The sequence below is a fragment of the Brassica napus genome, chromosome C8 (genome assembly GCF_020379485.1).
Source record: "Brassica napus cultivar Da-Ae chromosome C8, Da-Ae, whole genome shotgun sequence".
In the NCBI taxonomy this organism is placed as follows: Eukaryota; Viridiplantae; Streptophyta; class Magnoliopsida; order Brassicales; family Brassicaceae; genus Brassica; species Brassica napus.
The window spans coordinates 39,534,821-39,655,345 of NC_063451.1; the positions used below are offsets into that span (position 1 = coordinate 39,534,821).

Genomic DNA, 120,525 nt, shown 5'->3' on the forward strand with positions numbered 1-120,525 from the left:
CTAAAGCTCTAATTAAACAAGCCTGGGATAGTGCCCCATACTCATCTGTCAATGACAAAATCAAAGAGGTACGAACTGCACTGATTCAATGGAGCAAACAGCAGTATAAAAATAGCAGAGAGCAGATTGAGCAGAAACGCTTTGAACTGGAGGCAGCCTTGACTGACCCGACAAACGACACTGAGCTCATCTCGAGGGTCTCCAACGAACTAAACGATGCATATATCTCAGAGGAGGAATATTGGAGACAAAGAAGTCGACTACTGTGGCTCAGTCTCGGAGACCGCAATACCGGCTTCTTCCACGCCACAGCAAAGAACCGGAAACGAGCAAATGCATTCACGGTGATTGAAGATGCAGAGGGCACCATGGTCTATCAAGAAGATCAGATAGGGAGAGTGATCGTTGAGTATTTTCAGGAGCTATTCAAGACTATTGATGGCAACAGAGAGGAAACCGTAATGCGTGCTCTATCACCAATGGTGAGCGCAGAAATGAACGAGCAGCTAATTACAGTCCCAAAAGCTGCGGAGATCAAAGAGGCCCTATTCTCTATTCATGCCGACAAAGCACCGGGACCAGACGGATTCTCAGCGAGCTTCTACCATACCAATTGGGACACCGTCGGCCCTGAGATAGTGAGAGAGATCCAGGATTTCTTCATCACGAACAGACTCCCCGAGAGGATCAATGAGACGTATATTAGGCTCATACCGAAAGTGCCTAGCCCGCAGCAAGTCACGGAGTATAGACCTATTGCACTTTGCAATGTCTACTACAAGATTATATCCAAGATCCTTACGAAGAGACTCCAGCCACTCCTCTCAAACATAGTCTCCGAGAACCAGTCTGCATTTGTACCGGGACGAATGATATCGGACAATGTCCTGATCACCCACGAGGTTTTACACTATCTCAAGAACTCTGATGCGGAGAAGAGATGTGCCATGGCGGTTAAAACCGACATGAGTAAAGCTTATGACCGCCTTGAATGGGAGTTTATAAGATTGGTTTTTCAGAGACTAGGCTTCCATCCCAAATGGATCTCATGGATCATACAATGTGTATCCACTGTTACGTACTCCTTCCTCATTAACGGTTCACCTAAAGGAAGAGTCATACCGAGCCGGGGGATCCGTCAAGGAGACCCACTCTCACCTTACATATTCATACTATGTAGTGAGGTTCTCTCGGGCTTATGTAGCAAAGCACAAGAAGAAGGATCCCTTAAAGGGTTCTCCCGACCCCAACTAATTATTCTGCTCACTTTATACACAAAATTTTAAAAGTGTGTTCCTTTTAATACACAAACTTTGTTATTTTAATTAAAAATACTAATAAATTTCAAACGAAATTTAAAAAATCTCCAGAATCTAAGAAAAAAGTTTACAAATTCTAATTTTATTTTAAGATTTAGGAAAGAAGGTAGATAAACTATGGAAAAAATTATTTTTAGAAAAAAAATAATTTGAAGAAAAAAAATATTTTTTTTTATTTCAGAAAACAAACTAAATACAATATTTAAAACTAAAAATTTTATTGCAAAATTTAATATTATACAGAATTTAGTTACTTCTATTTTTCAAACACCAAAAAGTTAGAATTTTTTTAGTTTCTTTTGGTAAAAATTTAGAGATTTAAGATAGCAAGTACAGTAATACTGTGATATAAAACAAAGGTATAATACTAATTTAGAGATTTAAGATAGCAAATTTAGAGCATATGTTATATCAAGGTTTGTTTAATGTAAATTCAACAAGCACCAGTGGTCTAGTGGTAGAATAGTACCCTGCCACGGTACAGACCCGGGTTCGATTCCCGGCTGGTGCATAAATTATCTTTTTGCCATGTGGAGTAAATTCGCACTAGTGTTCTTTTTTCATTGCCTTGTTGTTCTGATACCGATCTTATTAACACATATTGAAGGAGTCAAACAGTGTATAAAGTCCATCCATGAAACTTTTATAAGTTAATGTTAATTTTTGCCATTTATATCTTAAGCACTTGATCACGCTATAACACTAGGTGCAAATCATTCATTACACTGGCGGAGATTGTAGGAGCCAACAGAGAGCATGAAAATATGATATATGATGGATGGATTGTTCAGAGTACTCTGGTTTTGCCAATTTCAACGGGTAAGATAGTAAATGACTAGAAATACACCCACGAACGATGCCACGAGGGTCAGCATTCTTCGGCTTGATTTGGTCTCAAAAACCTGAAAGAAAAAGATTAGAGACCCTTCTAACACATAGTGAAGCTAGTGTAAACGAGACTGTACCGTTTTGAACCGGTCCATGGTTCCTGAGAGAATCCCCCTTGATGAATCCATATCATTACCCTAAAACATATTACAAAGCTTGCAACAATGGCATCTCTCAGAGACGAAAGTAGCAGAAAAGGTTGGGAATATATACCATTCGGTCAAGCATACGGTTATGAGTATCCACCTCTTCGTTAATATCGCCAGAAAGCTGTTCATGAAAATCGACTTATCAGAATTATATAGAGTCTAACCAATGTCTGAAGTCGGTTTGTATTCTACAAGTATGGGCCCTTGTCTCTCTATTACACAATAGTATGCTACTAGTACGTTTGTCTAGGAAGCTTGGTTCATCAAGGTTGATGTGAAATTAACAGAGCACACAAGTGTGAATCACAAGAAACAGGCTTACTCGTTTTAAGAGAATGACCCTGTCTTGTAAACCTTCCAAGGCACGCTCGTTCTCATGCTCATTGATTTCATGAGAGTAAGAAGAAGCAGCTCTAATTCCTCCCTCTTCAATGCCATCAAAGAGCGAACTTCTTCCACCACGAGGCTCCCTGCAAAACACACACAAACTCAGAATCATCTTCCACGAGATGAACAAATAAATAACTCAAAAGCAACAAATCTCTAAAACGAAAAGCAACAGCTTGATTCAGCCAATTCCAGATTCAAATTTTGCATATTAGAAGCGAAATTCTAAACTAGAAGACGAACTAGGACTGATCTACAGAGTATATTCACTACGTCTTCAGATCATCAAGATGAAACATAATAATACGAATTAGAGAGCTGAGTGAAAGCATACATAATCATCAGACACGATAGATCATCAAATCGAATGCATCTAAACCTTCTAGTAGGATTCCATCAATCAATCGAATTATTTCAAGGTTTCCTCCAGATATAACCTGGTTGGAGGAATCACCAGTAACAGCTTCAATCGCACTGGACGATGATTCAGATTCATTATAAGCGAATTCTAAACAAGACGAACTGGAACTGATCTATAGAGTTAAAGTTCCTACACTCGTGCTTCTTCAGATCAGCAAGATGAAGAGCCCTAATCTACAAATGAAAGCATATGTGATCAATCAGACTCGCTAGATCATCAAATCTAATGGATCTAACCTTCTAGGATTCATCGATCAATTGAATTCTCGATTTGGCTTCAAAAGTTCCTCTCCTGGATCTAGGTTTCGCGAACGCGAATTATCCCTTAAGCAAATCGACACGAGACGACGAGTGTTATCCCCACGCTAAGTAACCGATATAGCTTCGTGTATGGGGGGGGGGGGGGTGGGAGGGACTATAGAAACTATGGGGTCAATTTACAGTGATAAGATTAATACTGGAGCAGACAAGTCCAATTGATGTAGGGTCAATAGATTATGAACCCAAAGCCCATGAACGAAACAAAATGCAGTAATGCACAATTAATAGAAAACTATGTGGTCATTTTGAAATTATAAGATTAGTGTAGGGGTCAATTATCAATTTATTTATTATCAAGATAGGTCCCCGCATTTTGTACTACTTTTCACGAATCGCAGATTCTCTCCTCCTGTATTCGTCGCCGTCGAAGCTGATTTAGTGATGGAACCTAACTGCTCAGCTTCACCGACTGTAAACGGCGTCGTAAGTGACGTGGAGAAGTTTCTATGCGAGCGATTAGTGGACCAGTCGCAGCCGATCTCGGAGCGATTCAGAGCTCTCTTCTCTCTTCGCAACTTGAAAGGCCCTGGACCTCGCAGCGCTCTAATCCTCGGTTAGTTCAATCTCTCCTCCTCTCGAAACCAAAAAAAGTTTGTTACTTTGTGTAGAACGTTTGAGGATAGTCTTTGAGTAGTATGAAATCAAAGTAAAGAATTGATTTTTAAGTAAAGATTGAAGCTTTGGTTCATGAGGAAGGATTGTGTTTTGATTTTCCCTCCTCCTGCAGCGGCCAGAGACTCATCAAACTTGTTGGCGCATGAAGCTGCGTTTGCGTTGGGACAGATGCAAGATGCTGAAGCAGTTCCTGCTCTAGAGTCTGTTCTTAATGATATGTCTTTGCATCCTATAGTACGCCATGAGTTGAGTATATAGTTTGATTAAGTCAAAATCCTATTTCTTTCTGTACAAGTATACGTTTTTTTTATTGTTTGTTAATATAACAACAGGCAGCAGAAGCTCTTGGAGCCATTGGTTTAGCTGGTAATGCTGAGATATTAAAGAAAAGCTTGGTTTTCGATCCAGCTCAGGAGGTTCGGGAAACGTGTGAGTTAGCTCTCAAAAGGATTGAAGAGTTGAGTAATGTTGATACGGAGAAGGAGTTAGACACGACAGAGAGATCACCTTTCATGTCTGTTGACCCTGCGGCTCCTGCTGCTGCTTTCTCCTCTGTACACCAGCTTAGGTTCTTCTAAACTTGACCAACTCTAAATCCTCTAGATGGTTTTTCAGTTTGTGACATGTTATTTGATTAGCAGGCAGATTCTTCTGGATGAAACAAAGGGCATGTATGAGAGATATGCTGCTCTTTTCGCTCTGAGGAATCACGGTGGAGAGGAAGCTGTTTCTGCCATAGTTGATTCCTTGAGTGCTAATAGTGCCCTCTTACGCCATGAGGTTTGTCAAGTTTCCTTCGTTTGATGACTTTCAGTTTGTTCATGAACTTGCACAAGTGTGTGTGTTTGTTAAGAGATTAAATCTTCATTCTTTGCTTCATTGATCTCCAAAATGAAATTGACTTTTTTGTTGTTGATACAATTTGTCTAGGTTGCTTATGTCTTGGGGCAACTGCAAAACAAAGCTGCTTTAGCTACTCTAAGCAAAATACTGAGAGATGTGAACGAGCATCCTATGGTCAGACATGAGGCTGCTGAAGCACTTGGTTCTATTGCAGGTATTTTCCATTTTGAACTATCACAATTTGGCTGTTACTTACTCCCTTGACCTTGACTTGCTTGGCTGCTATCAGATGAACAGAGCATCGCATTGCTACAAGAATTCTCAAGGGACCCTGAGCCGATTGTTTCACAAAGCTGTGAAGTTGCATTGAGCATGCTTGAATTTGAAAACTCCGGCAAATCATTCGAGGTAATTACTTTGATCTCAGACTCTTTGCCCATATTGTTTTCCCTTGGGTGAATCTGTGATGACACATATCAAAACATGTTTTTGCAGTTCTTTTTCACTCAAGACCCACTTGTTCACTAAGAATGCTTAAGGATCATAACCATTCTTCTATCATTTACCAACGAAGGAACACAAACTATAACAACTTTTTACAGTGTGCGCGACTCTTGTCATGGGGAAAAAGTTTGCTCTCAATGTAACCTCTAAAATAATGTTGTTGGGCCTGTAGAAATCCAATTGCATTTATTTTGACAGCTTTAATGGGCTTAATGGTCATTACACTTTTCAGGGACGTAACCACAATACTTGACGTATAGACTTATTAGACTATTTGTTCTTCTTTTTAATGCCAGTTTGCTAATAGATATTTCCATATTAAGTAGCTATTAGTTTGAATATATTCGGTATTTCGTGATTACTGACTATATAATATATAGGTATGCATATATGAGATGAATTTTTTGCTTGATTTTTTTTTGTATTTTTCTATCATCGACTTCCCATCTAACTGCTAAAACATCACTGCCAAATTACATTCTGAAATATTTGACAAACAAAAATTTGAGACCAAATATAAATCGGTGTTTTACTTTAGATTCAGTTTTTGTTACCAGCATATCTATGATCATAGCATAATATATTATGATATAGCATAATATGTTATTGTGATTATGTTGATAAACCCTAAATTCACATCCAGGTATTAGCTACTACCTCATATAGCTAATTACTACTACAACTACAAAGAAACGGGTGGTTTCATATATTCAGTGGAGTTTTATCGTTTAAATAGAACTAAATATTGTTTTTGGTAAAATAAATAGAACTAAATATCGGCCCAGAAAAATAAATGCATAGCTAGTGTCCATTTTTTTATAAATTGTTATTACATCCTTATTATGATTGAGATCTATTTGTCTATATAATTATACGAATGCATTTTGAGTAAAATACACATGGGATAGACAAACCAAAATTTTGAAAAAGACTTTTCCGACAACCAAACAAACATTTAACTTTAGCAAATAATTATCGTTAGGGCCAAAAAATTTGCATAGAACCCATTCTGAAAACAAAAAAAAAAAGTATATTAGATGACAAGTGTTATATGAATTATGTTTTATTGGCAATCAAATGATCAAATGATGAAAATCGCAATAATGGTTATGAAAATAAATAAATAAACCTGTTGATGATGTGCTACGTCTCCAAACTTGATGATAATGATGAGATAATATCATTTTTAGAACATCAAGGAAAGTATGTATTGCAAAACAACAACAACAACAACAAAACATACAAACTAGTCTGATAAGAACTTTTTGTTAAATATCACAGACCAATCTTATCTTTCATGAACTTTAAGATATCAATCATATACCGAGTATAATGTATATGTATATAACAAGATTATCTGCCGACAATTTGGAGGGTATCCAACTATATAAAATGTTTAAAGATATATACTCCCCCGTTTCTAAATAGATGATGTTTTAGAAAATTTTTGATATTTCAAAATAGATGATGTTTTCATATACCAATGTATTTTTTAGTTTTATCAAAAACTTTGTATCCAATGATATTTTGTGGTATGTTTTGTGATTGGTTGAATAACTTTTATATTATATTTTAATGATATTTTTAAGATAAAAAATAAGGTTTTAATAGTTGTGCACCAGGTCTGTTCCTTCCTTAAGCAAGCTAAAGCTTGTGCTTTAGACCACATGCCACATCTTAAATTTTATATACAAGCTTTTTTCATTTATTTGAATTGATATTAATACCAAAACTGCATGATCCTCATTCCTTTTTACGAGTTTCTATTTTCTAATTTTATAGCTATCAAAATGACATTAAAAAGAAATTTAACTTATTTGACCAAAAAAAAAAAGACAAAAAATTTCTATGAAGACCACATTTTTTTTAAGCCACCTAATTTTGTTTGGGACGGCACTGTTGTGCACAATTTTAAATCCTAGTGTATTTTGAAACAGAGGGAGCATGTGATTTTATCGTTTTAAAAGAAATAAGAATTATAACACATTTCATTTGTAAGAAATCGAAAACCGGAATTGGCTGACCTAATTAAGAGCACGTGGGTGATTAGACTTTATGCCCGAGAAAATGTAAAAAATAAATTAATAATAATAATAATAATCTCAGATTATTTACCTAAAATGATCCAGAAACAGCTTTCTCCGATGAAGGCATCAAGGTCCACTGATCCAGTGTACTAGATTGTACGTACAAGCAAAATCTAAAGAATAAAGACAAACAGAGTCTATTAGATAACTAAAGATTTGTGACTTTTTAAGTTCAGATCCTGACAAGTTTGGGATAATATCGAGACAATTAGCACAATGATCGACATATATATACTCTAAAAACATCTTGAGGATAAGAATATATATATGATCTTTATATATTCCTAGGGCATCTAGTATTCTTTATTTATGATTACAAAGCCGGTTCTCGGAGCTAGGCAACATCAACAATCCACACTAAATCAAAAAGTCTTGACACATATATAACGTATGTATATAATCAACCCATGTCTTGATAGAGCTATCACGAGAACGATATGTAGCCAAAATTTGCTGACTGAAGCTCTTTGAGATGATCTTGATTGAAAGCGTTCAAGTGCTGTTCCAATTCAGGGTAGATAGAGAATTCTCCAAAGCCCGAGGAGTTTTGGCTGGGGTAACTATTCGCCGTCGCATCTCCGTGCTGACCAGTCCCTAAGCTTCCGATTTGGTTGACTAGATGGCTCTGATCATGATGATGATAAATATTTTGATGATCATGATGATAAGAAGTAGTCTTAGTAGTGTCTCCATAAAAGCTATTAGGGTTTTCTGATGATGGTGAATCAGCAAACGTCATGCTTTGTGCGACTTGTTGCTTTAGAATCTCAAGCTGTGCTTGTAGATTCACAACCTATATATACCCAACAAAAATAAACAATTACAAACAAAATTTGCTGGCTAAATAGTTTTATATTTTGGTTATATATGTTTATGTAGATAGGGAATATCAAGATTAGGGTTTCGAAAGGAAGTACCTGCTGCTGGAGAGCAAAGATATGAGAGACACAGCCATAGATGGGATCTTGAAGCCTAGCTTGAGCTTCGTAAGAGATTGTAATAGCTGCTTCGCAGCGGTCGCTAGTGGGAAGCTGAGAGAGCAATTTGGAAGCATTGCTAGCTCCAAAAACCTTGTGAATGGCCGCAAAGTGGGAAGCTCCTTGTTCATGACAAAAGTATGGAGCAAACACACATCCCTTTGCACATTTCCTCCTGAGGAACTTACAAGCTCCACAAGGAGAGCCAGAGACAGAACTAGAGCTTGAGCTACTCATGATATGATGGTGTTGTTGAGAATTATTGATAAAATGGTTGAAATTAACCTTGGGATTAATTGTGTGTTTGTTGCTATTGAATTAGGTTTTTGTTTTCACCTTGAGGCTTGAGTATATAGCTTTAAGGAGAGAAGTTTTATAAACAATGCCAAAGGTGAAGAAGAAGGTGGGTTACATATAATAATCCATTTGTTAATTACATTTTGTCTGCTTAATGGCCTACACTTTCTCATATTTATAATCATTCCTTTTGCATTAGTACAATTTTCTTTTTCTTGTTAAATAAATTGACAATCCTTTTGGATTTTTGTATGCATTAAAAATGAGAGATTCATTGTTTTAAAATTAAGAGAAAAGCAGGCTTGATTTATATATCAAAAATTATATGTACCAAAAAGATATTGCATAGTAGAATGGACGTGCACATCTCTACTAAACCAATTTGATTAAACCTAAAGCAAAAATAGAAAACAGATGAATTACACAATTAGACCTTCTAACCAACAACCCTTCCAACATATGAGAAGATATATTTACGTTGAAGCAAATATTAGTCAATCTGTTGCTGGTGAAGATCGCCTCCTCTGATTAAGTAAACCTTAGCACTGCAAAAATGGTTAGTTAGCAAGGAAAATGATCAAGGTTATTAGAAATTATGATAAGGAAAATTTATCACAGTCAGTTCTGGAAAAGGATTGTATATATATGATGGTTTTTGATAGATAGGTTTGCAAATTGCAATATTCTGTCAAGACATTATTTTTATAGTTAAACCAATAAGCTAGTATGATTATTTCCGATCCCTATATATATTAAATTATATAGGTACAAATAAATCATCATACTCACTCGCTGGTATCTTAAAAAGTTAAAATGTTTCATAAATACAGTAAAAAGAGTGGTTTCAAAATTTGCGCTTAACACAAATTAAAAATAACAAACAATATATTAAATTAATACATACTTACATTCAGTTTTGTTTATTTCACAAACTTTAAGCATGATCAAATACAAAAACGAACATTTTTATTGTTTAAGTTAACTAGTGTCTACGTTATAATTGCATTTAAATTTTTTTCCATGCTCTTGGTAGTATAGTGGTTAGAGCTCCCAATATCAGCTCATACTTCAATTATCCAAGAGGCTACTGTAATGTTGGAAAAATATTTTTTTCTAATGCCAATAGGCAATAAAGAATATCCATTAGTGAATAATATAGTATTGTATGTGTATATACAGATACGTACTCAAATTGTGGACCTGTTCGGCTGTGCCAATCCACAGTATCCACTTACAATAATATATAGGCTATTCCTCAGGTTTATCAATCTAGCTATGATCCTTTAAATTTTCTAGGGATCCATTAACTTAAAAACCTATGCTAGATCGTGTTTATCCACATGCGTTAAACACTCGTATTTATTAATAATTAATATGGTTGCATAATGTGAGCCAGGATATCTTACAAACCAGGCTCTCATAAATCTGATTGGATTAGTTTCACAAAAAAAATCTGATTGGATTTGTTGTCATCCGTTAAGAATTTTGAACTTCATATACATATACTTGTGTTACAGAAAAATATTTTTCTATATTAGCAAGGACTTAATTCTTTCTTAACATTTTTACGAAAAAAGAACTTTGTTCTGAATATTTAAAATTGGAAAGAAAATGTGCCAACCATGGAGACAATGGACGCAACATATGGGGTATATGATATTACTTGAACAAGAGGGTCACGGTTGTCGAGCAATATCGAGAATTTAAATCTAAACCTTAAAATAATAATTCAAATTATGATAAAAATAAATAATTTACGATTAAGTTATTAAAAAACACTCAAAGAGAAATCACAACTGTGTGTAAACATGATAAAATTAAACTAATTGTAGGGTAAATTTCGTTAATGACAGAATAAATATATTTAGTTTATATATGTTTGCTTGTATTATTATATATACGGGTCGTGACTAGTGAGGCCTCTCGGTGTAACGAAAGGACTTCATTTTGTTTTGTTTCGTTCTTCGATCCTTATGCACGTATAACTTTGTTTAAATTTTATATATGTACAACTAAGGAAACAATTAGACAGAACAAAAACCTGATTAAGTCATCTTCCAATTTAATTAAGACACACGGATAACTTGTCAGCACTATATGTTTAAGCAGACAACGTTTCATGTTCTCGCGCAACATCTTTCTCGCTTTTGGTCAAACAATAGGAAAAACATTTTGTTTGCTTTCTCCATTTTATAATTATATTTATGTCTAAATTTGTATTTATTTTTATGAATTCTAAAATCTGATATTACTAGTTACAATTAGGTAAACACGTCGTTTTTACTGATTTTAGTTGTGATCCCTTGAAAACTACCAATTGAACAACGAAACTTATATTGAATATATCTTACCAAGTTGAATTTGATCGAGTAGTAATCCTTGGAGATTAATCAGTGTCATAAGCGGATCCATATATTCAAGTCATCTTTTAACATTTGCACCCAAAAAAAATAAAATTATATATATTCAAGTCATATCTATACTATTAAAGCAGGATCCCATTGTCATAATTACCTTAGGGTCATGTTTCCTTCACTAACATTGTATGTTTCATTAAGGGCAATTAAGTAATATTAATAACAAATCTATATTGGGTCATTATTTTTGGATCCAGCCCAAATCAAATCTATCTTGGGCCATTTGGGCCTATTAAAAAATCAGATTCAATTCTCACCTTTTTTTTTCCTTTGGACCATTGAGTCCAAGTTCAAATAATTTTTTTTCAACTATTCTTAATTATTATTTTTTTCTTTTCTTAATATAATTTAAGCATTCATAAAAATAATTGAATTTTTTTATTGAAAAGTATAAATCTTTATTAAAAGTATATAATTTTTTAATTAAAATATTAACCCCATAATAAAATTAATTTATCAGAGTTATACCAACTTAATTCATTAAAAAAATAAAGTTTAATTTTTTTAACATAAATAGTCATTTAAAATGAAATATGATAAATAAAGATAAAATTTTTAAGTCTTTTATAAAATAAAACACAAATATATGAAAATGTGACATTTACTAAATATTTGTCAATTGAAAAAAAAACAAAAATAAACCCGCGCTTTCAAAACGCGGGTCAAAATCTAGTATATTATTAAAAGAGAAGTACCTATTTGAAAATGTTCTTACTTCATTAATTAAACTTCCTTTTTTTTGCTTGTCTTTTTCAGTTGTATTTATGAAATATCCTAAAACGAATAAAACTGCCTAATTTATCACTTGTCTTTTCAGTTATATTAATGAAATATGCTTAAATGAATTTAAACTTCCTATTTATTGTTTGTATTTTTCAGTTACCTTAATGAAATATCCTTAAATAAATTTGGACATAATGTCATTTAATCAACCAAAAAAACTCATGAGTTATCCCTACGTGCATAATTTTAATAATGAAGATTTTTAAAAACGTGCATCATTAAAATGTTACATAAAACATGCAGCACTAATATATAACATGCATCAATAAAACTAGAATTTGACTCACACAATTGTACGGATATTATTTTCAGTTGATTAAATTTAAAAATAATTATTTATTGTTAAAAAAATATTGAGATGTATTTCAAATAAAAAGGTAAAAATATTAAAAATATTCTAATTAAAATATGTAAAATTTAATATAGTTTTAAGGAAATGGTCAAAATAAAAAAATTACACATAAAATAATCATGATTTTTGTTAACTGGGCGGATCATTATTTATATGATATCGCACACGAAAGAAAAATTTATGTTTTTAAAATTATCTAATTAACTCTATACTCATTTTTTTTTAATTTTTATAAGATATCACACATTCGTAAAAAAAAATAGATAGTTTAAGATTCAAAAAAAAATATTTACTTAATGAATATAATATGAACGAATATTACAAATACATCATTTAATAAAATAAATAATTAAAAACTGAAAATTCATATCTGCGCTGGCGCGCGGATCCGGGTCTAGTTCTATAATTAATATAGAAGATTAATAAGGGAAAAATAGAATATCTGTTATGAAGCCAAAGTAATTTGGTTATACAATATTACATTTTGCGTCTGCCAATGCAATTTTAAGGTTTTAAGAATACCTTGGAGTTTGAAGAATTGCAAGACACTACTTGAACGGTCGGTGTATATCTAATTCACAAATAGCGATTAGACTCACTGAACAGTGACTTTGACTGTGAGCAGTTATTAATAACCACCGAATTTAGATGCATGCATTATGCATAGATCATACAAAGTAGTAGCAGTAATATAATGAATATCTAAACGCCGGTGAATTATACAAATATAACATATTTGTAATCTTTGGAAGAAACCAGGGGCTCCATACGTACAATAGTCATATATTATGGTTAAAGTGCCCAAATTTGAGGAAATTTAATGATTTGATTTCATAATGGTGAAATATTGAAATGTTGAAAAAGAAACAGGTAACTGAAAGTGTGAAACTGTGAATATCCTGTAAGAGAGTTAAAGAGGTCGAAAAAGAGCTTGCAGTCTCAGGTTACGTATGAATTTATCAGATATATTAGAAGACCTTTGCCAATAAGAAATATTAGAAGACCAATCATATTTATTTTTTGAAGAAATTATCTCTCCTTTCTACGAACACGACCATCATATTTAAATTGTAGCATTTTAAAAGAAATATGCATTCTATAATTTTAGCTATATAATAACTCTTCTCAAATTCTTTCGATTAGATGCGTCGGTATTGACATTGACTTTTTCTTGTTCTTTTTAATAATGGTTTTAAGTTTTTGAGTGAATTTTTTCTATGGATCTCTTCTTTCATTTACAACATCATTTTTTAATTGTATTTTTGTTATTTTTGCTTATCATGTTACTGTCGATTATATATCTTCAGTTGTAACCTTTTGAATTCATTAGACTTTTAATTTAATCTAAGTATTTGATGTTAGAAAAATTATATAATAATTTTGTAATTAAATTTTGCTTTTGTCAGTTAATTATAATAAAACCAAAAGTAACCAGTAATGTTTATAAGTTGTTGATACAGTCTTTAGAAAAAGTTTATTTAGTCTCTAGCATATAATAGTAACCACTACAAACCCTTAAGGTTTATAAAATAGTGTTGCATCAAGAAAGTGAAAAAAAAAAGAAGGTACGCGTCGACGAGAAAGACCAAACCTATCGGCGCACGGGTGTACTGTTCTTTTAAGTTGAATCGTTAATATATTTTGCGGGTCCTACTTTGACTATTTGTCCACGTCATACGCTTCTCTTTAACAACTCATCGTCCATCTAATTTTCACTTTACAATCATCATCACTACTCCAACCAACTACTTATTCGTTCGTAAAATCATTATCTGTCTTAGTTAAGCTTCAATATATAAAAAGTAAAAACAAAACAATTATTTATAGTACTATTATTCAAAGTTATTGAACGATCAAACCCACTCGAAGGTTACATTAGTGTTTAACATTAGTTACATTTTCTGAACGTGATCTTGTCTTTATGATATTCGTAAACAATACAACTGGTTATGGAATAGTCATTGTTCAAATTTACAAATAAAATGGCATATTTTGAGGTTCATATTTCACATTAAGATACAGCTAATGATACAAATAAATTCTAATTTTTATTTTTTATTTAACCTTGTTGTGTAAATCATACAAATTGAAGAGCGAATCGTTCGTTTTGAGCTTTATATGCACATGATAATAATGATATAACTGTGGGTAAGATTCATGTTAGACTACAAATGTGTATATATTTTTGTTTCGAGTATAGAAATAAATATGTTGGAAAATGATGCTGACCCATCTGAACCTGACGAGAGTCAACCCGACAACATATGACCTAACGTGGTCATATACTATTAAGACTTCAAGATTTAAATTACGACATGCCAGCGAGATACACACATAAATCCACACCTATTGCTTTGTATTAGATTTTGTTCTATATGGTTCGAATTTTATAAGATAGGTTATAGATGCTGTATATAAATATTTGGTACTTAGTATGATCTCTATATCTTTTCTGCGAGTGCGTTCATTTGATATGTACAATCATAATACGTGCAGGTACCTGCACACGCATATAAAACTAGCATTTTGTTAATTATATAAACTAAAAAACTTGGATTTGGAAAGCTCTGATCTCCCTCCGCCCTCTAGCTCGTCATTTGATTGGCTGCAACATTGGGAATGGGAGAAACGCTAGCTACTGGTTTGATGATTGGTTACCCTCTGGACCTCTTATTGATTCTGTTGGTGAGGCTGGTCCCTGTCGGCTTGGAATTCCTATCACAGCCACTGTAAGCGAAGGTGTTAGACGCGGGGTTTGGATCACTCCATCGCCCCGTTGTAGAACACCATCCCTTGCTTCCTTGAGAGCAACTTTGCTGGAGATTGATCCACCTACCAATGAAGACAGTGCAGACTCTTATTGCTGGGGACCATCTGGTCACAGAGCCCATGTCTTCTCTATCACCAAAACATGAGAATCTATCAGACTCTCAGCGCCTCAGGTTTATTGGGAGAAGGCCGTTTGGTTCAAATATGCAGTGCCCAAACACGCTTTTCACTTTTGGGTGGCAAATCTAAATCGACTTCCGGTAAGAGAACGGTTAGTAACCTGGGGTGTGTGTGATTATGCTACCTGCTGTTTGTGTGGACTTGGACAGGAAACTAGGGACCACGTCTTCATGCGCTGTAGCGTTGCTACACAGCTCTGGGACATCGTTCTGGCTCGCCTTGGACAACAGACCCTCTGTTTTGACACATGGCCTTCTCTTATCAACTGGAAGCTCACGGTTACTCCAGGCCTCTCAACAACGCTAAAGAAACTCACTGCTCAGCTGGTTGTCTTCCACCTGTGGAGAGAAAGGAACAACAGACTACACCAAGGCCCCCATGATTCGACCTCTACCCTGTTTAGTAAGGTCGACAGGGCCATCAAAGACATCCTCCTGGCTCGCTTACCCCATAAGCGTTGCCAAGGATTGTTGTCTCAATGGTTTAGGTTCAACTAGATCACCCGATTCATAAGCTTCATAGTTCCATCTTGGTTTTTTTATTTTTTTTGAGCCATATGTAACTTCTAGCTGTTAAAGCCCTTGTAAATCAACTCTTGTTCCAATTTTTGGTATAATATTCACATTTTATCAAAAAAAAAAAAAACTACCAAAAGTTAATATATTTCTTTTCCACACTCCAACAAACAAGAAACGATTAACTTAGCGATATTATACATATTAGATTATTTACGTTAGTGTCCTTTCTTCGAAAATAAAAGATATATATTTACCAATAGCAATAAGCCTAGTTTAAACTAAGACCAATGATTTGTTTGAGTGGGTACAAAAAATGTATGGGTAAACATTATAATCTTCAAAATTTCACTACTTACTAAATTTCTTGTGGTATTTCCTGGCTTTTGTAGACATCTTAGATGAGAAAATACTTTATTTTCCATTTTTCGAAAGATTACTATAGGTTTCAATACATGATTTATCACATTTGAAATGGTTGTTCTGAAAAACTAAGTTAAGAGGGGTATATATATATATACTTTGACGGAAAAGCAATAATTCAAAGTCCAAACCACAATATAAGGGAATCTTTTACTACAAAAAAATAGCCTAGTGACAAGCAAAACTAGTGATGATTGTTACCAAAAAAAAAAAAAAAAAACTAGTGATGATCATATTTGTATTTTTGTGTAAAAATAATAAGCCCGATCGAAGATCGATATATACCTTCCAAATTATATATAAGACGCATAACAAATTTCCGACCGTAACTGAACCAGACTTGAACAAATCCTAAATACTTAGAGGGCACAGTTAAACGAAAAAAGTTTGATACAAATAAAAATTTAGAACATATATGGTTCAATTTCAACACCCAACTACATAAACATACTGAATATTTGCATACTGTAATTTGTATGACATATCAATGTCCTCATTACGAGTACGTAACAGTCCATCATGATACTTGAGAGATTGCTTTCCTATGGGTCTGTTTGTCTATGTATAGTTGCAAGCCTTCAAATTTTACTCCTCCCCACCCCCCAACTCCACATGCGTTGCGAGTTATAAGCCTACTTCCATCATGCATTAGCTATCATAAGTAGATTTAAACCACTTTTTTCAAATCATTTAAACCACTTTTTTCAAATCATTGATTTTACCTTTTAATTTACTTTTTAGTATGCATAGTTGCATACAAATAGACAAAACGAAGTTTCTTTCCTTTTTTATCATTAAATTGACCTTGAGTGGAGATAAACAACAAAGCTAGGGTGATTCAGTTTTGAATCTCCAATAACAATTGGGATTGCAGATTCAGTTTTCAATCTCTAATAACAATTCAGTTTCTTTCAACCTTCCTTTTTTATGTGATTCAGTTTTCCATCTCTAATAACAATTGGAACTGCAAATCTGATTTGTTTCCTAACTACATTTGGTTTTTGGATCGGTTATAATTCACAAAGTTATAAATTATAATACGGTGGCAAAACTAAATGTTGTGAACCAATGAACTATACTTTTGGATTTGTTGAGTGGGGGAAAAAGAGATAACATAAATAAATATATGCAACTATTTATTAAGCCCGACAATTAGGAGAAATGTGGCTAAAAAGAAAATAACTTTATAATATATATGTATATATTACAAATACACACTTAATAATGTCTGGCAGAAGAAAACGACTTTATGTAATGTGATGCACACACAAGTTGGAAATTTTCTTATTAAATATAGACTGATATGGGACATAATGCATAACAGTTAGTTAACACAAATGAACATGATTCATATGTTTATATTTCTTCAAAAGAAGAACCAGTATCCAAGCCAAAGTTAGAATTTTCTCTTTTTTATATATTCAGTCTTCTCCTTTACAAATTAATTAATTATGATTGGATGTGTATGTGGTGTGAGATTAGGTTTGAAAAATCTCATGATGTTCCAATAATTCATAATCTAGAAGAGTATGTGTTGCGAGATTATTAAGTTTGAAAACCACAAGGTAATCTAATGAAGTTCTATAATAATCCACAGCCCATAAGTGTTGACTGAAAACAATTAATCTCAAAGAAGCAGCTTAATTTCCATTGACCTGACCTCAAGGGTGTTCCTAGCTAGAGGATATACGATTCTTCAATCTTAAAAAAAATGTAACATATGTAAACGTAATTGCTTAGAAATGTTTTCTTGATCAAAATTTTGATGCATCAACAAGAAAATTATGTTAGAAACTGACTTACCAATTTGATTTCATTCTTTAATCTTGCAAGAGATTTATGTACTTTAGTCTTCGTATAATCTCATCTTGTAATTTGTAAATGGTGGGCTCATTCAGAAGACCAAATCCAGTAACAATAGCTTCATTTTCCCCCAAAAACTTAAATAAAATGGACTTTTTCTCTCTCGAAGGAACTCATACCAAATTTCTGCAAGCAACCAAAAATAAAACAAGAATCAAAAGAACAATGTATTAGACACAAAATCTTCCACATCGAGTATTGGAAGAGATCATTCTTAATATATAAGATAGATGAGTCACTCTTTTTATTAACCAATTGGTTTTAGGTTGGAAGCACATCTAGCTTAACATTGTATCAGAGTCTGATCCACTAATCCAACCCGATCCACATCGATCTGGCCTAAAGTTGGCCCATCGATCCTTGTCCGGACATTCAGAGATTGACGCTCAAAGAGCCATCATCTCGAGGGGGTGTATTAGATACAAAGTGTCCCACATCGAGTATTGGAAGAAATCATTTTTAATATATAAGATAGATGAGTCACTCTTCTTATTAACCAATTGGTTTTAGGATGGTAGCCTATCTAACGCAATGCACCAAGACCAAACTCAGATGCATAAAATTTGCAAGGAGAGAGAATATATCGAGGAAACTGGGCTAGTTGTAGGCCCATAACGAAACTCCATGGTTATAGACTTATTTGGGCCCATGTTTCAGGCCATTAAAATTTGGTTAACCCTAATAAAAACCCTAACTTTTACTTATTTATATTGCTCCACATGAGGTCCTATCAGTCTCGACGACTCTGTTTCAGTCTCCATTGTGTTCTTACGTTTTATGTGTTTCTGGAAAAATAAAAGTTTCGATTTTAATGTGTTGTGTTTTTGATGGAGAATTCAAAAAGAGGAGAAAGAGAGAGATATGATGATTGAACTTTTCTGGTTCCCTATTGGTTTGATTAGCCGAGATGATGGCATCTAACGTATTAGCTCTATCTGATCTCATTCTTTTCTCTCCACTAGTCTGTTTTGAATATATTTTTTTCTGCTGAGATAATTTTCTGTTCACTTCTATCGATCTTTGAACTAAATATAAACTATTGATCAGGAAGCCTGAAGCTTTGATTATTAATCGAACTATTAGTTTTTTTTTTTTTTTTTGCTAAATATCGAACCATTAGTTTCGGATTAACGTTTCATTTTTTTTTTGTAACACTGCATATTTTTTCATTCATACTTTAATGTTTACATGGATACAAGCAACATCTAACATATGAAATTGTTCATGGCTGAAGCCATTCCGTTCGAGCTAAACTTGAAACTTAGCTTCAAAATCAATGCGTAGCCAAGTTACAGTAGTCACATCTAAATGTGCAAATGTGGTGGCAGGAGCAGGGTCAGTCAAATCGTCTGCAGGTAAATAAACTGCTTGAATAGAGGTTATGGACCCTTTTTTCGTAGAAGTACAACACTATCCTCCATTTAGAGGATGCGAGCTGTGTTTTGCTGCCCTTCTTGTCCGAGCGAATCTTAATTTGTCAATCGAAACAGAGAAAGACAGAGACAGAGAACAACATGAGATGAGTTTAATATTAAATCGTTGTAAAGTTGGGAAGTAAATCATCCTTGTAATTAGATTTGGTCACATATTTGTAAGCTTCACTGTTTGAGTTTCATTCAAACAGCATCCTCGAAACCAAGCCTATCACTGTCGGAAACTCCCTCATTCTCTTCATTCTTCGCACATACTCTTATCTGAGAACAAGTTTGATGGAAAAAAAACAATAACCATGAAGGTTTCGTTAATGGGGTACAGGACTAAACTCGGATGCATAAAGCTTGCAAAGAGAGAGGGTATATTGAAGAAATATGTTATCATAAAACTAATTTTTTTTTTAATAATTCATTTTAAATTCTAATGACAAATTAAATTTTAATTATAAATTTATTTTTTTATTTTATTATAACAAAAATTCTGATGAGGAAAATTTAGAAACTATTACCAAAAGTTCAAATATTTATTTTATATAATAATAATATAGTAACAAAAACAAATTCAAAATTCATATAATCTTCCAAACTCAAAAATAGTTGTGTAATTTTCGTTGACAAAATATATAATTTTGAAAATAATATTTTAAATTTTACAAAAAATAAAATCAAAAAAAATAAATAATATTTTTTTTTGAAATGCACCGCGAGAAAAATAAACTGATCTATGTTGTAAAAATTAAAGTAATACAATATTTTGAAATTTTAATTTTAAAAAATTATATCATAACATCCAAAAAATATCCATTATCCATAAAATTTAATAAAATAATAGGGCTATATTATTTAAACAAAATATTGTTTACTTAAAAATCCCGAAAAATACTAAAATGATATTTATTAAATGATATTTTTTTTAAACACAACATGTAATATAAATTATCTTAAACATATATAAGTTCAATAATATGAATTAGGCATGAGCATTCGGGGTCCCAATCGGGTTTCGGTTTTATCCATTCGGGTTTTGGTTTTTCGGGTTTATCAAAATCAACCTCATTCGGATTATACAAAAGTTCGGTTCGGGGCCGGTTCGGGTTCTATCGGATCCGGATCGGGGTTAGTAAATCTTCAAAGAACCGGTATAACCCATTGTACTTTCGGGTTCTGGTCCCAATCGGTTCTTCGGTTTAAAAATACCTGATTTGTATCTATTTTGTAACTAAAACATAAATGAAATCGGTTCTTCGGATTTAAAATACATGTTTTGTACATATTTTAATAGCCAAAACATAAGTAAAATCGATTTAAAATAAGAAAAAAACATCAAACGTGATCATTCAAAATCAAGCGAAAGATAAACATAGTTAGTGATAGAAAGAAAACCAGATAAATGAAATCATAAAACAAAAACTAAGTTTTCATGAGAAACATTATTCAATGAAAACAAAACTAAAATCTAAAAACTTCAGGTTCAACCGTCACATTCCACCATCTTTTTTTTTTTTTGAAAGAAAGAAAAACAAAAAGATAATTTATGCACCAGCCGGGAATCGAACCCGGGTCTGTACCGTGGCAGGGTACTATTCTACCACTAGAGCACTGGTGCTTGTTAACACATTCCACCATCAACCTTCATGTAACATATAATTATTTTAGAAGTTCAATAATATCTTAAAGTATTTTGGATACATATTAAGAATTAAGATCATATTTGGTAGAAGTTCTTTTGTGATTTTAAATGTTTCGGGTTCTATCGGATATCTATTTAGGTCCGGGTTCGGTTCAGATAATATCCATAACCCAAAATACCAAAAAACAAGATCCATTCGGTATTTATGTCGGGTTCGGATCGGTTCATATTCATTTTTATAGGATCGGGTTCGGTTTGGATTTTCGGGTTCAGTTTATTTGCCCAGCCCTAATATGAATAAATAAATTTTAAAAATATATAATATGCAAAATGTATAAATTAAAGAAAAAAAACATATTTTGAAGGAGGTTTTCTATTTGATTATTTCAGATTGTTATTTTATTCTACCTAATTCAAAAATATATTTGTAAATAATAAAAATAATAACAAAATAAAAAGTATTAAACAAATTATTATATATTAATAATGTCGAATAAGGAGTACAATAATATTATAGAGATACAAAATATATAACATTAAAATATTAATTATATATTTAAAACATTGATAATAACATCAATTATATTTATAAAATAAAAATATTCGTACAGACGTACAAAATCTACTTTTGTTTAAGTTTTGATGAAACTAAGTTCATTTTATTTAAATTTTCATTTCATTTTATTTAACTTTTTTTGGTCTACTTCATTTCATTTTATTTAAGTTCGTTAAAACATTCGTCGAGTTTTGACAGAAAATCTTAAGTTTCCGTTAAGATTTGGTCTTCTCACTTCTGTATGAGCTCACCATTTAGAAGATGAGATTATACAAAGATAAAGTACATAAATCTTTTTTTTTTTTCGAAGGAGAGAGATTAAGGGTTGCGTGTAAGATTGTCCAAATCTTTTATACAAGAAATCTCTCCTAGGCTATCGCAGGGGTGTAGGTAGGCCTGAGACGGATCGGGTATCCGGACAATTTTAAGATATCCGGATCCGGATCCTTATCCGGCGGATCCATAATTTTACTATCCTTATCCGGATCCGGGGTTCGCGGATATCCGGGTGTCGGATATCCTTCTAAAAATTATAATATCCGGCGGATATCCGGATCCGGATTTGGATCCTTAAAATACAGAAGTGAAGTGCAATTAATAGTAAAAAAAATGATAGAAACGTGACAAGACAAGAAGTACAGAAGAAAAGAGACGTTTTAGTGACAGCGTCTCTGTTTCTAGAACAAACGTTTTCATTTTCCTCTCTTTAAGGTAACTAGTTTGAGTTGTTTCCAGTGTTTGGTTCGAAATTAATAGTTCATCTTGTTTCGCTTCACTGCTGTGTTTTTATAAGTCCATAGTGCATTATAGGTTTTTGATGTGTTCTCATTGGCTTATGTTTGGTGAGTGACATTTCTTCAGAGGGGTTCAGTAGTTAGTTACCTGTCATGTTTTGGCCAGTGTGATTGAGACTCTGGACTCTGTCTGGAATGGTGAGTGAAGCTGGTAACAAGTTCATTTGGGTGATTAAAGATTTCTCCTCTCTGCAATCTTGGAGGATCTACTCTGATGAATTTTTGATTGGTGGCTTCAAATGGTACGAGAGAAAAAACTTGTTTTCTAGTGTTATTTTCTGTCCATGTAAGATTTGTTTAGGTGCTAAATCGTTTTTTTTTTTACTGTAGGTGTCTTATTGCTTATCCAAAGGGATCGAAAGTTGATTGCTTGTCTCTGTATCTTGGAGTAGCCGATCATGAATCATTGCCACTTGGATGGAGAAGGAACACAAAATTTTCACTCAAAGTAGTAAATCAGTTTTCAGACAAGTCCTCCATACTGCGAGGTACGCTTTTATTAGCTTATGGTTTGAGCAAATCGTATTCTATAAATTTCTAATGTTTTGTGAAATGCTTGTTTTGTCTTAAGATGACTTGTATGTTTCTTGATTTTACAGAAGCCACTGAGTTGTTTGATCAGAAGACTCCCTCTTTTCCAAAAGGGAGTATTGTGATTGAAAAACAAGAAGCCACTGAGTTGTTTGATCAGAAGACACTTTATGTTTAGTTTTTGAGAAGTTTCCTAAACATCAATAAAAGAAGAACTCTTTATTAAAGCTATTGTGTTCAACCCCTAGAACTAGGGTTGAACGTGTTATCGTTTTGGGTTACACCTTTGTTCTTGGTCACTTTACTTCGTACTGAGAACATAGTTGTTCTCCCAATTACATCTCTGGTTATGTCCCTTGTTGATCATCAAGACTCGAAGCAATGATGGAAACTTCATGAACGAAATGCTTTCTAATTAAGCAAAAGAATGAATCAATGGAGATTGTAGAGACTCGTGAGAGGATATAACCGACATGGACAAAAAAGCATTACCTCGAGAGACCAAAACAGATGGTGACGGGAATCTTCCAATATCAATCTATAAGCTTGAATCAAGTGGCTTCTAAAGCCTTATAGCTTTGTCTGAAAGTGAAACTTGAAGAACCCAGAAACTTACGGTAAGACTATCGTTTCTGTTCCATATCATTATCTAGCTTTGTGGTTTGAATCCTTTTTCGGGTCATTTTCGTATTCATTCCTTAGACCTAGTTCTGAAATGAGTTCTTTTGATTTTCATAGGAAGAAACATAAAGGCTGAGAGAAAAAGTAAGACTTCTTTAACTCATGAGATGGAATTTATGTTCATTAGATTGTAACTAGAAATCATTTTCAAATAATTCCAAATAATTCTGGGTATATTTTATTAGATGAAATCCTAATTTTCCAATAAGAGGGGATTTGATGGAATTTTTTTGAAATGATAAATCCAATAATCAAGGATTTGAGGTAATTTTTATAAATACTAGATCCAATAAGGTTTGATTTAAAGAAAAAACGAAATCCTAACAAATCATCATTCCAATAAGCCCCACTAAGTAAAAAACCGTTTGAAAAAAGAAGTTTCCACAATTCTTAATTAGTTTCTTACGTGTGAAGGAAGAACTTGAAACCCATTGACATCTATGCAAGTCTTCTCAAGCAAATCTTTAGATTCATCTAACGTGCCAATAACTTCAAGAGCCTCTATTTCGGCAACAATCTTTAGTTCATCGTTCACCAGGAAGCCACCATCTTTGGCATGGAGTTTGGCAAAGGGGAGCATTCCTGATAAGCCCCATCCTGGAGCTTTCTGATCAAACCAAATATTTGCTCTGTAAAATGTTTCATGCCGTTAGTTAACCAACAACAACTATAGCGCTGCATGAACTATTCAGTCCTGTGTCATACTGACACTGACAAGGCCCTTTTGACCAACATGAATGAACTAGTGAGCAGATGCTAGTAAATATTCGCCTCTATGTATGGAGGGCTCATGAGAAAGTTGATTTACTATAGTTAAGCGAAACTTAACGTATCTTGCCCATTCAGAAGGCAATGATTGACCATCAGTAACAGCGAGAGACACAACCAACGAATCACCACCTTTGTATCCCTTAGGGTATGTGAAAAGATCCCTGCCAGAAGAATACCAAAGAAAAGTCTCAAAAACATGAAGTACGAATGATTGACATCAAGTTGAGAAAATCAATGAAAACAATTGACAAAGACTTGTAGCTTTACCAATAGAAGCCACTGATCAGAACCGGTGCAGAATAAAGCTTGTCAGATGGCAAAAGGAGAAGTTCTTTATCAACCAAGCAAACTTTTTCTTGTTAGGATTTTCCATTGATGAGAATCTATCTTCTGGTACAGGAAGAAGAAGAGAATCAAGAGTATAAATACTTGGAAATAGAGAATATGCTAACCTTACAGGTTCAGCGAGGTAGTCTTGTCTTTTTCCGTAGAGTATCTTCTTGTAACAAACAGATATATACACTTCAGTTCAAAAAAAAAAAACAAATAGATATACAAAGAAAATGTAGGAATCTCATGTTACGTGAGCAGATGGGAAGAGCCTTAGCCATCATATCATGACTTGATACTCCACATAATTATGAGTTAGCAAAAGGGTTATATGAATGGTACTGAAAATAAAATGTATTTCTCTTTGATACTTGACTTGTATCCCACGCCCCACATGTTAGTCTTTATTAAGGGGAGAAGGAAAGGGAGTACTAAAACCTCTGAATTTTCTCCCTCTATGGATATTTTTTGTTGGAACATTAGAGGGTTCAACGAAAAAATAAAACGTGGCGGATTTAGGAAATGGTTTCGTTTGAATAAGCCAATCTTTGGTGGACTGTTGGAGACGCATGTCAGTAGTATCAAGGCTGTGTCAATCATCAACAGTGTCTTCCCCAGCTGGCATTACGATTGTAATTACGAATTTTCGGATTTAGGAAAAATCTGGTTGTTGTGGCACCCATCAGTCTCGGTTTCGGTGATCCAAGCAAATCTCTCCAAAGCATTACGTGCAAAGTGAGACTCCCTTTTGTCTCAGCGGAATTTGTTGTCACCCTAGTTTATGGATCTAACTGCAGAAAAGTGCGTAGAGAGTTATGGTCTAAATTATGCTACCTATCTACTTCCCCTTCCATTGCTCAAGCTCCTTGGACAGTGTTAGGCGATTTCAACCAAATCTTAGATCCTTCTGAGCACTCTTCCGCATCTGCAGCCTCTTCATCTCGTGGTATGAGAGATTTTCTAAACTGCTCAATCTCATCGGTACTGTCTGACTTGCCGTTTTGTGGGAACACTTTCACCTGGTCAAATAAACAAGGTGCCTCGGTTGTTGCCAAGAAATTAGACAGAATCCTGGTTAACGATATGTGGCTCTCCTCCTTTCCCAATTCCCTTGGTGTCTTTGGTGATCCAGGCATCTCCGACCACAGTCCTTGCTGCGTTTTCCTTGATACTTCCAGACCCAAGCTGAAACATCCTTTTAAGTTCTTCTCGATGTTTAATGCAAACCCCGAGTTTAAGGTTATTATCTCTGAGTGCTGGAAGTCTTTGCCCTTTCAAGGTACTAGTATGCTGAGGGTCTCCAAGAAACTAAAAGAACTGAAGAGTATCATCAGAACTTTCAGTAAGGATAACTATTCTGGTATAGAAAAACGTGCGACCGAGGCGTTTGAGGAGCTCTCTCACTGCCAGCATGCTCTGCTCTCAAGGCCTTCACCTCAAGCTGGTTTGAATGAAAGAAAAGCATATGAAAAATGGTCTCTTCTCGCAAAGGCAGAAGAATCTTTTTTCCAGCAGAGATCTCATGTAAATTGGCTTGGAAAAGGAGACTCTAGCACCTCATTTTATCACCGCTACGTTAAGACAAGGGCCGCTCAGAACCAAATATTGTTTCTTCAGGATGAACATGGCAATGTGATCGATACTAAGGAAGGAATAATGAACATGGTTCTGGATTATTATGAGAATTTATTGGGTGGGTCTTCCCTACTTTCTACATCCACCTTTGATGAGTTATCTCAGTTGCTGCAATTTAGATGCTCTCCTTCAGTGGTTGACTTGCTTCAGGCTCCCATCCTCAATACGGATATTCAAGCAGTCTTCTTCTCTTTGCCAAACAACAAGTCCCCGGGTCCTGACGGTTATCCAGCCGAGTTCTTCACTGCCCACTGGAAAACAGTGGGTTCAGACATGATTATGGCGGTCCAAGAATTCTTCTCGACGGGTAGACTGCTCCAGCAGTGGAACGCAACGATTCTGACGCTTATACCGAAGAAGCAAAATGTTGTTCTTGTTTCTGACTTCAGGCATATATCTTGCTGCAATACTACATACAAAGTTATCTCAAAAATTCTTGCTAATAGGCTGAAGCAAGTTTTGCCCCTGGTGATCTCAAACACTCAGTCTGCCTTTATACCGGGAAGGCTATTGGTCGAAAACGTCCTTATGGCTACGGAGCTTATCCAGGGGTACAATTGGAAGAGCATCACCAAGAGGTCAACCCTCAAAATAGACCTCAAGAAGGCCTTTGACTCTCTTAACTGGAGTTTCATCCTGCTTATTCTTCGAGCTCTGCGCTTCCCAGACTCCTATGTTCACCTGATATCTCAGTGCATCACGACTACTCGCTTCTCTGTGGCTGTGAATGGGGAGCTTGGAGGTTATTTCAGGGGTGCTCGTGGGCTTCGACAAGGAGACCCCCTGTCGCCTTATCTGTTCGTTTTGGCCAAGGAAGTGCTCGCTCAACTGCTGAACAAAGACTATCTCAATGGACAAATTGGTTATCACCCGTCAGCCTCTAACCCGCCAGTGACACACTTGGCTTTCGCAGACGACATCATGGTGTTCTTTGATGGCCAACAAATCTCTCTAGAGCGGATTGCAGCAACTCTAGATGGCTTTTCCGCGTGGTCAGGCCTGACGATGAACCGCCAGAAAACAGAGCTCTTCGTGGCGGGTATGAGTGAGTTAGAATCCTCAAACCTATCAAGTCTTGGCTTCTCTATTGGCTCGCTCCCTGTCTGTTACCTGGGCCTACCGTTAATGCACCGAAAACTTCAAATCTGTGATTACAGGCCACTGTTAGACCAACTAAAAAGACGGTTCTCTACTTGGTCATCGCGTGCCCTCTCTTATGCGGGTAGAAGGCAGCTTTTAGCTTCCGTCATATCAGGAACCCTCAATTTTTGGTTCTCCAGCTTCATCCTGCCTAAAGGCTGTATTAAATCAATTGAGTCCATGTGCTCAAGATTTTTATGGAATGGAAACATCACTAGTAAAGCTGCTGCGAAAATCTCTTGGAAATCAGTTTGTATGCCATGTTCTGAGGGTGGACTTGGCCTAAGGGATCTCTCCTCATGGAATACAACTCTGTCCCTCAAGCTTATTTGGCTCCTCCATTGTGAATCAGAGTCTTTGTGGGCTTTTTGGACCAAGCGAAATCGTCTTAAGGGAGCGAGCATTTGGAGCTTCGAAGTGGAGAAGCAAACTTCATGGATCTGGAAGTCTATTCTCCGACTTCGTCCTTTGGCAGAACGTTTCTTAAAATGTGACATTGGAGATGGGACCAAGGCCAGTTTTTGGTTTGATTATTGGCTGCCTATTGGACCACTGATCAAATTCTTTGGAGACAATGGACCTCAACACATCGGTGTTCCTCTCCATGCCACAATCAGAGACAGTTGCTCACTCGAGGGGTGGCGCCTTCGCCCTGCGAGATCCCCCAAAGCAGAGGAACTTCAAATCATGCTCTGTTCGGTACCGTTACCATCTCAATCAACTTCCGCTGACTCCTACAAATGGTGTGTTAGAGAACAAAGCTCAACCAACTTCTCCACCAGTCTTACGTGGGAAGCAGTTAGGCATTGCGGACAACAGGTTATTTGGGAAAAGATTGTTTGGTTTTCTGGTCATATCCCGAGACATGCGTTTCATATGTGGGTTGCTATGCAAGACAGGTTACCGACTCGAGCTAGGTTGGCTAATTGGGACCCTGGTATTGACAATTCTTGTCTCCTCTGTGCTAATGCATGTGAAGAGACAAGAGATCATCTTTTTCTTAGATGCAGTTTTAGTGAACAGGTGTGGCGCCTTATTACCGTTCGTCTTGGATATCGCCCTACTCTTTTCCACACTTGGACTGCGCTGTGTGAGTGGTTGCGAACTTCAGATACAACCTGCTCCAATACACTGCGTCACCTTGTTACGCAAGCGACTGTTTATCAGCTATGGGCAGAGCGTAACAGCCGCGTACACAATGGTCTGTCTTCTATCCCCCATCGGATATTCAAAGATTTGGACAGAACCATAAGGAACTCCATCCTATCAAGGAAGGAGATGAAGAAATTTAGGGGACTCATGCAAGCTTGGCTGAAGTTTTCCTAAGAATCATGTTGATGATCTCACGTTCTCAACTTTGAAGTTCTTTGATGTCTTTTTCTTTTTTTTGGCATCATTTAGCTTGAACGATTAAACTCTTTGTATCATACAAATTAGCTTCATTTTAATGATAATTCACATATTTATAAAAAAAAAAAAAAAGACAAAGATGTATTAAGAAGATGCATACGTTTCCAAAAACTTACAATAACATGAATAGTTGTGAATCATCTTTGACTTGAAGCAAGTACTTAATTTGCACCATTTTTTTCCAAATCTTATCCACTTCTAGACAAAATGCTTATCAAACAACATCATCATCGGTGCGTAATGTATTATATTGTAAACTTAGCAAAACGACACAACAACAATAATGGGCCAGAGAAACATCAAGCCCGAATGTTCAAGAAGGCCCATCTGGGTTCAACGTTCTTCTTCAAAAGACAAAAACTTCATCAATGAAAGCAGAGGAAGCTCAGGTCGTACGGAGTAAAGTCGTACTTCGAGGTACACTCTATATTACAAAATTTTCACTCAAAGTAAAGTCGTAAATCAGTTTCCGGTGAAAAATCCTTACTAAATGCTTTTTTTTTATGTTTCATGATTTTTTACAGAAGCAACCGATTGGTATAATCAGAAGACTCCCTCTTTTGGTTTTACCAAGTTTCTTCCACTTGCCAAACTTCATTCCAAGGACGGTGGGTTTCTTGTGAATGATGAGCTCAAGATTGTTGCCGAGGTACATGTTCTTCAAGGTATCGGCGAATCAGAGGGATCTCAAGAGGCAGTCCAACCTATGAAAAAAACTAAGATGAATGGTTATGGTACTCGAAATGGGAAACGAAACCTTTGACGTCAATGGGTTTCAAGTCTCTACATCACAAGTAATCTAATTAAGATTAGTTCTCAACTATTCTTTTGCAGGACAAAACCAAGATTCATGTTTTTTTTTTTTTCTATATATTTTTGATTCACTGGCAGGTAGCATATGTGAGGTGTATATTTGAGAAACACCCAGACTTTGCATCAAACGTCCTTTCAAATAATCAGCATCTGAAGTCGACATACATGAATGTTCTCCTTGAACTGATTGAAACACTCTGCCAGTTGCCTGAGAAGCTCTCTGATGATGATTTGGCTGAAGCATCGGCTGCAGTTCTATACTTATCGCAGGTTGGGCTCAAAGTGGATTGGTTGGAGGAGAAGCTCGAGGAGTTAAAGGAAAAGAAGAAGAAGATGTACACTGGCAAGGCTCAGCTGCAACGCATGGAGGAAGAGTTGCAGAATCTCACTAAGAAATGCTCAGACCTGGAAGATCTTGTGAAGAAGCAGAATGTTGCTCTCTCGTTCAGTGATGTGGTTTGATGTTTCAAGACTTGTCATAAACTAACTTGTAGTTTGCTATTTTTTACTTGGTAAGCTGGTGTTCTGGTCGTGTGTCTTGACTCTGAAATGATGGTCTTCTACTCTTTCTTTGAACGCTTTTGAGATAAAAGAATCTTATTACCGGAGTTTTTGTAATATGGGAGTACCCTTGTTTTTTTTTTCAGTGGATAAATGGGTTTAAGCTAGGTTACTTGATGATAAAGCAATTGCCCTAAATAATTAATAGTTTCTCGACACATCACGATTCACCATGGTATATATGATTAAAATCTTATGTAGGGACAACAATTTATTGTGTGTTTTCTTGTCACTCAGTTTTCATATTACAAAGACAATTTATGGAGGAGATTCTTGTACTGAAAGCCCCTTCTCCTTATGTTCTTTTAACTTGGTCCAGACTCTTCTCAAGCCAATCCACCTTAAACCCCACATCTTTCAAATATGTCAACGCAATGTCTGCTTCCATCAGATCTTCATTAGAGAACTCCTCAAGTGATTTGGGAAGCATCTCGCTAAGACTGAGCAAGAAGTTCATGCATGCTGTCCTCAGATGTTGGTTCTTTGCACGGAACTCTAGTGCAATGTCTGGATGTCTTTCAAACATCCCTCTCACAGCTTCCACCTGACAGTAAAAGAAAGAAGTCACAAAGCGTTTGACAGAGCACTCTTTGGAGATAAATAAGAAGTTTCCACCATTCTTTAGTTTCTTACTTGTGAAGGAAGAACTTGAAACCCATTGGCATCTATGCTTTCCCTTACTGATGATGAAGTCTTGTCAAGCAAATCTTTAGACTCATCTAACATACCAATAACTTCAAGAGATTCTAGTTCAGCAACAATCTTTAGTTCATCGTTCACCAGGAAGCCACCATCTTTGTCATGGAGTTTGGCAAAGGGGAGCATTCCTGATAAGCCCCATCCTGGAGCTTTCTGATCAAACCAAATACCTGTCTCTGTACAATGTTTCACTCCGTTAGTTAACCAACAACAATTATAACACTGCATGAACTATGCAGTCATGTGACATACTGACACTGACACTAACAAGGGACTCTTTTGACCAACATGAATGAACTAGTGAGCAGATGTTAGTAAAGATTCACCTCTGTGTATGGAGAGCTCATGAGAAAGTTGGTTTACTATAGTAAGGCGAAACTTAACGTATCTTGCCCATCCAGAAGGCAATGATTGACCATCAGTAACAGCGAGAGACACAACCAACGAATCACCACCTTTGTATCCCTTAGGATATGTAAAAACATCCCTGCAAGAAGCAAACGAAAGACAATAATCATACAAAAAAGGAAGTATGGATGATTGACTTCAAGTTAATCTAAATCAAACAAAGACTTGTAGTCTTTACCAATAGAATCCACTGATCAGGACTGGTGCAGAATAAAGCTTGTCAGATGGCAAAGAGGAGAAGTTCTTTATCAACCAAGCAAACTTTCTCTTGTTAAGATTCTCCATTGATGTGATGTGATAAGTTGAATTGAGAACGAAACTGCTGGTACAGGAAGAAGAAGAGAAACCAGACTAGTATAAATACTTTTTTAAAAAAGGGGAGAGAATATGCTTATCTTACAGGTTCAGCGAGAGAGTCTTGTCTTTTAATTCTTTGGGTATAGATGCAGGAATTTCAAGTTACGTGAGCATATGGGAAGAGCCTTAGGTCATCATGAATTGATACTCCACATAACTATGAGTTAACAAAAATGGTCATAGATATGAATATTAAAGAGAATACTTAATCATCAAGCTTTAGTTTCTTCTAGCCCTGATTCTTTTCTTCAAAGAAACCAACATACTCAATTCCACTTTGATATTTGACTTGTACCCCACGCTTCAGTTTAGTCTTTATTGAGAGGAGAAGGAAAAGTGTACTTGAAAGACAAATATGTATTAAAAAGGTGCATACATTACCAATAATAGTTATGAAACCTAGGAGACAACAAACAGAACACAAAATGTCTAAGAACCTGGAGACAACAAACAACATCATCGAACGACAGAGGAGTTTTGGTCTTCATCAACACATATATAGTTTATCTCAGTTTTTGGAGAAAGAAAGCAAAGACAGAGAAGATGCAAGTTAGTCCTAAAAGAAACAACATAAAGGTTTGCGAGGGGGTGAGAGCTTTTTCCTCATTTGCTTCAATCTCTCTCGTTCTGAGAATATCCAACTCAGCCAACTGCTCCAATGATGAAAATCAAAAAAAGTTCAGTAAGAGACTTTTCAAAAAATTAAGAAGAAGTGAAAAAGGAAAAACCACACACCACTCGAAGAGCAACATGACGCGTATTTGTATACTCTTTAGCAGCTTCTTGGCACCGCTCCTTCATTTGCAAATACCATGAAACATCTACATGGAAGAAGTAAGTTTATAAAGAGTTAAAATCAAACAAACAAACATGGTCATAATTGTTATAGAAAAAAAAAAAACAAGTTACTCGATATGAGTTCCCCCACACCTCTTCCAGACGACTCAAGGTTGCTTGCCTTGTTGCCGTATTCAGCAGCACTGTCCAGGAAATATTTCTCAGACTCTGCAATGTTGTGAACCGCCTGAGATGATGAAGGTAAATAAGAGTTAAAAGCTTTGAAATTGTCAAAAAGAAAAAAAAAAAACAGAGAACCGCTAATACCAGGTTTAGCTTGTCTGCTGCTCTCTGAAGAAGAAGCATGATCCTTTTGTGTTCCCGGGACATAGTAACCTGCGGATCAAGAAACCCACAGAGAGAGAGAGAGTTTCTACAACATAGATTTAGGGTTTGTCAATCAGTTTAATGATGCTAAGAAGGCAACGTAATTCGATAGTGGCGACAAACCTAACGGATGCTAATCGAAGCAGCTTTGCTTGGAAATTAGGTCCAGAGCGCTGACTGAGGAACTAAGAAGAAATGGGAGAAACTTAGTTTTGGGGTTTTATTTACTTCTCCCATAACCGGTTCGGTTGGTTTTCCAATTATATAATTTGTACAAATTTATATTCAAGTTTTGACTCCATTTTGGAAGATACATTATTTTAAATTTGAGAACTTTTACACTTTTTAATAAATAAAACTAGAGTTTTGACCCGTGCGCCCGCACTGGTATTTGTTTTTATTTTTATAATTGGATATATTTAGAAAACAAAAGTCTTGATGTTCACATGTAATTTGTCTATCGTATATTCAATTTTAGCGGATTTACTATGTAAAATGATGTATCATTGTAATAGTAGAAAAATTATATTTGTGTATAAACGAAAACATTTTGAGTTTCTTCCTCACTCTTTTAAATATTTATGACATAAATTGTTGAATTCAACCTACATATGTGAGTCAACACAATCGAACTTTTTCAAAGAAAATTTTAGATCATTATAAACTATTAAGAATATTAAAGAGACAGATTATAACACAAGTTACGAACACAACTTGACTGCAGACTTTAAGAATATACCTAAGAACTTTGCAGATTCAAGATCAGAACTTCGTAAAGGAGAAGTTAAGTTTTGTAGAAAAGAAACTTGGTCATGGGTATTACTTTGAAGAGTTTCAAGATATTTGCAGATTCATACATGGAGATATTTAAAATAGGATAGTTTCTTTTAGTTTTATTTTACACAAGTACTCTCCTCTTAGGGTTTCTTTTAGTTTTATTTTACACAAGTACTCTCCTCTTAGGTCTTTGAGCCAAAAAAGACACAACATATAAGACATAAGTGCAGAAATTGATTTTGCATAATGCAACAAAATGAGCTAAGGCTTTTACATTTAGAAGCGGCTTTCCTTTATTTGCCAGAACTGTGAGCTTTTCTAGAAAGAGTTTCCACACAGCTGAGCGAAACTGTTTTATTATTTAATACAAGTTAGATTCCATGGAGAAAATTTATAGAGAGAGATGTCACAGTTACTGGAAATTTGGAAGAGTCCCAGGTGAAGAACCAAGTAAAAAATGGGGGTTCGTTTCCTTCCGTTACAGTGTATATTGGTGCTTCAATTCCCTTGCTAGATTCTTAAGTTGAATGAATCTTAAGTACTTCTCCAATGGCTAAAATTTGTTTGAGGCAATTAGGAATGGTATATATTGTGCGAGTAGGTATATTCAAAAGGAAATCTCAACTAAATTATTCTGAATTGCGTGATTTTCAAGTTTAGTATTAAGATTATACGTATCTTAAAACATTAATACCCGATTGTATATATTTAATATTAGAGCTTATATTTGTAACACTATTTAAATTTTTCTTTCATTTGTTAGTATTAGAAAAGGAACTATTCTATTTTGAATGAAAATTGTCATAATTTTAGTTTACTGTGATAGTATCTATTAACAGGATATTCTTGTTTTTCATTTTCTATACTCGAGGTTATAATAATTAAAAGTATACAATATATTGTGAATTAGGAAAACTTACTCGAATACAAAGATTGACATCTTTAATTCTAGTTAATGTGATAGAAGTAATTTGGCTCACGTTAAGGTAATAAATTAGTTTAAATGTCATATCCCTAACTATATACAGTATGGCAAAACTATGTTTCAGTATGTAATTTATTTTGAAAATATTTTACAGGGAACATGATTCATATTCCACATATGTAATATATGCAAACCGACATGACATTTGATTGTAAGTATAAATATATGAAGTATTTACATAATCAAGAGTTTCATGTTAGTTTTCATGTCAGTGTATAATCTTAAGAATATGGCATGTCAGGTTTTTGAAAATTTGAGGATTGTTTAATCCGAGTGCAATGAGATAATTCAATTTGTGATGAATTAGAATTGTCTCACGTAATGATAATAATGACAATTGTAAATATCATATTAAAAGGAGGCAATTCAGTTGACCAAACAATAGAAATGATGTGGTTTGTTAACGTTGTTAAAGAAGGTGGTATAAGACGTAATAATTGTGTTTGGTTAACTATTTAAATTAAATTTAGGTGATTTGATTTAAATGTTAAACATGGTTTAGATCAGTGGCATAAACTTGTAATTATTAAAGAAAACTCAAGGTTATTTCAAATTTGTACTTCTGTTTTAATTGTTTAGATTATTTCATATATTTTTCGGTTCCTCCGGTTTGGTTGGTTTAGTTTTTGTATTGGCCTTGTACAGTATAATATTAAGAAAATGTTCATACATAATTTCATTATTCGATATTTACATTTTTTTAAAAACTTCAAACCTTTTGGAAATTTATCTTTTTTAGAAAAAAAATCTGTTTAAATACTAGTTTATAATTAGAAATAACTAATATAAGTACACACACTTGTTAAGAAGGAAGACATGCTCAATGACAACATGATCTCTAGCTTTGGAAACAAAGGGGGGAAACTAAGACAGCATAACGCAAAATGTTTTAAGGACATCAAGGCATCAAACAACATCATCGAATGACAGAGGAGTTTTGGTCTCCGCCAACTCTGCCTTCACCTCTGAACACTTTTGCTTCAAGTTTAGTAAATTTTCCTCTGTTTCTTGTAGGATGGCCAAACAAGTCATCTCTTTCTCCTTATTCACTTTAACTTGGTCCAGCTTCATCTCCAACCAATCCAACTTAAATCCTGAATCTTTCAGATACGTCAGTGCAACGTCTGCTTGCACAAGATCCTCACTGGAGAGCTCCTGAAGTGATTGGCACATGGTCTCAATTAAGCATAGAAGAGAGTTCATGCATGCTTTCCTCAGATGTTGGTTCTTTGAATGGAACCCTACAGCAATGTTTGGATGTCTCTCAAAGATACTCCGCACGGTTTCTACCTGCAAGTGGAGACAGCCAAACAAAAAGCATATGAGAGAGCCTCCTTTAGTTATCTGAAATAATAACACCATTATATTAGAGTAAAATAAACAAATGCTCATGTGCTTTTGTAGAATAACAAGAAGCATACACCATTAAAATATTCCTTACTTGTGAAGGAAGAACTTGGAATCCATTGACTTGGAATCCATTGACTTTATTGCTGAAGGTTCCTTCAGCAACACGCGATAAACTGCGGCATACTTTTCATCTATCTTACTCTGAGGTATGGTTGTCTTCTCGAGTTTCTTTGGTATATATAACTTGTCAATAGATTCAAGAACATCAACCTCTGCAAGAATCTTGACTTCATCATTTACTAGGGTTCCACCATCTTTGTTGCGAAGTGATGGAAAGCCAGGAAAGGATACAGAACCCCATTCCATTGTCTCCGAATCAAACCAGTGCGGTCCTTCTGTAACATTTCACCCACTGGTTATTCAATATTTAAATTTTAAGACAGATCTAAACCACTGACACAACACACAAATACCAATCAAGAAAATGAACCAATTAATGAGCGAATGTTGGTAAGAATTACCTTGAATAAGGGATAGGTTTTCCGAAAGTTGATTCACTACAGTTAGGTGATAACTAAAATGTCTTGTACGTCCAGGAAGCAATGATGGATTGTAAGCAATCAACATACGCCAACGCAAGGCTTGATGAGGTTTCTTTCCATGGGGAGTGATTGCTCAGAAGAATCTCAATGTGCATATGAATCTCAAGACAGCATCGATGTCAATGGGTTTCAGGTTCTTCCATCACAGGTTTTAAAAAACGACATAATAGTTTTTTTTTTTTTTTTTTTGGGTAACTCTGGTATCTGGGCAGCTACATTCCCAACTATCCCTCCGTAGGGAGTCTAGCGCCCCAACGGAAGGGATGTTAAATCCGCTGTGGCCAGGGCTCGAACTCGTGATGGCGGGCACCTCAGCCGAGGTTCCTATACCACCAGACCACGAGGCCCGGTTAAAGACATAATAGTTCAAACTCTTTCCCTGTCTTTTTCCAGATCTCTAAGAATACTCTCTCGTATGTTTGTAGGTCAAAATTGTGAGTTGTATTTTTGAGAGGAGAGCAGTAGGGCGCATACAATGCAGTTAAGAAAATACTGAAGTTCTTATTTTCAACTTTGAAGAGAAAACAAGAATGCAAAACGTTTTTGTTACGTTGGGACTAGTTGTTTTGCTTAGGGAACGTGAACTGACCAAGAGTAACTATTGGTGCATGCTAGTTAAATTAATAGTACCAAAGTTTCTTACCATGACACGATTAACCATGTATTACTATTAAATGATCGTATATAGAAACTGGTACTCAGTTATTCTGTGAATATGAAAAGCTTTGGCTCAGTTACTTATTATTTTGCCATCATTAGGAAATAGTGAACGTTAAGATGGACTAAGGGCCTGAATGTAACCGCAACGGTTGCGGAAGTTTGTGGATGCGGATGATTATAATTTTAAGCAGTTTTAAAATTTTTTTACGACTGGTACTGCAGTTAAAAATTGGTGCGTTTGCGGAATACTTATGACTGGTTAACCACCAAATATAACAGCAGTTAAATGATAAATTAATAATATTTATATTTTATATGATTATAAAAATATTAAACATCATAATATTATAATAAATATAAAAAGTATATTTATAAAATTATATTTTTAATTTTTTTAAAATTATAGAAAATATTTTTATTTAAAAAAATTTAGAATATAAATTAAAATATAATAGATATATTTTAGCATTTCTATTATTTCAAATTTAAATTTTTTATTTTTATTATTGTATTATATTGTTTTTTTAAAAAAGAAGAATTTTTTTTTATCTTCTCACAACCGTCCGCAACTGCAAACACTAGTTGTAACCAGCTTTTGAATTTAAGAGGTTTAGAGCGGTTGAAAACGGTTTAGAACGGTTTGAGTGATTGTTGAAAATGCCAATAACCACAACCAACTGCAAAAACTGTATTTGTGGATGATAGAGGAGAAACCATTCATGCCCTAATATTAAACATATCTAGCAAGAGCCACCTGGCTTGACCATGCTACTCAAGTGTCACTATGTTTTCATACGCAAGAGATAATTATCTAAAAATCAAGATTTATAACCATGTTACTTTTCATGCGCAAAGCTCTTTTAAATACATGACCACAATTAACAACTTTCACCATAAGTGCCCAAGACTTTCAAAGAACAGACATAGATAAAATTATCTTATTTTGAAACAAAAAGAGAAAACAAAAGAAGAGGACACAAACAAATGAGTAAGAACTCAGGAGATCAAACAACATCATAGAATGAGAGAGGGGTTCTGGTGGCCGACAACTCTGCCTCTTCCTTTTTGGCCAAAGCATCAAGTTTAGAACATTTTTGCTTCAGTTTCAGTAAACTATCATTCATTTCTCGTAGCCTTACCAAACTAGACTGTTCTTTATCCTTCTTTTCTTTTACGTCATCTAGTATCCACTCCAACCAGTCCACTTCAAAGCCAACATCTTTCAAGTATGTCAGAGCAATGTCTGCATCCTCAAGATCTTCAGTGGAGAGGTCCCGAAGAGATTGGCATAGCGTTTCGATTAAGTTGAGTAGGAAATTCATAGATGTTTTCCTGAGAAGTTGGTTCTTTGAACGGAACCCTACTGCAATGTCTGGGTGTCTCTCAAAAATACAACTCACAATTTTGACCTGCAAGCATACGAGAGAGTATTCTTAGAGATCTGGAAAAAAACAGGGAAAGAGTTTGAACTATTATGTCTTTAACCGGGCCTAGTGGTCTGGTGGTATAGGAACCTCGGCTGAGGTGCCCGCCATCACGAGTTCGAGCCCCGGCCACAGCGGATTTAACATCCCTTCCGTTGGGGCGCTGGACCCCCTACGGGGATAGTTGGGAATGTGACTGTCCAGATACGAGAGTTACCAAAAAAAAAAAAAAAAAAACTATTATGTCTTTTTTTAAAACCTGTGATGGAAGAACCTGAAACCCATTGACATCGATGCTGTCTTGAGATTCATATGCACATTGAGATTCTTCTGAGCAATCATATGTGCCAATAACTTGATGAACTTCTACCTCAGCAACAATCATGAGTTTTCCATCTACTTGAAACTCTTCCTTTTCGTCAAGGAGTTTGGTAAGAGAAACATTAGTTGAAAATCGGAAGCCCAATTTCTTCTGATCAAACCAGAGATGCAAATCTGTAGACAGATATTCATTCCCAATAGTTAAAGTATCATAGCTAAAATATCCTAGAGCAACATAGAACTCCATACAAACGTTGTACATAAAAGCTAACATGACCTCTGTACTATCTGAGGATTTAACAAGAATATGCATGAACTGATATATACATATATAGATTTGAATGAATGTTTAAATTTATTCACCAAAAAACCTTTTATACATCAAGTATATATATAATAAACTGATATATTTATCTAAAAGGTTTACTCTATTATATATAAAACTGACACAACCTGACAAGTGGCGTTCAAAGAAATGGATCAAGTAGTCAGAAGATTCAAGTAAGAATCACCATTTAGTAATGCAAGTTCTCCCGAATATTGTTTTGCTACAGATAGCCGAAGCTTTACGTATCTTCTCCATCCAGAAGGCAATGATTCAGAATTATGAATATTAAGACCCATATACAAAGAGTTAACGTAGTCTTTCGTGGGATCGATAAAAAGAAACCTGAAGAAAAGAAGAGACTAGTCACTAAAACCATGGATAAACGATGTAGATTAACAAGAACATTAGAAATCTTCTATTTTTACCATTTGCAGTCACCAATCAGGATTGGAGCAGAGTAATGGATATCAGTTTGTAAAGTGGAGAAGTCATTTATCAGCCAAGCGAACTTCTTACAAACTTGCTTGGCCATTTCTGTAATAAAAGATTTCTGAAGAAAAGAAAACCCATTTGATGGAGCAACAAAAAGAAAATGTTTTACTATGGACTATTAGAAGTCTTACAAAATTCAAACCACATTCTTAACAGTGTCTAAAAGATCAAGGAGTTTAGGAACCGTTTAATGATTATTCTTCCGAGATGAGCAGAACAAGAGAGACACTGTACTCAGAAAATACAGCACTAGTGCACTACTCTAAATAAATAGACTCAAGAAGACAAAACGTTCAGTGTTGCAGAAGATGAACGAAGACAAAAAAAACACGAAAGAAAGACATGCTTACCTTAGACCATCTCTAATGTATTCCCCTATTTTTACTTCTAAAATAGAGCATTTCTAAAATATAGATGAGTTTTTCTCCAATGTATTTCTCTATTTTTGCCTCTATAAAGAAATATTCTCAAAAGATTATATTTTAATTTTACAAAAGATACATTTTGTTTATAAAAATTAATAACTAACCCTATTTATTTTTAACTTTTAAAATATTTTCATAAACTTATGATTTTTTTTAAACTAAAGTTTTGTTAAAAGACTATTATGTACATAAAAAATGTTATTATACTCCTACAAAAGCTGTATTTCTCTATAAATATAATTATTTTGGTTACAACTATAAAAATTTGAAAGTTAAATGACTATTTTAAAAATAAAAAAATATGACTCTATAATAGAGGAATGTTATTTTTTCCTCTATAAATGGAAGAAAAAATAGCAATCTCTATTTTAGAAGTGGAAATAGAGATGGGATGGAGCACTTTTACTTCTATTATAGCATATAGAGGTGAAAATAGCTAGGGGTTGGAAATGCTCCTAGAGAGTTTCTTAGGAAAATAGACCTACAACAGATATTTATCTACGAAGAGAATGAATGAATCTCGAGTAATGGGCCGCGAATGTAAACAGTCCCAAGTCCCTCGTGACTTGATACTCTTGCCATAACTACAAACTATTCAATGGTAATGATGACTAGTACTATTAAAGAAGTCTACGCAGTCTAGCGACTTTCCGATTGCCACACCCAAAGAAGCGTGCTGTAAGAAACCATCCTCATCGCGGACTCCCAATACGAAATGACTTATTGCTTAAGGAACATAAGTTACTATTGGTAGCGCATGCCAGGTAATACATATCAGCACAACTAAACCATGTATGGATACACTGAATATTCAAAATCGAGCTCCTTCCACTGTGAATTAACAGTTGTCTACGTAAGGAACAAGACACGTCTCCATGACAAAATGGGATGTGTCCATCCATAAATCCATCATAAACATCTGTCAACACACTTCCCCTTCCACCTACGCTACACACTAGCATTACGTAACACACGGTGCGATGTCATATACATATAGTTAGTGGCTAAAGACGAATAATAATATAAAAGAAAAATTAAAAAACGACAAAACATGGAGACTTACGTTGATGCGGTTGGTGTGGACACAGCAGCCACGACAACGACGGAGATGGCGGCGAAGCATAACAAGAAGAAGTTGAAGGTTATGGTTGCGATAGATGAAAGCAAGAATAGCTTCTATGCGTTGGAATGGGCAGTGGAACATCTCAAAGATGTTATGAGCGCCGAACCGGAAACCGATCAAGAAGGCGGTTTACTTACGTTGGTCCATGTTAATCCTTCTGGTGCAACCGGTGAACAAAACAAAACAACGCTTTCTCATTTTTATTTCTTTTATTCACTTTTAGTATTTTAAATTATTGAGGGGTGTTTTGAAAACTCTTAGCTTCGGCGACAGATTCAGTTCCTGAATTAATGAAGAAAGCAGGAGTACAGAGCACCAATTTGTTCACACCGGCGTTGGAGTTGTGTCGTGCCAAAATGGTCGGTGATCTCAGAACATGTGTAGGTCTACATACCCTCACAAAACAATAATATAACATCGTATGGGTTTACATTGGATGAATTGAGAAGACCATCTCGAGTTTTTGGGTTATTGTAGGTGAAGACTGAAACGATGATATTGGAAGGAGATCCAAAGGAGATGATCTGCCAAGCGGTCGAGCAAAATCACGTGGATCTTCTTGTTGTTGGTAGCCGAGGACTTGGCATGATCAAAAGGTTACAACCTTGTATTTTATTTAAATGGGAGACCTTTTTGGTCAACGGTGTTGAACATTTGTTTGATTTGGGGGATATACATGCAGGGCCTTTATAGGGAGTGTGAGTGATTACTGTGTTCAACATGCGCAATGCCCTGTTCTCATTGTGCGACCACCTAAAGAAACCTCGACTAGTAAGTAGTAGTACAATACCAATGAACGTACGGGCAAGTGAGGAAACCACCATATTTGCGACTAGTTACTTTTTTTTTATTTTGTGGGGATGTGACGAATATTTTCTATTTTATCCAGTTTGTATGAACAAAAATAAAAATGCGTCAGGTACACTTTCCTTTTCACTGTAATTGCAATCACAACGACTCGAAACAAATAGTTAACCAAACCAAAGCCGAACTGATTCATGTTTCTTGCATATAGATTCCAAACCGGAAAACCGGTTTGATCGTCTGGTTAAAGAACTTTCTTAGAGAAAAGGGACGTGCTATACAGTTTCTAAATGCAAGTAAAACATGGAACGAGACAGACGAACGTTTCGATAGACGCCAATGTAATACTTTGCTGTTTGGTATGGTGTTAGCCCTGCATGCCACCAAGTTAAATGACTTCTTCGTTAGCATTGACCAAAACTCAAAATATAGAACTCTGGTTCGGACAAGTTTCTACCTGTTGGCTCATTAAGATCTCCACAGCTACGTTTAGATCATCATCCGCGGCAGCAAGTGCAACCTCCACTTGTGTCTGAACCAAACCCAGAGATTTTGAAACATGCATTTTTAGCTATTTGTTATTTTATTGGTATAAAATCAAAGAAACGTACCCTTTCAAAGCCCATGGCAACGAGTTTCTGGATTTGTTCTTCAGAAGCAGCAACACGACCCTTCGTTTAACAGTTCAATGAGAAAAAAAAACTTCTAGATTCCTTGAAAGGGTTCAGCTCTAAGGCGAATATCTAAGCCCTAAAACTAACCTGGGATGGAGGCAGGACTGCTGCATTTGCTATTGGCACCTGTCTGAAAAAGGTTCACAAAAGCAGCTTAGGTTGAAGGAATGATGCATAGTAATCTGATAAGTTTATACATGGTAGAAACTAAATACCTTGCGGCGGGGATTGGCTCTGCTATGCCAATCGCGGTTGCATCAGAAAGGCGGTCAGGAGTGCTATCTTCCAAGAGTCTAGCATGGAGGTTTGGGTCTGTTTCTCCAGCTGGAGGGGTGGGATCACGGGCAGTACCGCTAAGAGTTCTACCTCTTCCCGGAAATCTACTGTCCTCAGACGACTAAATGTGAAGTAGTATGGTTAGATCATACATCCACCAAGTCAAAAGGAATTAGCAGACAAGGTTAGCATGATTGTACCTGATTAGATGCTTCCCTCTGTGGCAGCCATGAAGACAAGGATCTCCAAGCGTTTCCCGTAGAGAAACCACTGTCCAAAGAACACTGTCATTACAATGTTTCCTAGGCAAGTAGTTCAGTTTTTTCGTATGTAGTTAGAGGTTCGCACCTGGATGTTGTGTTTTGTACAGAATAAGTGGGCATGTAGCTGGAAGGATTTCCACCAGTGCACATAATGAATTTGGGTCGCCTTACACAGCTAGCCTGGAAAGGGACATAGAATCCGAATGAGCAACGATTAATTCAAAGAGAGACATGTTTTGCTGCAGGTTCACGAAGCCTGATGTTCGAAAATACTTACCATCCAGGAGGCTGACTCAATGGTGGAGAAGAATGAAGACCCGGGCATCAAGAAATTGAAAAGGCCATAAGAATCTGACACCCAAAGTGGCTAACAAATTAGCTACCATGAAACTTCAGGTTTAGAAAGTCGAAAGGTAAAGAAAAAGGTAAAATATCATACATGCAAATCCAGACAGGATGCCACATAGGTGACCAAGCAATGAAACATTTGTCATGAGAAGCTGGAATGCAATCAACAAGAGCCATGGATATCTGCAAATGGATACAAATTTTACACCATATGTGCAACAAAGAAAGCAAGTGAACATTAACAACCCGACAAGAAAGACAATAAGCTTACAGTTTCGCGGGCACGTTGAAGAGACCAAACACACTGCACAGAAAAAAGAAAAAAAAATATATATATATATATGAGAAGCGTCATGAATACAAAGGATGTGCCAAAAAATTATTAAAATAGCTATAAAAAAGTCTTTACCTCCTAGAGGTGACTCCACTGAGACTCGTCTCTATGACAATCATGGAAAACAAGATCCCAGAGAATCCAATCGCGCACTCATTCATGAGATGGTCATACTGATAGAAAGGATTATATCCCACCAGTGACGCTATAAGAAGATGCAATACGGCATTGGTCGTCGCCAGCAATATTGTGAGGTAAAACAAGCGGACGGATCCCATGATTCTCTCCAGCTCGGATCCCATAGGAACCAAGGCCATCATGTTGAACATAACATGAAGCATCGATCCATGGAATAGAATGGCCGTGTAAAACCTATAAACTGCACAACAGGTAACAAGAAAAACAAGCAGGAGTTTACAAGACAAATACATCAACAGCAAGATGTAAAATCTTTAGTGACAAAAAGAAAATCAACAAACTTGATAATGTGTTTCAAGAAGATAAGACTTAACAGTATGAGAATATACCTTGGAAACGCGATAGAATTGCAGAGGGCAAGAAGCAGACTTCGTAGAAAGTATCGTATCCAGTTAAGAGGCTTATGAGGTAAATGATTCCACAAACTACAACCACTGAAGAGGTGAGGAAAGGTATTGCATTCCACCATTGTGAAACTCTGGTTTGAACCCCAGCCTAGAAGAAAATAAGAATCCACAACAAATCACAAACGAGTACTATATAAGACCCATACTAGGTGATAGCTTATAACTAAACCTTTGTCCGAATCTCTACCTGGCTAGAGATAGAAACCTATCTATTAGACCCCTTTAATCAATTTCAGATATCTTTCAATATTCTGATTGGTCCCGTTAATAGTATAATACCCAGAACACAAAGAACTACTGAAACGGAGGTTGCTCTACTTATAAACCCCTACTACATCAAAAGATTCGCCACAAAGCTATGATGATTCGAACCATAAACTAGTTAATTCTCCTGAAAGAACAACCAATTGTGTGGATTTCAGCTATCAGCCGTAGCTTCTCGGCGATTTGTGATGAAGATCAAAGAAAATAGTTGAGTAGAAGAGGGAATTAAGCAGATCTAACCTCGGTAACAATGTTCGGCCTCATCTTCAAAGTCGCAACGAATCAATCCTCTTCTCTGCTGATTATGTGGATTTGAATTTCGACGACGACCATGTAGTAAGCTTCACTTCTCCCCCCTTTCTCTCCCACCGTAAAGACTCTTACTCGAGATCTTAACTTCTTCGCCCGGTTTATTATTTCCGTCTTGATTAAAGTTTCGCGAACCGGGTCTAACCGGACCGAACCAGATTTTTTCTTTTCTTTTTTTGTCCATTTTCATTATTCGAAATGATAAAAAGGTTGGGAACATCATGGAGATGAGAGGTAAGATTAAAACTCTTGCCATTTACGCAAAGATTCTAAAATCCAAATACAATCGACCTCTTCTGTTTTGTATACTAATGATTGGATCATCGATCTCTTTGTGAATCAACTTCAACTTACAAGCATCCTAACTTTTTTTTATAATGTAATAAAATATCAATAACCAAAAAACACTTTCATATCTCAACAACTGAGCTTTAACCAAAACAGCAAAACTGTTGGATAAGACCAATCAGACATGAAAACCAGCATTTGCAACAACAAGACACATAATAGAGAACGATTAAACAGTGATAACTCCAAGAACAGTTGAGAAATGAGATGGCCATTGGTGGAAGACATGATGAGCGTTCTCCGCCACCGAACCTTACTACTCCCTATGGGGTTGATACACCTGAGAACCAACTCACAGCTAGCTGTCTTCTTCTTCTTCCAAGCCCCCTAGTCTGGTACCTGGATCATAACTTACAAACAGCCTAAACTCGTTTCCAAGTTTGCTAGAGTGATGAGGCTTAAACACGCAAGGCCGAACACCCAATAGCTCAGCCGCCCTATCTCTCTGCACATCTCCTGCCAAAGAGGTAATACCAATATGTCTCAGCTAAATGTTAACAAAACATAAAAAGCCTCCAAAACCGACTAGAGAAAAACACAAGTCATTGTACCTGTGAGAAGAAGTAACAAAGAATCCACTGGACTCGCCAGAAACGAAACCGTTTGAGCAACTCTTTCCAGACATTCCTTACTCTGCCAACCATAACCAAATCAAGATCACTAAATCTGCTTATTAGAAAAGTTAACAACTTGAAGAAACTTTTACCAAGTAAGGAGGATCAGCAACGATTATATGAAAGCAATGTTTAAGCCCCAACGGCAACTCTTCAGGCTCGTTGTAATCATAAAAGGTGAATTCACTTCCATATCTCTCAAACCTCATATCATACTCCAACAACTGCACCTGGAGACTCGGATCCTTCTTCTGACTCACCACAAACAAAAATAATCGGTTTCAATACAAATTCAAGGTCTTTCTTAATCAAGAACTGATGTATTGTATTACCTTGAGATACACGTAAAGAGTAGGGCAAGCGATGCAAGCGACTCTGCAGGTTGAGAATCTTCTGGAGAGAGTGACCACTTCTTCAGCTACAGTCTCTGCGGTTTCAGGTTCGTACCAGAACTGGCTGAGTCTCCAGTCTTCTGTGACTAGCTCCACTTTGTTGGAATCATCTCCTCCGTCGAGGGAAGAAGGTGGCGGCGTGCTCGCGGCGGTTTTGTTCTGGTCGGCTAGAAACTCCTGGAGCGCCGCCAGTGCTTGAGAGCTCAACACTAATGGATCGTCGTCTTCTACATCTCTGTCTAGTTGAGCGGAAACGCAGCCGTTTGGTTTCCTGAGCTCATCTTCTCCGTCCATTTTTGGGTTTCAGGGTCGGAGTAAGTCGACTACAAGGAGATGACTTAAACGGACACGGCTAGGGTTCTTGTTCTGTTCTGCTTGCGTTTATACAGATATTTCATAAATAGCCCCCAATCGTTTAAACATTTCTTAAGAAGTCCATGAACTTTGGTTTCGTTTAAATGCACAAATTTTTTTAAAAAAAAGTCAATTGTCAACCACGCTTATAGCAGATTAAAAACACATGAATTATATACTTTGATCGTACAAAAAAATAGAGTTTATGTCATGTTTTCGTATAAAAACAAATTTACATAAATTCTAAAATTTATTAAAATCGACTTTTATGAAAAATTCATTCAAATTTGTAAGTATATCTCTTTAATATGAAAATATGGTGATTCTTTATAATTTATCTGAGAAATTTAATTAATTTCTGTATTTTGTTTTCCTAAACAATCATTGTATCTTTACAAAATTAGTAAAAGTTGGTTGAATTGGATTATAATAAGTCTGGGGTCAAACTGAAAAGCTAAATAGTTTTATAATTCCAAAATATTACCAATTAACGCCGTCAATGTAACTGGACGGGTTACAAAAACTGTGTCGTTTAGAAAAAAAACAGAGGACCCAACCAAAAAAATAGAAGCTGGAAGGAAAAAACAGAGGAACTTATTTTATCCCTTCCAATGGAACACATTCGTATCGATAGATTGACGACGTTTCATGAGAATCTCATAATCAAAAATGGCCGCCATTGTCGTTCTCCCTTACGTTCCCATCAAATCCTAAAAAACAACCTCCCTTTCAAGAGTTTTTGTAGTCTTTTAGTGTAGTTCGGTTAAGAGCTCTGAAATATCCGGTTTATTATCTTATTTATGATGTAAACTAGTTGGTTATTCTTGGTTTAGTTTTGTTGCAAATTGTATAAAGTCCGGTTGTAACAAACTTTATCATTAATATAATTTCAGATTTCTCATTAATGATAAAGTTTGTTACAACCGGACTTTATACAATATGCAACAAAACTAAACCAAGAATAACCAACTGGTTTACATCATAAATAAGATAATAAACCGGACATTCCAGAGCCCTTAACCGAACTACACTAAAAGCCCCCCCCCCCCCTCAAGATGGAAGTATGAAGATGTTATTAATTCCCATCTTGTGAATGAGATCTCGGAAAGGTGCTGGATGTAAGGCTTTCGTCAATGTATCAGCCAGTTGATTGCCAGTCTTCACATACATGGTCTTAGGAAACCCACTCTCAATCGCTTCACGCGTCTTGTAGCAATCCAATTCTATCCACTCAGTTCTCTTGTGGAAGACAGAATTGTTCGCAATGTAGATAGCAGAAGTATTATCACAGTAGAGATAGGCTGGAGGATGAAAGGGAACCTGAAACTCAAGTAGTAACCGAGCAAGCCAAATCATCTCCTTCGTAGCCAACACCATTGCTCGAAACTTTGCTTCAGCTGTGCTACAGGAAACTGTATCATGTTTCTTAGAACGCCATGAGACTAGCGAATCACCAACAAACATATAAATGCCACTGACTGATCTTCTCGTATCCTTACATGCTGCCCAATCAGCATCAGAAAACCCACGTAGATCAAACTTGTTGTCTGCAGGGTAGAACAATCCTTGACCAACCGTGCCCTTCAAGTAACGTAACACTTTATGTGCTGCATTAAGGTGAATATCAGTAGGAGCATGCGAGAACTGGCACAAGGTATTGACAGCATAAGAGATGTCAGGTCGAGTTGTGTGAAGATACATCAATCGTCCAATCAACTTCCTATAGGAGGAAGAGTCTTGTAAAGGAACACCTTCTTCAACGGATAACTTGATACTAGGATCCATCGGCACAAAAGAAGGTTTGCAACCGAGGAAACCTGTTGTATCTAGTAACTCCAAGATATACTTCCTTTGACAAACTGAAATCCCTTTCGTAGACCTTGCAATCTCCAAGCCTAGAAAGTATCTAGCTGGTCCAAGATCACGAAGTTTGAAACGTGACTGCAACCCTTCAATAAATCTTCTAATCATCTCATCACTGTTACTCAGGACTAGAATATCATCCACATACACCAACACTCCCATAATAACACCCTCCTTGTATCTCATGAAAAGAGTATGATCAGAATGAGACTTCGAAAAACCCATACCGGTCAATGTAGAAGAGAGTTTCAAGAACCACTGTCGGGACGCTTGCTTCAACCCATAAATGGACTTATGAAATTTACATACTGCATTCTTGGGAAGCACTTCACCCGTTTATCTTCATACCCTGGTGGTATTTTCATGTAAATCTCCTCCGTGAGATCACCATTCAAGAAAGCATTCGAGATGTCCAACTGATGCACTGACCAATTCATCTTCGAGGCGAGCAAGAGGAGAATACGAACAGAAGTATGCTTAGCAACAGGTGAGAACGTTTCTTCATAATCCAACCCTTCCTGTTGCGTATAGCCCTTTGCAACTAAACGAGATTTCGGTCTCTCAATAGTGCCATCAGCGTTGTATTTGATTGTGTTCACCCATTTACAACCAATCGCTTTCTTATCAGGAGGAAGAGTAGTGATACTCCATGTATGAGTTCTTGTCATCGCACCAATTTCCAATCCCATCGAGTCAATCCAAACCTTATGTCCCTTGGTCTCTGAATATGTTCTTGGAACAAAATCTTTGGTAATGATATTAATGAAGGCACGAAAAGGCTCAGATAATAGAGAATAAGAAACATAGTTCAACATTGGGAATGGTGTGGTGGAGGTAGTATTATAACAATGAAAGTCCTGCAGGTGTTTTGGGGTTTTCTTTTGTCTGTGAGGCTTTGATTCGAAAGGAACCAAAGGCTCAGAAGATGATGCATCAGAATGTGGATGCACATCAGAAGATGTAGTTCCAGAGGGAACTTCATCAGGGTTTGCAGGTGAATGAAAATGAGGAAAAAAATCTTTAGCCATGTCTTTGATGTTAGACGATGCTAAAGAGAAAATATCCTCATGAAAAAAGACATGTCTTGAGACAGAAACGGCGTGTGTCTCTATATCTAATAGCTTATATCCCTTGTACCCAGTAGGATATCTTAAGAAAATGCATGCTCTAGCTCTCGGTTCAAACTTGTTTCTACCTTTGGGAGATGTAGAACATTATCATAAGCAACCAAAACTCTTTAACGAGTGGTAATCAGGAACTTTACTAGTAAGCTTTTCATAAGGAGACTTATTTTCTAGGACTGGAGTAGGAAGCCTATTTTGATGAGAAAGACAGCCGTCATGACACAGTCACCCCAAAACTCTAATGGAACATTGGATTGAAATAAGAGCGCCCTAGCTACATTCAATATGTGTTGATGCTTTCTCTCTACCACAGAGTTTTGTTGAGGTGTTTCAGAACAAGAATGATATGCAATGATGTCTTTTTCAAGAAACAAATCAGCAAATTTCAATTCACATGCATTATCAAACCTAAGAGATTGAACTTTCGTCTTAAATTGATTCTCAACCATAGCAATGAATCCAGGAAAAACATGTAACACATCATATTTATTTTTCAACAAGTATATTCAAGTAGCTCTACCATGATCATCTACAATTGTCAAGAAATATCTACAACCATCAATAGTCGGAACTGGGAATAGACCCCATGTATCAATGTGAACAAGTTCAAAGGATGAAGCGCATATGTTCTTTCGAGATTTAAAAGGTAAGTGTTTTTGTTTAGCAAGAAGACAGATATGACAAACATGAGTATCTTGTTTTTCATTCTTTAAAGCTTTAAAACACAACATATCCGATAGAACATTAATTTTTGAATCAGATGGATGACTCAATCTATTATGCCAAGTCTTACAATCAATTCAAAAACTAGAACAAACTGGTGGGAAACGGTCCAATGGAAACAGCCCAAGCCCAACATTTCGCATATACCACAACAATATGGACCACTTGTACATGCTACATAGGTAAGGAAACTGTTTATGTGAAAAATCATATGCTGGGCTTTCAATCTGGCTCTGATACCATATTAGTGATGGGCTTAACTCATACCCAAAAACTAGCTCACGAGTGGAAGATTGCCCATACACATATATGTTGCCCAACATCATTAACGATGTGGGACTCTATTATACTCTTTCTCCTCTTTTCATGATTCCTTTTTGGCTATGTTCTTCTCTTCCATTAAAGTACACCTCTTTTTCCGTCTCATGGGCTCTATTTCCTTGACCCAATTTGTTTTCTTTCTCCAGTTTAGTTAATTGTACTTTTGGGTCAATGTTACGTGCATGAACTATTTTATTGATGGTTAGAAAAACGCAATGCATGGAAACTTTACAAACAAGATAGTGAAATTTCTCAGTAATGATATTTGAATATCTGACATTTTCAGGGGTGTAGCGAGAATCTTTTTTTTTTTTTTAACAACACGAGAAACTATTGACTGTAATTTCAAGTGAAAATGGGTTTGTACTCGTGACAATTTCTATGAATCTCGATTTTCTTTTGGCTTGTTTTAGCTGATGGGTAAAGGCTTCTCAAAAGACTTTTTTGTCCCTTAGGTGGGTAAGAGCTTGTCAAAAGACGAGAAAGCTAGGAAGTTGGCTTTGCAACACTGGCTTGAGGCAGTAAGAATATTCTTGTACCATTTGTCTTTTTGTTGTGTGGCTGTAATTTTTGTGTAAAGCCAGGTGTGATCTTAATTTCCCTAGCTTAACAGATTGATCTTCGACATCGCTATGGCCACAATATGCAATTCTATTATCATGCTTGGCTCCACTGTGACAGTAACCAACCCGTTTTCTATTGGTAGATTTGCTATTCAACAATCAAAAAGTGTGACAGTTATCAGGAGTACATACATTTTACGAGCTAACATAGGCTTGACATACAAGGAAAAGAATTGAACCATGAAAGATGTCCAAGATCAAAACTATACCAACAAAGCATCAAGTATCTTGGTCCGGTGAGTTATACTATGCTTAGTAGACCGATTATATATGCTCCTGACCAATGTTTTATTGTTTCTTAAGAACAGACTGAAAGAGAGGCATATGAAGTTGTGATTGAGAACAGCAAACTAATCTATAAGCAAAGTGGGATAGCTCTGGACACAAAAGAAGGTCCTCCAGATGCAAAGCGTTTTTTTGTCCTAAGCGTGTCTAAGATCATGTATACAAACATTAACAAGGTTCCATTTCAAAACTTTCAAAACCAAAGATTCCCACGGTAGATCAGGATGATGGTGAAGAAGAATCTGAAACTCCAGAAGAAGGAGAAGATAATGAAACGTATAGACTCACACACAAAGGAATGAAATCTTACCGGTTAGCTGAGGGAGGCTACACTCGAGATGAAGTACTGGTGCTGCGCCTAGTTTAGGGTTCTTGAACAAGCTCAGCTATCTCTAAGAGCTTCAAGCTTTTCAAACCCATCTCCTTTTGGCCCGGTTAGATCACGAGGAACAAATCTTGGGAAAAGTCCTTTGGTTCAAGAACTTGAGAGTCTTTGGTCTATATATGAAGCAAATGCTCATGTAATGAAGTGATTAAGCTTGAATATTTTTTTGTTATGTAGTGTGCAGAAACTAAAGGCTTGAATGAAGAATGATCTTATTATGTGTGTGCCTTGTTCTACAAGTCACCTTTTCATTATTATCCTTTTCCATATTTTTGTCGTGTAGTTATTTTTTAATCAATTACGAAATCATATAAAGTAGAGGACATCATGTCCCTTTAATGAATTTTACTCTTCAGCTGAATTTTAATTGTCCGTAGAAAATGCTAATAAAAATATATCAAACCAAACCAAAAGCTGCGTTTAAAATTAAAACGACTGGTTGCCCAAAAAAAAACGACTGAAGTTACCAACAGGTCCTTAAATATCTAGAAAAACCTAACCCTAAAACCGTGTTCTTTATTAAGCGTTGGCTGCATCAACTCTTACAATTGGTGCAGTTCTCAAACTAGTTTTTTCTCCAGGTGAGTTCCTCACATTCTTGTTCTGTCTTGCTTCTTGAACCCTTTGATTTGCCTTCAGAATGTTTTTGTCTTGAAGATATACATATATATTATTCACTCTTGCTTATTAGATTGTGCTTATGTTATGGAAGATTCAGACATATGCAGATCCACTTTTATTTTCTTGTGTGTGTTTGAATGCATTGATGTATTTCAAATAAGATTGGTGTATTAGTTGCTTCCATATTTGAATCAATGCTAATGTCAAAGAGTTTGTATAAAAACTGAGAAAATTTTCTATTGTTCATCGGTTTTATGACAAAAATATATGTATTTTGCTGGAGTTAATTTGTTTCATATCTGTAATCTTCATTTGATCATGCTTCTCGTTTAATGGCCATTTTTTCCACATCATCGTTTCAATAGTATTATGCAAGCCAATTGTGCCGAGTCACGTTTATAAGCTTGGAATCAATGAAAGTATTCTGAGTTGTTCTAAATCTGAAGTTGGTTGATGAGTTGATCCAAATTTTGGAAATTGAGTGATGAATAAGGTTTTTTTTTTGTGTTTCAAAAAAAAAGAATAAGGGTGTTAGTAGTTAGTTTTATCTTTTTCATTTTCATTGCTTCTTTTTAATGTGATTCTTGTTTTTGAATGTCTTATGAGGAATGTAGATTCTCCTTGCTTCCACTGCCTAACATTTACCTCTCCCCCTAAGAAAGATGTTGAATTCGAAGTTATTTGCTAAGGTTTCCCTCAAACCTTGTATACTTTTCGATAACTTAGTCTATTGGCTTACCCGTTTGGTTTTACTTACTTTCATTGTGTTACATTGTTCACCAGCCTGGAAGTGAAAGTGAAAATGGAAGTAGCACCGAGGAAGAGTTAGATGAGGTTCAAGATACCAATACTGCTGGTGGTGCATCTCGTTATCTTCCAGGTGGCAGTGACACTGATGACGGTGATCTCCCTAAACGTGTTGTTCAGCCAGGCAAAGACAAGCGTTTTGAGGAGATGGTCCATACCGCTGAGCAGATGAAGCATGCAATGAATATCAATAATTGGGTTAGTCTACTAGAAAACTTTGACAAGATCAACAAGCAGCTGGAGAAAGTTATGAGGATTAAAGAGGCTGTGAAGGCTCCAGTATTGTACATCAAAACCCTTGTCATGTTGGAAGACTTCTTAAATGAAACTACTCTGGAAGCAAAGAATGAGATGAGCCACAGTAACTCCAAGGCTTTGAACTCAATGAGACAGAGGTTGAAGTGTTGGAATGAAAATTTTTATAAAGATGGAGAAAGTGTTTAAGTGTTTGAAGAGAAAAAAAGCTTTGTGAAGAAGAAAGTTTTTATAATTTAGAAGATGATTCTTATTACTTAGATGATTCTTACAAACTTGGATGCTTCTTGATGATACAAAATGAGAAGAGAGTGGAGGTATTTATAGCCTCCAAAGTACAAAATATCTTACATATTTTAATCTTAAATCTAGAGAATTCTACTTAAAAAATCTAGATTATTTTATCTTAATTATCTAGATAATTCTATAAGAATATCTAGATTTTTTATTTTAAGGAGGTGGATGATTTTTCTAGAATTTGGGCTAAGTTTTGGATCAACACATGATTAACCCAATAATGTTTGATCCAAATCAAGTTTATTTTTCAACACCCCCTCTTAAACTTGATTTGGTTACTCCGAGCAAGCTCCTCATCTTGATAAAGTCTTCTCGCTTGAGTGGCTTGGTGAAGATATCAGCTACTTGATCATTTGTCTTCACATACTCCAATTGCACATCCATCTTAGTAACACATTCTCGAATGTAGTGATAACGAGTGTCGATGTGCTTACTTCGATCATGGAAGACTGGATTTTTCGCCAATGCTATTGCCGACTTGTTATCCACAAAGATCTTCGTTGGCTCCTCTTGTGGTAGGTTCAACTCCTTTAGCAAGTTTCGTAGCCAAATAGCATGGCAAACACATGAAGTAGCTGCCACATACTCCGCTTCACAAGTAGAAAGAGTGACAATTGGTTGCTTCTTTGACATCCATGTGAAAGCGGTTTCTCCAATGAAAAACACGAAGCCACTTGTGCTTTTCCGGTCATCTACATCTCCACCCCAATCGCTATCGCTATATCCAACAAGCTTGTAATCGTCAAAAATAGAGTAGTACAAGCCAAAGTTGATTGTACCTTTGATATAGCGTAGGATCCTCTTCGCTGCTTTGAAATGAGTTGTTGTTGGATGCTCCATGTATCGACTCACAACTCCAACTGCGTGTAGGATGTCGGGCCTTGTGCACGTTAGATAGCGTAAGCTTCCAACTAGACTCTTAAAGAGTGTTGGATCCACACTCTCTCCTTCTTCTTCTTTTGATAACTTGACTCCACATTCCATTGGCGTGCAAACTGGATTTGAGTCATCCATCTTGAACTTCTTAAGCACCTCTTTAGCATAGCCTTCTTGAGTAATGAAGATTCCATTTTCTTCTTGCTTTACTTCAATGCCAAGGTAGTATGACATCAATCCAATGTCGGTCATCTCGAACTCCTTTGTCATCTCCATCTTGAAATCTTCAAACATAATCGGATTGTTGCCAGTGAATATCAAGTCATCAACATATAAGCATGCAATCAATATATCATTGTTTTGAGTTTTGATATAAAGTGCATGCTCATATGGACACTTGATGAAGCCTTTCTCCTTGAAGTACTTATCAATCCGAGTGTTCCATGCTCTTGGTGCTTGCTTTAATCCATAAAGCGCCTTCTTCAGCCTTAAGACTTTGTCTTCTTCTCCTTTAACTATGTAGCCTTGTGGTTGCTCAATGTAGACTTCTTCCTCAAGGTCTCCATTTAAGAAGGCTGATTTGACATCCATTTGATGTATCCTCCAACTCTTTTGGGCTGCCAATGAAATGATTAGTCTAACCGTTTCTAAGCGAGCAACTGGAGCAAATACCTCATCATAGTCGATCCCGGCTCTTTGACTATAGCCTTTTGCCACCAATCTTGCCTTGTACCTTTCAACTTCTCCTTTAGAGTTCTTCTTTGCCTTGTACACCCACTTCACACCAATTGCCTTGTGTCCATTTGGAAGTGAAGCTAACTCCCATGTATCATTCTTTTGAATCGACTTGATTTCCTCATCCATTGCACTTCTCCATGACTTCTTTTCTTGGGCTTCTTCAAAGTTCATAGGCTCGCAATCCGCAAATAGAAAAAATAGAGTAAGATTGTCTTGATTTTCGGTTACCTCGTAGATGTCTTGTAGACTTCTAAAACGCGGAGTCCTTTCACTTGAGCTTTCATCTCCTTGAGAACTTGTTGTTGGTGAAGTTGGTGGTGTAGCTGGCTCTTCTCTCGGTTGCTCCACATTCTCTTCTTCAAAGGATGGAAAGAAGTTGTAGTCTTCATTATTTGATCTCCAATCCCATTCTCCTTCTTCATCAAAGATGACATTCCGACTAATGATTGTCTTCTTTGTTTCAGGATTGTAGAGCTTGTAGCCTTTGGAGTTAGCGTCATACCCAATGAAGATGTACTTCTCACTTTTATCATCTAGTTTGCTCCGCTTCTCGTCTGGAACATGAGCGTGAGCAATGCTTCCAAAAACTCTTAGGTGTGAGACTCCAGGCTTCCTTCCGCTCCAAGCTTCTTGTGGTGTCTTTTCTAAAACACTCTTTGTTGGAGAACGGTTTGATATATAAACCGCACAAGCAACTGCTTCTGCCCACAACTCCTTTGGTAGCTTCTTACTCTTGAGCATGCTTCTTGCCATCTCAAGTATTGTCCTATTCTTTCTTTCCGCTACTCCATTTTGTTGAGGGGTTCTTGGCACCGTCAACTGTCTTCGAATGCCATTATCTTCACAATACTTCAGAAACTCCTTGGACATGAATTCTCCTCCTCGATCTGATCTCATGGACTTGATCTTAAGACCACTTTCCTTCTCAACATGGGCTTTGAACTTTTTGAAATTTTCAAACACTTCTGATTTTTGTTTCAAAAAGTAAACCCATGTTTTTCTTGAAAAGTCATCAATAAAGAGAAGGAAGTAGTTACTCTTACCAAGTGAACTTGGTTTGATTGGGCCACATACATCTGTATGTATGAGTTCTAGTGGCTTTCTTGCTCTTGTCTCCGACTCCTTTGGAAAACTCATCTTGAATTGCTTTCCAAGCAAGCAACCTTCACACACTTGATTTGGATGATTGATGCAAGGTAATCCTTTCACCATTTCTTTCTTGGAAAGTAGCTCTAAGCCTCCAAAGTTGAGATGCCCAAATCGAAGATGCCAAAGCCAAGATTCCTCCTTAATTGTAGCACATCTTGAGACATCGTGCAATGTCATTTTGAATGTTTAGGACAAACATTCTATTGCTTGACATTGGCACCTTTGTGATGAGATTATTTGCATTATCTCTTAAAGAAAGGCTATTATCTTTTAGTCGAATGTCATAACATTTCTCTAAAAGTTGTCCTAGGCTCAAGATGTTGGTCTTCATGCTTGAAAAGTAGTAAACGTTGGAAATGAATTGATGATCTCCATTCTTCAAGCGGATGAGAATATTTTCTTTACCTTTCACTTCCATCTTCGATTCATCTCCTAAAGCCACATTAGTTTTCACCGATTCATCAAGCTCCACGAACATGCTTTTATTTCCACACATGTGGTTGCTTGCACCACTATCAAGGTACCACTTGTGAACCTCATTTGGTTCATCTTTCTTGTAAGCCATCAATAGCATATCTTCTTCTTTACTCATTTCTTCAACATAGTTGGACTTCTCTTCAACTCTATTGTTGTTTGGAGTTTTGCATTCAGAAGCATAATGTCCAAACTTTCCGCAACTATAGCATTTGATGCTTGATTTATCGTACCTTGATTTTGGGTTTCCTCTTCCACGACCTCTTGATGAGTTCTCTCCTCTTTGGTTGAAGTTGTCTTCATATGGTCTCCAACCTCGTCCATTTACACCACAACCTCGTCCTCGGAAATGACCACCACCACGTCTCGGATGATTTCTGCCACTTTCTTCCTTGTGATCAATTCTCATCTTGAGAACTTGCTCCACAATATCTTCTTTCTTCTTCTTCTTTTCTTCATAAGCTTGTAGTGATCCAAGAAGTTTCTCCATTGTCATAGTCTCCAAGTCTTTTGTCTCTTCAATCACGGTAACAATGTGTTTGAATTTCGAATCCAATGATCTAAGAACTTTCTCCATGATTCTTACATCATCTAACTTCTCACCATTTCTTTTTAGGTTATTAGTAACCGTCAAGACTCTTGAGAAGTAATCTGAGATGAGTTCTCCTTCCTTCATTTGTAATGCTTCAAATTCTCTTCTTAGAGTTTGAAGACGTACCTTCTTAACTTGTTCCGCTCCCTTGTAAGATGTCTGAAGCTTCTCCCATGCTTCTTTGGATGTCTTTGCTCCAGCAACCTTCTCAAATGTATCTTCATCTAATCCTTGATAGATTAGACAGAGAGCCTTCTTGTCTCTCTTCCTTGAATCTCTCAAACCATCCTTTTGAGTTTGAGATAGACCACCATCATTCTCCGGTTCATTGAAGCCTTTCTCGATTATCTCCCACACATCATGTGCTCCTAGGATAGCCATCAGCCTAAGACTCCAATTGTCATAGTTGCTCTTAGTGAGCAATGGAACTTGGAAGGGAACACCATTGTTTGCCATCTTCAAAAGGAACTTGTAGCTCTGATACCACTTTGTTGGAATGAAAAATTTATAAAGATGGAGAAAATGTTTAAGTGTTTGAAGAGAAAGAAGCTTTGTGAAGAAGAAAATTTTTATAATTTAGAAGATGATTCTTATTACTTAGATGATTCTTACAAACTTGGATACTTCTTGATGATACAAAATGAGAAGAGAGTGGAGGTATTTATAGCCTCCAAAGTACAAAATATCTTACATATTTTAATCTTAAATCTAGAGAATTCTACTTAAAAAATCTAGATTATTTTATCTTAATTATCTAGATAATTCTATAAGAATATATAGATTTTTTATTTTAAGGAAGTGGATGATTTCTCTAGAATTTGGGATAAGTTTTGGATCAACACATGATTAACCCAATAATGTTTGATCCAAATCAAGTTTATTTTTCAACATGAAGAAGAACAGTAAGATGTATGAAGAAGAGATCAATAAGTATAGAGAGTCTTCGGAAACCGAGGAAGCGAAGGTATCAGAGGAAGAGTTGTGTAATAAGGATCCTAAAGAGATCACATGGGAATGGATCAACCAAAAACTCAAAGAAGTTGTGTCTGCACGTGGAAGGAAAGGAACTGCTAGATCTGAACTGATTGATCAGCTCACACACCTGATGAGACTGGCCAAAACTCCAGCGCAGAAACTCGAGATCTTGTTCGGTCTTGTCTCCGCACAGTTCGATGTGAATCCTGGTCTCAACGGACACATGCCTATCAACGTCTGGAAGAAGTGTGTGAACAACATGTTTACAATACTTGACATACTTGTTAAGTACGATAACATCGTCGTCGATGACACGGTTGAGCAAGACAAGAACGAAACTTCGAAACCAGAAGACTATGATGGGAAGATTCGTGTCTGGGGGAATCTTGTTGCATTCGTGGAGAGGATAGACGCTGAATTTTTCAAGAGTTTGCAGAGCGTTGATCCTTATACACGTGAGTATGTGGAGAGGTTGAGAGATGAGCTGGTGTTTTTAGCTCTAACTCAAAACATACAAGACTACTTTGAGCGGTGTGGTGACTTTAAATCTGCGGCAAAGGTGGCGTTAAGACGAGTTGAGTCACTTTACTACAAGCCTCAGGAAGTTTATGACGCTATGAGGAAACGAGCTGAGCAAGAAGATGATAGTAATGGACCTGTTGTTCCTCGTAAGCCTACTTTTCCAGTGAGTAGTCGAGCTATGATGGATGGCCTCGTCTCACTTATTTACAAATATGGAGATGAAAGGACTAAAGCACGTGCGATGTTATGTGATATCTACCACCATTCTTTAATGGACAAGTTCGGAACTGCTAGGGACTTGTTGCTGATGAGTCATCTTCAGGACAACGTTCAGCATATGGACATCTCAACGCAGATCCTCTTTAACAGATCGATGGCTCAGCTTGGTCTCTGCGCATTCCGAGTTGGAATGTTTACCGAGGCTCATAGCTGCCTCTCTGAGCTGTGTTCTGGTCAAAGGGCGAGGGAATTGCTTGCTCAAGGTGTCTCCCAAAGTAGAAAGGAGAAGACTCCTGAACAGGTCCATATTTTTCTTTGTAGTACACAATATTTTCTGTAGGTTCATATAACTTGTTATAATCTTAAGACCTTAGATGTAGCCTAAAGCTTCTCTTTGATCCTGGTAGTTCCTTGTAGTGATGAAATTAAAGAAGTTCTTTACCATATAGAGTTTGTTCTTCGGCTAATCTTTGTGGTTATGATCTAAATTTTAGCTTATAGTTTATATAAATAATCGTTTTTACTAGGTCACGATGTTCAAATATATATATATATATATTTTTTTTTTGGTTTTTCTCGGTTCTAGAGATTTAGGAATCTTTCGGATACAAAATTCGGTTTGGTTTCGGTTCGGTTATTTTGGTTTCTAGTTAGGTTCGAACCGATAAAATTTTGGGTCCGGTTTGATTCCTTCGAGTAATTTTAGATAATTTAGTTAAAAATGTCGGATAATTAGAGATTTTCAGGCTAAATCGGTAATTTGGGTTATTGGGATAAATAAAAATATTGGAGAATTTGGATAATTTTAATTACCTCGGTGCATGTAAATTAACAGTTAGCTCCAACATAAATATTAAAATGAAATTACATCCTTTTCGTCCTACCAGGAAAGATTGGAGAGGAGAAGGCAGATGCCGTATCACATGTACATAAACCTTGAGCTTCTTGAAGCTGTTCATCTCATATGCGCCATGCTACTGGAAGTCCCTAACATGTCAGCCAACTCTCATGATGCCAGACGCAAGGTGATTAGCAAGAATATCCGTCGCCTGCTTGAGATCAGCGACAGGCAAGCATTCACTGCTCCTCCTGAGAACTTCCGTGACCATGTCATGGCAGCAACTCGAGCTCTCTCCAAAGGAGACTTCGAAAAGGCTGTTGAGGTTTTAAGCTCTCTTGATATATGGAAACTGCGCAAGAATCGCGAAACCGTTCTTGATATGGTGAAGGCTAGGGTCAAAGAGGAGGCGTTGAAGACTTATCTCTTAAGATACTCATCCTCTTACGAGTCCCTACGTCTAGATCATCTTGCTAACATGTTTGGTCTCTCTGAGAACCAAGTCCACAGCATCGTGAGCAAGATGATGATCAGTGAAGAACTCCATGCATACTGGGACCAACCTACACATTGCATCCTCTTCCACGATGTCCAGCACAACAGGTTGCAAACGTTGGCTTTCCAGTTAATAGGAAAACTTGCTGTTCTTGCGGAGAGTAATGAAAAAGCAATGGAGGCTAGGACCGGTGGATATGGAGGAAGAGGTGGAACAGAGAACAGGGGAATGCAGATGGACGGCACGAGCCGTATGGTAAGTCTCAGCCGAGGTGTTCGTGCGTAGACTTACTTTCATCACATTTAAAAGCCAAAGGACTAGAGACATCCTAAGACTTTGTTGTCAATCTTTTTCTTCAAACTTGTTTTAAGACCTGGAAACCGTTGGGTTCTACTTTTATGTTCTGTTTTGTTTTTTATTGTTTGTAGTTAAGAGATTTTGATCTCTTTGGTTTAACCAATATTATTTTTTGGATAAACTTTTGTCTTTTCCCTAGCTATTTGCATTAACTTTTTCTTGGTTGCTAAATAGCTATTTACATTAACTTGTACTAACAGTTTTCATTGGCTGGTAATATAGAATAGTTCGTGCAACTGTTTTCATTGACCAGTCTCCATTGTTGTGGCTTTTACAGAAATTAGAGCACGTTTATCGGCATGTCTTAGCCGTGCCCCTTACCATAATTAACTAAAAAAATTTAAGAAAGATGGTATTAAAGCGAAGGCATGTCTCCTAATTAAGCCCACGAAGTCACGCCTCTTAGGAAGACGTGTCGCAACGCTATTGGAGAGAGGAACGGTGGAGTCGAGATTTTTTCTTTCTTTCTTTCCTTTCTCTTCTTGGTTCTTCTTCTCCTCGACGACAACGGCGATTTCGAAAGCCGTCTCGGTGGATCTCGTCGACGTCTCTGTTGGTTTATATCGTCGACGGTCGATCTCGTCGATGTCTCTATCGGTTTTTCTCTCCCTCTAGGTGGTTCTCTTCGAAGGAAACGACGAATTCTCTCCCTCTCGGTGGATCTCGTCGAAGTAACCGGCGATTTCTCTCCCTCTCGGTGGATCTCGTCGAAGGAAACGGCGATTGCTCTCCCTATCGGTGGCTCTTGTCGAGGATGGAAGACGGTGACCTCTCAATCGGTGGATGTCTTCGAGGAAGCAAAACGGCTCTGTCTCTCTCGTGGTGGCTCTCTGAGACGAAGACAAATGGCGATTGTTTCTGAAGGGAATCCAAAGGTAAAACGTCTCTTTGTTTATTTCAACTATGCTTGTCTTTGATTCTTGTTCGTGAAACGTAAAGAAATGGAAAAAATTCTAATAACTTTAATTTGTTTTCTGTCTTTGTGTCGTTACATGGATGGATCAAGAGGCATGATCCTGGCATGATCCAGGATTGATCAAGAGGCGTGAAGTGGGCACAAAACCTGTCTCTTTGTCAGACAAAACCGCCACAATTGTAAAGGTAAATCCCTTCTCACTGATCTTTGTAATTGGATAACGTTTCTAGTTAGAAATGTGAATGAGATTTATGTTGCGAATGTTGATGATTTTAATTCTAGTTTGCAATGATTTTAGAACTGGATAAAACCTCTGTCTTTGCTCGGTAATTGCCTGATCGGATCTAGTAAGCAATGAATTTAGAACTGGATGTAGCAATGTTTATTTGGTCACTGATGTTTTGAATGGACGGTAACCAGTTTAGTCAAGTTGTTAACGAGTTTACTCTAGTTTGAAATGAAACTGAATTGTTGTTTTGTGTTAGGCTATGTAATAAATGGAGTGGTTATTGTGAGATAATGGTTAGTTTAGGTAATAAATACAATATTGTTGTGTGATGAATGGTTGTAGTTATATGTCAACTCGTTTATGGTTGGGTGTGTGTGATCAATGCTTGAGCCTTCTCTTTTTTTCTTTATCTCTTCCTTTTTACCTTTCTTTCTTCTTTTCTTTATCAACTTCCTTGTTGAAAATGAGTTATTCTCTTCTATTCTTTCTCAGCTTTATTCTTTTCTGTCTCTCATCCTCGAGCTTCCTTTGTATATGGATTCCAATCCATCTACCCACAACTCTAAATTTGTTGAACTACTTCATAGTCAACAAAGTATCTCCTTCGGTAACTATGAATATTATCACAAATTCTCTTCATCACAACCTTTCTTTCTTCACACTCAAGGAACCGCAGATGGTGGCGAGACAGCTTCAGATCGTAGAGAGCGAAGGAAATGGACGCCGGCTGATGATATCTTGCTCATCAGCTCGTGGTTAAACACGAGCAAGGATCATGTGGTTGGCAACGAACAAAAATCTGGAACATTTTGGAAAAGAATTTCCGCATACTTTGCGGCAAGTCCTCGGGTTGCTGGCTGCGAAGGGAGAGAGGCTACCCATTGCAAGCAGCGTTGGCACATGATCAATGACTTTGTGTGCAAGTTCTGCGGTGCGTATGAAGCTGCTACCAGAGAGAAAGCTAGCTGCCAGAACGAGAATGATGTTGTGAAACATGCTCATACAATATTCTACAACAACTACAAGAAGAAATTTACTTTGGAACACGCTTGGAATGAACTACGCAACGACCAGAAGTGGTGCACCCTTATGACTGCTAAAAAGGATGTAAGCTCGAAGAAGAGGAAGTGTGAGGATGGAGATGATTCAGAGACCTCTCAAGCTACAGAGAACAAGCGTCCCCCGGGTGTGAAGGCCTCAAAGGCAAGTGGTAAGAAGAAGGTGGTAGACGAGAAAAATCTGGATGAGTTTGAGACAATGTGGACGATCAAACAGCAGGATTTGGTCCGCTAAAGAGAAGCTGTCTAAAATGAATATGCTTCAAAGTCTTTTAAGAAAAAATGAACCTCTTGCTGGCTATGAAGAATCACTCAAGAAGAAGCTCATAAATGACTTGTTCTAAATTAGGTTGCGTGTTTTGTTTCATGTTTAGGTTGCGTGTTCTTCTCTGTTCTTGTAGTGTTCTTGTTCTGGTTTTTATAAAATTATATTGTTCTTGTATGTTTAAACTGTTCTTGTTCTTGTGATGCAGGTTATTGTTCTTCTGATGTAGAGTGGAGTGCTCGTGTGATGCAGAGTGGAGAGTTCAGGTCTTGTCGTCGAGTCTCTTGTACTCTTCTGTCACGAGAGTGGAAGAGTGTGACGAGTCTTGTCGTAGAAATGTATGTGTGTGTTCTTCTGTTGTGTCACGAGTCTCTTGTATCTTGTTTTGTTTGTCATGAGTTTGTCCTAGTCTTGTAGTGTTGTGTCACAAGTGACAGAATGTTGTAAGTCTTGTAGTGTTGTGTCACATGGCTTGTAGTGTAGTGTCCTGAGTCGAGTCTTGTTCTCTATATAACATTAGCTTATGCATACATTTTCTTTCACAAACTCATCTCTCCTTCTCATTGTCACAAAGATCATCTCTCGTTCTTAATAAACAAATCAATTCATCTCCTTTCATTTGATCATCTCCTTCTTAACAAACAAAACAAAACAAAGATCATCTCTTCTTTACAAACAAAACAAACAAAGATCAAGTATTCTCACGGACCAAGTTCGAACAAGCAAACCAAACCAGGACCATCACTTTACTTGGTAAGCCATCATCAAATTAAAGACTCAATTCTTTTCTTTAGTTACATTACATCAACCATCATCAAATGCTATATAAATTATAAAATCATCAACATTATAGAATTCTAAATCATCAACATTATAGAAGCTCGTAAATGACTTGTATTCTAAATCATCAACATTATAGAATTCTATAATATAAGATATTGATCAACATTATAAAATCATCAACATTATAAAATTCTAAATAAATGACTTGTATTCTAATGTTCATCTATTTTGTTTCAAGATTCTCAAACATCTCATGGCGTCTTCTTCTCATAACGATTCGTTGGATGAAACTTTCGATCAATATTTTGATCAATATTTTGATCACACATTCGAGAATCTGGTCAATGCTCACGGTGATCAAGAAAACGAAAGAAAGACAAGGAAAAAAGAGTTTTTATCGAACGAAATCGCGAAGAAGGCCATCTCCGGGTATGGAATAATTATTTCAGTGACATTCCAACATATCCAAATAATCTATTCCGACGACGATTTAGAATGAACAAGTCATTGTTCATGCGTATTGTTGATCGCCTCTCCAATGAAGTTCAATTCTTCCGTCAAACGCAATACGTTACCGGAAGGCTTGGTCTCTTTACACTTCTAAAGTGTACAGCAGCAATTCGTGTCTTGGCATATGATTCTGCGCTTGATGCGGTCGACGAATACCTCAGGCTCGGTGCAACCACGGCTCAGTTATGTGTGGAAAATTTTGTGGAAGCAATAATAGATTTTTTCGGCGATGAGTACCTAAGGAGACCAACTCCGGATGATCTTCAACGTCTACTTCATATTGGAGAGCTTCGTGGGTTTCCCGGAATGATAGGAAGTATCGATTGTATGCATTGGGAGTGGAAGAATTGTCCCACCGCTTGGAAAGGGCAATATTCTCGTGGTTCGGGAAAACCCACAATCGTTTTAGAGGTGGTTGCTTCATATGATCTCTGGATATGGCATGCGTTTTTCGGACCTCCAGGTACCTTAAATGATATCAATGTTCTTGATCGCTCACCTGTTTTTGATGACGTAATAAATGGTCAAGCTCCGGAAGTGCATTTCTCGGTGAACGGAAATCCTTATTCAATGGCTTACTATCTCACCGATGGTATTTATCCAAAATGGGCAACTTTTATCCAATCTATGTCAAGAAGCTGTCAGAAAAGATGTCGAGCGTGCTTTCGGAGTCTTGCAAGCTCGATTTGCCATTGTTAAAAATCCAGCACTTTGTTGGGATAAAGTCAAGATCGGAAAGATTATGAGAGCATGTATCATACTCCATAATATGATAGTAGAAAACGAACGAGATCAACACACTCAATACGATGTTTCGGATTTCAAACAAGGAGAAGGCAGCGGAAGTTCACATGTCGATTTCACATATTCAACAGATATCCCTACAAATATCGCCAATCAGATGGGTGTTCGAATAAAAATTCATGATAAACAAGCCCATCAACAACTGAAACGTGATCTGGTTGAACATATATGGCGTAAATTTGGACGTGATCAAGACGACAACAACTGAACTTGGATGCCGCTTTCAAATTATTATCGTTTATTTTAGTTATCTTTATTTTTATGTTTTTATGCTTTTATTTTAAAATATATGTTTAAAATGTTATGTTTGACTTTGTTTTATTTAATAAATAAATTTTATCTTTTAAAAAAAATTGTTTTAGTTTAATATTTTTTTAATTGTTAAGAACCTTAATTAAGATACTACCAATAAACCACTATAATAGAGTCACTACAAGAAAACAGCGGCATACTGAGGGAAAAAATCGTCGGTATGTCGGCGGAATAACGTTATTCCGACGACATACCGACGAAACAAGTCCTCGGAAATAACTCCTCGGAAATTCATTTTTCCTCGGAAATCCCTCGGAAATTTCCGACGGAATTCCGAGGAAATGAATTTCCGAGGAAACTCCGAGGACCACCAGTTCGTCGGAAAGGTCCTCAGAATATACCGAGGGAGAACTTCCTCGGGATATTTCGATGGACTTTCCGATGGTCCAATCCTCGGAAGTTCCGACGAAATGTTCCTCGGAATTTTCATCGGGAATTTCCGAGGAACGGAGCCCTCGGAAAATTCCGAGGAAGGAGTCCCTCGGTATATTCCGACGACTTATTCCGAGGAAATGTTCGTCGGAAATTTCCGAGGGTTCATTTACTCGGAATTTCAAAAAAAATTAATTTTTTTTTAAAAAAATAAAATTTTTGAAATTTAAATTCGAAAATATAAAATTAAAATTAAAATTGAAAACATATTAGATAATATTCAAAGTTGTACAAATAAAAATAAAACATTCCGAGTTTTTGAAAAAAAAAAAACTACGGGTCTTGCACGTTCGGGAACACCTCGTTCGGGTACATCATCTTCATCATCTCCATCATTTGCTGGTTCAGCCTCTTCTGTGCCTCATAGCCCGCCTGTTGAGCCGCCATCTGGGTCTCCAACAAAGATATGCGATCATCCTTGTCCTTCAACTGAGCCGTTAGTACTTCTGGATCAACAAAGGGCGGTGGTGCAGAAAAAGGAGGAACCGACCGGGAGTGACGACCCAAACCAACCAAACGTCCCTTCTTCTTTGGAACCGACTGAAATAGAAAATAGCCAAATTATAATTTGTTTTAATGCCCATCAATCTTGTAGCAGATGATAAAGCTGAATGACCATCTCTGCAACCTTTGTACAATGGTTGCTTTCCAGCATCCAACATATCATAAAATCTTCTAGCTTCTGCATTGGGTAAATCTTCCCCTCTAAAATGATCATTTACCATCTGCTCAGTACCTACACAATAATCTACATCCGTTCTAATTGGTTCTTCTAATCTAACCGCTGGCTGAGGTTCGCTAGTACTACCATGTTTATAATCAGTTTCCCCATGATGATACCAAATTTTGTAACTTCGTGTAAACCCACTCAAATATAGATGAGTCCAAACATCCAACTCTTTAATAACCTTTCTATTTTTACAATTAGAGCAAGGACATCTTAACATACATGTTTTTGCTTCCGGTTGTCGGTGAACTAACCCCATGAATTCGGTTATACCTCGTTGGTATTCTTCCGTAAGCAATCTCGTGTTCGGATCCAAATGAGGTCGATCAATCCAAGAACGAAAATAATTTGAAGAAGACATGTTTTTTATGAATAAAATTCGTGTGTAAAGAGAGTAAGAGGGAGAATGAAGATATGGAGTGAATGAAGAGGAAGAGGGGTGCTTGTATTTATAGTTGAAATCCTGCCGACAGACCGAGGAAATTCCGACGGAATTCCGACGCCAACGGCTAGTTCGTCGGAATTTCCTCGGAATTTTTAAAATCCCCCAACGGCTCTCCAACGGCTCTCTAACGACTATAATATATCCTCGGAATTCATCGGTTTTTTCCGAGGAATACATTTTTCCTCGGTATTCCATAAGAATATTCCGACGGATTAATATTTCCTCGGAATTCCGTCGGTATATTCCGAGGAAATTCCGAGAAAACCAAATTTTGTGTTTCCTCGGAAATTCCTCGGGATATTCAGAGGATTTCATTTTCCGTCGGAATATCCGTCAGAATACCGTTGTTTTCTTGTAGTGAGTGTATCTTAGTAATGTCTCTTAGCTTCATGATAATCATTAAAAATTCATTAAGGTCCACTTAAGAACCATTTAAGGGTTTGCCTATAAAGATGCTCTTATGTTTGTATCAAAACGGTGTAAAAGCAGAAGCTGAAGGAAAGAATAACATAAATTAAGTCAAAATAATACTATCTCACAAGAAATAGATTCATGATTAAGAAGGTAGCTGAATAACACAAAATATTCATGGTTTTTTTTAGTTCACTGACCTGGTTGCGTAAATGAAAACCATAAATATTTTAAAAAAAAAAAATCAAACTAGCAGCAAGACCTAATTCTTTTATGTTTTACTCTTTGCCTCTTCTTTCTTTCTTAGGACAAGAACATAAGATGAGATGAAGCCGCCTGCAAACTATTCAAGTCGCGGTGTATTCTATCTCCCTCGGAATCATCATGGGGTTGTGACGAGAATTTTGATTTCTTCAAACGAGTAGCGTTCGCTATAAGGTAGGTGGCCACGTCTACATCTCCTCGTCTACCTTTGTAACCCTTCCACTCGAAAATTTCAAAACTGTGCAACAAACACGTGGGAACAGAACTCGGTCGCTTCCAGCTATCCGGGGTTTCTATACTAGTAAACTCGGCAAGCTCATGTTCCTAATGAAGACCAAACATTAAAATTTTAACATCAACAATCATATATAGAGAGAGGTGATCAAAAGCATAAAATTAATTAAAGAAAACCGCATTGCTTACATCAATGAGTTTGAGCGATCCTAGCTTGGGAGAATCTTGGAGCATATGAGTGAGAAGATCCCACCAACCAAGAAAACATGTATTCAGTGTCAGATAAACGAGGTTGTGGAAGATCATGCCACAAGGAGACAAAACCTGTACACAACAACAACAACATATAAGTGAAGACAAACATTTCATTCCTTTTAATTCATATATATAAATGTGGTGGTAATGTGCGTACCTCAGAAAAGGATAAACATAGAGTAAGCGAGCGGGCACAAGTAAAAGCTTTCAGAAACTTGTAGTTACGTACTGTTTGAATCATGTCAACATGTGCTTCTTCTAACTTAGGCATATGCTCAATTCGATGGAAGTGGTAAAGGACATAATCTCGAATGTATAGGGACACGAGAGACGGAGCATCTATCACAAACCCGCCACCCTTTTGGTATCTTCCGTTATTATACATTCTCAATTTCCGAAGAGAAGGAACCATGAGAGCCACGTCCAGGTTATCATGGACCAAAAAAAGAGAGTCAAGATTAGGACAACCGGATAAAAGCCTTGTAAGAGACGACACCTTGTTGTCTGCGTACTCCACGTCTATAAGTACCAAAGTTTTCAGAGACGGGAGACGAACAGAAAAAGGAACATCCAAACGAAGGCAATCACAGAGATCCAAGGTTTCTAGTGTTTCACATGTATACATGCTACTAGGCAAGCTGATCATGGTCCCTTTCTCATCAGAAGGACGGATAGTAGGTTTTTTTTTTTTTTGTCACATAAATTTCATTAAAACTAAGATTTAGAGAATGAGCCCAAAGATGGCCCAACTCCTGAAGTTCACTACAAAGATAAGAAGGCTTTAAGAGCGTCTTTTACTGAAACATTGGCTAAAATAGAAAAGCAAAAGAAGATTGATGCAAAACCAGAGGAGATCGATCGTATGTCTTTCACAATTCCGATGATTTCTTTAGACTGGAGGTTGTCGGAGATAGCTCTGAAGAGCGTTGAAATGTCGGTGAAAACCTTGAGTTTTGGGAACTCGAGGATTTGCACCATGCAAAAGGCCAATCGCATCGCGATAGCCTTTGCGATTAAGGGAGATCCAATGTAACTTTGACCCAAGGATCCATGGATCGGAGCTTCCCAAGCTGCATCCGCCTTACAGATGATCAAGTTGCTGTCTTGTTGAAACCTTGGTGCATGTCTGATGCGAATCTGAGCTGATGAAGGTGCGCTTCTTGTGACCTTGACTGTAGGGAAATGCCTTATCTGCCTAAATTTGGATCTAATATTCATGAGCAATGGAGAAGCGGCTGTGTAGACTCTCCTGGCCTGTGATGGCTGAAAAAACAGTGAAGCAAAATCAAGCACATCATCACGGCTTTGGGCTAGGTGAACCCTATATACTGAAGCAAAACAGCAGCCTATGAACTGGCATGATGCCTCGGTGAAAGAGCTGTCGCTTGAGGAACATGGAAAGGAGGTTGAGTTGCCAGTGGAGCAGTAGGGTTTGAGGATTATGCGGCTGTATACGGATACTCTAGATATGTTTCTCATTGTGGAGACAAACCAGAATGCATCCAAGCTGCAACGATTGAGCAAGACTGTAGCCACAAAACATTCCACTACCAATCTATCAACATCCAAAATCCAGTCCCCAAGACTTCGAAATGTTGTGTACTGGAGAGAGAGAGGTTTGAGAACAGCTAGCCACATTAATACACTCACATCCACAAAATTATCTTGCAGAGAAACAAGAAAGACCCTTGTGGCTGAGCTTGAGAAGTAACATTCTAGTTGATGTTCCAATTCTTGAGACCGTACATCCGGCTGAGGGGTTAGTCTTTGCCAGTGAGGGAAGGAAACCATCAGAGATAACCAACATTTGTAGGGTTGAGACATGGGTAGATCTAGTTGGTGAAGCCCTACAAACGGCAGAGGTTGACGATTCTGATTAACATGACCCTGTGGAGTAGGAGACTCCAACATTGACGCATCCGCTACCTCCCACGAATCAGCGAGACTCCTCCAGACAGGAACGAGCTTCGAGACCTTGTTGTGCAGAGAGAGGTGGAACCGGAAAGGGCTTGGAAGTGACCTTGTTGATTGGACGGAGATAGATGACGGTCGAGCACAGAACAGAGAAGGAGACTGTGGAGGAGAGGTGTTGACTGAAGACGATGGTGGTGGTTGAAGTGTAATGGTCGGGTCCGGTGGATCTGGTGGTTCCGGTGGGTGGAGAGGGTTCGACAGCACCGGCTGAGACTTCCGCCGGTAGAGAACGAGAGAGAGACGTGGAGTCACCTGGTTTCTCGGCGCGGAGGATGGAAGCGGGACAAGAAACGTTGGCATCTCAAATCGGAGATTCGACTTTGGCGGAGAGAGCATGAGAGAGGAGCTTCGATCAGATGGAGAGCGTATCAACCGTGCCGGAGCTCCGGTGGGACAAGCTCATCGTTGGTGTTGCGGCTCCTCGGGTCTCGTGTCTGGGAGAGAAACTCCTACACATTTTTAAGTTTATGTCACAAAAATAGCCCTCGACGGATAGTAGCTATAATCGCTTGCACACGGTGACAAACAACTGCGGTTTCAATCCAATTACCAACATCTATTGCTTGACACTTGGGACCTAGATTGAGATACAAGATCTCTATAACCGGTGCCTTATTTGACATCAAAGACCTGTAAACAAACTGCGTGAAAGTCGCATAATTTTCATCACTGTAGCTGCTATCATCATAATAAAGTTTTGAAACTAAACTCCTAAGAAGCAGCCACCTTTTCGACAAACAACATGTAGCCATGACATGTTTCGTCCAGAGACGTGACAGTATTCGGATGAGCAAGTCATCTGACAATTGACTGATCATGACCATGTTTGTATATTTACGAATAGATATCACAATGCACGCATTCTCTATTTATACACATAGAAGTCGATACTTTTTTTTTTTTCCTATTAAACAATGGGGTTGATATTCCTTTTTTTTTAGTGAATCGCATACTTTGCATATACATTTGAGTAGTTTTCCTCTTCAATGATATAAATCTTATTTTCCTTTTTAAATTTTCCTTTTTATTTTATTTTCATGTAATTAATCAGGATTATAATTATTATTATTATTATTTTAAACATGTGTGATTCATTCATCCTGTGACACCTTTGTGTGTTAAATAAATCATTTACTAGATGATAACCCGCGCCCTGCGCGAAATGAGAAGATTTAAAGAGATTTTTGAATCAATAGGTATTAGAAAGTTAATAGTCTTAGAAAGAAATATTACATGTTATATAATAAGGGGGATTCAACGAAATTGTGTATGTCTATATAAATTAAGCTTGGATTTTAAAAAAAAACTTGTGTATTTGTTTTGTTTAATTGAAGTATATTTCGTGGAAATGAATCCATAAGAGTAAGCAAAAAACTTATATAAAATAAATTATGAAGTAAAGATAAAAACGAAACAAAAGCAATAAAATTATTGTTTTCATAAACTAAATTATAAATATAAAATAAAACGAAACATAAGCAAAATAATACTAAAATATGAAAGAAACAAAATCTATACTAATAAAAGAGACTAATCGAGGCTCCATCATAATATAAAAATAAATAAATATACAATATAAGAAATAAAAAACTACATCAAACATCTATCTGAAAGTTGTATACTAAAATAAATAATAACTAAATATACAGTATATAAAATAGAAATATTACATTAGACATTTATCATTATATTACCATTAGATATAAAAGTAATAAAATTAGATTAATTAAAAATATAATATAAGAAACAATAAATAATAAAGCCCTTTATAAAAAACAATAAATAATAAGTAAATATACAATATAAAAAATAGAAAAATCACATTAAACATCTATCTGAAAAATGTATATTTTTACATTTTTATTATTTTCAAATATTTTTATAAGTAAATGTATAATATAAAATAAATAATAAGTAAATATACAATATAAGAAATAGAAATATTACATTAAACATTTATCGTAATATTATCATTTAATATAAAAGCAAGAAAATTAAAATAAGTAAATATAAAATATAAGAATAAATAAAAAATAAGTAAATAGAAAATATAAGAAATAGAAAAACTAAATTAACATCTATCTAAAAATTTTATAATAAAATAAATAATCAGTAAATATACAATATAAAAAAATATAAACATTACATTAAACATCTATCGTAATATTAGAATAAGTAAATATGCAATTTAAGAAAAAAATAAATAATAAATAAATATGCATTAGATGAAATACAAATATTACGTTAAAAATTTATCTCAATATTATTATTTAATATAAAAGCAAAAAATATTAGAATAAATAAATATACAATATAATAAAAAAAACTAAACAATAATTAAATGTACAATATAAGAAATAAGAATATAACATTAAATATCTAGCGTAATATTAGTATAAGTAAATATATAATATAAATAAATAAATAATAAAAAATATATAATATAAGAAGTAGAAAAAGTATATTAACTATCTATCTCAAAAATGTTAAATAAAATAAATAATCAATAAATAATATATTAAAAATATATTTTAGTATTGCCATTTTTTATAAAACAATAAGAATAGTTAGATAATTAACATTTGAAAATTAATATAGTTCCGCACGTAGCGCGGATTAATCTCTAGTATAATATAGGATACTACTTTACGGATGAGGAGATGTAATCATACGGCCTTGTATTTATATATGCAAGACGCGGGCCGAGGGCAATTATAGCTATTTGCCATAATTATATCCGTAAAATCAATTAAAATTATGTCCAAGGCAAAATATTCACATCCCCTTTATATTCAAAATACTGAATTTTGAAAACTTGCCTTGATCGTTGCTATGCAAATTTATTGGAATAGTATAGGAAACCAACTGAGATTCTAGTCAACTAAATTAAATTTAAAATTAGTCAGTGAAGGTCAAAAATATGATTATATGATTCGGTTTCGACTATGAATTTCCATTACAAAATTCGGCCGATATTAATGAGTACATATATAACCGGAATTAGTGTTATATTTAGCTTCATATTTCCTAATTTGAAATATTGATACGGCAATCACGCATTGTCACGCAAGTATTGTGTGGTTGACAATGCCTTTATGATCTTTGAAAATTATATTATGGCAATCAATACCATAATTGACATATTTCCTGATTTATTGCATTGATAGATGGTTATCGACATTGCCAAGGATCTCGAGTATACATTGAATTATCATTGATTATTTTCATATGTGATATAATATATAGTGTGATATATTCGATACATGAAAATGAGATTTTTTAGTATTTTTTATGTAATATAATATATGGTAACCGGTTTTAAAATGATATAAAACACATTAACATAAAATCGAAAAGTAACACAACAAAAGCAACGCTCGGTTTTGATATCGTCTTCATTAAGATCACATGTAAAGATACATTAAACCGATTTCAAATTATAAATTATCATCTTCATTAAGAAAAATACATTAAACCGATTTCAAGTTATAATCTCATTTGATATAGTGTGATCTCGAGTATACATTTAAACAACATTCGAGTATAGTAGTCATATGTAATATAATATATGTCAACCGGTTTAAAAATGATATAAAATACATTACCAAATAACCGGTTACTTCCTTTGTCTACATTGAGATTGTACGTTACCAAGATATATTATTAAAACATTATGCTAAGCTATAATTAATAAATAATGGCAAAGAATGTAATAAATCTAGTAAAGAGAGGGTTTTTAATTAGAGAGCATAAAAGTGAATATGGTATTGCCACATAGGAATGACATTTTGGTTAATAATACATGAACATAAGGTTAGTCTTAAAAAATGTTATTCTTTTAATATAAAAGGGATTAATAGGGGCACGGTACCTGATGGGATTCTTGAAAGGCACGGCACGAAGGAGTAATTAGGGTTTTGCTCATTAGTGAGTATTCGATTACTGTGTTGTTACTTGTGCAGTACCCGAAATATAAGGTGATTGATTTGTTCTTGAGAGAGTTTTGGAGATGATAAAGACAGAAGAAGAAGAAGACTGGTTGGTTCCTTTGGTATTCTCTTACATTAACTTGTGAAACAGTTATCATTGGCTTGCAATATAAAATCTTAATTATGCCACTGTTTATCATTGACCAGTCTCCATTGTTGTGGCTTTAAAGAACATATATTGGTCATGTTTGGATCAAAACAGTGTAAAAAGCAGAAATTGAAGGAAAGAATTAACATGAAATTAAGTCAAAATAATATCTCACAAGAAATAGATTCTGATGAAGAAGGGAGCTAAATAATTTCAGCCAAACACAAACATTCATGGGGCTAGGTTTTATAGTTCATTGACCTCATTGCCTATATTACACTATTCCAAGGTAGAAGGCTAAATCGATTTCAAAGAAACGCAAACTCAGAAGACAAGGCGTTGCCAAATGGAATAAGCCAGAGATCTTCAAAAAACCAACAACCGGACTTTGCAGCTGGAGAGGAGGTGACTTGTTGTTTATAGGAAGTAGTCAGGTGTCCTTCGGGTCACATCTGGTTCTCCTCTCCTTGGGGCTGGTTCAAACTGTTTCACAATTTAGTCTTCATTAGTGTTTTTCTTCTTTTGCAGAGATAGAAAATGAACATAGCTTGCGAGATACCTGAATGAAGGTGTGGTTCCTGCAGTCATCGACCTCAAGAATAGAGGCCATGTTTCCACAGCGATAGCAATAGTTTGGTGCACTGAAAATAGTAACCACCTTTTGCTCCTGTCAATAGAAATACATTTTCAACATAGTGAGCAAAGATTCTCAGGTCTGACTATAGTGTCTATGCATGGGAGAAAAGTTTGATTTGAATTACATGTGCCCAGTTGAATCCATCCATAACCAGCTGATGCGCTCGAGCGATAAGTTTTAAGCTGTTGCTGTGGTTGAATTGTTCGGAGATGTCCTATGGAAACAAAAAAATGAAAAAAAGATAGTCGAGTACACACTTATCTAGAACAAACAAAGATAAATGAGATTCAGGACAGCTTCTGAAACTGAGGCTATGCAATTTGAATACCTGACCAAATGTATATCCGGCACCACGAGGAGAGATTCCCCAGCCACATCTGTCATCAGGATCAGACCATAGTAAGTCACACATGGGTCCTTCATGTGGAACTTCTTGAACTCGATCAAAGTTCCTAATGTTGTCAAGGGTCTCAATAGACGGTGACAATCCACCGTGAAGGCAGAATATTTCTGACTCCACCTGCAAACAGGACATATGACATGAGATGGACAGCCTTATTTGCTGGAAATAAAACCCTTAGAAATCACCACCAATTCAATCAGACAAGTTATTTTAAAAAAAAAACGTCCACGCTTAGCTCTCGAAAGTGTAAGTAGCAAATTCAATTTATATCTCATTCACAGCATTGCAGAATAGAAACACTCTCAAACTGAACTAACACTTGCCAACTAAATACACTTAACACAGGCACAAGCATGCATTAAAAAGCCAATATTTTCGTTGTCTCGAATATTAAGAGCGCCAAAACACAGATAATGGGTCATCTACGAACATTGAGACCGCTGGAACAAAGAATGGATCATATCTATTTTATATAAGACCACAAAGGTGCAGCGTACTAACCAAGGCTGTAAGTGGGAAATAGTCAAAGAGGTCTGTAAATATCTTCCAAACATTTGCATTGCCATACCTGCAAATACAATGAAGCTTTGTTAAGTAAATCGCAAACGAAAGGACACAAAATATTTTCGTAAGGAGAGTCACACGTATTTGATTAAGAGTTTAAGACCATTGAGAACAGTCAGATAAGCAAAGCCATATCATTTCGGAAGATTATTACAAACTAGCCAGGACTTGAAAAGAAAGAAAGGAGGATTAATATTCTCCCATGACAAAACATGAGCAGCAGCAACAACAGAAAGCAAAAACGATAAGGATCATGACATAAACAAAGTGAATTAGCAGAAAGGATAAGGATGTTGGAGACTCACTTTCGCAGGCATTCATCATAAAATCCATAAACCTGAGTAATCTGCCAGATTGACAAAGTGTAATAAACCATGAGTCAGGTAAAAAAAAGTTGGAGGACAGAAAACTACAGCAAACAAATCACAGGAAAGCCTTAAACTGCATGTAAATGTAGGTATCATAGACATACATATATAAATTGTAATTAAGAAAGGCTCTCGTCTAAGATTTTAATGATAGAAGACAGTAAAGAATATGTCAATACAGTATACCTCAGAGAGTGAAGGTACAAGTAGAGACGAGTTGGTTTACCTGACGACTTTCATGGTTTCCTCTAAGAATAGTGATTCGCTGAGGATACCGTACTTTCAAGCCAACTAACAGCTGGAAATGGAATTAAAATGAAAGAAGCATCGTAAATTTAATATTAATGAACAAAACAGGAAATCTGCAGATGGTATAAACTCAGTACCGTGACAGTTTCGACAGAATAATATCCACGATCGACATAGTCTCCCATAAATAGATAGTTGGTATCAGGGCACTGCAAAAGAGCGTAAGATGAACATTCATCAGATAGCAAACAATTAGAACCAGGAAAAGAAAAGAAAAAACTAAACACTACTTGTAAAATATATATCCTCCAAATAAATCCATCAGAATCAGCCAGAACTAATCATTGCTAGAAAAGATGGATGCTGAATATAAACAAAAATGTCATCTTTACGGCCATTATTACGCATCTCAGTAAGTGTTATAGATAATACCATTCCTCCAATACGGAAAAGCTCTGCAAGATCATGGAACTGTCCATGAATATCACCACAGATTGTCACCGGGCTCTTGACAGGCTGCATTCAGGTAATGCATGATAATTAACTCTAGGTAAACCAAGCAAAATGAATATGTGCGTATAATGAATTCAGGCTGGTTACACAGCCTATTATAATCACCAAGAGATGTAAGATCAAGAACAAACCTGAACATTGCTCTCATCCATCAAAATCTCCTTAGCTTTCTCGCATAAGGCTCTAACCTAAACAAAACAAAACAACACTGCACGTGAAAAGTCCATCCTTCACCTCTTGACTAACTAAAGAGACACTAATATTTAAAACCAAAAACATAACAGAACAAATGAGAGAAAGTGGAGACATAAGCAAGCAAACAGATAGATAGGGAAGATGTTGATAGAGCTCAGGAAGAAGTGTCTTTTTTTTTTTTACCAACTTGAAACCTTTATCTAAAATTACTTTCGTTGTTTCCCCCAATTGTAAATCGCAGTAACGCATCTAACGGATGAAATTTGTTACTTGTTGATCGCCTATTAAAAAAAAAAAGAAGATATTTTTGGATGTGGGTAAGACGCAATTAATCACCTATTCAGAAACTGAAACGAACACACGTGAGATATGACCACTACCTAGCCCAGAAGGTCTTCTAGACAAATCAGACATCAAATCGGATAATCACATACTCATACATAAAAAAAAAAGGATCAACCTTTCATTTGAAAACAAAAAATCTGAGATCCAATCATCGATATGTGTATGGATCCAATTTAAACGATGAGAAAACAAAAAGGGCTACGGTAAATCTGTATTAGAAGAGAATCGGAGGCACCTGTTGCTCGGAGAGAGGCTTGCACTGCATGAGCTGAGAGATCTGCTCATCGAGATCGAGAGTTGCGTCCGTCGGAATCGAATTCGCGCCCATTACTACTGCGTCTTCTGATTGGATTGGATTTGGATTGGATTCTGCGTCTTCTTCGCCTTTTGGCTCTCTCTCTCTCGCAGAGTGAGAGGGAATCGAAAATGAGCGAGGGGCGCGTGATGTGAGTGGCGAGTGGAGTTTGTAGTAGCTTTCGAGCCTTGTCGTGAAGTTACGTTAATACCCTCAATATTTAAAAACAAATCTGTTAATTCTTTTTTTTTTTTGTCGTATATCTGTAGAGGGCTTTCTTGTTTAATGAAAACATTTGTGGGTCATTATGTGAAAGGATTAAAAGAATAGGATAAAACATGTAATTATATCGCATGGGTGTTGTGTCCGATCTAAAAACAAGGGTTTTATCTCTCTCTCTCCCTCCCGAGCTTCGCCGTTGGCTTAACGACTACCGTTGAATTGATATCTTCCTCTCCATTCTGATTCTGATTCTGATTCTGATTCGATTCTCTCTCCCAATTTTAAGGTTATTTCTCTCTCTCTCTCTCTCTCGATTTATCAGATGGCTAGATTTGGTTCTCTTCTAATTTCGTCGTCTTTAGTTGTTTGATAGATTTGATTTTAGGTCTCATGTTTCCTCCTTGCCCAGCTGCTAACTTAGACCTTATGTGTTTTTGAATTTTGCTAGGTTCGCGGATAAGAAAAGATACAAAGTTACTACTCTCTTTCGTTGTTTTCTGCTAGAAAGTTGCAAACTTTTTCTAGATTTTTAGCAACATTCAGTTATGAGTACATCATGGGCAGACGTGGCTGATTCAGACAACGCCGCTTCCAGGGCCAAACCTGCTTACGTTCCCCCTCATTTAAGGAACAGACAATCCGAGCCTGCTGCTCCTTTCCCAGGAAATGACCGTGGTGGATACGGTGGTCAACCATCTCGCTGGGCTCCTGGCGGTGGCGTTGGTTATAGGGCTGATGCAGGGCGTGCCGGCTACGGTCACGGCGGACGAGGAACTACTGGCGGTGGTGGTGGTTGGAACAACAGAGGTGGAGGAGGAGGAGGATGGGACCGTGAAGTGAATCCCTTTGGAGATGATGTTGATCTAGAGCCTGCCTTCAACGATCAGGAGAACACCGGCATTAACTTTGACGCCTATGAAGATATCCCCATTGAGACCAGCGGCGGTAACGTGCCTCCTCCTGTCAACACATTCGCGGAGATTGACCTCGGGGAGGCGTTGAATCTCAACATCAGGAGGTGCAAGTACGTGAGGCCGACGCCAGTGCAGCGTCACGCGATTCCGATACTGCTTGCTCAGAGGGATTTGATGGCGTGTGCTCAGACAGGGTCTGGGAAGACCGCTGCCTTTTGCTTTCCGATCATTAGTGGGATCCTGAGAGATCAGAATCCGCAGAGGCCTCGTGGCTCGCGGACTGTTTACCCTCTTGCTGTTATCCTCTCGCCAACAAGGGAGCTGGCAAGCCAGGTAATGTTGAGAGAATCTACTCATTTCCGGGGTTCGAAAAGCATCTTTGTTTCTCATTCTGTTGTTTCTTTTTTGGTAGATACATGATGAAGCCAAAAAATTCTCTTACCAAACTGGTGTGAAGGTTGTTGTTGCTTATGGAGGAACACCTATTAACCAGCAGGTAATTATCCTACACAGATGTTTGGGTTTTCTGCTTCTGTCTCTGGATATTGCTTCATGCTTATTACGATGTTGTCTGTTTAATAGCACACTTTCTGATTTGGGTTCTGCTAGCTCTCTTCTTCCTTATGCAAAGTCCATTTGTTGAAACTATGTTTTGATTATTAAGGCAGCAATGCATCATAAATCTTGTATCTTACAAACTTATCATATGCTAGCTAACATTGCCATTTCGCTTGTATCATCATTGGACAATTAATTTTCCAAGTGTCGATTTGTTGATCTCGTCTTGTATTGTTTGTACAGCTAAGGGAACTGGAGAGAGGAGTTGACATCCTTGTGGCAACTCCTGGCCGGTTGAATGATTTGCTAGAGAGAGCTAGAGTCTCGATGCAGATGATTAAGTTCTTAGCTCTTGATGAAGCGGACAGGATGCTGGACATGGGTTTTGAGCCACAAATTAGAAAGATCGTTGAAGAGATGGACATGCCTCCACGCGGGATGAGACAAACAATGCTGTTTAGTGCTACGTTCCCTAGCGAGATCCAGGTTGGCTTTAACTTATCCATTAAACTTCCTCTCCTTGATCTTAGCTTCTAGCTTTATTTGTTAGAGGATAACAGTGTTCTTCGTTTTATATCTGTAACTTTGTGATGGTGAGCCTTATGAGTGTTATATGACTTCAGCTGCATAATAAGGTTCGGCTCCTTGTGTTTGTTTCTTGTACAGAGACTCGCTGCTGATTTTCTGGCGAACTATATATTTTTGGCTGTGGGACGGGTGGGTTCAAGCACTGACCTAATTGCTCAAAGGGTTGAGTTCGTACACGAGTCTGACAAGAAAAGCCATCTCATGGACCTGCTACACGCCCAGAGAGAGACTGGCAACCATGACAAGGTAATGCGATAGTTACCATCTGTTTACTTTAGCCCTGACTCATACTGGCTTTTCTGTTCTTCTCATACGCAGCAATCATTGACATTGGTGTTTGTGGAGACTAAGAGGGGAGCCGACTCATTGGAAAACTGGTTGTGCATGAATGACTTTCCAGCAACCACCATTCACGGTGACAGAACACAACAGGTTCGTTGACTTGATTGAATGATAAGGCTTTTTGTAATCTGTTTGACTAAATCTGACTTACCCTTTTTATGTTATTGAAGGAAAGAGAAGTGGCACTGAAGTCCTTCAAAAGTGGGAGGACACCCATTCTGGTCGCAACAGACGTGGCAGCACGTGGTCTCGACATTCCACACGTGGCTCATGTGGTTAACTTCGATCTACCAAATGACATTGATGACTATGTTCACCGCATCGGGAGAACAGGACGTGCAGGCAAATCCGGGGTAGCTACCGCTTTCTTTAATGAGAAGAATGCACAGCTGGCTAGGCAGCTCGCTGAGCTGATGCAAGAAGCCAATCAAGAGGTGCCTGAGTGGCTCACGCGATACGCTTCACGTGCTTCATTTGGCGGGGGTAAGAAACGGTCTGGTGGAAGGTTTGGTGGCCGTGACTTCAGAAGGGAAGGCTCTTACGGCAGTAGGGGAGGAGGCAGTGGTGGCGGTGGAAATGACTACTATGGTGGAGGAGGAGGCTATGGTGGCGGTGGATATGGTGGTGCACCAAGTGGTGGCTATGGTGGACAAGTGACCAGTGCGTGGGATTAGCCAATTAAGGCTTCCCAAATTTTCTGTCCTTTTAACTTTGACTCTTTATTTCTTCTCTATATTCACAAGAGAGCACATTGTATTTTGACTCATTCAAGAGAGATTACAACTCATCTAGGTGAGTCTCTGTTTTTGTTTTCAGGCTAGACAGTAGTGTTTCCGATTTTGATCTTGTTCTTGGTTTCTTCTAACAAATTCATTTGTTGGTTTGAAATCCAATTTGTCCTACTTTCCTTTGTTGTGGACTATCTTTCTTGGTGAAATACAAACTCTCTTTATATCCTTTGTCAACTTTATGCTTACAGATATTATTTTGGTTCGGTTTATTTTCTGCGCTGGAGTTTTGGCTATTCTCATCAGGTGTGTAAGCTGATCAAGCAGTTCAGATCGAGAAGTTCCTTTCCTGCCACGTATAGACACAAGTTTGAATTTTTGGTTGATCCATTCCCATGTGATCTCCTTATTACACAACACTTCCTCTGATACCTTCACTTCCTCCGTTTCCGGAGACTCTCTATACTTATTAATCTCTTCTTCATTGTTCTTCTTCAACCTCTGTCTCATTGAGTTCAAGGCCTTGGAGTTACTGTGGCTCATCTCATTATTTGCTTCCAGAGTAGTTTCATTTAAGAAGTCTTCCAACATGACAAGGGTTTTGATGTACAAGACTGGAGCCTTCACAGCCTCTTTAATCCTCATAACTTTCTCCAGCTGCTTGTTAATCTTGTCAAAATTGAAAATTCTCTAGTAGACTAACCCAATTATTGATGTTCATCGCATGCTTCATCTGGCTCAGCGGTATTGGTATCTTGAACCTCATCCAACTCTTCCTCGGTGTTACTTTCATATTCACTGTCACTTTCAGTCTGGTGAACAAGGTAACACAATGAGAAAGTGAAAGTAAGTAAAACCAAAGGGGTAAGCCGATAGACTAAGTTATCAAATAATTAAACAAGGTTTTGAGGGAAACCTGAGCATAGAACTTCAACATCCTTCTTAGGAGAAGAGGTAAATGTTAGGCAGTTGAAGCAAGGAGAATCTACATTCCACAAAAGACACTCAAAAACAAGAATCACATTGAAAAGATAAAACTAACTACTAACACCCTTATTCATCACTTAATTTCCAAAATCCAGATCAACTCATCAAACAACTTCCAGATTTAGAACAACTCAGAATCTTTTCATTGATTCCAAGCTTCTGTGACTCATACGGCACAATTGGCTTGCATAGTACTACTGAAAGGATGATGTGTCAACAACTAAGGGGAAATGGCCATTAAACGAGAAGCATGATCAAATGAAGATTATAGACATGAAACCAATTAACTCCAGAAAAATACATATATTTGTGTCATTAAACCAATGAACAATAGAAATTTTCTCAGATTTCACATATACTCTTTGACATTAGCATTGATTCAAATATGGAAGCGACTAATACACCAATCAATTTTTCATGACATAAATTTCTGAATCTCAAACTTTCTCATTTTCTATTCGTAAATTTGAGTTGTGAAATGTGATTTTGTCCAATTTTGTATGTAAAATCTATAAACTGTAATATTTTAGATTTTGATTATTAGTTTTTTGTGCACAGATTTTGGTTATTTTTTAATACTACTCTAGTTGATGAGTTTCAACATTTTTTTTTGTTAATCTATTGTATGTTTTTTTTTTGTTGTTCTTCATATTTGATCTGAAAGATAGATGATAATAAATTATCACAGTAGCTACCTTTCAGATCACCAGCAGTGTTTCTCGGATATATTTCTCTCAAAGGCGGCAACATTGCAGGGACGCATGTCTGCAACAACACAACACATACTCAAACACGATGTTTTAATAATGTATTAACTCCATAGAACAACCAAGGCCGGATCGGAAATTCTGGAAGTTACAAACATTTCTTAAGAACTTGAATTTTTTCATAGGTCTCTATGTAAAAAACTTTCGAAATTTTTAAGGGTCAAAGCTATTGTTTCACTGGCATACGTTCAGATCCGATCCTGGCAGGGCTGAGTTTGAGATTTTCGAAGCTATAAACATTTCTTAAGAACTTTACTAAAAGAAAACTTGTTTTCAAAACTTGAGAGCCTATGTCTATGTAAAAAACTTAGGAACCAAAGCTAATGTTTCACTGACTTATGTTTAGATTTTGCCATGAGAACAGTTTATCTTACCTAAAGATGGAAGATGACTAACAAACAGAGAGAATAAGAGTTGAAAGTCTCATCCTTCGGGTTGTTGATATGATGAGCTTTAAAGTCTCATCATGTGTTGCAGAGGTTAATGCGCTTGAAAGTTTTGTGGAGGCGAAGAAACGATTTTTTTTTTTATAATAATAAACTGTTACGGTTTACTTTTAACTGAGTTAGTTAATTTTGTTTGGCCAGCAAACAAGATAATTAAATTTGACGTAATTAATAATATTAACTATTTGTTTACTTAAACGATTGTTTACTAATCTACAAGAAACTGGCAAGACCCGTATAGAGTTGATGATTTGGCCCAACTCACAGTAATGAAAGATCATCTCGTTTCTATTCTTAGTCCGATCAAAAAGGTATTTATAAGTTAATATCAAATATATAATATTATTATCCTAAGAAATTAAAAGTTAGTGACCTAAACTGGAAAAAAAAAATAGTTGGTATACTTTTGGTAAGCGAAAGAAATTAGTGTATTAAATTGTTAATAGAATTTAGTTGTGTATTATTATGAATTTTTTCTAAAATTTAACATAATATTTGTTTTTCAGGTTCTAATTGAACAAGGGTAGCAAATTCAGATATAATTTCAAAATGAAAACATTATTGTTTACTTAGCCCACTAAAGATCAGAAGAATAATGACAAAAAACAAAAAAAAAAAGATCAGAAGAATATACTATATACTATTATGTTTATTATGTACTTATCAAAAAACAACATACAAATCGTGTTATATATTGATATGCTTTGTAAGTAAAAAAATTGAATTGAAGTGAATTATTCTATTAATAATGACTGACTTATGAAGTTATTCAACAGGAGATTTAATTTGAAGATTGAGTAAATATTTGAAAAATAATTAAAATTTGTAAAACAAGTTAGTATAATACTATTTCATAACATATATCACATAAATACTCACTCGAACTCCACGCTAGCGCGGGGGTTAACGATTCCTAGTGTATTATTGTTGGTTTGAAATCCAATTTGTTCTTGTTGACAATCTTTCTTGGTGAAATACAATCTCTCTTTATATCCTTTGAGAAGTTTATGCTTACATAGATCGAACTCAACTCCATTGCTTAAGATAAAATGTAGTAACATTCGTTGATGTGTGTGAATTGATAAGGATACATGTCTATGACATTTGAATTGAACAGCTAATGCTATTCATCTTCTGAATCCTCTTCAAGTTCACTTCCTTCCACAATCTCTTCTTCTTCAGAACCTTCTTCCTCAGGGCCCTCATCGTCAACCTTATCAAGCAAAAGTTCCTCCTTAGAGACCATGCCTACCCCTCTAGCCCGGTAGAGAAACCCTGTTCTCATCACATGATAGAACTTATCTCTAAGACGAGTGAGAGGATGCGGATCCACTAGCTTTCCACGACGATACCCTTCTTTAAGAATCACAGTTGTTGTCTTACACTTCAACGAAAGGTAGAAGATCCCAGGGTACCGCGTGAAGAGACGAGTGAACTTATGAGGAATGTTGAGCTCACCTCTCATGCTTCTCAAGTAGTTCCTCTTGGTTTTCTTGTGGATAGTCAAGCTCAAGAGCTCGTGCAACACTCCCACAGCTCGTTTCTCCATGAGATCGCTCTCAGGATCAATGTTACTGGCGTCTTCGTAAGGAGATATGTAAGGAAGTTTTTGAAACTCATCCATCCACGCCTTGACCTTCTTCTGAGCTCCATACCCTCGAGGAAAACTTATAGCGAAAGTCAATGCGGATTGTCCTCTCTTGAACTCGCGGTAGAGACCATCCTCACCTGTAACAGCATCCCTCTCGTTTCGCTTCTGCAGAGCCGAGAAGGCGAACTCATCACGCCAAGTCACGAGCTTAAGACAAGGGTTTCCGTTAGAGGCCTTGACGAAGCAGAAGTGGTCAGGGTATCTCATGACCAGCGTCTTCTCGTAGTTGTCAGGTAAGCCGAGATCGAACTTGAGAGAGTGGAGTGATCTGAGAGAGACGGTTCTTGTTCTCATCATCATCAGAAGGCGACAGAGCCTCTCCACTGTATCACTCTCGTGGCTTTGATGAATGATCTCTTCTTGTGAGTCGAGCATTAGTGCTGTCTCCGTTAGCTTGAAACAGGGCAAGCTTGCGTAACGAGCGTGCGGAAACTCGTGAAACAGAGTCGGATACCTACAGAAAACAGAGTAAGATACCTTCAAAAACAGAGTCTGATACAGAGCTTCTATAAAATTTCATCAAGATCCAATTTTTATCAACCAGATGTGATTGAAGGAGGAGGTGATTGATTACCTGCGCAAGAAGCGAAGAACAGGGACGGTGAGGCCGAGGAGCTTTTGCCAATCGGCGACGGATTTCGCGGTGAGGAAACCGGTGGGAGATCGTTTAATGGCGTCTTTGAGGATGCAAGCTGCTTTGAGATCGGTTTCGGTGTCAATGATGTGATCGAGGTTCTTGTTCTTCACCCATTTCAATCTCACTTTCGCCATTGCTCCCATTTCTCGCCATTGTTGATGATGATGATGATGAAACAGCTTGCTCATTGAAAAGAGAAAGCTTTTGGATTTGGCGAACATCTTTATCGAACGTTTCGAGTATCAGATGACGCAAATGCAAAATGGGTTTAGGGTTTATCTCAGACTTTGCTTATGTCACTGGAAGGATAGTGAACTACGAGGGGGACGAGAGCATAGCAGACAAGATGCTCGACGAAATTACTGAACGAATCTGAAAGTGGGTTTTTTCCCGACCCCTAATGTTACAGTGAAGGTAAGCCTTTTAGCTAGTGTTGTGCATTCGGTAGAACCAAAGTTTTCGGTTTAATCGATATCTAAAAATAATCGATTTTCTGTTCGATTCGGGGCCATAATAACTAGAAAACCTGAATAAACCGGAAAAACAAGAAATCGAATTTTACGTCCCCAATTTTTTTTCCTACTAAATTAACCGAATAACCTGAGCTTCAAACCGAACCAAAATTTAGTTCGGTTTACTGTGATGGTTTTTTTTTCTCAAAATCGAAAAACCGAATAAACCGACCCATAAAAACCGTCTAAACCGGATGGTCATGTTTGTTACAGACAGAACCTAAACTAGTTCCGACTTTTGTCGGCGGTGAAACCAAATAAATTTGCATAACCAATCAAGTTCCAACGCGTCGAAACACAACTCGCGTCTCTGGAAGATTTTGCTCGCGCTCTTATAGACTCTAGTCCTGAGGCTGTTTGATTGAAAAACTTGCGATTGGAGAATCATGGAATCGAAGAAAGTGATGGAAGAGGAAGAAGAGATGTGGAGGAGAGAGATAGTAACAAGCGTGATGAGGATAGTGAGCACGAGATTGCCACAGAGAGATCTAATTTCTCTCCTTCTCGTTAGCCCTTGGCTCTATCGCACCCTCGTCTCATACCCTTCCATCTGGCTGGTAAACAAAAGTTTGACACTACTTCTCAGGTCTTTCCAAGTTTTCCATTTCACCAGAATGCTCTTTTTCAGAACATTGATTTGCGTGAGAGGACCAATGCAGGGGATAGGCTCTTAGCTGCTCTGTCTTTGGTTAGTTAAAAACCACAAGTTTGATACTTTGTGTTGTGAGTGTGGGGAATGTTCATTGTGGTTTGAATATTGCAGCCAAGATATCGTCAAGTGAAGCATATCAATCTTGAATTTTCTCAGGGTGTTGAGGACAGTCATCTTCAACTTGTGAAAAGCCAGGTAACTTTTTTGTGCACATTACTACTAGTTATTAGCCGCTTGAATTACTCACAGTGTTGTGTTTTGGGGTGCTGTATGAGCATTTCAGTGTCATGATGCGCTTTCAAGCTTAGAATGCTTGAATCTGAACGGGTGCCAAAAGATATCGGACAGTGGAATAGAAGCTATAACTAGTATATGTCCCAAGTTAAAAGTTATCTCTATCTACTGGAACGTGAGGTAATATTAGGCCTGGCTCAGTTTTTTCACACTTTCTTGCTTTTACCTCATCATAGGAAGCTAATTCTAGATTTTATTTGACAGGGTGACTGATGATTGCATTAGACATCTAGTGAAGAATTGCAGAAACATCATTGATTTGAACCTAAGCGGCTGCAAGGTATCTTAATCAATATATTCTTTGGAGTTTTTATTTCTGATGAGTAGCTATAATTATATCAATGGCTTACACAAATGGGTACCTCCACTCGCTTCTATGTGCAGAGCATAACAGACAAAGGTATGCAACTAGTAGCTGAAAGTTATCAAGACTTGGAGTCACTGAATATCACCAGGTAACTAAAATGTTGCCTAACCCTGTGGTTATTTAATTGTGATGGATAATCCACAACATTGTTGAATAATGTCATTTTTCATTTGTCGATAAAAATGTGATTTACTGATTTGTAAGTTATTTGAATACTTATGGTGTTTGGTCTTGTTTGTTTATGATGTGACCAGGTGTGTTAAGATCACAGATGATGGATTACTTCATGTGCTACACAAGTGTTCCTCTCTCCAGACCTTAAACCTCTATGCTCTTTCAGGGTATCATAAGAAGCATTAGTTCCATTTTTTTCCTTTGCTATATTGAAAATCTAGATGTTCTAAGTTTTGCAACTTATATTGCAATTCTTTGCAGCTTCACAGACGAAGCTTACAAGAAGATATCTCTTTTGGCTGAGCTAAGGTTCTTAGACCTATGTGGTGCTCAGGTATTAGTTAGTGAATCGCATTTCATTTGGTTGCATTGTCCTTTTTAATTTTGTAGAGAAATGTGTTTATTCAAGGTCTTGGATGTCTATCAAATAATACTAAAGTTTCAATTGCTATCCAATTCCATAGACAGATTAAATACATTAGTTAAGATTTTCTGATCTATTATATAGTCTGTAACTAAGAGTGCCACTTTGGTTTTCAGAACTTATCTGATGAAGGGCTTGGTCATATAGCTAAGTGCAACAAGCTAGAGTCTCTCAACTTGACATGGTAAGCTAAGTCTCCCTTTAGAAGAAAGATAATGAGCTAAAAGCTGCGTCTTCATTCCAAATGCTTCTTAAACGTGGCAGGTGCGTGCGTATCACAGATGCAGGTGTGATTACTATTGCTAATAGTTGTACCTCCCTCGAATTTCTTAGGTACTAACTCCAATTCTATAACTGTTTCCTTCATTTTGTTTTATGATTTCTTTTTGCTGACACTTTCAATGAGAAAAAAAAAATTGCAGCTTGTTTGGAATAGTTGGGGTGACTGATAGATGTCTGGAGGCTCTCTCGCACACCTGTTCTGCTACACTCACCACTCTTGATGTCAATGGCTGCATCGGCATTAAGGTGTGTGTACTATAAATATTTTCAATTTTTCTTTTTTCCATCCTCTGCAATGTACAGTTTTTAATTTTGTGGTGATACACTTTGCCTTTACCTAATGTTAACGGCATGATTAATTATGCAGAGACGAAGCCGTGAAGAGTTGCTTCAGATGTTCCCTCGTCTGATATGCTTCAAAGTACACAGCTAATTTGCTCTTTGACTCCGGGACTCTCAACAATGTCTACCCTGTTCTTTGACAAGAGTACAAAGACATCTCTTGGCCTGCCCTTTGTCTATTTTTTCCTACAGTGGAGTGCAGCATGTTGAGTCTGGAGCTTTTGATTAGTCAAGTAATCTCGACGTCCCTTTACGTCCTGATTATATTATGATCTCACACCAGGAAACATTATTGCTACATGTTGGAGTATTGTTTGTACCATCTTGTTCTTTTTTCGTCAGTAGCTCTCGGCTTATGGATGTGCTAGTTTTGGGGAAGAAAGACTATGTTATGGGGAATGTGTTTTTGTTTTTGTAGTCGAGCTATATTTGGTAATTTACTGATACATCTTCCATTTCACATAGGCATAAGCGATCTTTTAAACTCCACAAATACACTTTGTTGGAGTATTTGGTGAAGCAACTTGGTGGCGATACCTCATAAAATAGTTCTGTAGGAAGATCCAATGCCGTAATGGTTAGGTTATTATTCAGCCAATGAAGAGATCCATTTGCAAATGTGGATATTTTATCAATGTTAAATTGATTGTTTACATAGGGAAAGCAAATGCATGTTCGTTCGCCGTTGCTGAGGTTAAAGACGTGGGTCTTAGTAGCAATGTTTCGCATAAATAACATCAGAACGACTTTGTGTGCTCCTGTGGCGATGTCTTTCCTAAATCCTACATTGATTGGTGATTTTGACCGACCTAAAAGTAAAATATAAAACAACATTATTCTGATTATGATATATATGGGTAATGTATTGTTAGGAATTTGATTAGCACACTCGAGGTCGGTTTAATATTTTTATGGATTTTTTTTTTTTTGATTAACCCTGGGTATCCCAGACCCATTGAAAGGTCCAGACTAATCCCAAGGAGAGGTGCAGCCCACGGATAGACCTTCTCTCCGGGTATTCAAATGGGTCCTAAAGCATATGCGCATATCCGTGTTAGGTGACCAGGATAATTGTGACTTAGTTTCGCGCAGCAGGTAGATTGAACCTGAAACGTGTTGGCGTCTCAGTCCCGTCTCCTTACCACTCGACCACAATCACCGAGTCTATTTTTTTCCGTAAAACCTTTAAACCTTTAAAATTTATATTTTAAAATGGCTACTAATTTTTGAAGCAAGTGAATAATATTTTAGGTTTAATCTAATCTATTAAAGTTTAAATTTTTGTATAGTATATATAACTAAATTTTAATAATTAAGACATTGAAACATAAGGTCAGGTTTTGGTCGTGAGCACACCAAGACTTACTGAATTAAAAAGAGTGTTAAGTACCTGACAAGAATGTGTAGTTTCGCAAAAAAAATCAGGAGAAAGTATCCGAAATTTTCTAATTGTTGGGTTAATTATATATATGTATCCAACTATGTCATATTTAGTCACAGCTTTGTTCGATAGGTCAAAAAAACATGTCAATAAATATGACTCTAAATTTTTTTTTTTCTGACAACAACATTCAAATACTAACTAGAATCTCCAGCCGATCTATCAAGCCAAACCGGTGGAGTTGAATCGACATAAAGCAAAGCTGAAGGAGAACTCCTCGCACCACGTGCAAGCTTATCCGCCAAGGTATTGTGTGCTCTAAGAATATGTCTGATCCGAAAATAGGGGAAGAACATTTTACTTCGGTTGAATTCTTCCATGTGTGTAGAAAAGGCAGGCCATTCTTCAGGTGTCGACACCATCTTCACCAGTTGAGAACAATCCGTCACAAAAACTACACCAGAATATTGGAGGGTCTTCATGCATTCCATTGCCCAGATTAGTGCTTCACATTAAGCATGGAGAGGTGATAAACTTCTACGAAGATTCATCGCCCCCATCATGACCTCTGTTGATCCACTCTTTCTACAAAACCACCCTTGTCTTGTGAACTTATCACCCTCTTTCCAAGCGCCATCAATATAACAAACTCTAGAATCTTCCAGGGCTAGAGACTCCGAATGATGTGTATTCCCAGTATAGGAATTCTCTGTAGGAGCCTTAACGGTTAGATGTGCCTCTGTCCACATCCTACTTTCCACCTTTGCCAACCTTAAAATCTCCTGTGGATTAGCATCCTTATTGGAATATATCTTGTCATTTCTAGCCTTCCAAATATACCATAGTAACCATGGAAAATAGTGTAAATCTTCCTCTTTTGGTAATTTCCAAAATAAATAATCCATATTGGTGAAAACAGACGCCGATGGAAAAATCTCTGGAGAAGAGGGAATCCTAGAAAGTGCCCAAGTTTGTAGTGCAGGTGGGCATTCGAAAAGAACATGGTTAGTAGTCTCCTCATCTGCCCCACACGTGCTACATCGTGTATCACAAACAATCCCTCGAGTTGTAAGATTTTTGGACACTGGTAGTGTACCAGAAAGAAATTGCCACACAAAATATCTCAATTTTGGTGGACATTTCAGTTTCCAAGAAAAGGACAATAACGGTTTAATATTAGGTCCATAGAAAATAGTCCTCTGGACTCTATCTGGGTATAAAGATTCCGTTCGAAAACCTGATTTAACCGAATATTTTCCAGATTCCGTAAAGCTCCACCCCACTGTATCTGCTTTTCGAGATCTACTAATTGCTAAACCTCGAATCAATTTGACATCATCGGGATGTATATGGGCATTCAGCAAATCTACATTCCATGAACAATCAATTGGGTTAATGAAATGTTCCACCTTTTTAATAAAGGGTTTAAAAATTGAATATTTGGTTTTGGTATTGCTGACCTCGGGCGAGGAGCGGGAATCCACGGATCTGTCCATACGGAGATGGATTGTCCTGTTCCCACTCTTTTGATTAGCCCTTTTTAACCAGAGATCTAGCTGAGCAGATGCTTCTCCATCCATAAGAGGATGAATATGATCTGTGATCGTCCAAAGGATCTGTATTTCGAAAATAACGGCCTTTAAAAACTTTTGAGAACAAACAATCTGGTTTATCTAGTAACCGCCAGAATTGTTTAGCCAACAGGGCTGTATTAAAATCTTGAAAATCTCTAAAGTTCAGCCCTCCCTCCTCCTTAGGAGTACACACTTTATCCCAGGAAAGCCAGTGTATTCCTTTTTTATTTCCACTTCCTCCCCACCAGAAATGAGAAAGGGTACTTGTTATTTTCTTTGTAACTCCTTTTGGATGTCTGAAACAAGACATTACATGCGTTGGCATCGGTGCAGCCACTGATTTGATCAGAACTTCCTTTCCCCCTTTAGTAAGAAATCTAACTGTCCAGCCATTTACTTTATTATTAACTCGGTCATTCAGGTAACCAAAAATTTGTATTTTAGATCCCCCAAGACTTTCTGGTATTCCTAAATAATTGCTCATCCCTCCTACACTAGTAATCCCCAGAATATTATGAATATCTGCTCTAATATTATCTGGGACCTTATGACCAAATTGAACCGATGATTTCTGAAAGTTAATTTGTTGGCCAGAGGCTGCCTCATACTCTTTGAGTAGTTTTAAAATTATACCACATTCCTCCTTTGTAGCCTTACAGAAAAATAAACTATCATCCGCAAATAAGAGATGAGAAATATTTGGACTGCTTCTAGCAATTTTCAGTCCCGTTAATCGTTTCTCACGCTCCTCTTTCTTAATATTTACTATGAGGGCTTCAGTACACAAGATAAATAAATATAGAGACAACGGATCGCCTTGTCTTAACCCTCTCTGTGGGACAATATGCCCTTTCGGCTGTCCATTCAATAAAACCTGATAATTAACTGAAGAGATGCATTGCATCATTAGGGTCACCCAATCACTCGAGAAACCCATCTTTAATAGTAAACGCTTGATAAAAGGCCACTCTACACGGTCATAAGCCTTACTCATATCCGTCTTAATTGCTAAGAACTTATCTTTGCATGCCTTGTTTGTGCGGAGACCATGAAACATTTCCTGAGCAATAAGAATATTATCCGAAATAAATCTTCCAGATACAAACGCAGACTGAGTTTCCGATATCAGCTTTGGTAGCAAACCTTTTAGCCGCTGACATAATACCTTGGAAATAATCTTATACCCAACGTTACATAAACTAATTGGTCTCAATTCAGTCATCCTAATGGGTCTCACCGTTTTGGAAATAAGACAAATATTCGTCATATTTAATTTATCCTCAAAAACTCCTGAAGTAAGGAAATTATTAACCATATTTACCACGTCCTCTTTGATGATTGACCAGGATTGTTGAAAGAAAAGTGCAGTCATTCCGTCTGGTCCAGGGGCTTTTTCTGGATGCATCATAAATAGTGATGCTTTAACCTCCTCTTCCGTAGCCTCAGCCGTAAGTTTCCGATTTTGACCATCCGTAATCGAAGAAGGGACTTCCTCTAGGAAGCTATCAAAATCCTCTGGGGATGACGTGTGGAACAAATCCATAAAATATTTTACTGCAACTTCTTCCACCTTGGACTCAGAATTAACCCAACTTCTTTCTTCATTATATGACTCTTAATTAATAGACTAAATAGATTAATAATCATAATACCCTGTAGTGATACGTAAGGCCGTTTTGGAAGGCTTGAGGAAGCCACGTTAATTAATTAAAGTGGGCCCAAAATAAGAAAATCCTGTCAAACGTTGGAGTCCATTAGGTTATGTTAGTCCCCACCATCCGACTGTTCAATGTCTCAATCTCTGCAACCGATTGGAGATGAGGTGAGAATCAGATTGAGTGAGAGATAGAATAAATAATTAAGTAAATTAATTTCTAAATTTGTCAGTAATTAACTTTAATCCAGACCAAAATGAATATTCGTCTCTATCCAATCCGTGCTCGCCGTTCTTGTCACGCGCCAAGATAATTACCGCCGACACGCAGTTTACTTCGTTACAGCTACGCCGGCACGCTTTTCATTACTTGAAAAAAAAAAGGTTCATGGAAATACAAATATCTCTTCGTCTTTTTGCTCATTTCCCAGAAACCTTGTTTCATTCAGCTGCTTCGTGTGCGATCGCGAGAAGAAAGGAAAAAAAAAAGAATAGGGTTTATAACTTCCGTACATCATTGATCTAGGTTTGCTTCCTATTCGAGTTTAGTAAAAAGGTCTAGGCTTTATCTCTCTCTCTGTGCATGGTTTATGCAGCGATGCTCTGTTCGATTTAGTTTTTGCTTCTAGGGTTTAAGTGATTTGTGGTTTTAGGACATGATTGTTCTTAGTTCTTCGTGAGATTGTGTTCTGTTGTTTTTGTTATTTTGTCACAGCTTCGACAGTGTTCTAACTGAATGTTTATAACCATCTTCTCCAGGACATTGCTTCGAAGAACAAGACATTAGTTGTAAGTTGTAATTTGCAAGTATGAGTTCATCATGGGCTGATGTTTCTGAACCGGAGAGACCACCACCATCTGGTTGGGGTGGAGGTGGTTACGGTGACTCTCGTCCGTCCAGAACCAACTACGTTCCTCCGCATCTTAGGAGCCGTCCACCGTCTTCAGACTTTGCTGCTCCTTCACATGGTAACGAGCGTGGGGGATACGGTGGTAGAGTAGGTCGTGGCTCAGGCTATGTAGGTAGAGGAGGAGGTGGTGGTGGTGGTTGGAATAACAGAAGTGGAGGTTGGGACCGTAGGGACACTGAAACGAACCCTTTTGGCAACGATGTGAATGCAGAGCCGGCGGCTGTTAACGAGCAGGAGAACAACACAGGCATCAACTTTGAAGCTTATGAAGATATTCCCATCGAGACGAGTGGGGATAATGTGCCACCGCCCGTTAATACATTTGCGGAGATTGATCTCGGAGAGGCTCTGAATCTCAATATTCAGAGGTGCAAGTACGTGAAGCCGACCCCTGTGCAGCGTAACGCTATTCCCATCTTGGCTGCTGGGAGGGATTTGATGGCTTGTGCTCAGACAGGGTCTGGGAAGACGGCTGCGTTTTGCTTTCCGATTATTAGTGGGATTATGAAGGAGGAGGAGCATGTTGAGAGACCGCGTGGAGTTCGGGGAGTCTATCCACTTGCTGTTATTCTCTCACCAACCAGGGAGTTGGCTTGCCAGGTCTGAATCACTGCTAAAATATCAAAGTCTATCTATGTGCATCATTTGTAGATTCATAAAAATACGTCTTTTATGTTTTTTTGGGTAGATACATGATGAAGCGAGAAAGTTCTCATATCAGACTGGTGTGAAGGTTGTGGTTGCTTATGGAGGAACACCAGTCAACCAACAGGTTAATGTTACTACTGCTACATTTCATGATGGTAAGTCTAGTGCTCTTGCTAATCTGATCTTGTTTTGCTGTTTTAACAGATAAGGGAGCTTGAAAGGGGAGTTGATATTCTTGTTGCAACACCTGGGAGATTAAACGATTTGCTTGAGAGAGGTAGAGTCTCACTACAGATGGTGAAATACTTAGCACTTGATGAGGCGGACAGGATGCTGGACATGGGTTTTGAACCACAAATCAGGAAGATTGTTCAGCAGATGGACATGCCTCCTCCTGGTGTCCGGCAGACGATGTTGTTCAGTGCTACATTTCCTAGGGAGATACAGGTTTGTGGAACTCTTTCACATGTCATTTTCTACTTACCGGAGAAGAGATTCAGCTAATTATCTCTTGAATCTTAGCTGTTATGTGCTGTTTGTTCTGCTTGCTTGCTGTATATCTCTGACTACTGGTACTGCAATAATAACTTAAAACTTACATAATCTGGAGGAAATGATTAATTTTAATTTTTATGTGCAGAGACTTGCCTCTGATTTTCTTTCAAATTACATATTTCTGGCTGTCGGGAGAGTGGGGTCAAGTACGGATTTGATTGTCCAAAGAGTAGAGTTTGTCCACGATTCTGACAAAAGAAGCCATCTGATGGACCTTCTTCATGCTCAGAGGGATAATGGTAACCAACGAAAGGTAATGCACACGCTTATATGTTTGGTTTCGTGGTTAAAAGTGTACATAGTTAATACTAGTGGCCCTTTCGGTCTCATCGTTCTGTTTCATCGTCTCTTTGTTCTACGTGATGAATTGCAGTTCAAAAGCACCTTGACGATCCTGATTATTTTATTTTACAGCAAGCTTTGACTCTAGTATTTGTGGAGACAAAGAAGGGAGCTGACTCGTTGGAGAATTGGTTGTGCATTAATGGATTCCCAGCTACGACCATCCACGGTGATAGGTCTCAACAGGTTAGTGAGTTTTTGATATAAAGAGGATACTGTAGAGTATAGTTCACTTCAGTGCAACCAGACCTAAAACAGTTGTTATGCATACAAGGAAAGAGAAGTGGCGCTGAGATCATTCAAAACCGGGCGGACACCTATTCTTGTTGCAACCGACGTAGCTGCACGTGGGCTTGACATTCCACACGTTGCTCATGTTGTTAACTTTGATCTACCGAACGACATCGACGACTATGTCCACCGTATTGGACGAACAGGACGTGCAGGCAATTCAGGGTTGGCAACTGCTTTCTTCAACGACAACAACACATCAATGGCCAAGCCACTCGCCGAGCTGATGCAAGAAGCAAACCAGGAGGTCCCTGACTGGCTGAGTCGGTACGCATCTCGTGCTTCATTTGGAGGTGGTAAGAACAAGCGGTCTGGTGGGCGGTTTGGAGGCCGTGACTTCAGGAGAGAATCTGGTGGCTATGGAGGCGGACCCCGTGGTGGCTATGGAGGCGGTCCTGGTGGTGGCTATGGAGGCGATTATGGTGGAGGCTATGGAGGCGGTCCCGGTGGTGGCTATGGAGCAATGCAAGGAGGGTATGGAACTGTACCAGGTGGTGGATACGGGACGATTCCTGGTGGTTATGTACCTTACGGTAGAGGAGGTGGTGCTTACTATGGTGGAGGATATGGAACTGTTCCTAACCAAGGGTATGGTCCTGGAGTGGCTAGTGCTTGGGACTAAGCTTGTCTACTTCAATTCTTCAAGAGCCGACTATGTCGTCTCTTATTTATCTCTGTTGTTTCACTAATAGAGAGCATCCATGTTTATCATGTAGAAACCAGTGTTAGCTTGTTCACTGAAAGTAAAAAACTCCTAGTCTACTATTATTCTCACGAATTCTCTAGTGCTGCAAGCATATATAAGTTGATCTAACTAAAACCATAACTTTACTAAAAATGGAAGGAGAGATTAAATAGCAAATGGATATCTCTTAATATTGACTGATCAAAATGACAAGGTTAGACAAAGAAAGGGACACAGAGGTCATTATAAAGAATGACCAACATCAGAAAGTGATATCTGCCTTTTTACTTTGGATCAGAAACACTTTAGACCTTTTGTGCCGTCTCTGTCTTGATCTGATTTTGAAAACAGGAAAACAAACAAAAAAATAAAAAAGAGAAGAAAACTATCTGTAAGCGATTTGCCAAGGTGAAAAGGAAGGTGGTGGAGCTCCGGTTAGCGTCTGGTCCTAGGCATGCATCGAAACTCAGCTAAGAGTGCAATGTGACTAGAAGACCATTCCGGGGAAGGAAGAGCTGTATCCTTTCTCAATCCATCTTCATCTAGCAACTCCAATAAAGACTCCACCATTAACGTATCCGCTGAAACCAAAACAATACAAACCTTCCTGCTTAGCTTAGTTAACTCATTATTTTCCTTATGTAGTCTAAGAGGGAGAGGAGAGTTAGAAAATGGTGGGAACCTGTATAAAATATATAGTCATGAGTGCCAATGAAGTCCCTTGTGCAATTGGTAAACAAAGGCTCGTTCGTATTAAGATCCATTTTCCTTCTGTGTTGTTCCAATCCAATACCCATTACTGATCTCACAAACGATGAGTACGCACTCACCTGAAAACAAATGCTCTTTATCAAAGATCCAGAAAAGAGGCAGAAAAAAAAAACAAAAGGTATATTAACTGAAGAAGAAGAAAATGTTACCAGAGGCAGTTGATGAGTCAGTTTGGTTTGAGGACGCAGGATCCCAAGGGGATCAACCAATAGATCTGGGTGTTGTGGGTCAACCTTTCCATATACAAGAAGTGAATGAGGAGCACTGCAATCAAAATTCCAATAATAGAGTTTAGCTTTTCTCCACCAATAGTCATAAAGAGAATACTCATATTGAAGTCAGGACTCGGGAGAATTAACAAAAACCTCCCGGGAAGCGTATTGAAGTCTCCACATACAAGCATGGGAATATCAGCACTAGCCGCTATTTTCTCTAGCCCCTTTAATAACGTATGAACCTAAACTCAAAGGAGTAAAAATACATACAGTGAGATGTATACTAATTCTCTTGAGGTCATTGAAACTTGAGATAGAGAGATGCACATACCTGCCAGAGCTTCACGTCCTTCAGCTCTTGTTGAACATTAACATGTGTGTTTGCCTACACCCCAACAAGTTACATCAACAAAATGCGACGCAAAGATCAAGAACAGAAAAATAACTGAACAATCTTCTCAACAAAATTGAATGTGATGAGAAAGGGAAACTCTACCACACAGATAAGCTGGCGCTTCCCAGAGGCATCAGTAGGTTGATTACCAAACTTCGCTTCAAGAACAACTATCAACGCAATGTTATCCTACGACATAACAATCATCCAAATCAGTCATGTACAAACTAACTCTCTAATAATCAGCTGCGCCCAAAATAACGTATAGCATTGTCAAAACTACCTTCACAAGTCGGTTTAAAGCACTTCTCTTCTGAGCAGGAGGGATGATAGCCTCAGTCAAAGACTGAGCAGCCTTGTTGAATTCAACCTGGATTATTAACCGTCCCAAAATTAGTATGAGGATCAAAATAAGGTAGAGCGAGTAAACATATAGAAGAACAGATACAAACATCATATTTCTTGACATGTGCAAATCTATCCCTTCTGAAAAACGTTGCACATCCATCAATTGCACTTGTACTTCCGCTGAGAACCTACCAACAAAGTAAGTTACAGTTAAGAGATTTTCCAACATTAAAGGAAGGAAGCTTCTGGAATCAATGAACCCAACCTCATTAGTCTTCCTCTTGTAAAGAGCTTGATACCCATGCTTATCCAACTCCGGAGCAAAAATTTCATGGAAATGATCACTTTGTACCTGCCAGATAAATAAATAAGAACCAACATTTTTTCATTTCCAAAACTTAAAATGGTGAGCCGAGACAATACCTCTTGAAGGCAGACAACATCAGCTCGATAAGCAACAATCTCCCTCAACAAATTCTGCCTTCTATAAGGCCAAGAAAGAGCCCAAGTAGGACAGTAACTGTAAAGCTCGCTACTCGCAGAAGTATCAGACAATATATTGTAAGAAAGAACAGTGAACGATCCTGCAGACTGAATCCGACCATCTTGATCCAAGTGACCACCCACCACATCAGCTCCATTAACAGGGATAAGCCTCCGAGGCCTCGGAGAAGGAGCAGGAATCACACGCGAAGTCATAATCGTACTAGGATGCCCCACAGACTGCTTACTCTCGGCAACAGCCACCACACACTCGAACTTCAACACGTAGCCAATATCATCAGCCGTCGGCGTGTACGTTTTGCAACCCCCGACCTCGACCAGCGTCTCTCCTCCGTTCTTCTGCGCGATGCTAGAAGGATAAAACGGCGTCGGTGGCCCGTTGAGACTCGACATTGAAGCAGACAAGGTGCTGGCGAGGACACCAGAGGCGGCGCTGTTGGCACGTGACAAGTCATTATTATTATCTTCTTCGCTGTTACCGTTCTCAGCGGCTGCACGCTCGTGCAGAGTCTTGTGGTGCTGCCACGCGTCGGTAAAGCATTTGGGAGAGCAGTGGTAGCTTTTGGAGACGAGAGCTGGACGCTTCGAGCAGAAGACGCATTGCAAAGTGGCTTGCTCCGTCGGGTGGACGCTGCAGATCGTTACTTTCTTATCGCTCTGTACACGAAACCTAAATCGAGAAAGAAGGAATCTTTAAGATCAAAATCGAAACTTTGATGAAACCCAATTCGGGGATTGGGTTAAAGGGAGGAGCTTTATTGTTACCATCTGTATCGGAGGAAGTAGCCTTCGAGGGGAGAAGACTCAGGGACATCTTCGGTGGCGGCGGACTTATCGGGGCGGCGGACGAGGACGTAAGGGGTTAGCTCGCAGCCCACGATGGGAATTTCGGAAGGGAGGTGAACTCGGATCACGCTAAGCATTGCAGAGTAGCAGTAGCGAAGAAGAGAATCGAATGTGTTGAGTGAGGCTGATCGAACATTTACTTTGACCTAAAAACCCTAGATTTTATTTGTCTCTCTCAGTAACAAACCAACTTAGATCTTTGAGAAAAGTAAGAAAATAAAAGGAATTGAGAATTAAAACTTGAAAATTTGAGAATCCGAGAAAAATCTTTTATTTGTTAGAGTAGAGATGTGGATCTTTGAGAAGAGTTCATGGATCGATTCTCACGCTGATAATGGGGAAAAAATATCAATCAAAGAGGATCAATCGTATAGAGAAAATAAAAACTACTATTACATTGGAGGACCCAAGAAAATTATTTTTATATTGATTTAATATTATATAATTTTTTTTGTTGTTTTTCTGTGTGGAGGTAATTAAAACTTTCAAAGGAATTTGGTTTTGGCGCTGAAATTTTGAAGAAAGTAAAGCAATTTTTTTTAAAAAAAAAACTCAATTCATGGAGAAGAGACAAAACTGTTATTAACCATTGTACATTGAGATTTAATGGTTTGTAGTTTCCCCTACCGGTAATAGAAAAAAAAAAACTTGAGAAAAGTAGATGAGTGCTCAACAACACCTTCACTAAAATGCAGTGCAATTTTCTTCTTGGTGATCAAGAGTCAAACACACCTTGCATATTTATTTCAATATATCCAAGTCTGATTAAAACCAAGTAAATAGTCAAACCATGATTTGTGTTTGAATCAGCTGGTTTACGGTTTAAATCAACCCCTACTACGGTTATGAATGGGAGCTTTTTTCAAAAATTATATAATCACAACTTCAGAGAAAGTCTTGAGTTTGGCAATTGTACAGATGGTGTGGTCACTTTCTCAGTACCAAGCAATCCAAACTTTGATCAGTCACATAACTCACAAAACTATATTTTTTTGTATGGTTAAAACTATATTTAGCTTCTTGTTCTTTTTCCTTCTCTACTTCTTCTCGCTTTGTATCTAAATCTTGATGTTCAGACGATCTTTGGAGGCCGAGGCTTGATGGAGCCTTTTAAGCAGTTGTGGCAGGAGAAAGTGGTCAAGGAGGTGGAGGCGGAGGGGTGATCGAAGGAAGAGATTTCAATGGCTCTTATCCTCCAACGAGAGATTACTCAGACTCTTCTCTACCAACTTAGACTTTGTCTCTTTATCACTCCTCTGTTTCAATCATTTCAATGTGAAAAAAAAAAAAACAAGAAACAGAACATGTATCTAGCGCAATAACTGTATAACGGCCCGACCACCCACGGCTAATGGGCCACCCACGTACGCTCTCTCGGTCCGTGGGTCCCATCCCATCCCACGGTCGGTCCGTTAATTTATGAAGGCTTGAAATCATTGTTTACTAACCCTGCAATCACCACCCGACCTTTTCCCATGCTTTGGCCTCACTCGCACGCTATCGCGAATCACTTCACGATAGGTCACTCATCCTTCCACTACTCCAGCTCAAGCATGCTTAACTCTAGAGTTCTTTCAGGATGTGCTCCGGAAAAGGTAAGTCAACTTTGGTGACAGAGGTAGTCAAATCAATTCTCTTAAGCCTTTTCACATATCACAACTCGGGATGTTACAATTCACCCCCTCTCAAAAAACGCAACGTCCTCGTTGCGCTCCACGACAGGTCTCAAGACGCCTCTCAGGTCATAACTGAGATGGTTAACCAGCTCTGATACCACTTATAACGGCCCGACCGCCCACGGCTAATGAGCCACCCACGCCCGCTCTCTCGGCCCGTGGGCCCCATCCCATCCGACGGTCGGTCCGTTAATTTCTGAAGGCTCGAAATCATTGTTTACTAACCCTGCAATCACCACCCGACTTTTTCTCATGCTTTGGCCTCACTCGCACGCTATCGCGAATCACTTCCCGATAGGTCATCCATCATTCCAGTGGCGACGAAACATCAATTTATGATGGTGGTAGCTCCTTATCTAGTGACTACAACTCGTCTTGCTATCCTTGAGGTTTGCTATAGATTTCAATATGGATTCAATTTGTCCAAATTTTGTATTTCAAGCTTTAAACAATTATCATTGATATATGAATCGATATTTTCTTCGTTTTATGTTACTCTAGTTATGATGTTTAAGAAAATATCCCTGAAATATACTTATTATGAGTTTTATATTTTTAGCTAACAAATTGATGATAAGTTGATTAGTGAACCTAACAAAATTATTTATTAATGCATATTAACTATAGGATAATTGCATTGTATAACAAGAAAATATAATCCACACAAGTATATCAAAGCATTGTTTGAATATGCTTATGTGAATTTTTTATTTCTCGTAGGTTATTAAAATTTTAAATATTTTTACATAATATTTGATTAAAAAACTTTACAATGTCTTATATAAAAAGGTATATAGCATCTTTGGCTGTTCTTTCTTATTTATTGATTTGGTAAATTTATATTGTCGTAAGTTGATGTGTTTAAAATAGTCCTTTGTAAGAAATTTTAATTTTTTTCTTCCGAAGCTTCTGATAATGTATGTTGTATTGTCGAAGTAAAATCTTTAAAAAGAAAAGGAAAATTAAGGCGAGTAATAATTTTCCTACCGTTGGTTGACTAAAAAAAACTACAAAGTATATCTCTTTTTTTTTAATGAATGTTATCTGCAGCTGTTTATGAATCAAAGAATCAAACTCATGAAACTAAGAGACAAAATTCCTATGATTAAGGATCCACTCTAGATCCAAACCATATTGCAAGCCCTTCCTCCATTTTCCCCTTTCTTTGGAGTGAAAGCAACCAAAGCCTAACAGTTTTGTCCACAAACTTTGCTAGACATTGAGCTTCTCTTTCTTGCTCACCATGTCGTCGGGTGTTGCGCTCTATCCATATTGAGTGAACAGCTGCTTGGAAAACATACCGAAAAAGGAAGTTCTTTATGGGAGTAAGCCCCGGCCTGGTGATGATCGCAATGAGCTGACTCCAGTATGTGGTGAATCTGTTTTGCAACAAACCCTCCGCAAGAGCCTTCCAGATCTGTCTTGTGTACCTGCAGCTGAAGAATAGATGTTCACGGGTTTCTTCAGCTTCATTACACAGAGTGCAGGTTGCATTTATCCCAGTGTTCCATAGCCGCATTTTGTCTCCAGTTTGCAGTCTGTTGAGCACATCAATCCAGACAAGAAAGGAGAACTTTGGAGTCGAATGGGTGAACCAGATGCCATTGCTCCAGTTGCAGCTTGGTGGTATTGGCAAATTTGTTCCCAGGTTCTTTTAGCATAAAATCTATTTACAAATCTGCCTTCCTCTTGATTCCATAGAGCAATGTCATCACCTTGGTTCGCAGCCAACCGAAGAGTCTCTATTTCATTCTCCACCTCATTTAAAATTCTCACTTTGTGCCTTCTCCTTCTTCATTGTCTACCAAGAACATCTGACACTAAGGCATTATCAACGATGCCTAACTCAATCAGGCCGCGATCACCGAGAGCAACTTTGAGGCGACCATGCTTGGACCAGACATCATACCAGAAGGAAGTATCCCTACAAGAAAATACTAGTATTGCAAAAGTCTATATTTTGTTGCAAACATAGAAATTGCAACGAAGTCTCAACAAATTTTATCTTGTTGTTGATTGAGTGTTGCAAAATCATATTTGTTGCATAAATATTGCAAAATTTGCAATAAATTATGTTCTTGTTATATTTGTTGTATTAATGTGATGAAAAAGTTGTAGCAAACTTAAAGCAAAATTACAATGTTTATTTGCTACTCCACGTCGTTGTAAATCATTGCTACAAAACACATATAGCAAGCACTATTGCAAATTTCTAACAATTATTTATTAAAATATATTTCAACTATAAATATATATTGTAGATATTTTGCAACAATAATCAAAACAATTTTTTTATACTATTATATGCAACAATTTGCTTTTTGAATTATTACTACAATTTATAGTCCAATGCAACGTATGGTTGAATTGTTTATTTTGTAATGTGCATTGGTTTTCTTTTCACGGGTATAATTTTTTTTTTTTTAATATTTTCTACCTGATTAATTAAAATCATAATACGCTGGTTAGTTGAATAAAAATCATATTAAACAGATTATTAGATAAATCTTGTAACAACTAAAATAACCATATTTTTAACAATCAAAGACGAAACCACCCAACAAATTATAATTACTTTTACTAAATAAATCAAATACAAAAAATGAGAGATTGTTTTTTTACACCCATCGATTGTGAGGACAAAATATTTTTCATTATTTGCTCTATTTCTTCAAGCTTCTCTATCCTTTTTGACGAATGCTGCTCTTGGAAGATCTTTTCTAAAGATATCAGAAAATTCACCACTGATTAGAATGATTGTTGAACATAAGAATAATGTAATTAAGAAAAAAAAAATTATAAGACACTCAAAAGAAATAATTATAAGCCTCACAGACTTTTTGACTACTAAACATACATCAAATTAACTGAAATAATCTGACTCAAGTAAAAGCTAAAACATAAGTTTGTGTTATCTTGATCTGAGAATATGCCAACAAACACACACCTGATCCTTATACTCGTCTAGTGAAACTGGAAATGCTATAGTAAATATAGAAATGTATGTGTGTGGCTTATAATTATAGATAGAGATTTGGGCTATGTATTTGTTTGTATTCCAGAGAAAGTTTGGAATAAATATAGAGACATAGAAAGCAGAATGACATATATATAAATGTACAAGCGTAAATCTAATCGTGATTAAAAAAAAAAGTAATCGTGAGAATATTTGATCCAAATTTGTACTTATCTAAAGAAGATTCTGAATTGTTAGATAACTGAATATCAAGAAGGTTGTTATTAGTTTGATTAGAATATTTATTACTATTTTAAAATATTTTTAATGAAAATCAAACGTGGAAATAGGCTATGCGTAAAATTTTCTCGGTTGTGGATATGCACAAAACCTAATCATTATGAAAACATATATTGAGCTGAATCAAATGGATATAAACTAGACCAAAAACATTCATCATTCTCAAATCATACTTAGGTTTAATAAAAGAAGTTAATAGTATAGCAAGCCAAAACTAATTAATTTATATAATATGTATTTATCAACACCTGGACCAAATAAAACAGAGACTAACCACGGTTCTGATTAAGAGTTACAAAATCCAAAATATATAATTGTCACGCTTGTCATAAGAGTTCTTCTAAATTGTTACATACTTGCCATATTTTTTTAACGCAAAACAACGTGAACTCATTATCGTTGAATAGTTCTCACAAATTTACAATTATGATATAATTGTGATGTATGGTCATCATTACAAAATATTTGCAAAAATTGTTGCAAATTTTTAACAAAAAATAAAAGTTGCAGAATTATGTTTCAATATCCAACCTTTCTTGTAGTGTATGTTTCCCATTCCCTACTTCCATCCGGAGAAACTGTGTTGCAAGTTCTCGATGCTTGAGAAGTTTCCTCCAAACCCATGAGCCAGAGGTTGTAGTACTGCTGACTGACCAAAAGGATCCCTTCCTGATGAGATAGCAATGAATCCAACGGACCCATAACAAAGCTTTTTCAAAAGAGCTTCGCCATATTAGCTTCAAGTAGAAAACGGTGTTCATTTCCTTCAGCGGTCTTATTCCCAAAGCTCCCTCATTTTTTGGCAAACATAGATCCTTCCAACAGAGTTTTGCTTTTGATGATTTGAGCTCAGGGCCTGACCAAAGAAAGGCTGAACAGAGGCTCTCAATATCCTTCAGGCAACTGCTTGGTAGGGTGAAAGCTTGCATCCATAAATTGGTCATGCTGGTAATGACAGAGTTGATGAGTTGCAATCTACCGGCGTGGGAGAGAAATCTTCTGATCTTCTCAATCAGAGGCATGTAGTCACTGATGGTCGTACGCTTTGTGAGCAAGGGAATACACAAGTAGCGGACTGGTAAACTACAAAGTATCAATATATAGTAATTCTTTTTTTGTTTGACATAAAAGGTTATTCCATTCAATAAATTGTAATTCAAGTTTTCTTACTTTCATATATTTACAGATGTGCATTCTGGACCTCCTTGACATTGTTCTTGTATTCATAATAGTTGACTCAACAGTACTCAAGGTTTTTTACTTCATGGGCCGTCGTAACTAATAAGGCTATAGGCCCATTATAGATGTGGTGGACAAATCTGTTTTTGATCGATGTGCGTCTCTTCGTGGTGTTGAGTAGGTAAAAACTGAGTGTTGGTGTCAGTGTGTGAGCGTGGTCCCTTTATTAATTAATTAATCTGCTCCTCCTCTCGCAGACGTTTTGCTACACTTAGAGATAACAAGATGGCGGCTGCAACTTCATCCATCGCTCCTCCCCTCTCATGCCCATCCAAAGCCCTTAGGTCATCGAAAGCCACAAGCTTGGCTTTTGGTTTCGTCTCGTCTACTTCAAAGTCACTGAGGTCGCTCACTGCCACCGTCCCTGGAAATGGAACCGGATCTTCCCTCTCCGCGAGAATGGTTGCGTCGTCTGCGGTCAGAGCACCTGTGTCTCTCGATTTCGAGACGTCTGTGTTCAAAAAGGAGAAAGTCTCTCTCGCTGGCTACGATGAGGTTGTTCTTCTTTTTCACCCTACGCTTTCTATTAAAAGTCTGCTCTTTTGAGGGTTTGTTAATTGAATGTTGATGTGAATGTGTTTGTTTTAGTACATTGTGAGAGGAGGAAGGGACTTGTTCAAGCATCTTCCTGATGCTTTCAAAGGGATTAAGCAGATTGGTGTCATTGGCTGGGGCTCTCAGGTATATATATCTCTTTGTGCTTTGCTTAGTCAACATGTTTATGGTTTGGATACTGCTCACTGATTTGTGGGTTCGTTACTTTAAGACGCAAAGCTAACAACTTTAACGAGGTTTTGTTTTGTTAACTAATAATTTATCCTCCAAATAGCTTGAAACTTAGCTATGACTTTTGTTTACACTGGAAGATAGTTTCTTGATCACTTCATGGGAATAAAAAATTGGTGATAATTGAAGTGTTTTTATTTAGACTGTGTTGATATAATTGGGTTTGCACGGTGTTGATATAATTGGGTTTGAATGGGCAAATTGAAATAGATACTGTCTCGTGCTAACTGAATGTATGTTTGCAGGGACCTGCTCAAGCTCAGAATCTAAGGGATTCACTTGTGGAGGCTAAGTCTGACATTGTTGTTAAGGTACTAATCCCCAACCTGATGTGTAGGCTTCATTCTTTTGTTTTTAATTAGAATGTGTCTTTTGCTTTCTGCTGTTACTTGAAGGCTAGGCCCTGACTTGGTTTCCTTTTTTTTTTCTCGGATGGAAATGTAGATTGGGCTTAGAAAGGGATCTAAATCGTTTGAGGAGGCACGTGCTGTTGGCTTCACCGAAGAGAGTGGTACTTTGGGTGATATATGGGAAACTATCTCTGGCAGCGATCTTGTATTGCTTTTGATCTCTGATGCTGCTCAGGTTAGTGCATTTCAGAATCTTCATTATCTTGCTCCTTGTGTATTTCTACGTTTGATTCTAGTGCATATTGTTTTTTCTCAGGCTGATAACTATGAGAAAATATTCTCACACATGAAGCCAAACAGCATTCTCGGCTTGTCACACGGGTTTCTACTAGGGCATTTACAGTCAATGGGACTTGATTTCCCAAAGAACATCAGCGTGGTAGCTGTTTGCCCTAAGGGAATGGGTCCATCCGTTAGGAGGCTTTATGTCCAAGGCAAAGAAATCAACGGTGCTGGAATCAACGCTAGTTTTGCAGTCCACCAGGTACTCTCTCTCTCTCTCTCTCTATACAGCTAAAGCTATTTATACCTTCCTGTGCTCATTTTTTCCTCACTATATCTTTGCAGGATGTTGACGGTAGAGCCGCTGATGTTGCTCTGGGATGGTCAGTAGCACTTGGTTCTCCGTTTACTTTTGCTACTACTCTTGAGCAAGAGTACAAGAGTGACATCTTCGGAGAAAGAGGTGAGTCTGGACCTCACTTATAAACTTTATTTCTATAGCTCAATCCTATACTTAAAACCTATCTTCTTGTTGTTTGTTAATAGGTATTTTGCTTGGTGCGGTTCACGGAATCGTGGAGTCTCTCTTTAGAAGGTACACTGAGAATGGAATGAGCGAAGACTTAGCTTACAAGAACACAGTAGAGTGCATCACAGGAACAATCTCAAGGACTATCTCTACTAAGGGCATGTTGGCTGTCTACAACTCCTTCTCTGAAGAAGGCAAAAAGGACTTCGAGACTGCATACAGCGCATCCTTCTACCCTTGTATGGAGATTCTCTACGAATGTTACGAGGATGTAGCAGCTGGCAGCGAGATCCGGAGTGTTGTCTTGGCCGGTCGTCGCTTCTATGTAATATAACTCATCTTTCAAACTTCTTGTTTCTAACATTTACACAAAACACAGTTCCTTGATGGCTTTTACTTGCTTGTAACAGGATAAGGAGGGATTGCCTGCATTCCCGATGGGTAAGATTGATCAGACAAGAATGTGGAAGGTCGGTGAACGTGTCAGGAAGTCCAGACCAGCTGGTGACTTGGGTCCGTTGTATCCCTTCACCGCTGGAGTTTACGTTGCCCTTATGATGGCTCAGGTATGTATATATGTACGTCTTTTTATTTATATTCGGATTGGTTTCTGTTCTAAATCTTGATTCATTGTTAGATTGAGATCTTGAGGAAGAAGGGTCACTCATACTCGGAGATCATCAACGAGAGTGTGATTGAATCTGTTGATTCTCTCAATCCGTTTATGCACGCTAGAGGAGTGTCCTTCATGGTGGACAACTGCTCGACCACAGCGAGATTGGGATCGAGGAAATGGGCACCGAGGTTCGACTACAACCTGACTCAACAAGCTTTGGTGGCTGTGGACAGTGGTGCACCAATCAACAAAGACTTGATAAGCAACTTCTTTGCTGATCCAGTCCATGGTGCTATCGAGGTCTGTGCACAGCTCAGGCCTACCGTTGATATCTCTGTGCCTGAAGATGCAGATTTTGTTCGACCTGAGCTGCGTCAGTCTAGCTGAGTGAAGGGTTGAATGATTATTATCAGTTTCTTTTGATGTAACGTTTTAAAAAAACAAAGACAAAAGGGTTTTGGAAGGTTTAGGCGTGAGTGTTTCGTTTTGGACGGTTTGAATAATGATGTCTCTTTGTCTCTTAATGGAACGTTCTCTTATGTTCTGTCTGCTTTGGTTAAATCTTCTTACACTCCTTGAAGGGTTTTTTGGCGGAAATAAATTACTATATTAAGGTATTATTTTTATGTTGTAAGGTTTTAAAGTATAAATTGTTTGTTGTTCATTTATAAAAGAGAAATACCATCAAATTACACTAGGTCAAAAAAATAACACAAGGGATAAAATCTTTAAAATACCATCATTAATGAGTAAAATAAAGATATTATATATTAGGGTTTAAGACGTTCATATATATATATAGTAGGGTAGGCCCGCCTACGGGCGGGATATAATTTACTTGTGATCTAGATTTTAATTTTTCGTACGATTTTGTAGTTTGTGTTTTAGGTTTGCATTTGTAAGAAATATGTATTAAAATGATTGTTGTCTTGTAGAAAATTTTAAATGATGAAAGATACTATATTCATTTTACTTAACGTTTGATGTTTGCTTCTTTTTGTAACTTGTTTTTGTTCTTTTATTTGTTGTCAAATATATTTTATGACATTATACTATTTTTGTTATTATTTTTGTTTCTTGTTATGTTTTTTATAATGATAATACATTTTTATGTCATCTTCTAACTAAAATTCTTTATTTTTTATTATTCTTCTTAGAGATTATAAAGTTGTATTAGCATGACACGAATTTCATGATTGAAATGGTATATATTTTCTTAAGGTTTGCTCAATTTTTTTATATATAGTAAGTAAATTCAAGTTTGTATTGTTGTTGTTAGGTTTAATACTCCAAACATTGATTATTTTATATTTTGTATATATTGAATGTACTTGTGTTTTTATAAAATATTATTATTCAGCTTCGTATATAATCGGTGGCTTTTTTACTTATTCTATTACCTCCTATATTGTTTTTATTCGTTATACCGAATAATCTATTATTTTATTTCAGAAATTTATTATGGAACATAAGAAAAAACATAATATGATATGTGCATTAGTTAAAAATGTATCGTATCACGACTGTATATTATTAAACAAAAAAGAAGACAAAAGAGCTAATATTTGTTAATTTTTTTATAAACGAATTTTGACAACTTAATAATTATTAAGTCAAACAAAATAATAAATTATTAAATTCAAAGTTGCAAGATCATATCCAAGAACAAAACATGGTATATGGGAAGCTTTAGAACAGCATTTCTTTACACCATCTTTAGAACAACATTTAAATTGGTGCTCCCATTTTGACTCATCAGATATCCAGCGCATGAAGACCTTGTATTTGGCTTCATCGTGTAGCTTGTAAATGCTGCACATGTACCTCACTTTAGATCTTGCTCTAAAATGAAACTGTGAGGATTCAAAAACATATATGGTTTCAAACAAATCATCGGTCGTTATAAAGAGAATCACAAAAGTTTACTACTGAAGTTGAGTATATGAGAAGCAAGCACTGCTCACATCTTCGCCACTTCAATGACGCCTTATTTGCTTGACATCTCAGATAATTTTAATTTCTCAATTTCCCTGCAAGAAATCTTGATCCATCAGAACAGTTGTGTGCATATATAACACATTAGTTTGAACGGGTCAAAAATCGCCAAAAGATATGCAATAAAAGAAACATTTTTTTGTAAAGCTCTAACTCCATTTATTTAGTGAATCAAATACATCAAATCCCATTATCAATAGAAGCTAAACTGATCCTTCGTGTTTTCTTAATTTACTTGTCTAGACTACGTAGCTACACATCTACTGCAATATCACTATAAAGCACACTACGATTATACCAAAGGCATTCAGACAATAGTTTTCTTTGACTTTAGATTGTGAATCCTCTTGCCTTGCATTTCGTAAGTCTCTCGAGTATTTTACAAATCTGTATTTCTTGTAAGAAGGTGAAGTAAAGCAGCTTTAATAAAACTATGCTTAGCCAGGTTCGAGAAAGGGAATGAATAAGTAAGCGTAACCTGATCCAAGTCGCAGAAAATGAGTTTGAGATTGATGAAATCAAGGTCAGACGTGGGATTTACTTTGCCACCGACATGATAAATATCGTTGTCCTCAAAGCAGCGCACCACCTGATGAGAAAGCAAATCAGTTATTACACAATCTTCCAAGAAGGAACTTGAGCAATCAATGAGGGAGAGAAAAAGGTGAAACCTGGAGAATGGAATCAACTTCTCTACCGCCTCCTCACAATTGAATGGTACTCGGCATTAGGTATTCCATAATTCTCATAGTCTATAACCATCAGATGCATCTAACAATCTGCGATTTGCCATAACCTGATATGAGGAGGATTTTGTTGTGAAGAATTACGTTGAGCGTCAATTGTTGTGGAAAAACTGTGTAACTTTGCCATGGATGGGTAGAGGATGTTTATGCTCCATGATGATAAGAACCTTGAGTTCTTTACTACTTTTTATAAAGAAAGAATGATTAAAGTATATCACTTGAGCAGTCGGGTAACTTTTTAAAAAGATAAAAGAAGAGTATATCCATTAAGACATTCTTACGTTTAGTCTTCTAGCAGATTAAATGTCTGATAAAGCTTCTTGCTTGCACTTCTTCATATTTCCAAAATCACCAACTGGAGTTGCAGAACCTTTTCTTTTTTTTTTTGTTGCAAAGAAAATAATAAGAATGTATTCTTGTCCACGCTCAGTTGCCTTTCGCAGAATGGTATTAGTTAATAGGAACAAATGGAAGCACTAAAATTAATCAACACAGAGTTCTAACATGTTCGTCAATAAGCAGGAGCTATAGACCAATTAAAATGCCCCTTCGCCGTGTTCCTCGCTTCCCAGAAATTCCAAACAAATCAATTAGCCAAAATCGAAGCTCCGCTCGTCCCAATTCGGACATCATTCAAGAATGTCTCCGTTGTTGTCTTTCCAGTTGATCTGAACGTTTGATTGGAAATGGATTGGTGATGAGAAGAAGCACAAACGTCACCGTGTCGCCGTCGTACGATGAGGAGATAAGAATGCCAATTCATCGTCTCTGCGGTATTAGGGTTACAGAAGAACTCTACTTCACGGGCCGCACCACGACATTCGGCCCAAACACGCGATTACACCAAATGAAAATCGAAGCCCGCACCAGAATTAATGAAACGCTGAGTTTTATGTCTGGGACACGTGTCACAACGTCAGGAGACGACTTTGTGACGTGGAGTCCTATGTGGCAGCCTCAGGAGTGAGTAAAACACTACTTTATATATAAAGATATATTAGATTTAAGGTTTAGTGATTAAAGTTTAAGTTTAGTATTTAAAGAATGAGATTAAAGTCAGGATTTAGGGTGTATGATAATTTTATTTTTATTGATTAATAAATGTTATTTTAAAATTTTGCTTTTTGAATGCTATTTTGTGACACTTTTTTATTAAAAAATCTATTATGCAGTTTGTCTTTTATAAAAAATCATTTTATGTTTTTTTAAAAAGTTATAAACATTTTAATTTATGATGTTTTTGGTAAAGATTTATGATGTTTATAACTCAAATGATAAAAAAAAATTTATTAAAATTTATTAAAAAATATAAATATCTATAAGGTTTATAAAATATTCATAGTGGATTGGAGTGAATATATGTATATACTATATAGTCATTAATTTCCAAATTTTATTATATATACATATTGTTACAATCAGAAATAATTTGTGCTTTTCTATTCAAAATTAAAGATAGGACTTGGCAGAGCACAATGCTTTTGTCTCTCTCTTTTTACTGTGAAATGAAAGAATCTAAATTATTAGAATCACATGTAATGACATGTGCTCTCCCTCCCCTCTGCACATTTTCATGATATGTCAAGTCCTTTTCTCTTTCCCTCCATTTTTTCTTTTTAAAAATAAGATATGAAAAAATCCATAAAGCTTATGTAAACAAAGAGAGAAAAGAATCAAAATAAATAAATAGAATTTTCTCCAATCATATGATAGTGTGGCTCAAGAAATAGAGAAAGATAATACCAACATGTGTAGCCAATCATATTGCATACTTCTTTCCCCAAATTTCATGTTCATTTATCCCATAAAAAACACTAAAAACAAACTTTTATCTTCTCGGTTCAACGGATAAGTGAGTAACCAAAAATAATAGTAGATGATAACCAAAGTTTTGGGGTAAGCTTATAATGGGGGTGATTGGTAGTTGCTGTAGGTGCTGTCCACAGCCCTATTTATTTCTACAGCACCAAATTCAGAGCAATCAAGCTTTAAATTTTTTTTGAAAATACAGCTCTTGAAATAACCTACAGCTGTACAAGTGCTCTACAGAGCCAAATATCCAAAGCAATTTTTTAGTGCTTTCCATAAAATTCTACAGCACTAAAATCAAAAGCCACAGCAAAAAGTTTACAGATTTTTTTCTACAGCAAAAATTTTAAAGCTACACCCATTACCAATCGGACCCAATATGTATCTATCATCTCTCTAGTCTCCGTGACATATGCTGACTGAGTAACCAAAAATAATATGTCGTTTAGCGCATTCTAACACTAGAAGTGCATGACTATTAATTATTATGATACATTTAGTTAATTTTGAAGAAAAAGGTTTACTGAGTAATTAATGGAATCCCATGAAGAGATCATTACCCTTTTAATTTGATTATTTTTGGTTCGTTAATAAAGACAAAATCTTGGTGTTTAGTGTCAAGAATCATACATGATCTTGATTTGACACCAATGTTTTGTAATTATGGACGTGTTCGTTTACATGTCGCGCGACCTGCGACATGCGACCTGCGACTGATCTCAGGTCGCAGGCTGTTGTTCGTTTTGCTGTCGCGTAACATGCGACCTGCGATTGGTCGCAAGTCGCAAGTCGCAAGTTGTTGTTAGTTTTGATGTCGCGCGACTGATCGCGCGACCAGTCGCGGGTTCCCATTTAAGTCGCCCGAAAAAACAGCGACTAAAATTAAAAAAATTTTGATCGCGCGACTGGTCGCAGGTCGCAGATCGCAGGTCGCGCGACACGTAAACGAACATAGTTTTAGTCGCAGGTCGCAGGTTTAGTCGCAGGTCTCAAGTCGCAAGTCGCGCGACACGTAAACGAACATAATCTTAGTCGCAGGTCGCGCAACACGTAAACGAACATGGCCTATTTCTGTCAACAGTAATACCAGTTCAACCTTCTTTCTTCTTCTTGAATACCAGTTCAACCTTGATATCTGCATTAATCATATTCGGCATATACAATTAACCCTATACATGTTAATAATTTTCATCAAGGAAAAAAAACAACAGTTAACATGAAACATTCTTAAGATGTTTTCATATTGTTTTGATATATGTTTAGGTAAAAGATTCTCGACCTTCGTATATTAATGTTATTAGAGCACCGCCGTTTGTGTATCTACCTCGAGCATCTAAAAGTATATTTACCTATATATTATTTATGTGTATGCAAATGCGGGGTTCTAAGCTTTACGGAAATCGTAACCCAAAAAAACTAGTTAAGGTGATATTTTTGGTTACGTTTTCCGTAAATTTTAGAACCCCACAGTTATATACACATATATAATATATACATATACATAAATATACTTTTAGATAATTTGATATAGATATCTTCAACGGGGTGCTCTTGGTTTATTAACTATTTTCTACCGCCTAATGAAGTAAACTATGGAATAACATGTAAACAACATGTATATAATCAGAAACTAACTTTACTCGAGTTTATATCAAACTTGTTCCGATTAACAAGAAATATATTTTAAATTCGATACACCGGCATGTGAAATGTTAAACAAACAGCACACATATCGTGCATAGTATACGAAAAGCTCTTCAACTTTTTCCTCGTTCATGATTATAAGAAACCAAAAAAGAACAATTTGAATAAACTCCTTACTAATGATGTTTATTGATGATGATAAAGAAGAGGATTCACAGCTTGTGAGCATATGCTCACATGCTCGAGCATATAAAACCTAAGGTGGCAACCAATAAGGGTCACTGCAATAATCTTGTTAACTTGTTTAATGGTTTTAATTACTAATATAACTATATAATTTGTATTTATTATATCTTATAAATAAGCCTACTTGCATATTTCTCTTTCTCATTTCCGTTATTGATAAATGTATATTGACAGAATACTAATGGTATTAGGTTACGTTACCTTTTATAAATTATACCATAAAGGATATGAACAGTAGTTTCATATATTGGTACTTTGACAAAAGGACCTATAATAACTGATACTCGAATTAATATATACAATGTTTTATTATCATTTGGAAAAATAACAGGATCCAAATTAACTCTATTGATTTCAACATGCATCAAAAATATAATTAATTTCAATTTGATAAACATATTATAACAACTCTAAAACATGTCTTTAATTAGTCTTCACATACACATACATGTAACTGTGTGCATCAAAAAGTAAAAATGTATTAGTTAAGACTTAAGATCAGATAATATAAATAACTAGTTTTGTCTAGAGCAGTGTCGATTAAACGTGCAACATTTTCATTTATATAAAAAATGCGAGTTGGATGGTAATGCGATCTACATATATTCTTACTTACTGTATTTGCACTGACATCATTTCGTTATGAGATAAAAATATGAATGATGAAACATTGGATACCCTTAATGACCAGATAGCCAAGCATTGTTTGTCGTTAATTAAAAAAAAACAATTTAAACAGATAATACACATACGTGGTTTATTTGTCGTTGTATATACTATCAAGAATCATTTTGTTTATTTACTCTGTTAATTACATATACCGTTAGACCAAATCAGAATATTACATATATAATTGCTGGAACTATACATATATTTTTCTATTAGGTGCCTAGATCGTTGTGACGTCTAGTTAATCCTGTAAGCAAGTAGATCCTTCAATAAATAAAAATCTCCAGCTCGATATTAATAAAATTGAGATCGAAGAATCAACCTATGTGAGTATTTTTAATACAACCGTCGTCATTTGGTGAACATTATTTCTAGTGAACATTAGAAACACACAACAAAATTATCATCCCGTATATCCGACATGGCGAGATGTTTAAGATAGTATTAAGTTCTTCAGTTCTTATATACTTTTAGACATATAAACAATACTTAAAAGTTAAAAAATATTCACGTAGACTACTTATGCATTCGGTGTATTTTTCATAACGATTAACGAAGTTCATGTGTGTTTTTCTTGTCGTCATGTGTTTTTTTTTACCTTTTATTGTATACTCTTTTTCTTATTTCGTTGTTTTGCGTCGTCAAATTTTTGATTGGATAACAATTGAGCACACGTCATGTTCGATTCTTAAAATACCTATATATGCGGGTCCTTGTTCTTCCAGCACGCCACTAACAATTAAGACCATGCCTTGAAACATTAGGAGCATTATTTTAACTAATTTTCTTATAAGTAAAATTAATTATGTATATAGTATGTTCCCCAACGGGAGGAAAAGGGGATTTTCTCCTCTTTGTTTTTTTTTTTTGTTTTTTCTTCTGATTTCTCCTTTGTGTTTTTAATAGTACAACTTTTTGTTTATTATTCTAATCAGTAATCACCGAGCATGATGGTCTAAGAAGATGTAAAACCATAATAATTACCTTCTAACCACTCACTCATAATTACAATTTTACTCACCATTCCACTTTTATCGATTCTGATTGGGTCATAAATTGCGGCCAACATCAATATTATTTGGTATTTTGTTTAATCCTTTTATGGAAAAATGATTTGGCCACATGGTATTGACATGGGATTAATTCTCTCATTGTTTTTAGAACCTAATCTATACTTTCTATTTATATAGTAACTCCAAGATACCTATACATCTTTTATAATTTAATATGTTTTTAAAAATTGTTGTAGTGTAGTTTTTCTTTTGAGAAAAATGGTTGTAATGTAGTTCCTAAATGATAGGTGTTCCGTATGTTTTAAGTTTTTTCACTTCCAGCGCCAAAACAAGGTTTAATATACAATCTTCTGGGACTTGATGTGTACCCACATCAGTCATGGGTTCGATTCCATGGAACTAAATTATCGCTACTTCGCCAGTGTGAATTTGGGATTCGACCCAAGTGGTTTACATGATGGCCATAACAGATGATTGGTCCATCTCCTGTCATTAGTCGGAAGGTATTCCAAACTCGGATCATGCAGTGTGGTACGCTTTCGGACTAGTCCATTCTGTAGTACTAAGTGCGTTCCTCCCGGGGCCGACCGGATCAGCCGATATGGTTTATCAAAAAAAAAAGTTTAATATACAAAAAGAAAGAAGAAAAAAAAATATTGTATATATGCAATGAATAAAATCAATAATGAGTTTTAAATATTCCTTATTATTAGTATGTGAAAGGTGCCCATCGGTTAATGATTATTTTTATTTGGGGACCAATTTTTTTTTTTGTTATGAATATGTACTTTGATGTTTCTACATTCTAGTTCTGGTCAAAGTTGAAAAAAGCCGGTTTGATTGATCCGAAATTTGGAGCCACTCATGTCACGGACCGTTTGGTATGGGGACATGTCCGTCGCCCATATTGGTTTGGCGGAAATATGGGACCGCTCTCTCTTTATTCCGTCCGGTTTAGCGGGGATTACTCCGTTTAAATTTATTAGACGGCGTTAATACATTCGGCGTGCTTAGCTGGCAACTGTAGCAAAGAGGTTAAGAAACAGCTGGCATGGTCACTCTCTGCACGTGGCCAGAGTCGAGCTTATTTACAATAGTACCCCTATTCGGGACTTCATTATACACTTATGCTTTATTTGTTCTGTATTATTCAGCTATAAGCCTATAACGAACTATATAAATAATTAAATATATTTCTTGGGCAAAATAATAAAATGTAATATATTCGAACACCAATTAAAGTTGCAAATAAATAAATATTTTCCTTATTTATTCAAAAAAATAAAAGAAAATGAAATTAGCAGGCTTTCTTTTTTGAAGAATGCCAGCTAATAGCTACGCATAAGTAAAGGAGCCTTCACATCTCTTTTGCTTTATTTTTCCATGATTTCTGATTTTGGTTTCTGTTCTTTTGCTCTCTTCTACGTATAGAATTATGCTTTTTTTCTTTTCATTTTCGGGTGAATGTATAAAGAATATAATCTTCATATGCTGTTTTTCTTTTTGCACAAAAACATTGTACGGGATAGTATTATGTCATAAAAGCACTTCGTAACATTTAATTATTCATATAAAGTTGAGGTTTCAAAATCTTTCACAATATTTGGAGCTAGCCGCTAGTTTGCTGATACATTTGTTGCAAAAGAAGATTTCATCCTCGGGCTTTCTGTATTGGAATTGCTCATGCAAGAGTTACATACAATACAGGAAAAGGAACATAACTAGGTCGTATCTAGACATCCAATTATCAAATCTTGATCATACAAACGATCGACGAGGATGGGTTTCTTGATTATTCACAGTTATAATCTGAATCTACTAATCTAACAAATTATTTCTACAAAGATTCATGCACAACGTCAGCGTGAACAAACGAAAATAGGTTTCTATCAACAAACTGCCCATTAAAAATCTGACATTTCTTCATACTTTGAATGTCGAGTTTTTGATTTAGACGCACTCAAAGTTTTTTGTTTGTTTGTTTGAAAATCGCTCAAAGTTCTTTGAGCAAACGAGAACAACAGACATTTATTCAGTTTGAACAACAAAGAAACTTTGAATGTCAAGTTTAATTTAGACATGAGGTGTTATTGGTTTATATATTTTGATTGATTTAGAAATCCATGTAGTATTTATAAATCCAACTAAAATATACATATTTTAAAAAAAATTTCGGATTAGTATTTAGTAAATCCAGAGGTTTATCCTCGGATTTGAATCTTTGTATTTTTAACAAAAAAATCCAACCAAATTCATTCAAATCCATTATAAAATCAAATTTATTAGTAAATTTGTACGATAGAATAACACTTGATTTGATATAGAATTTATGAATCATTAAACCAATAACACATGATTTTAATACAGATTTGAAAATCATAAAACCAATAACACTAGATTTAGTTCGGATTTTCAAATCCATTAAACTACAACAACCAATATTAACCCTCACTCAGCATTTTCTTTTTTTGAACATCACTCAAAGTTCTTCGAGCAAACGAGAACAACAAACATTATTTAGTTTCTCAACAACATAAACATTCACTTTAGCTTTGACCACAACAACTAAATGTTCAATTAACGCAGCGGTGAGACTCTTGTATTATATACTTCTGATATGAACTTCAACGAAATTATTTTCTTAACTAAAGAGTGATGGCATATTCGTGACTTAAGCCACATTTTTCAAAAAAAAAAAAATGTATATATATATATTCGTGACTTGAAACTCCGTAGAAGAACTCATAAAATATTCACTATGTAT

At 36.8% G+C, this 120,525-nt stretch overlaps 24 protein-coding genes, 3 long non-coding RNA genes and 3 other non-coding genes across 40 annotated transcripts; 15 read left to right on the plus strand and 15 right to left on the minus strand.

Moving 5' to 3' along the window:
* The first annotated feature begins 1,759 nt into the window (after positions 1-1,759).
* TRNAG-GCC lies at positions 1,760-1,830 on the plus strand. Its single transcript has one exon. It is a non-coding gene; the product is annotated as a tRNA-Gly (tRNA).
* A 139-nt stretch (positions 1,831-1,969) lies between these two features.
* LOC106368162 (bet1-like SNARE 1-1) lies at positions 1,970-3,626 on the minus strand. Its single transcript, XM_013808061.3, has 5 exons — positions 3,401-3,626; positions 2,679-2,826; positions 2,421-2,477; positions 2,285-2,344; positions 1,970-2,221 (listed from the first exon to the last, which is right to left on the minus strand). The coding sequence occupies exons 1-5, from the start codon at positions 3,412-3,414 to the stop codon at positions 2,132-2,134; spliced, it is 369 nt and encodes a 122-aa protein (XP_013663515.1). The 5' UTR covers positions 3,415-3,626; the 3' UTR covers positions 1,970-2,131.
* A 167-nt stretch (positions 3,627-3,793) lies between these two features.
* Positions 3,794-5,686, plus strand: LOC106368161 (deoxyhypusine hydroxylase-like). 2 transcript variants are annotated; one of them, XM_013808059.3, is made up of 7 exons: positions 3,794-4,037; positions 4,212-4,345; positions 4,432-4,667; positions 4,738-4,879; positions 5,030-5,156; positions 5,232-5,350; positions 5,438-5,686. In XM_013808059.3, exons 1-7 carry the CDS (start codon positions 3,866-3,868, stop codon positions 5,468-5,470), a joined length of 963 nt encoding a protein of 320 aa, XP_013663513.1. In that variant the 5' UTR covers positions 3,794-3,865; the 3' UTR covers positions 5,471-5,686. The 2 variants fall into 2 exon arrangements, with proteins under 2 accessions (XP_013663513.1, XP_013663514.1); XM_013808060.3 differs by having other exon boundaries at positions 4,741-4,879.
* A 1,947-nt stretch (positions 5,687-7,633) lies between these two features.
* Positions 7,634-9,714, minus strand: LOC106364967 (LOB domain-containing protein 29). The gene is made up of 2 exons (XM_013804438.3): positions 8,451-9,714; positions 7,634-8,326 (listed from the first exon to the last, which is right to left on the minus strand). The coding sequence occupies exons 1-2, from the start codon at positions 8,745-8,747 to the stop codon at positions 7,958-7,960; spliced, it is 666 nt and encodes a 221-aa protein (XP_013659892.1). The 5' UTR covers positions 8,748-9,714; the 3' UTR covers positions 7,634-7,957.
* A 6,754-nt stretch (positions 9,715-16,468) lies between these two features.
* On the plus strand, positions 16,469-19,766 carry LOC111211233. The gene is made up of 2 exons (XR_002662357.2): positions 16,469-19,031; positions 19,438-19,766. It is a non-coding gene; the product is annotated as an uncharacterized LOC111211233 (long non-coding RNA).
* LOC125592211 lies at positions 18,964-19,054 on the plus strand. Its single transcript, XR_007328054.1, has one exon. It is a non-coding gene; the product is annotated as a small nucleolar RNA Z102/R77 (small nucleolar RNA).
* Positions 19,767-21,077: 1,311 nt separating the features above from the next.
* On the minus strand, positions 21,078-21,148 carry TRNAG-GCC. Its single transcript has one exon. It is a non-coding gene; the product is annotated as a tRNA-Gly (tRNA).
* Positions 21,149-21,659: 511 nt separating this feature from the next.
* Positions 21,660-23,263, plus strand: LOC111198311 (MATH domain and coiled-coil domain-containing protein At3g58200). Its single transcript, XM_022712197.2, has 3 exons — positions 21,660-22,764; positions 22,853-23,010; positions 23,122-23,263. Exons 1-3 carry the CDS (start codon positions 22,658-22,660, stop codon positions 23,229-23,231), a joined length of 375 nt encoding a protein of 124 aa, XP_022567918.1. The 5' UTR covers positions 21,660-22,657; the 3' UTR covers positions 23,232-23,263.
* On the minus strand, positions 23,179-25,441 carry LOC106368160. 2 transcript variants are annotated; one of them, XR_002662355.2, is made up of 3 exons: positions 24,773-25,438; positions 23,546-24,666; positions 23,179-23,464 (listed from the first exon to the last, which is right to left on the minus strand). It is a non-coding gene; the product is annotated as an uncharacterized LOC106368160 (long non-coding RNA). The 2 variants fall into 2 exon arrangements; XR_007327153.1 differs by having other exon boundaries at positions 23,179-24,666; positions 24,773-25,441.
* Positions 25,442-25,918: 477 nt separating this feature from the next.
* Positions 25,919-28,936, plus strand: LOC125592014. Its single transcript, XM_048766985.1, has one exon. It carries the CDS (start codon positions 25,919-25,921, stop codon positions 28,934-28,936), a length of 3,018 nt encoding a protein of 1,005 aa, XP_048622942.1.
* Positions 28,937-29,093: 157 nt separating this feature from the next.
* Positions 29,094-30,475, plus strand: LOC106363593 (MATH domain and coiled-coil domain-containing protein At3g58380-like). Its single transcript, XM_048764781.1, has one exon. The coding sequence runs from the start codon at positions 29,999-30,001 to the stop codon at positions 30,293-30,295; it is 297 nt and encodes a 98-aa protein (XP_048620738.1). The 5' UTR covers positions 29,094-29,998; the 3' UTR covers positions 30,296-30,475.
* A 67-nt stretch (positions 30,476-30,542) lies between these two features.
* Positions 30,543-31,840, minus strand: LOC106368267 (MATH domain and coiled-coil domain-containing protein At3g58340-like). Of its 2 annotated transcripts, none has more exons than XM_048764779.1 (4): positions 31,680-31,840; positions 31,420-31,580; positions 31,028-31,263; positions 30,543-30,938 (listed from the first exon to the last, which is right to left on the minus strand). In XM_048764779.1, the coding sequence occupies exons 1-4, from the start codon at positions 31,784-31,786 to the stop codon at positions 30,690-30,692; spliced, it is 753 nt and encodes a 250-aa protein (XP_048620736.1). In that variant the 5' UTR covers positions 31,787-31,840; the 3' UTR covers positions 30,543-30,689. The 2 variants fall into 2 exon arrangements, with proteins under 2 accessions (XP_048620736.1, XP_013663638.1); XM_013808184.3 differs by having other exon boundaries at positions 31,028-31,269.
* A 355-nt stretch (positions 31,841-32,195) lies between these two features.
* LOC111197858 lies at positions 32,196-36,836 on the minus strand. Its single transcript, XM_022712198.2, has 4 exons — positions 32,963-36,836; positions 32,789-32,882; positions 32,594-32,679; positions 32,196-32,508 (listed from the first exon to the last, which is right to left on the minus strand). Exons 1-4 carry the CDS (start codon positions 33,023-33,025, stop codon positions 32,362-32,364), a joined length of 390 nt encoding a protein of 129 aa, XP_022567919.1. The 5' UTR covers positions 33,026-36,836; the 3' UTR covers positions 32,196-32,361.
* Positions 35,691-36,500, minus strand: LOC125592015 (MATH domain and coiled-coil domain-containing protein At3g58410-like). The gene is made up of 2 exons (XM_048766986.1): positions 36,309-36,500; positions 35,691-36,074 (listed from the first exon to the last, which is right to left on the minus strand). Exons 1-2 carry the CDS (start codon positions 36,498-36,500, stop codon positions 35,691-35,693), a joined length of 576 nt encoding a protein of 191 aa, XP_048622943.1.
* Positions 36,837-38,220: 1,384 nt separating the features above from the next.
* LOC106363595 (MATH domain and coiled-coil domain-containing protein At3g58410-like) lies at positions 38,221-41,105 on the minus strand. The gene is made up of 4 exons (XM_048766987.1): positions 39,895-41,105; positions 39,654-39,811; positions 39,080-39,429; positions 38,221-38,805 (listed from the first exon to the last, which is right to left on the minus strand). The coding sequence occupies exons 1-4, from the start codon at positions 39,999-40,001 to the stop codon at positions 38,401-38,403; spliced, it is 1,020 nt and encodes a 339-aa protein (XP_048622944.1). The 5' UTR covers positions 40,002-41,105; the 3' UTR covers positions 38,221-38,400.
* A 229-nt stretch (positions 41,106-41,334) lies between these two features.
* LOC106368269 (universal stress protein YxiE-like) lies at positions 41,335-42,444 on the plus strand. 2 transcript variants are annotated; one of them, XM_013808185.3, is made up of 4 exons: positions 41,335-41,678; positions 41,771-41,889; positions 41,987-42,105; positions 42,192-42,444. In XM_013808185.3, exons 1-4 carry the CDS (start codon positions 41,438-41,440, stop codon positions 42,286-42,288), a joined length of 576 nt encoding a protein of 191 aa, XP_013663639.1. In that variant the 5' UTR covers positions 41,335-41,437; the 3' UTR covers positions 42,289-42,444. The 2 variants fall into 2 exon arrangements, with proteins under 2 accessions (XP_013663639.1, XP_013663640.1); XM_013808186.3 differs by having other exon boundaries at positions 41,386-41,678; positions 41,783-41,889.
* Positions 42,421-45,491, minus strand: LOC106368266 (rhomboid-like protein 15). Its single transcript, XM_013808183.3, has 13 exons — positions 45,318-45,491; positions 44,736-44,901; positions 44,284-44,587; positions 44,146-44,178; positions 43,966-44,057; positions 43,804-43,877; positions 43,612-43,706; positions 43,464-43,533; positions 43,203-43,384; positions 43,075-43,117; positions 42,925-42,984; positions 42,771-42,845; positions 42,421-42,686 (listed from the first exon to the last, which is right to left on the minus strand). The coding sequence occupies exons 1-13, from the start codon at positions 45,339-45,341 to the stop codon at positions 42,681-42,683; spliced, it is 1,224 nt and encodes a 407-aa protein (XP_013663637.1). The 5' UTR covers positions 45,342-45,491; the 3' UTR covers positions 42,421-42,680.
* A 289-nt stretch (positions 45,492-45,780) lies between these two features.
* Positions 45,781-47,162, minus strand: LOC106368271 (EEF1A lysine methyltransferase 1-like). The gene is made up of 4 exons (XM_013808190.3): positions 46,681-47,162; positions 46,441-46,599; positions 46,286-46,367; positions 45,781-46,190 (listed from the first exon to the last, which is right to left on the minus strand). Exons 1-4 carry the CDS (start codon positions 47,032-47,034, stop codon positions 46,033-46,035), a joined length of 753 nt encoding a protein of 250 aa, XP_013663644.1. The 5' UTR covers positions 47,035-47,162; the 3' UTR covers positions 45,781-46,032.
* Positions 47,163-51,340: 4,178 nt separating this feature from the next.
* Positions 51,341-53,936, plus strand: LOC125592016 (IQ domain-containing protein IQM6-like). The gene is made up of 6 exons (XM_048766988.1): positions 51,341-51,367; positions 51,581-51,646; positions 51,739-51,827; positions 51,900-51,984; positions 52,057-53,728; positions 53,823-53,936. Exons 1-5 carry the CDS (start codon positions 51,341-51,343, stop codon positions 52,249-52,251), a joined length of 462 nt encoding a protein of 153 aa, XP_048622945.1. The 3' UTR covers positions 52,252-53,728; positions 53,823-53,936.
* Positions 53,937-59,116: 5,180 nt separating this feature from the next.
* LOC106453739 (eukaryotic translation initiation factor 3 subunit C-like) lies at positions 59,117-62,551 on the plus strand. Its single transcript, XM_048766989.1, has 4 exons — positions 59,117-60,244; positions 60,831-61,532; positions 61,706-61,727; positions 62,250-62,551. The coding sequence occupies exons 1-4, from the start codon at positions 59,117-59,119 to the stop codon at positions 62,549-62,551; spliced, it is 2,154 nt and encodes a 717-aa protein (XP_048622946.1).
* Positions 62,552-63,313: 762 nt separating this feature from the next.
* On the plus strand, positions 63,314-64,648 carry LOC125591172 (glutathione S-transferase T3-like). 2 transcript variants are annotated; one of them, XM_048764782.1, is made up of 2 exons: positions 63,314-64,211; positions 64,311-64,648. In XM_048764782.1, exon 1 carries the CDS (start codon positions 63,314-63,316, stop codon positions 64,070-64,072), a length of 759 nt encoding a protein of 252 aa, XP_048620739.1. In that variant the 3' UTR covers positions 64,073-64,211; positions 64,311-64,648. The 2 variants fall into 2 exon arrangements, with proteins under 2 accessions (XP_048620739.1, XP_048620740.1); XM_048764783.1 differs by having other exon boundaries at positions 63,314-64,186.
* Positions 64,649-68,843: 4,195 nt separating this feature from the next.
* On the minus strand, positions 68,844-69,951 carry LOC106365024 (F-box/FBD/LRR-repeat protein At4g26340-like). Its single transcript, XM_048764784.1, has one exon. It carries the CDS (start codon positions 69,923-69,925, stop codon positions 69,404-69,406), a length of 522 nt encoding a protein of 173 aa, XP_048620741.1. The 5' UTR covers positions 69,926-69,951; the 3' UTR covers positions 68,844-69,403.
* Positions 69,952-75,459: 5,508 nt separating this feature from the next.
* On the minus strand, positions 75,460-79,077 carry LOC106368274 (serine/threonine-protein phosphatase PP2A-4 catalytic subunit-like). The gene is made up of 11 exons (XM_013808193.3): positions 78,840-79,077; positions 78,196-78,252; positions 77,984-78,067; positions 77,689-77,760; positions 77,529-77,600; positions 77,240-77,280; positions 76,872-76,938; positions 76,296-76,487; positions 76,092-76,181; positions 75,890-75,997; positions 75,460-75,813 (listed from the first exon to the last, which is right to left on the minus strand). Exons 1-11 carry the CDS (start codon positions 78,930-78,932, stop codon positions 75,748-75,750), a joined length of 942 nt encoding a protein of 313 aa, XP_013663647.1. The 5' UTR covers positions 78,933-79,077; the 3' UTR covers positions 75,460-75,747.
* Positions 79,078-79,189: 112 nt separating this feature from the next.
* Positions 79,190-82,479, plus strand: LOC106368273 (DEAD-box ATP-dependent RNA helicase 11). Its single transcript, XM_013808192.3, has 7 exons — positions 79,190-79,407; positions 79,570-80,368; positions 80,448-80,531; positions 80,837-81,079; positions 81,260-81,427; positions 81,500-81,613; positions 81,694-82,479. The coding sequence occupies exons 2-7, from the start codon at positions 79,667-79,669 to the stop codon at positions 82,195-82,197; spliced, it is 1,815 nt and encodes a 604-aa protein (XP_013663646.1). The 5' UTR covers positions 79,190-79,407; positions 79,570-79,666; the 3' UTR covers positions 82,198-82,479.
* A 2,987-nt stretch (positions 82,480-85,466) lies between these two features.
* LOC106368147 (protein WHAT'S THIS FACTOR 9, mitochondrial-like) lies at positions 85,467-87,198 on the minus strand. Its single transcript, XM_013808044.3, has 2 exons — positions 86,677-87,198; positions 85,467-86,556 (listed from the first exon to the last, which is right to left on the minus strand). The coding sequence occupies exons 1-2, from the start codon at positions 86,958-86,960 to the stop codon at positions 85,575-85,577; spliced, it is 1,266 nt and encodes a 421-aa protein (XP_013663498.2). The 5' UTR covers positions 86,961-87,198; the 3' UTR covers positions 85,467-85,574.
* Positions 87,199-87,500: 302 nt separating this feature from the next.
* Positions 87,501-90,248, plus strand: LOC106368276 (F-box protein At3g58530). Its single transcript, XM_013808195.3, has 12 exons — positions 87,501-87,808; positions 87,880-87,939; positions 88,015-88,098; positions 88,187-88,317; positions 88,402-88,477; positions 88,582-88,652; positions 88,819-88,905; positions 89,000-89,072; positions 89,279-89,346; positions 89,427-89,495; positions 89,585-89,690; positions 89,812-90,248. Exons 1-12 carry the CDS (start codon positions 87,638-87,640, stop codon positions 89,875-89,877), a joined length of 1,062 nt encoding a protein of 353 aa, XP_013663649.1. The 5' UTR covers positions 87,501-87,637; the 3' UTR covers positions 89,878-90,248.
* A 4,513-nt stretch (positions 90,249-94,761) lies between these two features.
* On the plus strand, positions 94,762-97,920 carry LOC106368143 (DEAD-box ATP-dependent RNA helicase 52-like). Of its 2 annotated transcripts, none has more exons than XM_013808040.3 (7): positions 94,762-94,921; positions 95,155-95,906; positions 95,995-96,078; positions 96,159-96,401; positions 96,595-96,762; positions 96,924-97,037; positions 97,126-97,920. In XM_013808040.3, the coding sequence occupies exons 2-7, from the start codon at positions 95,205-95,207 to the stop codon at positions 97,762-97,764; spliced, it is 1,950 nt and encodes a 649-aa protein (XP_013663494.1). In that variant the 5' UTR covers positions 94,762-94,921; positions 95,155-95,204; the 3' UTR covers positions 97,765-97,920. The 2 variants fall into 2 exon arrangements, with proteins under 2 accessions (XP_013663494.1, XP_013663493.1); XM_013808039.3 differs by having other exon boundaries at positions 94,764-94,951.
* A 77-nt stretch (positions 97,921-97,997) lies between these two features.
* On the minus strand, positions 97,998-101,308 carry LOC106368145 (carbon catabolite repressor protein 4 homolog 2-like). The gene is made up of 11 exons (XM_013808043.3): positions 100,825-101,308; positions 99,979-100,729; positions 99,821-99,907; positions 99,660-99,743; positions 99,491-99,577; positions 99,310-99,396; positions 99,145-99,198; positions 98,964-99,055; positions 98,748-98,862; positions 98,510-98,657; positions 97,998-98,408 (listed from the first exon to the last, which is right to left on the minus strand). Exons 1-11 carry the CDS (start codon positions 100,980-100,982, stop codon positions 98,263-98,265), a joined length of 1,809 nt encoding a protein of 602 aa, XP_013663497.2. The 5' UTR covers positions 100,983-101,308; the 3' UTR covers positions 97,998-98,262.
* A 5,883-nt stretch (positions 101,309-107,191) lies between these two features.
* LOC106368280 (ketol-acid reductoisomerase, chloroplastic-like) lies at positions 107,192-110,183 on the plus strand. Its single transcript, XM_048764786.1, has 9 exons — positions 107,192-107,571; positions 107,665-107,757; positions 108,108-108,173; positions 108,307-108,447; positions 108,529-108,756; positions 108,840-108,957; positions 109,041-109,348; positions 109,434-109,589; positions 109,661-110,183. The coding sequence occupies exons 1-9, from the start codon at positions 107,302-107,304 to the stop codon at positions 110,024-110,026; spliced, it is 1,746 nt and encodes a 581-aa protein (XP_048620743.1). The 5' UTR covers positions 107,192-107,301; the 3' UTR covers positions 110,027-110,183.
* A 1,011-nt stretch (positions 110,184-111,194) lies between these two features.
* On the minus strand, positions 111,195-113,245 carry LOC106433337. 5 transcript variants are annotated; one of them, XR_007327154.1, is made up of 4 exons: positions 112,662-113,245; positions 112,306-112,560; positions 112,113-112,223; positions 111,195-112,021 (listed from the first exon to the last, which is right to left on the minus strand). It is a non-coding gene; the product is annotated as an uncharacterized LOC106433337 (long non-coding RNA). The 5 variants fall into 5 exon arrangements; XR_001286573.3 differs by having other exon boundaries at positions 111,195-111,669; positions 112,306-112,563; positions 112,662-113,240; XR_001286578.3 differs by having other exon boundaries at positions 111,195-111,669; positions 112,306-112,430; positions 112,662-113,238.
* Positions 113,246-120,525: the final 7,280 nt, after the last annotated feature.

Coding starts and splice junctions, on each gene's coding strand:
- LOC106363595 (XM_048766987.1), bottom strand. CDS start 40,001: ATGGCCAAGCAAGTTTGTAAGAAGTTCGCTTGGCTGATAAATGACTTC. Junction 39,812..39,894: donor CTGATTGGTGACTGCAAATG/GTAAAAATAGAA, acceptor TCTTTTCTTCAG/GTTTCTTTTTATCGATCCCA. Junction 39,430..39,653: donor AGAACTTGCATTACTAAATG/GTGATTCTTACT, acceptor TTAAATCCTCAG/ATAGTACAGAGGTCATGTTA.
- LOC125591172 (XM_048764782.1), top strand. CDS start 63,314: ATGGATTCCAATCCATCTACCCACAACTCTAAATTTGTTGAACTACTT.
- LOC111198311 (XM_022712197.2), top strand. CDS start 22,658: ATGGTGAGTGAAGCTGGTAACAAGTTCATTTGGGTGATTAAAGATTTC. Junction 22,765..22,852: donor TTGATTGGTGGCTTCAAATG/GTACGAGAGAAA, acceptor TTTTTACTGTAG/GTGTCTTATTGCTTATCCAA. Junction 23,011..23,121: donor CAAGTCCTCCATACTGCGAG/GTACGCTTTTAT, acceptor TTGATTTTACAG/AAGCCACTGAGTTGTTTGAT.
- LOC125592016 (XM_048766988.1), top strand. CDS start 51,341: ATGCATGGAAACTTTACAAACAAGATA. Junction 51,647..51,738: donor TGCAACACTGGCTTGAGGCA/GTAAGAATATTC, acceptor CTAGCTTAACAG/ATTGATCTTCGACATCGCTA. Junction 51,828..51,899: donor AACCAACCCGTTTTCTATTG/GTAGATTTGCTA, acceptor GAGCTAACATAG/GCTTGACATACAAGGAAAAG.
- LOC106363593 (XM_048764781.1), top strand. CDS start 29,999: ATGAATGTTCTCCTTGAACTGATTGAAACACTCTGCCAGTTGCCTGAG.
- LOC106368267 (XM_013808184.3), bottom strand. CDS start 31,786: ATGGAGAATCTTAACAAGAGAAAGTTTGCTTGGTTGATAAAGAACTTC. Junction 31,581..31,679: donor CTGATCAGTGGATTCTATTG/GTAAAGACTACA, acceptor TGCTTCTTGCAG/GGATGTTTTTACATATCCTA. Junction 30,939..31,027: donor TTCAAGTTCTTCCTTCACAA/GTAAGAAACTAA, acceptor TTTTACTGTCAG/GTGGAAGCTGTGAGAGGGAT.
- LOC106368271 (XM_013808190.3), bottom strand. CDS start 47,034: ATGGACGGAGAAGATGAGCTCAGGAAACCAAACGGCTGCGTTTCCGCT. Junction 46,368..46,440: donor TTGCTGATCCTCCTTACTTG/GTAAAAGTTTCT, acceptor TATGGTTGGCAG/AGTAAGGAATGTCTGGAAAG. Junction 46,191..46,285: donor TTTGTTACTTCTTCTCACAG/GTACAATGACTT, acceptor CCTCTTTGGCAG/GAGATGTGCAGAGAGATAGG.
- LOC106368269 (XM_013808185.3), top strand. CDS start 41,438: ATGGAGACTTACGTTGATGCGGTTGGTGTGGACACAGCAGCCACGACA. Junction 41,890..41,986: donor TCGGTGATCTCAGAACATGT/GTAGGTCTACAT, acceptor GGGTTATTGTAG/GTGAAGACTGAAACGATGAT. Junction 42,106..42,191: donor GGACTTGGCATGATCAAAAG/GTTACAACCTTG, acceptor ATATACATGCAG/GGCCTTTATAGGGAGTGTGA.
- LOC106368274 (XM_013808193.3), bottom strand. CDS start 78,932: ATGGGCGCGAATTCGATTCCGACGGACGCAACTCTCGATCTCGATGAG. Junction 78,068..78,195: donor TGGATGAGAGCAATGTTCAG/GTTTGTTCTTGA, acceptor ACCTGAATGCAG/CCTGTCAAGAGCCCGGTGAC. Junction 77,601..77,688: donor ATTCTGTCGAAACTGTCACG/GTACTGAGTTTA, acceptor TTCCATTTCCAG/CTGTTAGTTGGCTTGAAAGT.
- LOC106368266 (XM_013808183.3), bottom strand. CDS start 45,341: ATGAGGCCGAACATTGTTACCGAG. Junction 43,878..43,965: donor CATCCTGTCTGGATTTGCAT/GTATGATATTTT, acceptor TTTGGGTGTCAG/ATTCTTATGGCCTTTTCAAT. Junction 43,707..43,803: donor TTGAGTCAGCCTCCTGGATG/GTAAGTATTTTC, acceptor GTCCCTTTCCAG/GCTAGCTGTGTAAGGCGACC.
- LOC106368161 (XM_013808059.3), top strand. CDS start 3,866: ATGGAACCTAACTGCTCAGCTTCACCGACTGTAAACGGCGTCGTAAGT. Junction 4,880..5,029: donor GTGCCCTCTTACGCCATGAG/GTTTGTCAAGTT, acceptor CAATTTGTCTAG/GTTGCTTATGTCTTGGGGCA. Junction 5,157..5,231: donor AGCACTTGGTTCTATTGCAG/GTATTTTCCATT, acceptor GGCTGCTATCAG/ATGAACAGAGCATCGCATTG.
- LOC106368162 (XM_013808061.3), bottom strand. Junction 2,478..2,678: donor GGGTCATTCTCTTAAAACGA/GTAAGCCTGTTT, acceptor TTTCATGAACAG/CTTTCTGGCGATATTAACGA. Junction 2,222..2,284: donor CCATGGACCGGTTCAAAACG/GTACAGTCTCGT, acceptor TTTTTCTTTCAG/GTTTTTGAGACCAAATCAAG.
- LOC125592015 (XM_048766986.1), bottom strand. CDS start 36,500: ATGGAATGGGGTTCTGTATCCTTTCCTGGCTTTCCATCACTTCGCAAC. Junction 36,075..36,308: donor TAGATGAAAAGTATGCCGCA/GTTTATCGCGTG, acceptor CTCCACTTGCAG/GTAGAAACCGTGCGGAGTAT.
- LOC106368273 (XM_013808192.3), top strand. CDS start 79,667: ATGAGTACATCATGGGCAGACGTGGCTGATTCAGACAACGCCGCTTCC. Junction 80,369..80,447: donor CAAGGGAGCTGGCAAGCCAG/GTAATGTTGAGA, acceptor CTTTTTTGGTAG/ATACATGATGAAGCCAAAAA. Junction 81,614..81,693: donor ACGGTGACAGAACACAACAG/GTTCGTTGACTT, acceptor ATGTTATTGAAG/GAAAGAGAAGTGGCACTGAA.
- LOC106368276 (XM_013808195.3), top strand. CDS start 87,638: ATGGAATCGAAGAAAGTGATGGAAGAGGAAGAAGAGATGTGGAGGAGA. Junction 89,073..89,278: donor TAGACCTATGTGGTGCTCAG/GTATTAGTTAGT, acceptor TTTGGTTTTCAG/AACTTATCTGATGAAGGGCT. Junction 89,496..89,584: donor ACCTCCCTCGAATTTCTTAG/GTACTAACTCCA, acceptor AAAAAATTGCAG/CTTGTTTGGAATAGTTGGGG.
- LOC106365024 (XM_048764784.1), bottom strand. CDS start 69,925: ATGATCAGCTTGCCTAGTAGCATGTATACATGTGAAACACTAGAAACC.
- LOC106368280 (XM_048764786.1), top strand. CDS start 107,302: ATGGCGGCTGCAACTTCATCCATCGCTCCTCCCCTCTCATGCCCATCC. Junction 108,174..108,306: donor AGTCTGACATTGTTGTTAAG/GTACTAATCCCC, acceptor ATGGAAATGTAG/ATTGGGCTTAGAAAGGGATC. Junction 108,757..108,839: donor CTAGTTTTGCAGTCCACCAG/GTACTCTCTCTC, acceptor ATATCTTTGCAG/GATGTTGACGGTAGAGCCGC.
- LOC111197858 (XM_022712198.2), bottom strand. CDS start 33,025: ATGTCCCGGGAACACAAAAGGATCATGCTTCTTCTTCAGAGAGCAGCA. Junction 32,883..32,962: donor CAGCAGACAAGCTAAACCTG/GTATTAGCGGTT, acceptor TCATCATCTCAG/GCGGTTCACAACATTGCAGA. Junction 32,509..32,593: donor GTCATGTTGCTCTTCGAGTG/GTGTGTGGTTTT, acceptor TCATTGGAGCAG/TTGGCTGAGTTGGATATTCT.
- LOC106364967 (XM_013804438.3), bottom strand. CDS start 8,747: ATGAGTAGCTCAAGCTCTAGTTCTGTCTCTGGCTCTCCTTGTGGAGCT. Junction 8,327..8,450: donor TCTTTGCTCTCCAGCAGCAG/GTACTTCCTTTC, acceptor GGGTATATATAG/GTTGTGAATCTACAAGCACA.
- LOC106368145 (XM_013808043.3), bottom strand. CDS start 100,982: ATGCTTAGCGTGATCCGAGTTCACCTCCCTTCCGAAATTCCCATCGTG. Junction 99,578..99,659: donor CACATGTCAAGAAATATGAT/GTTTGTATCTGT, acceptor TTAATAATCCAG/GTTGAATTCAACAAGGCTGC. Junction 99,397..99,490: donor CTTTAAACCGACTTGTGAAG/GTAGTTTTGACA, acceptor GTTATGTCGTAG/GATAACATTGCGTTGATAGT.
- LOC106453739 (XM_048766989.1), top strand. CDS start 59,117: ATGAAGAAGAACAGTAAGATGTATGAAGAAGAGATCAATAAGTATAGA. Junction 61,533..61,705: donor TGGACGGCACGAGCCGTATG/GTAAGTCTCAGC, acceptor TATTGTTTGTAG/TTAAGAGATTTTGATCTCTT. Junction 61,728..62,249: donor AAGAGATTTTGATCTCTTTG/GTTTAACCAATA, acceptor CTCTCCCTCTAG/GTGGTTCTCTTCGAAGGAAA.
- LOC125592014 (XM_048766985.1), top strand. CDS start 25,919: ATGTGGCTCTCCTCCTTTCCCAATTCCCTTGGTGTCTTTGGTGATCCA.
- LOC106368147 (XM_013808044.3), bottom strand. CDS start 86,960: ATGTTCGCCAAATCCAAAAGCTTTCTCTTTTCAATGAGCAAGCTGTTT. Junction 86,557..86,676: donor GTTCTTCGCTTCTTGCGCAG/GTAATCAATCAC, acceptor TGTTTTCTGTAG/GTATCCGACTCTGTTTCACG.
- LOC106368143 (XM_013808040.3), top strand. CDS start 95,205: ATGAGTTCATCATGGGCTGATGTTTCTGAACCGGAGAGACCACCACCA. Junction 95,907..95,994: donor CCAGGGAGTTGGCTTGCCAG/GTCTGAATCACT, acceptor TTTTTTGGGTAG/ATACATGATGAAGCGAGAAA. Junction 97,038..97,125: donor ACGGTGATAGGTCTCAACAG/GTTAGTGAGTTT, acceptor TATGCATACAAG/GAAAGAGAAGTGGCGCTGAG.